Below are 130,923 nucleotides of genomic sequence, written 5' to 3'. Positions count from 1 at the left end.
GGCGCCGGACCCTGCGCTCCGGCCGCGCGCTCGGCCCCCGCGGCGGGCAGCGGCAGGACGGCGCGGCGGACTGCCCCTCGGGCGCTCGCGCCTCGCCGCGCTCACACACGTTCACACTCACTCACTCACTCACTCACTCACTCGCTCGCTCGCTCGCTCTCCCATCCACTCAGACAGAAAGGCAGCGCCGCACAACAGCCGGTACCTCCTCAGAGAGCGGAGGGAGGGGACTCGCGGAACACGGCCGCGCTGTCGCAAAAACGTCGCGAAGCCTCGGGCTGCTCGGCCCTCCCTGAGGCCCGCGCCGCGCCGGCCGGCCGGCCTCCCCCACCGGGCCCCGCTCCCCGAGGGCTGCGCGGACAGAGCGCAGTGACTGCTGCCCAGAGCGGCCGCTACACGCACCACGTGGGGCGTCCCGGCGGCGGCCGGGGCCCCAGACTACAACGCCCAGAATGCACGCGCCGCCGCCGTGGCCGGCCCTCCTACGGCTCCGCCCCCCGCGGTGGGGTTGTGGCAGCGTTGCGTGATGGGACTCGTAGTCCAAGGGGAGGTGAGTCTTTTTTTTTTTTTTTTTTTTTTTTTTTTTTTTTTTTTTACAGCGATGTCTTTAGAGTCTGATTTGGGCTAGAAACTTAACCAAAGAAATTCAAGCGTGAGGGAGGCTAGTTTGCATTAGAATCACATTTTGCGCCACTTCCGAACTCCAGAGTTTAAAGGGCATTATCGTTATCGAAAAAAGTCGAAGTATTGGTCAACAGGTCACAGACTATTACTTGGTGTATTCTTGTCGTTCACAGTCTGATAAGGGCTGCACAAAGATAGCAATGTGCTGACACACATTACAAACATCAGTAAAAGTGAATCAGCGAGGTGTGGCCACGCTGCTCCTGAAAAGTATCACTCTTGTGACAGACGACCATCCCAGTGCGTCCCATCCTTTCAGAGGGGACGTTATTTTGAGTATGACCTCTGCACCACTGCCCATACGAACGGCAATTTTTAGCCATGATTACAGCAATGGATCTAAATCCATGGAAACCGTGGATAATTTTAAGGTAGGAAAGGTGTCAGCTGGAGGAGTCCTGATATCTTGATAATAATCCCTCATGTTGTTTTATCCCCCTTATTTAGACGTCTGTTTTTCATTTTTGGATTTTATATTAATTTTGTATTTATATTTATTTTACTTTTCCCAATTGCTATCGTTTCCACGAAAGCTCCCCAGCTCCCAAAGGACATATAATCTCTCCCATTTTTAACCTCCATCACACATTTTTTTCACTTTTCCTGTGGTACCCATCAAATTCTGTTTTGTCTTTTATTTCCTCTCCCTTGCTTGATTATAAATTCCTATAGGAAGTAATATTTGCATCTTCCATAACACCTAGTATCACGGCTTGATTTTGGTGCACAGTAAACATTTGTCGAATTAATGAGTAAGGATGTTTGTGTCCAAAATATCTATGTACAAATGATGACCATGATACCATTTTATGAAAAACCCTCAGAAGGGCTCTTATACAGATTTCTCTGGAGAAAATAGTGACTTCACCACTGGTTTAAACGAAGTTGTTTTTCCTAGTACATCAAATACTGTTTGGTGTTTAAGCACACTGACCGGTTAGGTGGGCCCGGGTTTGAATCTTGAAGTGCCATTTATTAGCAGTGTGTCCCTGGACCCTCAATTCCTTTCTTTGCAAAATGGAGACATAAAAGACCTCAGCTTAGAGTAAGTGCACCAGAAAATTAAGCTTTCATGAATGGGGCGTTATATGTTTCCACTCAGTGATGTCAGTTGGGTGATTCTCTAGCGGGACTGCTCCTTTGCATAGTTACAGAATTCAATTTTTTCTCCTAAATATGGTTTTAGAATAGACTCTTCCTGAAACATATATATTTTGTATTTCTTCAGTGCTGTGTCTTTTTGTCCAAGTATTTACTCATAGACCTTGAGAAACCAAACCACCATGCTAGAGAAAAGGTTGTGAAGAAGCATGAGACTGGGCTTGCCCCACCTCACCCCTGCACCTGTCTCCCACAGCCCCTGCACACGATATTCCTGAACCCTGAAGGTCTCTGCCTTCTTAAACTGTACTTTTGACTACTGCTTTGACTCTGTCCACCCTGTGGATGAAGATAAGACCTTCCCATGAAGAAACGGAGTGTTTTTTAAAAATAAAAATTGTATGGATTTAAGAAGTACGACGTGATGTTCTGATACACATATACATAGTGAAATGATTACTATAGTCAAGCTAACTAACAGTGTTCTTACTATGAGTAATCCCGGGGCAGGAAAGGACGCCAGCCTCGGACCAGGCAAGAGAAAGGCTTGCTTCGCTCTCTGCAGCTATGGTGTGAGTTAGGGGTCTGGACTCCAGGTCGGGGGCACACGGTGGTGTGAGATAAGCTGGCCCCTTAAAGGAGCATCACGATGGGGAGCAAAGGAAGAGAGAGCCACGAGGGCCCCTTAAAGGGGAGCTTGGCTCATGTGTTAGGAGCAGTCATATCTAATATCCAGCTTGAGGTTTTTCTTTTCTGTGTGGTAATTCCCTTCTGTTATCCCCGAGATATCAGCTGGGTCTTACCTGTGGAGACTGTGTCCAGGCTTGGAGGAAAGGAAAGGGCAGCAGCCGGAGACTCAGTTACGAGAGGTAAGAAGCAGCCTGCAGAGCCAAAGCGATGGGCTGGGAAGCCCTTGGGGCACATGCTTGTCTTCCAAACACTGGAGGGAGGGAACCTGGTTGTGGAAAGGATTTCCTGTAGATCAGGGGGCCCCAACCCCCAGGCCATGGACTGGAACCCCGTGGCCTGTTAGGAACCAGGGCAGGTGAGCAAAGCTCCATCTGTATTTACAGCCGCTCCCCACCTGAGCTCTGCCTCCTGTCAGATCAGCAGTGGCTTTAGACTCTCTTAGGAGCACGAACCCTACTGTGAACTGCGCATGCGAGGGACCTAGGTTGCGCGCTCCTTATGAGAATCCAACGCCTGATGACCTGAGGTGGAGGTGAGGCGGTGAGGCTAGTGCTGGGGAGCGGCTGCGACTACAGATTATCATTAGCAGAGAGGTTTGACTGCACAGAGACCACAATAAATCAATTGCTTGCAGACTCATGTCAGTGAGTGGCCATTAAGTGACAATTAAGCTGCATCTTACGGAGTAGACTGGACATAAGCAACACACTTCAGGTGTCACTGTCTCCCGTCACCCCCAGATGGGACCATCTAGTTGCAGGAAAACAAGCTCAGGGCTCCCACTGATCCTGCATTATGGTGAGTTGTATAATTATTTCATTATATATTACAATGTAATAATAACAGAAATAAAGTGCACAACTCACCATAATGCACTTGAATCATCCCGAAACGATCCCCACCCCCGTCCGTGGAAAACTTGTCTTCCATGAAACCAGTCTCTGGTGCCAGAAAGGTTGGGGACCCTGCTATAGATCAAAGAATCAGGTTCAGACTTAACTGTTATTTGACTGAATTGAACACATCAGGGACTAAGAGCTGCAGTTTCAGTTTGATTTTCAGCCTCCGGTCATCCTGACATCGTGTCTCTTTGCTCCACAATGACCTCCAGTGACACCGTAGAGTCTGTGACCCTCGTTGGTCCATGTCCCAGACAATGCGCAAATCACGCTCATGCTTCTTTTCTTAAAACGCGGTTCTTTTCATTCTAAATTTAACATCTCCAGTCTAAACATGCCTCTCAGACACCAGCCCCACATTGCCACTGCCTCCTGTTCAGCCTCGGGGCATAATGTGCTCTCATTGCAGACATAAAATTTCTGAAACTGGACATACCATACCACGTCCTGAACCTCCCAATTCCCCAGCACAGCGATGCCAGTAGACAGACGTTCTGTTGTTTTCCTGCCAACCCTACGAGCTCAGGCCTTCATTAGCTGTTCAGTGTGCTTCATGCTCATGCCAAGTATACCTTTGTCCAATCCTCAAAGGCTGGATGCTTCCTCATACCATCTCTGACCTTTGCAGGCCTACCCATCCTCCAAGATACAGCTCAGATGCCTAAGTTAGTCATGCAGCCTTTTCTGGTTCTTACAACTGAATATGAACTTTCTCTACCGTGAACTCCTACCCCAGCCCTGGCACCATTGCACTTTATTTGTAACTCACATAGAAACATCACAGCTAACTTGTACTGTAGTCATTTATTTTATGTACTTAAAAAATATATCTTTCCTTTAATAAACACCTTAATGACTGAGTCTGTAACTTATCTTGTGTCTCCCCACAGTGCCCAGGACATAGTTTGCAGAATTATTTAGAATTAGAATGTGTGTCACTGGCTTGGTTTCTATAAAGATTGAAATGGACCTTAATAATAATAAAAGGGGGGCAGTCATTTTAAACCATTTGGCATTTTTCCTCAGTCCTGCCTCTGAACACATACTGTTTTGCAGCATGCAGAAGGATTTGGTGCTTCGTGATATATGAACGTAAGAGTCCTACTGGGCCTTCTCAGTGTTGATCACTTGCTGTCTCTACAACTTTTCATTCCGTTTTCTCACTCAGTATCAAAGTGTGATTTAAACGGAAAATATCTACTCTCCCATCCTGCAGATAGAATACTCATCACCTTTATTATCGAAAAGCACATATTAAGCATCTATATTTGAGTGTAGTGTTAGACACAAGAAATAGCAAGCTAAATCAATCAACGCTCTAGTCTTCTATAATTTTTCAAAGAAAATACTGATGCAAAAAGTTTCTCAACTAACTCTATAAGCATCCAGCATTTAATTTAGACCTTAGAAACAGTCAGAACCAAAAAAACACTTTCAAAAATAACTTCCTTTCTCCCCTTCATCATGTGAGTGTCATTTGTTCTCACGGAGTCATTCGCTCCACATGACTCGACACATGACCACTAACAGTTGCTGAATTTGTTGTAAGATGCCTGTCACTAGAGAATAATAGATTCTGCTTCTCAATTCCAGTTCTGAAAATCCCAGGAAGGGCTCTGGACCAACTAGGTTAGGGGCGCATCCTGGCCCAGTGAAGTGTGGCCACAGAGGCAGGGTCATATCAGAATATGAGAGCGCCTTCACTTGGAGGGATGAGGAAGCAGGGGGTGGGGAGCTCACAGGAGGAGGGAGAAAGCTCGAAGTACCACGAAGAAGTAAAACAGGGCAATGAGATGCAAAGTGGGTCCGGGAGGAGATTACTTAAATTGGGCGGATGGCCAGAGACGCTCTGAGACGAGGCTTCAGCTGAGATCTGAGCGATGAGGAGCAAAAGCTGCTAAGGGGAGGGAGCAAAGTGGTCCAGGTGGATGGATCAGAGGGACAGCAGGCGCAAAGGCCTTGAGCTGGGGGCCAGGGAGCAGAAAGAAGGCTTGTGCGATAGGAGTGTCATGAGTGAGGCGGGAGGTTGTGTGAGATAAGGACAAAGAGGTGGGCAGGCGCAAGGTTGTAGAGCCTTTTAACCCACTTCCCCTCTCAGCAGTCAATCTCACACTTCCTTACGTTGCCTGGGAGGGCTCTCAAAGGGCAAAGGTAAAAGCGTGTAAGGTCTCTTGAAGCCTGAGCTCTACAACTCACACAGCATCACTTCTACCACATTCTGCTGGTGAAAGCAAGACTCAAGACCAGCCCAGATTCAAAGGGTGGGCAAGTGGACTCCACCTCTTGTTAGTAGGAAGTGCAAGATATCATCCATGCCTTTCACTCTACCCAGGCACAGGTACATATGAATCTGTAGATCTGGTGTAAGTAGTTCCCTTTCAGATGGCTTTGGTTTTCTCTCGAAGGTAAAAGAAAAGTTCACCTGCTGTGAATGAGCAGATGGGTGGAAGGAGAGAAAGCAATGGTTTCATATCTGAAAAGACTGTGGGTTGAAAACAGTCTTTGGGCAGAATCAGAGAGATAGCTGGCAGATCATCGTAGGACTTCTAGCCAATGTCAAGGGCCCGTTTGCAGGTGCAGCTATGCATTGTATCCGTATCCATCTGCCTTGTTCTGAGATTTTCATCACCAGCACTCAACAGCCCAGGTGGAGACCGGGAAAAGACAGATGTTGGATTCATCCGGGGTTAGGGCCCTGCCAGCTGGGTATGATGAAAAGAAGATGAGGGGCGGGGAGTGAGGATTATTAGCAGTGGAGTGGTTAGAATAACAGACCATGACAGTAAGCTGGGTAAGGAGGAAAATGAAGACGGGATTTCCCCTCTTATAGCCTAAAACGAGCTTGAAGGTTTTCATTTAATTTTTTGCAAATTAATTTTTAAAATAAATACCTACCCTCATTCCTTGCTTCATTAATATCTGTGTATGGAGCCAAGACCCTTCCATCAAATACATACTAAATAAAACAGACAGCTGAAAAAATAATATAACAGGTTAAAAATGATTTCTCCTTTTCTTAGCTAAGGGATTCCCATTCCAGTGACCGGTAAGACCATCCCAAACCGAAAACCTCTCCCATTTGCTGACGACGAATTCTGCTCTCATGTTCTATAAGTATTAAAGAAAGTTTACCTCTTTAAATTGATATTCAGTACTCTAATCTTGTCCTTTTTTCCTCTGCTGGGCACCTGTTTTTCTTGAATAAGCATATGACTTGAATTTTCAGTTCAAAATCTACTTTGCCACACAACAGCGTAGCAAGTAATCTCTAGAACACCGTTCAGGTTTGTGTTCAGTTTTTCAAGGTGTAACATTACTCTGGGTTCTCCTCTCATTCCAATATGTTTCACCTTCCAGGTAGCTGGACTATGTTACTCAGACCCAATCACGAGAAAAGCTGAGTCTTTTCTGGCTGGTTTCTGCGCAAAACTGGATCTCCTGTGAGCCACAGAGCTCTCTTTTTACCCAACATAAACACGCTTAGGTCATCTCTGCAACCACCTGATACTTGATACCTGGGCTTATTTGTTTCCGTGCGACTCCATGCCCAGAACCTCTGGGACTTTTTCACCCTTAGTAGCCCTTCCCCCTTACCAGCCAAGGTCAAGTTCCATCAGATATTGTCCTTCTTGCTCTGAAACCCTACATCCTGTTTAAATTTTAAAATGCTGTTTTATTTACATCATTACTCTGCTCAGAAATCTTCAAGGACCCTGTGTGACCTTTCATCACCTACAGCATAAAGTTCAAACTCCTTCCTCTAATATTCCAGCCTCTGTAACTTTAGCCTGACATGAAAATACCTTAAGGCAGCTTGCAATAGCAACGTTAGAATTAGATTAATTAGCTCCACATAGCTAAGTTTCCCACAATCTGAGCTCTTCTGTTATGTCTAGTGCGGTTCTAGCCAGTTTCCCCTGTGCTGCTTCCCATCAAATAAAACAGTGGTTCTCGACCTTGGGTGTCCACTGGAAACACCTGGTGAATCACCCTAGCAATTCTGGTGTGACTGACCTGGGCTACAGCTGGGTGTTGGGTTTTTTTGTTTGTTTGTTTGTTTTGCAGTACGCGGGCCTCTCACTGCTGTGGCTTCTTCCATTGTGGAGCACAGGCTCCGGACGCGCAGGCTCAGCGGCCATGGCTCACGGGCCCAGCCGCTCCGCGGCATGATGGGATTTTCCTGGACCGGGGCACGAACCCGTGTCCCCTGCATCGGCAGGCGGACTCTCAACCACTGCGCCACCAGGGAAGCCCCTACTGTTGGGATTTTTAAAGCTCCTTGGTGATCCTAATGAGCGTTCAAGGTTGAGAACCGCTACATTAGGACGAGTTTATCGATTCTCCCTGAAACATTCGTCATTCCCCTCCTTCCCTATCCACATTCCCCCTTTCTTCTGTACTTCTCTAAACCCTCCCCCCTCTTTGATATCCAACTCAGGTCCTTCTGGGATCTTAACTTATCACCCAGTGCCAATACATTCCCATAGCAATACCCTGTTTACACTTATTTGGCACTTTGCGTATACTTCTTTTTGTGTGTTTATCCTGTCTCTTCAATGGGATTCTAAGGTGTAGAAGGACAGGGCCTGCATTTTATAGCTCTTTTTGTCCCCAGAACCTAACACAATGCCTTTCAAACTAGGTACCATTGTGTGATTTATGGGAGATGGTGATGGTGATGACGATAATGATGATGATGGTGATGATGGTGGTGGTGATGTTGGTGATGGTGATGACGGTGATGGTGATGGTGATGACGCTAATGAGGATGATGGTGATGATGGTGGTGGTGACGATGGTGATGTTGGTGATAGTATTGATGGTGTAGCAGATGCCAAGTCAATGCTCTGACCATATCCGTTCAGATTTCTTTCTCTCTTTGTGGAGCTACCACTCTTAGGCTACTGGAACGCCTTTTCACACACAAAACTGAAGTTCTGGGAATTAAGCTCACCCCCACGTTAGTGACTGTGAGTGCAAGTATGAATACTCCAGCTCTCATGACCTCTGATTGGGACCACACTGGGGTAACCTGCACTGTCTCCTGTGTCCCGCTGAATTTAGGTCCAAACTGGTATTAAACCCTGACTTAGGCTACTTTTTTCCCCAATTCTACTCCCTCACTCCCTTACTGGTGTTTCCTGGGAACACTTCCTAAATCATTTTCACATGAATCCTTGCCTAAGGTTCTGCTTTTTCGGGGGTAGGAGGGAGCCAACCTAGGACAGATGATAATATAATAGTAATAGCAGCTAATATTTATAGAATATTTTCTACATGCAAGGCATTAACTCATTTAATCCTCAGAATTAGGTAGGTACTATGGTTATACTCATTTTACAGATTAGGAAATTGAGGCATGCAGAGATTAAGTAATTTGCAAAAGGTCACACAGATAACCAAAGAACTGAAAAAAGAAAAGGATAAACCTACAGGTCAGGCACAGTAGGGATCAAATAAAATGAAAAATGAATTTCAACCAATTACCACTTAAGCTTTACGGACAACTTAGGAACTAAACCATCATGTCTAATAGTATCAGTTATGGCCTTGAGACCAGCTGCAGCAGCAGGGACTGTAGTTTGGCCCATCACCCTCCTCTTATAAAATTTCCCAGAAATTGTGGCTAGTAAGAATTCTGGAGAAACTGTGCTTAGATGGAGTAGCTTTATGCAAAAAGCAAGCAATCTGAACATTGCAAAGGTGGAAGACAGCACCCTGCCCAAACCCATTATAAGCTAGTGCATCTGTACCCCAGCTGCTGTGAGCACTGGATAACCATTCCAGATGCCACCTTCTCTTGTCCTCCTGCATCGAAGACCTCATCCAGGGGTAATGGGGGTACAAAAAGCTGGCCTTCTTGGATAAGACTTGCTGGTGAATTGTGTGGGATCAGCTGAGGCTCATTCTTATTTCCTTGTCTTCCTGGCCAGTCCTGCTTCCTTCACTTGCCTTTTCCAGAGAGCACTCCCCTCATAAAATCACTTGAACAAGAATCCTTGTTGCAGGCTCTGTTTCTAGAGAACCTGACCCAAGACAGCCTCTGGCCGCACTGGATAGGTGAGATGGGTGAGAATGACCCTGGGTGCTTTCAACCTCCTTGCTCAACCTCCATTCTTCCCTTCTTCTGGTGTGCCATCTTGTATAAAGCCTGGAACACGAGGAATGACATGACCCAGGCTTTCCTGCAACCACAGTTCTGGATGCAAATCAGGTGCTGCCAGCTAAAAGTGTTCAACAAGATGTGGAAAACCGAGCTGAAGCAGAAGCTGTATTTCTACCCACTTTGGGCTGTTCTCCTGATGGTAAGCAAGGCTCTGGAGTGTGAGGATTTTCTGCAGTAGTGATTCAGCGTGGTTCCCGGCTTTGACGGTGTTAAGAGATAACCCATGGCTCTGGGAACAGAGGATTTCTGCTGTTGGCTTCCAGATCGCTGGATTACAGCAGCTGATGCCGGACATTCCTGAACCCGGGACTCCAGTGGCGACCTCAGAAGTGGTAGCTCGCCTCTGAGGTCGGTCCTGAACATATGTGGGAGTTGGTCTGAGGCTCAACCCACAGCCCACACTCCCCTGTCCATTGCAATGATTTTGTAGGCGCCTAATTCCCTGTACTAAATACCTTTCTGCTTTAAAAATGTAAAGTGGTGTTTGCATCCTGCCTTGAATCCTGGCTGATTCAGAGGAAGAATTTTTAGCTGCAAGAACCCCAGTAAAATAACCTAATTAAAGACAGAGAATGATGTAAAGGCATAGGAGAATCACACAGACCCATTTGCTGACAAAGTAACGGAGCCCCTAGGGAACTGGCATGGCAAGCTCTCGGTTCCTTTTCTAATGACTGTTTACTTGCTCATGGCCGCCGTCTGAGAGGTCTTAGCCTTTTCATCTCTATGACCTTTCAGTTCTTTTACTCACAGTTAACCGACAATATCTCCATGACAATTCCAAATTCCCAGAAAATCTGGAACATGTACCTTATCTCAAATAGCCATGGCCAGAGAGGTGGGGTCACATGGTCTAGAGTGGCTCCTTCCAAGCAGCTGGCAGGTTCTCTGAAAGGGAGTGATGGACATCTCTAGAACACAGGTTTAGGAGCTTGAGTGCTCCATTTCCCTGGGCACATGCTTCTATCTGGAGGAATTTCTGATAGAGTAAAACTCTAAGGTATTGATGTAGAGGGTGCATTAGTTTGCTAGGGCTGCCATAACAAAACACCATAGACTGAGTGGCTTAAACAACAGAAATTTATTTCTCACTGTTCCGGAGGTTGGAAGTCCAAGATCAAGCTGTCAGCAGGTCTAGTTTCTTCTGAGGTCTCTCTCCTAAGCTTGCAGATGGCTGCCTCCTTGCTGTGCCTGTACATGGCCTTTCCTCTGTGTACACACATCCCTGGTATCTTTTCACGTGTCCAGATTTCCTCTTCATAGAAGGACACTGGTCAGATAGGATTAGAACTCACCCTAATAGCCTCATTTTAACTTAATTAACACTTTAAGGCCCTATCTCCAAATTAAGTCACGTTCTGAGATGGGGCGGGGGGAGATTAGGGTTTCAAAATATGAGTGGAGGGGCACATTCAACCCATAACAGGGGGTGTCCTTGAAAGTGGTTTTCATGTGCAGAAAAAGGCTATTAAGAAGTTTCTCTTTAGGAATGGAGCACTGACCCAGGCTGCAATGTGGATGGCCCTTTAAAACAGTGCTAAGTGAAAGAAGCCAGGTGTAAAAGGCTGCCCTTGCATGATTCCATCTACAGGATATGTCCTATAGGCAAATGCACTGAGACAGAAAGTGTCTTAGTGACTACCAGGGGCTGGGAGTGGGGTGGGAAGGAATGGGATGACTGCAAATGGGTGTGAGATTTCTTTTAGGGGTGATGAAAATATTCCAAAATTAGACTGTGGTGATGACTGCACAACTCTGTGCATATAGTAAAAATCACTGAATTGTACACTTTAAATGGGTGAATTTTATGGTATGTGAATTATAGCTCAATAAAGCTCTTTTAAAAATATATTTTAAGAGGAAATTAATAAAATACTCTTAAAAAATCTTTGCTTTAAACAGTTAATATTCAACTTATCAAATTCCAATTCAATGCCCTACTTAAACCTTAGGCTTTTAAATCTAGTTTACAGCTCTCATTATTCTAGTAATAAGTAAACTTTAACAGTCATTTGGAATTAGACTTTGACTAAATTTAGATCTCATTCACATACTTATTTAATTAATACTTATTTAATTAATCATCAAACAAACATTTTAAACTGTTTATAAATGTAATATTTTTTCATTTATAGTACTTCAAATGTTGGATTTAATGTCTTCCTGAATCCTTAAATAATAATCTTAAAATTAATCAGAAAACAATATGATGAGCCTAAATTTTTCTTAGCTGTTCTTATACTGTCCACAAACTTATTAAGATTTCGACTTAAGGGAATTCCCTGGTGATCCAGTGGTTAGAACTCGGGGCTTTCACTGCCGTGGGCCCGGGTTCAATCCCTGGTGGGGGAATTAAGATCCTGCAAGCCAGGCGGCACGGCCAAAAAGAAAAAAAAAAAAAAAAGACTTAAACATAAAAGTCTAAATCAACATCTCAGTTTGGATTTTAAATTTTAATTAAGGCTGTCATTCTAAGAAGCCAAAATCACTTAAACACTATAAGTACATAAAATAGCAAATATACAGAAAATCCTTCTAATGTTATGATTTTAATTCTTTTATACCTTTTTATTCTTCATTGTAAAAAGTCCTGGAGTTAAAAGACGCCTACACACTAAAAAGGCGAGGTAGCACCCCAGCAAACAAGATTAATTAGACCAAAGATTTTGGCAGGTGATGAGAGATGGAAATACAGATATCCAGAATGACCCATCTCTCTGTCCCAATTATCATACGTACAACTCTTTTATAGTCACTTTGTCTTGGGCTACAAAATTGAAGCAAGGTATTGGATTCAAGTTCCATACATTACCTGACTATCTATCCACAGAAATTTGCAGCCTCCCACCAGGTAAATCACTTGATTAGACTTTATATTTTTTGACTCTTAGGATATATACACGTCTTTTCGGTTTAATGTTTTAAAGTATTTGCACTTGATGGCGTATTACACTCATTACAACTCGTATAGGTATTTAAAATGATTTCTGCTTGAATTTTGGATATCTCACAGGTGATTTTCTCAGACGTGTACTCAGAATTCCTGAGGTCATTGTACTAACATGCATTAATCCTGTTTGTAACAAGTTTGCATTTTTCTCTGCTCATCCACGCAGTTGGCTGAGGGGCATTTTGTGCCAGGTGCCATGCTGAGCTCTGGGACTCTAAAAATGAATAAATCCATTTGTTTGAACTGAAGGAGTTTGGACTCTTAGATGGGAGAGAACTATAAAAGAACGGAAAATCATTGTAGGTACTCGTTCAGTGGCTGTCTTCTTCCATTCAAAAGGAAGGCACGGGCCTGGTTTGTCTTATCTTCTGCTGTTAGCATTAGCACCTCGTTCCTAGTGGCACCCAGTAAATATTTGTTAAGTAAATGAGTAAGTGCTAAAATAATTATACAGAGGAAGCTATGGGAGCCACAGTACTAGGGACATGGGCCTAGCTTTATGCGTGGTTGGACGTTGGGGTTAGAGTGCCACTTCAGAGGTATCAGAAAAAAAATCCCTTGACCATGAGATATGAAATGAGTCCTGGGAGATAAAGGAAAAAGTGGGGTTGAGGGTTGCTTAACTGAACTTCAAGTAGTTCCAGAATGCCAAGAAGCGCCCAGTCTGTAGTGGTATACAGCAGAGATATCGTGAAGGGCCTTGAAGACTGTATCGTTTGTATATTTCCATTTTCGTATCTACAACAATATGCCGATTTCTAAAAAACCCTGTCCCTTCTACCCCTACTACACTGGTAGCTCATGGATGCTAAAGTTTGTTACCCAGGCGCTAAGCATGAGGGCCGGGATAGATTAGCTCCTCCAAAGATAAGGCAGGAATGAATGAGTGAATGAATGAATGAATGAACGAACGAATGAACGAACGAATGAAGAATCACAGCACGGTGAGCACGGTGCAATGATTAAACCTTCTAGAGGGTAGGGCAGTCGGGGAGCCTATACCAGGCTGGGCAGGGACTCAGTCAAGGGCGTAACTAGTGGTGAGGCGAGTTTGGTAAGCGTCACATCTCAGAAATAAAACCAGAGACGCGACTGTGGGGAGGGGCGTGGGTTCAAAGCGCATTCCTAGCGGGAATTCACTTTCTTCACTGAAACCCGAGTAAAGGCACTCGAAAATTGATTAGGGTTTGTAATTTCCGATTGGCAATAAGGGAAAGCGCCTGGGTGGTGATCTACGTGGTACCCAGGCAGTCAAGGGACAGGAACAGACCGCTGGGCTGCACTCCGGCCCAAGTCGTCCTTGGGCCGCCGCACTCCAGCTGGAGAGGCGTCCACGTGACATCAGCGCTGGCGCGAGCGCCGAAACCCGGAACGCGGCACGCGGCATCCGGGATCCCACCGGACGCAGTTTCCAAACGGACCGGCGAGCGCCCGGCGGCGGCTGAGCGCCTCCTGTCGCGCAGGGGGCGGCCCGGCCGTAGGGAGACACGGGTGGGGCCTGCCGTCCCTCTTCCAGAGCCTCCGCTCCGGCTGGACCGTCCCGCTGCAGCAGGCTTCTCTTCAGCAGACGAGCAGAGGGCGCAGCGGCCTCCGGAGGCGCGGATGCGAGCCCCGCCCGCCGCCCGGTCACAGCCTCCGGGGCCGCACGCTTCTCTCCAGGTAGCGGGAAGACGGCCAGGTCCCCGGCGTAGCGAGCTCGGGGGAAGCACCGGGCCCCCCGCGGCTTCCGGGAGACGCGTCACCGCAGGCCCTCCCTGGGCCCCGCCTCTCCTGATTGGCTACCTGCGGTCTAGATGCCCTGCCCTGGCCGGTGATTGGCTCCGAGGCCCCGCGGTCACTGGCTTCATTGTGAGAATCTAGGTCGCTAAGGGAAACGTTACTCCAGGCCCGGTTGGGGAGAGGTTGGTTGGGCCCGAGTCCAGTTTGTTTATTGTACTGGTGGCCCTACCCCGGCGCGAGCTTCCGTCTCAACTTCCAGGAAGGGAACCAGTATCGGGGCGGAGGGCAAGGGTGGCGAGCGAGTGAAGGTTTAGAAGTAAGCTGGAGGCCCCTAAGCCTGGCAACACCCGAGTGGGAGCGGCGTGGGAAGGAAGGCCTTGAGAGAAGAGTTGTCTGTCATCCCAGGAAGGGTGACGGTGGAGGAAAGAAAGGCCTAGTTTCTGTTGTGGCAGAAACGGGCCGTGAGGGAGATTTCCATGACCTAATTGTTTGGGGATCTCATTTTCTAGGTGAGTTTCTAACAGAATCCACTGGAGATTTTGCCTTGACTTTACAGTAGAGTTGGGAGACGACTAGCCGTTCCTAGCCTTCAAAGAGGCAACTTATTGAATAATTCAGCTCCCTTTTATCGCTTAGGATGGGCAGCTGTCAAAAAAAGCACACAGAGTGGAAGGATGGATACCATTGCATATATTAAAAGCATATTGAAAGGCAAGTAAGGTATTCACGTGGACTTAATTGTGGTTAATTGTACGAGAACATGACCACTTAAGGAGAAGCTCTTAAAGTTTTGAATAATATTAAAGTAGCTTGGCTTTATGTTAGGTTTCAGATATTTAAACTGTTTAATACAGAAACCTTATTACTGCTGTACCTACCGAATATGCTCTTTGCTGACGATGGTCTAGTCCTAATTATTCTGAAAATGGAAAGAAATGTGGAGTTTTTGATGTTAATTTGCATGTGAATGGATAATGCTACTAGATCTTTCCTTTAAAAAATGACGTAGGGATCACTGTGAAAAAATCCTTGGAAGTTGTAACTTAATGTCAGAATGTGCATGAGATTGGTTAGTTGCTAACTCATACAATAGTTCAGCCTTGTAGGCTAATTTCACTCTGTTTTTAAAGTAGCTTGCTTATTAAACACTGAGTCCTAGTTACCGAAGTTGCTTCTCTGGTCACCTGGTCATTCGATCCTGCAGCCTTTATTAAGTCATGTGCTGTATGCCACGTCCCCTTTAGTGATATACCAGAAATCGTCAAGGAATGGTTTATTTCAGCCACAGAACACCCAGATCAGCTCTGAAGGTAGACCTGGGCCCTACCGTGGAAAATTCTGACCTAGGATTGGGGGTGAGCTCTGGGCATCTGTTTTTTTTTTTTTTTTTTGCGGTATGCGGGCCTCTCACTGTTGTGGCCTCTCCCGTTGCGGACGCGCAGGCTCAGCGGCCATGGCTCATGGGCCCAGCCGCTCCGCGGCATGTGGGATCCTCCCGGACCGGGGCACGAACCCGTGTCCCCTGCATCGGCAGACGGACTCTCAACCACTGCGCCGCCAGGGAAGCCCTGGGCATCTGTATTTTAAAAAATTTCCTCAAGGGAATTTGATGTGCATTCCCAGTTGAGAACTGTAGCTTTAACAACTTAGTAAATAGATGTGTTTAAGAAATTCTGAGATATTTATGAAACAAATACTTTCCTCCCTTGATTTCCTTATGGTTTAAAAGTAAACTTCTCAGGAATGACATTTCAGTATAATCCAAAAGCAGTGTTTGCCTAGCAAGGTCAGGAAGTTTCACTGGCACTCAGAGACCTCCGGGACTAACCATTCCAGGCTTAGGAACAAGGTTTCCTATGGGGAAACCCAAAGGCTCTTATGTGCTTTTACAATCCCCAGAGCTGTGCACAGAGTATTGTTTCCTGTTAGCTGTAGGGAAAATCAACTCCAAGTCTGTTCAGCTAAGTTATTTTTTACCTCAGCAAAGTGCAGGGGGGGTAATATTACATTTATGAACTTTATTTTGGGAAGAATACCCTTACTGGAAATAAATGTAAATGATACCCTTCTGATACCCAATAGTCCTTTGCTTATGAAGTAAAGAATGTGCATAATTCAACCTTAAGATTTCTATGGTAATGTGAAATACCCAGATATTTGGAACATCAGTGAGGGCTTTTAGGCCAACAGGAGAGTCAAAGACGTAAAAAATGAGATAATCACTTTGATTTTCAGCTGTGAGAAATGTGTGGTGCAACCAAATCCAATCTGACTTAGAGGATGGCTTTAGGCAAAGAAGTAGGTCCAGTTGTGTTCTATCACCTAGGAGCCGTTATTCATTTTATATGTAAGTTCTTCACTGCAAGATTTGGCATATGACGTATTTGAGTAGTGGACAGAATTTTAAAATGAAAATGAAAAAACTAAGTTAAAATATGAAGCCATGTGTAGTCCATGACTAATACCTTGAATTTTGTATATACCGTTTGAACAGAAAGCCAGGAATCTCAGCATGAATTGGTCTAGATCTAGATCAGATGGTGGTGGTGAAGAAACGTCATCTCAAGAACAGAATCATCATGAAAACGAGAGAAGGTGGCAGCAAGAGCGTCTCCACAGAGAAGAAGCCTATTATCAGTTTATTAATGATCTCAGTGATGAAGATTACCGGCTAATGAGAGACCATAATCTTTTAGGCACCCCTGGTAAGAGATGGGTAAAAGAGGAAATACCTTTTCCAGCATTATTAGAAGTTTCAAAATAAGGAGGGGTTTTTACCCCATCTTCCCTCTCTCAAAATATAGTGTACTGTTTTTGTGACTTTAAGAGCATTGTAACATAACAACATAGAAAATCACTGGCTCACTTCTGTATTTTATAAGTAGGTAAGAATATTGAACCTATAGCACTGTTACACAAGTGTCAAACCAACAGGTTAATGTACATGATAGTGTCAGATATTTATGTGGTCCTACGTCTCTTAAGTAATATTTGTACAAATAAAATATTATTCATTTAAAACCTAATTCTAACTTCTTTGAGGTCTTATCATTTATTTATTTAGCTGAATTAATGACTCCCCAAAAGTCCAATGTGCTCCATTAATTTTTTACAAATTAATTTCACAGATGAACTAATTGAAACTTGTATGCTTGTATATATTTGTGTGTTGCATATTTGCATTCTGTATACCCATATAATGAAGGGCATTCATTACCCATATAATGAACTAGGTAAAATTCAAATAAATAAAGATTTGAAATCTTCTCTGGAAATACTCCCTTCTTCATTTCTTTTTAACTCTGACGAAAATCCACAGAATTATAGCTTATAGGTTCCTAAGTATATCAACTAGGAGCACTTCATTAATGATTCAAATTAAATCTTATTTTAATTTAACTAAGACATTGACCCATGAAACAGCAAAAATGATGTGTATTTGCATGAATTAAACATTTTTTGCTGTGTTCAATTTATAGAACATGAAAACAATAGAATGTCTTCTACAGATTGCTAAAGATTAGTCTTCCCCTTCGTGAGTTTTCATAAAACTTAGTAATTTAAAGATTTTCATTTTAGTGGGCACTTCTCCATTGTTTTAGGAGAAAGAACATCAGAAGAATTACATCAGCGGTTAGATGGAGTCAGGGAAAAGGTAGCATCTCAGCCTGACTTGGGAAACGGGACGAACCCCGGGGGGATTGTAGACTCCTGTCCGTAGGAACAGCTTTGATTGGAGTAATTGCAGAAATGAACTTACAGGACCTTGTACAATGTTTGTTTTTAGTGTTTTCCAGGTTAAGTGTGATAATCATTCAGGTAGTATTTACATATTAGATGCCGAGCGGTATAGTTAGGTAATACAGGACAGGGGTTGCATATAAAGGTGTCTTACACACCTATTGCCTTCAGGGAGCTCATGTGTATGAAATAGTATACAATTAATTACCAGCAGAGTTCTTTTTAATTTTAGAATTTACACACTACTGTTTTTTTTTTAAGTAATATAACGAAACTTAGCTTCTAAAAATTTATACAGAACAATACAGAAAGACTGAGTCAGGAAAACCTATTTTTGTTGCTTTGTTTTATTGGTTTTGTGTTGTGTCATTTTACTGAACAGACACTAAGTCGTAATATAAGAAGTTCTTATAAAAAAAACAAATCACTTGTAAAAAAACCAAAATTCAAACTAAACAGAAGTGTATAGAGTTAAAGGTAAAGCCAACTTGAAGGTCCCTCTTACCAGTTCTACTTCCTTCTCCAGAGGTGTTCATTAGTAGTAGTTTCACATATTATATCAAGATCATGGCATTAGTTAGGGTGAAGACTATTAAAAACCCCAAATGCATCCGCTGATGAGATAGAACTTTACTTTTGTTTTGTGCTCACAGTCCAGGGCAGACACACGTTAATCCATAAAGCCTTCTGGGACCCGCACAGCCAGCGCAGTGGTTCTACAACTGTGCTGTCCAGTGCAGTAGCTACTGGCCAAATGGGCTTATTTAAGTTTAATAAAATTGAAAATTCAGTTCCTCAGTCACATTAGCCACGTTCAAGTGTTTAATAGTCCCCTGTGGCTAGTGGCTTCTGTATTGGACAGCACAGGTACAGAACATCTCCACTGTTGCAGAAAGGTTCACTGGGCACTGACTGCTGCTCCAGGGTATGGTTTGCGTGATCAAGCTAAGTCACAGCCACTTCTAGGTTCCAGCTGGCAGTTCCAGGTTCCAAGAGAAGGCCCAGGCCCCTGCCTGAAAATGAGCTCTCTCACTTCCACTCCCGTTCGATTGATGAGAACTTAGTCCCGGGGCCACACCCAGATGCCAGGTTTTTCACAGGACCACTGCAGTGCATTTCCAGTGGAAGAATGGGGTGACGGATTTTGTGAGATATGAGTGACCTCTTTCACACACTGCCATCACTATATTCTAGTAATTAAAGAAAGAAGTGGCATCTAGAATGACTTAATGTTTACCTGCCCTTTACTAATATCTTTTTGCAAATTAAAATGGAAAGTGGATATTAACCCTTTTTCTTCTTTATGTTTAGATATGCAAATTGTACTATGTTGGTATAGCTGGTAATACTGGTCCTTTGAATATGTTTTAATGGAAGATGTACTCATCACATGTGAAATAGCTTATACCTTTAGAATATGGCTGAAGTTGCTATTTTTATTGATGCCAGCAGCTGATTAACAGGTTTAGCTTTAATATTTAAAAAAACTTTTTATGAGAGATTGGAGTAATGAAATAAAATCAAAGCAGTCTCATTTAACAACTGTTTTTGAGAAGAGTGAACTTGGTAAAGTCTGTGTAGCTAATGTGCATTAGAATGCTTTTCATTGAGTTTTGTACTTTATATAATCCACTGGTTAAAATGGAAAACTTAAAGCTTCCCACAGTAGCACTGTCATACTCAAAGAAGTTTATTAGGGGCACATTTCTTTCTTTCTTTTTTTTTAAATGTATATATTTTTTAATTTTATTTTATTTTTGGCTGTGTTGGGTCTTCGTTGCTGGGTGTGGGCTTTCTCTGGTTGCAGCGAGCGGAGGCTGCTCTCCGTTGTGGTGCGCAGGCTTCTCATTGCGGTGGCTTCTCTTGTTGTGGAGCACGGGCTCTAGGCACACGGGCTTCAGTAGTTGCGGCCCATGGGCTCAGTAGTTGTGGCTTGCGGGCTCTAGAGCGCAGGCTCAGGAGTTGCGGTGCACAGGCTTAACTGCTCCGCGGCATGTGGGATCTTCCTGGACCAGGGATCAAACCCGTGTCCCCTGCATTAGCAGGTGGATTCTTAACCACTGCACCACCAGGGAAGTCCCAGGGCACATTTATTTCTAAATCGATTCATTCAACAGTATTAACTGACAGTCTGATTTGTCCCAAATACTGTTGTAGGGGTTGGGGATTTAACAGTGAGTAAAATAAGGCAAAACTCATTGTCTTCATGCAGCTCATGTTCTAAATGAACAGAGAATGTATTTTATTGTATTATATATAATGGCTAACATTTATTGAGTGCTTCCTATGTGCCAGATATTATACTAATCATTTTATATACAGTATCTTATTTTATCCTCATGATAATCCTTTGACATCTATACGATTATTATCAAATTTACAGATAAGGATTTAGCCAGAGAACTTAAGTAACATGCCTGAAGTTTCCTATCTTCATACGAAGATATAATGTGGTTCTAACATTTTACTCATAAAGCCATATTTCTTGACTTATACATTTTTGGCAGTTTCTGAGAAATAGGATAAAATTCTTAAGGTTACCAAAATACCTAACTGCAAAAAAGATTGAGTTACCTTTACCAAAGAATTCTAAAAATTCAAGATAAATTATATATAAGTTTTGCCACTGTATTTTATTGACACTGCCATATGAATAAAGCAATTTTTTAAATATTTATTTTTATTTAGTTAGTTGCAGCGGGTCTTAGTTGTGGCAGGTGGGCTCCTTAGTTGTGTCATGCGAACTCTTAGCTGCAGCATGCATGTGGGATCTAGTTCCCTGACCAGGGATCAAACCCAGGCCCCCTGCATTGGGAGCGTGGAGTCTTATCCACTGTGCCACCAGGCAAGTCCCAATAAAGCAATTTAAATGTACAGTTTTGATACTGGATATATTTTTCATTTGCCTTAATATTTTGCCAATAACAGGCATATAGAAAGCAAAAGTGAGGATTTCTTCACACCTTTGCACAAATAGTATTTAAAAGTTTATAATTTTGATACAGTGTGTATTATAGTATGCTTATAGTATACACCTTTCTTTTAGAAAGTTCAGTTTTTTGGCCGTTTTTCATTCATTAAAATGCACTGATGTTCTTAATTATATTTTTAATTTAATAAAAACTTAGTTTATCTTACAAGCTTTCAGTAAAGATCTAAAGATAGATTTTAGGAATTGATGTTAAGTTGATTTGGTTTGCTTTCCAGACTCAGGGGTCCCTCGAGAAAGTTCACGTGAACAGTCTCTGCTGGAATGGATCAACACCTTTCCTCTCAGGAGAAACGCAACTCGAAGTGGACAGAATGGGAACCAGACTTGGAGAGCTGGGAGTCGAACAAACCCACACAGTGGAGAGTTCCAATTTAGTCTGGAAATCCACATCAATCACGAGGATAGAGGATTTGAAATGGATGGCGAAGATTATGTGGGCGTTCCACTTTCAGATGTCAGCCAAGATCACACTACAGATGGGCCGCAGAGATCAAGTAGTCCTGTGGCCAGGCGAACAAGGAGCTGAGCTGCAGGGAACCTCAGTGGTAGTGGTGCCAGCGTTCCGAGAACTAGGCTTGGATCGAGGGGGCGGAATTCAGTAGAAGGATCTTTGTCAGCATTCGGAAGATTAAGAAATGGAATTGGGGGGGCGGTTGGCACCCCTACAACTAGTGCTCCACGCACTAATTTCAGTCGTCCATCAGGTGGTAGTGAACTCAGGCAAAGGGAGGGGCAGCGATTTGGAGCAGCCCATGTTTGGGAAAATGGGGCTAGAACCAATGTCACAGTGAGGAATACAAACCAAAGATTAGAGCCAAGAAGATTACGCAGTAGCCGAAGCCGGTCACCAATTCAGAGGCAAAGTGGCACTGTTTATCCTAGTTCACAAAGGGAAAGTAGACCTTTTCAGCAAACTAGTATGCGGTCTGTTAGGAGGAGAGGTAGATCTCGTGTCTTTCTACAGCAAGACCGAGAAGGCAGAGGTACCGCATATACTCCATTCTCTAACTCCAGACTTGGGTCAAGAGCCACAGGAGAAGAAGAAGGAGAGTCCAGCAGGTCCTCCACTGCTGCACGACGACATCCAGCAGTCACAATGAACCTTCAACTGAGAAGGATTCCTCCTGGAGAAAGCAGAGACTGGGACAGTATTGCAAACAGAACTCGATCTAGGGTGGGGCTGCCAGAAGACACAATCACTGTGGAAAGCAGTAGTGGGGGCTTTCGGCGCACCGGCTCTCATTTAGAGCGCTCAGGTGTGCGATCCTACGTCACTACCATAACTGTTCCTCTTCATAGGATTTCTGAGAATGAGCTCGCTGAACCATCATCAGTGGTTCTTCGATCAATTTTAAGGCAGATCGTGAATGGACTTGGAAAACTGAGTTCTCTAGTGGAGGCCGAATATGAGTCAGAGGCTCAGACAAGTGGCCAGCATCGGCCAGAGACACACTCAGAAGTGAGTCTCCTCGGTGAGGCCGTCAGCCAGCACAGGGGAGGGTCCTCCCAAGGCAGGTGGACCCGAGAAGACAGCCCTGACACCCCGCCTCGTGCCCCAAACAGAGGTGGCAGGCAGTTGCGAAATTCAAGTAACTTAGTCGAAACTGGCACCCTACCTATCCTTCACCTCGCTACCTTCTTGCTTAATGAAAGGGAGGATGATGACCGCATACGTGGTTTAACCAAAGGGCAGATTGACAATCTTTCCACCCGGAACTATGAGCACAGCAGTATCGATAGCGAACTAGGGAAAACCTGTAGTGTTTGCATCAGTGACTACGTAACTGGAAACAAGCTCAGGCAGTTACCTTGCATGCATGAATTTCACATCCACCGTATCGACCGGTGGCTCTCCGAGAATTGCACGTGTCCTGTCTGTCGGGAGCCTGTCTTAGGGTCCGGTACAGCAAACAACGGGTGACATGCTGGATCCAGTCAAATGTTGCATCTTAGTAGAGCTGAGTATTCAGGCATTCTTTTGTTGAATTATTTGTGATAAGCTAACCAGGATGAAAAACAACAGATGATTATAGTTTGAACTATTTTTTTGTGTGCTTTTTTAACTTGTTAAAAAGAGAAAATTTATAGAAACTTTAAAATGCAAATGTTAAACTATCCTAAAGTACAGAATAGTTAATATTGCTAGAACCAAATAACTTTTAAAATGTTTTTATTTTGGTAATTTTGTCATGCTAAGCACTTTTGTATCTGCACAACTCAGTAGGTTACAAATCAATATTCTTTTTCTGAGAAGTCCAGCAGATTTTGCTTGGACTTTCAGGCTTCGTACTGTGTCCAGACATTGGTGTCTAAATAAGCCTTTCTTTAACTTTTTATTCTAAGGACAGTATCTTTTCTTTTTTTTTTTTTTTTTTTTTTTTTTTTTTGTGGTACACGGGCCTCTCGCTGTTGTGGCCTCTCCCACTGCTGAGCACAGGCTCCAGACGCGCAGGCTCAGCGGCCATGGCTCACGAGCCTAGCCGCTCTGCGGCATGTGGGATCTTCCCGGACCGGGGCACGAACCCGTGTCCCCTGCATGGGCAGGCAGACTCTCAACCACTGCGCCACCAGGGAAGCCCAGGACAGTATCTTTTCATGAAAGAATATTTGGCTGAATGTTTGCTAAATGCATTAAAGTTACTTGAAATGTTAAATTTAATAGGCAGCATATCACGTGTGTATATATAGGTATATAATTTTAAGGTTAAAATATTCCGTCTAAAAACTACCAGTTTGGTTCTTATTTTAAAGTGTTGGGCTATTACTGCGTATGGCACAATGTTTAATACTTACAGGATCATCTCTGGGAGGAAGTAGATTAAGATATTTAAAAATAGACATAATTTATGAAGCGTCTCTGACAATCTGACTTATTAGACAGCAAGCAATATATAACACTGAACAAGTATTTCTTTTTTCAGAAATGGAACATGGAAATTTTAGAACATAGAGGTTATTTAACTTGAGTTCTACCTTTTTGTGACCTTTTTGAAGGTGCAGACAATTTTTTGGATTACATTAAGTAAGATATACAATATGCATGGTTTCTCAAATTTAGTTTAAAATCTAAAACCAAGGGTCTATAAAGAATCAAATGCATAGATAATATGTTAAGTTCAACTGGAGACCAAAAAACTCCAAATGAAACAATAACAACAGCAGCAAGAAAAGTTAAGAGAATGTAGACTTTAAAACACGAAGTATGCATTGAAGATCTATTTTTACCAATAAATATTAAAATGTGTCAACTATTCTTCTCTATTGGTCCACCGTGGTTTATTCACTGAAAGAAGTAGTTATTTCGCACTAACTCGATGCCAGGCAGTGTTACAGGTGTTGAGGATTCAGCAGAGGACAAAGTCCCTGTCTTCGTGGGAAAGACAGATTTGCTCTTAGAAAATCGGAAATCGATCAATAAAAGGAGTTATTGTTGTGACTTTTATGTTTGTTTATGAATAAATGACATAGTTTGCTATGGTGATACCACTTGGACAAAATCACCAGAACAAATACCTCAAGGCCGATTCTGTGAAATTTAGGTATATCTCAAGATTTAGTTTTTGTTTCCAATTAGTGATTACATGTAGTTCGTTCAGTAAGATGCACTCACAGAACTTGTTAGGGGGTGCATTTAGCCCCTGGAGTGAGATTTTAGTAAAGGTGGTGAGTTTTGTAAGGCCAACTGGCCCGAGGCAGGGGAACGCAATCAGATTCACAGGTTGCATCAGACCGAAACTCTCCGGACCACCCAGTTCCAGAAACTGACCTGGGGGCTTTCCACCCGGCCCAGCCTTCCCGCCTTTCGAGGGGCGGGACTAGCGGTCCCAAGACTGACGTAACCGGCACCAGATACTGGCACCAGATATTGCCACGATACCCGAAGACACCACCAGATAAGGAATACCCTGCGCCCTCCCAGATTCACCACACCCCTTTCCCTTCTTCCCCTGTAAAATCTTGCCCAACCCTCGCCCGGGTCCGACTTCTCTGGCCCCTTTCTCTCGGACCAGTGAACCTCGCCCGGGAGCGCCCCCTAATAAAGCTCACTTGAAGCTTTCCTCTGTTTCGCGATGCCATCTGTTAAGATCCGACCTTACAACTTTGTTTGGAGTAAATGGTTTATGTAGGTCACATATGGGACATAGGACTGGGGAGTTTGATTTGAAGGCTTCAGATACCAGACTTACGGGATTTTTGCTTTACAGAGTCTAGATGGCTCTTGATAAATCGTATTGGCGAAGGGTAAGATCATTTTTCATGTTTCAGGAAGATTGGTATGGGGCAGCGTGCAGAACACAGTGGAGTGGAGAGAGATGGGAAGCAAAAAAACAATAAAGGAAATATTATGATCAATTTTTACTATTAGTTATTATCATCATCAGTTATTATCTAGCCTAGGTTGACGGAAGTGAAACTGGAAAGAAAGAAAGGGCATAAAAATGTTGACAAAAGACATTCTTTGGTTTCTAGTTCACTGTGAGGAGGTGGGAGAGTCATGTGTTCACAGGTGGAGAATCTCTGAGTGGAGGAGGGCGGACAAATTACAAGCTCGGCCAGTGTAGACTGACCTGAAATGGAGCCGTCTTCATGTATCTATCTATCACACTTTCGTGGCACCATTTGTCCCCTGTATGACAAGAGACTAAATCCAGCAGTTACTGCTCATATGGAACCTTCCTCGGGACGTTCTACCTCCCCTGGTTTGAGCAGTTCGGAAAGTCAAGAGGAAAACAAAGAAAAGGGGAAATGAACAAAGTAGGGATAAAGAAGAGAAAAAAGCATGTTGATCCTCAGTCGTTTGCAAGACATGGGAGGACCAGCACGTGAAGAGATTCCCAAGTAGGCACTGGAAATAGAACTGGATTGTGCACTGTATGGAGAAGTCCCTGAAAGCAGCAGGAAAGCCTAATGAATTTGGTAGATTGGTACCCTAGTTGGGAACAAAGAAGTGTTTTCTTTAATATTTTCATTCATCTCCCAGTAAACAAGGCTGATGACAAACACAAAGGCTCATTTATAGCTTCTACTCAGCAAGGATTGTACCCTTTGTGCTTCCAATAAAGAAGGGAACAAATCACTTAAATTCTTCATTTGGGGGCTTCCCTGGTGGCGCAGTGGTTAAGAATCTGCCTGCCATTGCAGGGGACACGGGTTGGAGCCCTGGTCCGGGGAGATCCCACATGCTGCGGAGCAACTAAGCCCATGCGCCACAACTACTGAGCCTGCACTCTAGAGCCCGTGAGCCACAACCACTGAGCCCATGTGCCACAAGTACTGAAGCCCACACGCCTAGAGCCCGTGCTCTGCAGCAAGAGAAGCCACTGCAATGAGAAGCCCACGCACTGCAACGAAGAGTAGCCCCCACTCTCCACAGCTAGAGAAAGCCTGCGTGCAGTAACGGAGACCCAGCGCAGCCAAAAATAAAATAAATTTATAAAAAAAAAAATTCTTCATTTGACTATTTTCCATGACATGTCCTTAGAGCTTGTTCTGTATGGTGTGGCTGTCTTGTGAACTTCTGTTTCTAAACTGTCAGCTTCCTAGCTGCCTTCCTACGTATCACATCCTTTTACCCTCTTTTTCTTGTATCCCAGAGTTTTATAATTTCGACTAGCATTGTTACGACTTGATTATCTTTCCCTCTTAGGTTGTGTTTCTTTCAGTCTTTGACAGGAGTTCCTAGTTTAAATCTCCCACGCTCTCCTTGAAATATTATTGCCACTTAGCGTGGTAGGAGGCAGAGTTAGAGAGCCAGTCACAGGACCATTTGCCTCCAAAGCCTGTGCTCTTCCCACTACCCTGCATCCTGGAGAAGCTGAAATACCTTGGGAAGTTTTCAGCCTAACTCCTTCCCAAAGATACTTGTCTAATTTTGAAACTTTGTTATATCACGTCTTTGTTTCCATGTGCAAATACACCTTTTCTTTCCCAAGAATGAAAAGAGAAGGACCACTCCTGGAAGATAGCAAACAGAATCTATACCCTGAGGATGAATCCAGCAAAGAGATGAATGAGGCATCTGAAGATGCTGTGTTAAGGTCAGAGTTAATAAGCTGTCTGAGGCCTTTTTGTAAATATTTCTCCCGCACAAGAACTTACAGTGAACTTCTCATCTTCCTACATGTCTCCGTTTGAATAACCTCTGGCCAGAGGAGGAAGAAATGGTGTAGAAATAGGAGCCCATGTAAAGTGGCTGGTTGTTACCTTTGCAGTGGCAGCAGGCTCCCGTAGGGTCTCTCCCTCAACCTTGTATGACGCTGGCAATCAGAGACCTGGGATCTCTCTCAGCACAGATGCAGGAGATGATTTCTCACGAAGCCAGAGCCGTCTCTCATCGAGAGGGCCAAATGTTCCACGTTCTAAAGGACATGGCTGAATGGCAGTGGTGGTGATCGTTTCCTTGATGTCGGTAGACAGTTTGGGGGTGCTTTTCAGTGACGGACTGTATTAGGCCCTGATGTATCTGCCCTTGTGATAATTGGGGATCCATAAATACTTTCAGCAAATATGTTTGTTGTTTTATTTTGAGCATTACATCTCTGGAGACTCTTGAGCTGGCCCCTATAGTCTTCTTTCTCTTTTTTCATTTTTAAAAAAACAACAGTCACACTTCTTCTGGAAACTCAACACTTTCAGGCATACTTTTCCTCTATTAATGTCTCATTTGAAGACAATTACATATTTAATAATGGTCCTACTTGACTATAATCCAACTATCTTCTGTGCAGCTTCAGACATGTTCACATTTTCCCGGTGGGAGACAGTCCAAGGGCATGTGTAGCTTCTGTATCGTGAAGTGTCACAATTTTGAGTTCAAGTTCTCTGGATGGTGTCCGTTCTTCCGTTAGCTTGGATTCGATAATAAGCTTTTTTTAAAAAAAATTATTTATTGTTGGCTGTGTTGGGTCTTCGTTGCTGCACGCGGGCTTTCTCTAGTTCATTAGCTTGGACTTGATCAGGTTTAATTTCAACTCCTCACCCTCCAGCTTATGGGATAAATGATAAATGTAGCTTGTATCTACCTGCTAGAGTGAAGTGGAATCAAGATCCAACTAGAAAGGGGGAAGGACATGTCCCTGAGCACATCGATTACTGGTGCAGAATATACACCAGGCCTTGTTGAGCAAGCTTAGTAGGATGAACGACAGAAACAGTCTCATGGCATCTCTTTGCTGCCCCACTTAGCCGGACGTGTTTGGTCAGCCACTATGGCTGGTTCAGATCCTGAGTCAGGGCCCCTTCAGAGAGTCCCTGAGGGAGGAATTCCCTGTTGGCGCTGGTGGCGGCACCAACGAAGGCATGGGCGGGAGGGTTTGAGGGGTGCTGGTGAGCAGGTTGGATATGCGCGCTGGGTTCGGGCCCTGCTGCAATGTTGAACAGTCATAACCGTGGAACAGGCTGAGGCTTTTGTGACAGCAGAGCTGCCTTAAAACGTTCACTAGGTCCTTAACAATTTCATTTGCGGTCTTGTATCCAATGCCAGAAACCTTGGCTTATCCTTGATTTGCTTGGGGGAATAGCCACGGCCATAACACCTTAGGTTTTTGTTTGTTTGTTTTCCAGATTTTGTCAGGAGTATCCTTCTATGGCTCTAAATCTTAGTTAAATAAGGTATTGTTTCTGGCATAGCCGGGAGCCTTTCGTTAATCTTCCCTTGACCCTTTGCTGCATTTCAGACCAGTGTGCTTTACAGTCGGAGGGCACCATCTTCATTTTTGTCTGCAGGATGAGGCAAAGGGACCATTGCACTCTGACCAACTGGGGTCAGGTCATGTGGCCAGTCCACTGCAACCACGTAGATTGGGAGGGGATCAATTCCATTCTAATTCCCAGCACTGAATTACCCGGTGTTCCTGACAACTCCCTGTGTTGGAGTTTCCCGAGACCACTTCCAGGTTAGTGGTTGGCTAGGACTCAGGACTCAGCATACCGTCGTGTTTACAGCTCAGATATATTACAGGGAAAGAAGACAAAACACAGTCAGCAAAGGGGAAAGGCACATGGGACAAAGTCTGGAGGAAGCCAGGCCAGCTTCCAAGACTCCTGTCCCTGTGGAGTCACACAGACGTACTTAGTTCCTCCAGCATCGAATGTGACAACGTGGGGAAAATGTTTTCTCCCAGGGAAGCTCATCGCTGACTCAGTGGCTGAGATTTATTGAGGGCTGGGCGTGTAGGCATCCTCTGCCTGGCGTGTACCAAAATTCCAGGCTCCTGGGAGTGAAGCAGGTGTTCAGCATAAACCAGATGATTTGCACAGATAGTTCAGGCCCATCGAGACACGCCTGTCAGGGAACAGTGGGGACACCCCCACATCAAGTTCCTGGATGCTAGCCAAGGGTCAACCTTGCACACAGGGCTTTCCGAGGACAGTCTGAGGCTTCTACGTGAATTCTTTTCTGCATACACCCACATCACATCTCCATCTCTAGCTCAGAACGTTCTCCTATACTCCAGGACCACATTTTTTTTTTTTTTTTTTTTTTTTTTTTTGCGGTACGCAGGCCTCTCACTGTTGTGGCCTCTCCGGTTGCGGAGCACAGGCTCCGGACGCGCAGGCTCAGCGGTCATGGCTGACGGGCCCAGCCGCTCCGCGGCACGTGGGATCTTCCGGGACCGGGGAACAAACCCGCGCCCCCTGCATCGGCAGGCGGACTCCCAACCACTGCGCCACCAGGGAAGCCCGCAGGGCCGCATTTTGATAGCCTTGCTTAATGTCTGCTAGGCTGGCCCTTTGGAACCTCAGGGTCAGTATATTCAGAACTGAAATAATCTTCCCCCAGAGTGTTCCTCACTTTCTTTTTCTGAGCTCAATGCTTCTGCCGTTCACCGGTTCAATCGAGGCAGGAACGGCCGATCCCCTTCCCCTGTGGGGAGGTCAGGTGGCACTGGCTTGCTGAGGATCGTTCCAAGGGGTCAGAATGAACCTCTGCCTCATGGCTGTGAGGGCAGAGAGTCAAAGTTCAAGTACAAAATTGTGATCAATACACTGATAAGCCTCCGAGGTGGAGAACTGGGTTTAAATCGGGTGTCAGAACAGGAGGGATTGGAGAGTCGGTCAAAAACCAGGAGCAATTAGTTCAATCCGATGAATGGGAGAGTGATCAGGAAAAATGCCTCCGATGGTGGCCGTTCCCATAGCTGGTTGGTTGCTTGGCTTGAGTTGGTGTATGTTTGATGGGGAGTCAGGCGCTAAAGAAAGGGCTGAGAAGGGGATAAATCAGAACCCAGATTCCTGCCTCTTTCCTCACATCCAGTTGAGCAGCCTATGTCCTTTGGAATCCTCATCGTCTCCTTCCCATTGTGTCAGGTCAGTGAGGGCGTGCTCATGTCCCACGTCACCCCTTAAGTGGCGGCAACCCCCCTGCGGTCTCTCAGGGCAGTCCTTCCACAGGCTCATTTGGGTGCGTCCCACGTCCACGTCCTCACTGTTCTCACAATAACACATAAGATCTTTATATTTTTGGCCTCGGCCTACCTTTCGCAACTTCATTTTCTACTATTTAGGGGGCCTCTCGGGGTCCTCACCTTGCCCTTTGCACTTCCAAGTTTGTGGCCGTGCTGTTCTCTCTTCCTGTGATGGCCTTTCTGGTTAACTCCTGTTTATCCTTCGACTCTCACCTCCAGCATCGCTTCTGCAAATGCTCCTCTTGTCCTGTCTCCAGGGCACAGCAGACACGAGATCTGGGACCTGCACTACTTCTTAGGGGCCCATGAAAATGTTTTAATTTCTTTAAAAATCATCAAAATATATACGTCTATGTAAATATGATGTAACCTGTATCACATTTATCATTATACCAACACAGCAGTAGAATATAATTTTGATATTTTTTATGGAGGAAGGGGCCAAGGCAAAAGTGCCAGAATCCTGTCATCTCCCATTTAGGAGCTTCAGCTACACTCTGTCTTCCCCTGAGAACTGTGAGCTTCTTGAAGTCATCCTCGGCCCCTAGCATGAGGCCAGGTACACAACAGGTCACTCTATGTATTTAATAAGTAATGGATAAAAGTTTGGGTATGTAGGTAGATGCTGGCTTACAAATAGCTTGTATCAGTACATTAAAAGTTGTTGGTAAGATTTTTTTGGGGAAATTCAGAATACATTTACCGTGGAAATAATATCACACGTTTGTACTTTGAGGCAAGAGGAAAAGGCTTCTGTTCCAGGCCAGCCCACAAAAATTTACATTACTCAGAATGATCCTGAAATACGAGTTAAGCACAGTCAAAAGCAGAAAAACCCAACAGTCCTGGAAGTTAACAAGGAATGAAACTGAAGAAATATCGAAGTAAGTCAGAAAGAGAAAACCAAATACTGTATATTAATGCATATATGTGGAATCTAGAAAAATGGTATAGATGATATTATTTGTAAAGCAGAAATAGAGAGACAGACATAGAGTACAAACGTATGGATATCAAGGGGGAAGGGGGAGTGGGATGAATTGGGAGATTGGGATTGACATATATACACTACTATGTATAAAATAGATAACTAGGGGACGTACCTGGTGTTCCAGTGGATAAGACTCGGCCCTCCCAATGCAGGGGGCCCGAGTTTGATCCCTGGTCGGGGAGTTAGATCCCACATGCCGCAACTAAGAAGTCCGCATGCTGCAACTAAGACCCGGAGCAGCCTAAATAAATAAATAAATAAATATTTAAATATAAATAAAATAAAATAGCTAACTAATGAGAACCTACTCTATGGCACAACAGGGAACTCTACTCGGTGCTCTGTGGTGACCTAAATGGGAAGGAAATCCAAAAAAGGGGATATATGTATATGTATGGCTGATTCACTTTGCTGTACAGCAGAAACTGACACAGCAGTGAAAAGCACCTGTACTCCAATAAAAAAGAAGAAAACAATTTATCTTGAACGCTAGCACTTGAGATGATGAGGGCTGCCTCTCCCAGATTTTAAGTTGTCCTCCCCTCATCAGCTGTGGCAGAGGGATTTAGGTTTAATCTTTAAAAGTGTTTACTCTGTGTGATTGTGTGATGGGGGAGTAGTTTGTGTCTTGGGAGTTGATGATAGTTAAGCACCTTCTTACGCAATATAACATCACCAAGAAGCTCTTGAGTTTGCCCAGGTGAGAAAGGGGTTTAACTATGTTGACTGCGTACATGGAGAAGGGCAATTACCACGTCCACCTCAGGAAAGTGTGAGTCTAGTCGTCCGGAGACACAGAGAGTAACCTTGACCCCTTGACACAGGGTGAGGAGTACTTACAGCTTCAGTGATTTTATAATGTTGACCCCCAACACTCAGAGTTTTTTCGGTGATCTGGACAGCTTAAATAATTTACCCCAGGTCTCATGGGTGGATAGAAGCAAGGCAAAAAAGCCTTGTAATTTTTTAAAGTGTCTTAACTTTGTTATTAACAAAAAAAAAATTTTTTTTTCACAGCTCTGACCCCATGTGCTCATTGTCAAAAGATGTCTAACTCCTGGTCTTATAAGGCTAACGACTCGAGCTCAGTATAGGGAAAGACCTCTTCTAACCTATTCAGAACAAACGTTCTGAGCCCTGGGCTGGCTCTTTAGGGCTTTGGGGAAGTGTGATCTGATTCATCATGCTGCTCCAGGGATTCAGTTCAGTGCCAAAGCAGGTCCTCAGATCTGCAGCTGTCTGTTACACGTGAGCACTGGGCTCTACTCACTGTTGCAGTAATTTTAATAGCATCTGCTAGAGTAGTGGAGGTTTCAGATCAGAGATGGTGACGTGATGATGTCATTCAGGCATTTCTCATTATCATTCAGGTAAATACCTTAAGGTCATATTTCTTAGGCCGTATAACAATGAATATCCTTAAAAAAGGAAATAAACTAGGAACACTTAACCTGTTATATTTAAGCCCCAAATACAGATCCATGAGAGTTTCAGGCCTAGGGGAAGATGGACAATCTTCTAAGCACATCCTCTTTGGGCCCCCGAGAGCCTGCACTTAAAATTTCTAAGTTAATTGCCAAGCCTGCTTTTAAAGACAAAAGATATTATTTCCCTTTCACTTCACACTCAATATTATGTCAGTTCGGGTCTCTGACAAACGGACACATCAAGACAGGACTATACATACAAGAGGTTTATTGGGGAGACACCTGTTAAGGATAAAGGCGGAGAGAAAGGAGGGGGGACGATGGAGGCTCGGGGGGGAGAAGCTGCAGACTGCAGGGCTGTTCTGAGAGCACCTCAGGTGGGCATCGTCAGGGCTGACACAGGAGCCCGCCACCGGCAGGGACGGCCCAGCTCTTGTCCCTGCTCAGGCCGGTCACTGGCTAGGGGCAGCCTGGGGGAGCGTAGCCTGGGCCTGGGTGCCTTGGCAGGCCCCAAGGGTGGGGGCACCTGGAGGCTGTCAGCCAGTTGTGTCCCCACCACAGGCTCTCTTGGATGGTGCACCTGCAAGATCGCCACAAACACGTAGCATCATTCATTTCCAGAAACAGTCACAATTGGATCCTGGTTTAGTCTGAATCCTCTGTTTCTCTCCCAAACCACCTGTAACCATTTTCTACTGCTTGATCCCAACTGCCAGCGGGTAAGTTAACATTGTTAGGGACTTCCCTGGTGGTCCAGTGGTTAAGACTTGGAGCTCCCAATGCAGGGGGGCTGGGTTCAATCCCTGGTCGGGGAACTAGATCCCGCATGCGTGCCGCAACTAAGAAGTCTGCATGCCGCAACTAAGGAGCCCACAGCTAAGACCCGGAGTAGCCAAAATAAAATAAATAAATATTAAAAACAACAAACAAACATTGCTACGGGTCTCATTTTAACTTTCTCTTTCCCAGCTTAAGTAAACTTATTCCTTTCACTGCTACCCACAGGATCCTCTTAAGGTTTGCCAAGCCCCTTTGCCAAAGCCCAGAACTCCAGCCGGTGTTCTCCACGAGCAGGATGCTGTCTGAAAGGCAATTTACAAGAGCGATTAGGAGCACAGACTCGGGTGACAGATGTTAACTCAAGTCCAGAGTTTGCCACACGGTGGCTTGGAGACCTTGTGCAAGTACTACAACTCTCTGGTCAACATTTTCCTTGTTTGTGAAAGGTGGATAACAATGACACGTACCTAGTGGGGTTAAAGGGGATAATGCATGTACACACACCATGCTGCAGAAATAGTTTTAACGTTGTATCCAGTCCTGAGCTTAATTTATAAAAGGACTTTTGTTGCTGACTCATACCCAATTTGTGATCCACTTGGCTTAGCCTTGAAGTACTTCTGTACATTATTCATTCTCAGTAAGTATCTGCCAGTGTGATACTGTTGTCTCTGTTTTTCCTTCCTAAGTGTACTCTACTATTTTTATTCTTGCTCCTTGACCCTCTCTCCTCCAGCTTTTCTGCAAAGTCTGTGCTTCTGGGAATCAGTTAAAGGTTTTCATTTTTGCTTTTTTATTTTTGGGGTTTTTTAGTGATGCTGTGAGCCAAGAGGTAAGAAGCTACTTGTATAGTTGTTAAAGTGGTCCACCTCTGAGCTCTCATAACGAAGGCCTCTTCTGGATTCATAGTGGTTCCTAGGTTTTCAGAAAGTTGGCATAGCCACAAACTCTTTGATCTCTGTTTCATGAAAAGCAATATATTGAAAGGTGATGGGAATCCCCCCAATCTGATTATGATCCTAATTTGATCCCTCTCATTGCTAATAATCTGGAAGGGGAATGCCAGCCCCACTCTGAAATGCTAATCATAATCATAATCATAATCAGCACATCATCTTAATTTTCTATGACATTTCATTTGCCCAAAGAGATTTCATGCTTATTGTCTCATCTGATGTTCAAACCAACTTGAGAGTAGGTTGGGTAAGAATTATTTATGCTTATTTTGGAAGAAACTGAAGTACAGAGAGGTGAATAATTTGCCTAAATCGACTAAAAGGCCACTGGCAGAGTCAGAAACAGATCTTGGATTTCTTGATTTTTGTTTCATACTAAATGACCAAAGAATCAGAATGTTGTTGATGATGCTTGTGCAAAGCCTATGAACCCACCAGCTATTCCATCTTTTGGGGAACACAGGTGGAACAATGACAAATGGAGTAAAATTCACAATAGTAAACCACTTTTTTGTTTACAGCCCTCACTGCACCAGCTCATGTGTGATCTCCAGCTCTTTTCAAATTATTCTTGTTGCTTTCTGCGCATCTCTCTGGAGGAGTCTCACGTGTGCTTGCAAACAAGTTCTCTCAGGTTCTGCCCATTGTCTGTGTCTATAACATGAGTAACAATCTGATATTGTTGTGGTCGTATTTTAGATCTGTCAACTCTGGAACTGCACCCAAGAAACAACTTCCTCTAAGGGTAGACTCTGAGGATTGGGTTGTTTTCTACAGTATTTTTGGACTATAATAGGTAGGGCTTTGCTCCTTCATCTGTGACGTATGTTTTTGACGTCTCATTTTTTTTTCCTTTTTTTATGAGTGGGATTGTGTTTCTGTCTTACTGGTTGTTTGGCCCGAGTCTTCCAACACTGGAGTCTGTAGACTGTTGGGTAGAGCTGGGTCTTGGTGCTGAGATGAGGAGAATATAGGCAATCTACCTGAAAAAGAATTCAGAGTAATGATAGTAAAGATGATCCAGAATCTCAGAAATAGAATGGAAGCACGGATTGAGCAACTACAAAAAATGTTTAACAAAGATCTAGAAAATTAAAGAACAAACAGAGATGAACAAAATAATAACTGAAATGAAAAATACACCAGAAGAATCAATAACAGAATAACTGAGGCAGAAGAACAAATAGGTGAGCTGGAAGACAAAATGGTGGAAATAATGGCTGAGGAGCAGAATAAAGAAAAAAGAATGAAAATAATTGAAGACAATCTCAGAGACCTCTGGGACAACACTAAATGCACCAACATTAGAATTATAGGGGTCCCAGAAGAAGAGGAGAAAAAGAAAGGGTCTGAGAAAATATATTAAGAGATTATAGTCAAAAACTTCCCTAACATGGGAAAGGAAATAGTCACCCAAGTCCAGGAAGCACAGAGAGTCCCATACAGGATAAACCCTAGGAGAAACACACCAACACACGTATTAATCAAACTAACAAAAATTAAACTCAAAGAAAAAATATTAAAAGCAGCAAGGAAAAACAAAAAATAAAATACCATGGAATCCCCATAAGGCTATCAGCTGATTTTTCAGCAGAAACTCTGCAGGCCAGAAGGGAGTGGCAGGATATACTTAAGACAAGTGATAAAAGAGAAACACCTACAACCAAGATTACTCTACTCAGCAAGGATCTCATTCAGATTCAACAGAGAAATCAAAAGCTTTTCAGACAAGCAAAAGCTAACAGAATTCAGCACCACCAAACCAGCATTACAACAAATGCTAAAGAAACTTCTCCAGGCAGGAAACACAAGAGAAGAAAAAGACCCACAAAAACAAACCCAAAACAATTAAGTAAATGGTAATAGGAACATACATATCGATAATAACCTTGAATGTAAATGGATTAAATGCCCCAACCAAAAGACACAAACTGCCTGAATGAACACAAAAGCAAGACCCATCTATATGCTGTCTACAAGAGACCCACTTCAGACCTAGGGACACATACAGACTGAAGGTGAAGGGATGGAAAAAGATATTCCATGTACATGGAAATCAAAAGAAAGCTGGAGTAGCAATACTCTTATCAGATAAAATAGACTTTAAAATAAAGACTGTTACAAGACATAAGGAAGGACACTACATAATGATCAAGGGACCAATCCAAGAAGAAGGTATAACAATTATAAATGTTTATGCACCCAACATAGAAGCACCTCAATACATAAGGCAAATGCTAACAACCATGAAAGGGGAAATCAACAGTAACACAATAATAGTAGGGGACTTTAACACCCCACTTACACCAATGGACAGATCATCCAAACAGAAAATAAATAAGGAAACACAAGCTTTAAATGACACATTAGACCAGATAGATTTAACTGATATTTATAGAATATTCCACCCAAAAGTGGCAGAATACACTTTCTTCTCAAGTGCTCATGGAACATTCTCCAGGGTAGATCACATCTTGGGTCACAAATCAAGCCTTGGAAAATTTAAGAAAACTGAAATCGTATCAGTCATCTTTTATGACCAAAATGCTGTGAGATTGGAAATCAATTACATGAAAAAAACTCTAAAAATCACAAATACATGGAGGCTAAACAGTGCACTACTAAATAATCAAGAGATCACTGAATAAATCAAAGAAGAAATAAAAAAATACATAAACAAATGATAACAAAAACACAACAACCCAAAACCTATTGGATGCAGCAAAAGCAGTTCTAAGAGGGAAGTTTTTTTTTTTTTTTAAAAAGGGAAGTTTATAGCAATTCAATTTCACCTCAAGAAACAAGAAGAATCTCAAATAAACAATCTAACCCTACACTTAAAACAACTAGAGAAAGAAGAACAAAGAAAACCCAAAGTCAGTAGAAGGAAAGAAATCATAAAGATCAAAGCAGAAATCAATGAAATAGAAACAAAGAAAACAATAGCAAAGATCAATAAAACTAAAAGCTGGTTCTTTGACAAGATAAACAAAATTGATAAACCCTTAGCCAGACTCATCAAGAAAAAATGGGAGAGGACGCAAATCAATAAACTTAGAAATGAAAAAGGAGAAATCACAACTGACACCACAAAAATACAAAGGATTATAAGAGACTACTACAAACACTTATATGCCAGTAAAATGGACAACCACGACAAAATGGACAAATTCTTGGAAAGGTACAATTTTCCAAGACTGAGCCAGGAAGAATTAGAAAATATAAACAGACCTATCACAAGTAATGAAATTGAAACCATAATTAAAAATCTTGCAACAAACAAAAGTCCAGGACAAGATGGCTTCACAAGCGAATTCTATCAAACATTTAGAGAAGAGCTAACATCGATCCTTCTCAAACTCTTCCAAAACATTGCAGAGGGAGAAACACTCCCAAATTCGTTCTATGAAACCACCATCACCCTGATACCAAAACCAAAAAAAGATATCACAAAAAAAGAAAATTATTGACCAATATCACTGATGAACATAGAGGCAAAAATCCTGAACAAAATACTAGCAAACAGAATCCAACAACACACTAAAAGGGTCATACACCATGAGCAAAGGGGATTTATTCCAGGGATGCGAGGATTCTTCAATATATGCAAATCAATCAATGGGATACACCACACTAACAAATTAAGGAGTCAGAACCATATGATCATCTCAATTGATGCAGAAAAAGCTTTTGACAAAATCAACACTGATTTATGATAAAAACTCTCCAGAAAATGGGCATAGAGGGAAACTACCTCAAGATAATATAGGCCATATATGACAAACCTACAGCAAACATCATACTCAATGGTGAAAAACTGAAAGGATTTCTGCTAAGATCAGGAAGAAGACAAGTATGTCCACTCTCGCCAATCTTATTCAACATAGTTTTGGAAGTCCTAGCCACGGCAATCAGAGAAGAAAAAGAAATACAAATTGGAAAAGAAGAAGTAAAACTGTCACTGTTTGTAGATGACATGGTACTATACATAGAAAATGTTAAAGATGCCACCTGAAAACTACTAGAACTAATCAATGAATTTGGTAAGGTTGCAGGATACAAAATTAATGCAGAGGAATCTCTGGCATTCCTATACACCGCCAGTGAAAAATCAGAAAGAGAAATTAAGGAAACACTCCCATTTACCACTGCAACAAAAAGAATAAAATACCTAGGAATAAACCTGCCTAAGGAGGCTAAAGTCTTGTACTCAGAAAGCTATAAAACACTGATGAAAGAAATCAAAGATTACATAAACAGATGGAGAAATACACCATGTTCTTAGATTGGAAGAATCAATATTGTGAAAATGGCTGTACTACCCAAAGTAATCTACAGATTCAGTGCAATCCCTATCAAACTACCAATGGCATTCTTCACAGAATTAGAAAAAAATTTTACAGTTCGTATGGAAACACAAAAGACCCCAGATAGCCAAAGCAATCTTGAGAAAGAAAAACAGAGTTGGAGGAATCAGGCTCCCTGAGTTCAAACTATATCACAAAGCTACAGTAGTCAAGACAGTATGGTACTTTCACAAAAACAGAAATATAGATCAATGGTACAGGATAGAATGCCCAGAGATAAACCCATGCACATATGGTCACCTAATTTACGACAAAGGAGGAAAGAGCATACAATGGAGAAAAGACAGCCTCTTCAATAAGTGGTCCTGGGAAAACTGGACAGCTACATGTCAAAGAATGAAATTAGAACACTACCTAACACCATACACAAAAATAAACTCCAGATGGAATAAAGACCTAAATGTAAGTAAGACCAGACACTATAAAACTCTTAGAGGAAAACATAGGAAAATCACTCTTTGACATAAACCACAGCAAGATCTTTTTTGACCCACCTCCTAGAGTAATGGAAATAAAAACAAAATAAACAAATGGGACCTAATTAAACTTCAAAGCTTTTGCACAGCAAAGCTTTTGCACAGCAAGACAAAAAGACAACCCTCAGAATGGGAGAAAATATTTTCAAATGAAACAACAGACAAAGGATTCATCTCCAAAATATACAAATAGCTCATGGAGCTCAATATCAAATAAACAAACAATCCAATTTAAAAATTGGGGGCTTCCCTGGTGGCACAGTGGTTGAGAGTCCACCTGCCAATGCAGGGGACACGGGTTCGTGCCCTGGTCCGGGAAAATCCCACATGAAGCGGAGCGGCTAGGCCCGTGAGCCATGGCCGCTGAGCTTGCGCGTCCGGAGCCTGTGCTCCACAACGGGAGAGGCCACAACAGTAAGAGGCCCGCTTACCACCAAAAAAAAAAAAAAAAAAAAAAAAAAATTGGGAGAAGACCTAAATAGACATTTCACCAAAGAAGACGTACAGATGGCCAAGAGGCACATGAAAAGATGCTCAACATCACTAATTATTAGGGAAATGCAAATCAAAACTACAGTGAGGTATCACCTCACACCTGTCAGAATGACCATTATCAAAAACATGTAGAAACAATAAATGCTGGAAAGGGTGTGTTGAAAGCAAACCCTCCTGCATTGTTGGTGGGATGTAAATTGATACAACCACTATGGAAAACAGTATGGAGTTTCCTTAGAAAACTAAAAATAGATCTACCATATGACCCAGCAATCCCACTACTGGGCATATACCCTGAGAAAACCATAATTCAAAAAGAGGTACCACAGTGTTCACTGCAGCACTGTTTACGATAGCTAGGACATGGAACCAACCTAAATGTCCATTGACAGATGAATGGATAAAGAAGATGTGGCACATATATACAATGGAATATTACTCAGCCATAGAAAGAAATGAAATTGAGTTATTTGTAATGAGGTGGATGGACTTAGAGTCTGTCATACAGAGTGAAGACTGAAAGAGAAAAACAAATAGCATATGCCAACGCATATATATGGAATCTAAAAAAAAAAAAAAAAGGTACTGATGAACCTAGTGGCAGGGCAGGAATAAAGACATAGACATAGAGAATGGACTTGAGGACATGGTGGGTGTGGGGGAAGCTGGGGCTAAGTGAGAGTAGCATCGACATATATACACTAACAAATGTAAAACAGATAGCTGGTGGGAAGCAGCCGCATAGCACAGCGAGATCAGCTCGGTGCTTTGTGACCACCCAGAGGGGTGGAATAGGGAGAATGGGAGGGAGGCTCAAGAGGGAGGGGATATGGGGACATATGCATGCATATGGCTGATTCACTTTGTTATAAAGCAGAAGCTAACACAGTATTGTGAAGCAATTATACTCCAATAAAGATCTATTAAAAAAAGATGTAGGGCTTGGTTTGCTCAAATTGTCTCAGTCATGTTATATATTTTATGATCCAAACTCATGTACAAATAAGGAAATAAAGCAAGTTGTGGTCACCTGCCCCAGAAAGATTACATTTTGCCCTATGGGAATGGGAACCACTGATCTTTGCTAGTAGCCGTGCCCAAGTTCCCTGAGTTGATACAGGTAGTAAAAGAAGAGAGTGATCAGAGTTCTCCAGAACCTTATAGAGAACTGAAAGGATGATATCATTATCATTCCACTGTTTACACAAACAGCATTGTACCACCTTTTGGTTCTCATTTTAGACCCTGCCCCCTCTTATAATTCAATTTCAAGTTTCAACTCAGCACACCCCCTTAGGGACCAAACAAAATTTAAAAACAAGAATCACTGAGAATGAAATGATCATCACAGGATACAAATTTGTATCCAACCAAAACAATACCAGAAACACTTCCAGCAATCATTAAGAAGGTCTTGGGAAATATGGCTGAAGTTGATCTGCAGCCAAATAAGCCAGAATTTGAGTCTTATTCTGAGTCTTAAAGGCAAACATGCCTAAAAGAAAATACACAAACTTAAAAGATCATTTTGCAATAAAGCATCCAAATAAGAAAGCCAAAGGGAAGGAGAGACCTCAAATGTTAATTACAAAATGTATCCACTCCCAAACAATGGAGAGGTGGAGTCAAGAAAAGTCACTCCACCCATGAACTTTCAACTTTACAGTAACAGCCGCAGAGCCTCTAGAAGCTGGATTGAAAAAACCAGATTTTCATTTTCTGTCGGAAATTTGAGTGAAAATTAGTTAGCTTTATTTACAGTATTTCAGTTCATCTATCTTTTGGAAGCAGCAGTACAGAACATGAATGCGAATTACACATTCTATTCCCAGCTCCCAGCATGCATATGGCAGGGCTGAATTTAGACCATGGGAAAAGGGGGAGAATCTAAGTTAAGTGACTAAGAACAAACACCTCGATGATCTTCACCCACCGGAGCATCCTCCTGAGTTTATAGGTTGCCACCCCTTGGAGCTCTGTGGGAGACTCAGGTAAACTCAGTCACAGGAAGCTAGAGGCTGTTTAGCTCCAAGTTTTGTAGCCTGTAGAGATGTAGCCTCTTTTTTACAGGAACTTTACAGATAGTGTGGGGAGATGCAGAGCAGTGCTACCCAACTGCCGCTGAATTCCTAGTCTTCTCAGTGCCTTTGAGAAGACTTGTATTTAAAACTAGAGCAAAACACCCAAAATATGCCCTACCCACAGCCAGACGCCCAAACTAAAAGGCGTATCTGCCCCAGTTCTCCTCTTATCTGGCTGTTGTCTCCCCTCTAGGCTTTATTTATCTAACTCTACTCATCTTGGAAGGATCGACTTTTTTCAGGAAGTCATCTTTGCTTACTCTAATTGAAACTTCTCTCTCACTCAAAGTTTCTCTCCCTCAGGCCTAGAGTAAGACTTTCAGAGGACTGTGGGTGTGAGGTTTTAATGCTCGCCCATTATACTTCAAAGCAAAAACAACCCTAAAATATACAATATGTGTACAAAGTCTCTAACTTCTTCCTATGATTGTTAGTGTTTTTATAAAGTTTTTCATTAAAAAAATAATTTGTTTTTGGCTGCACTGGGTCTTTGTTGCTGTGCGCGGGCTTTCTCTAGTTGCGGCGAGCAGGGGCTACTCTTCCTCGTGGTGCGCGGGCTTCTCATTGCGGTGGCTTCTCTTGTTGTGGAGCACGGGCTCTAGGCACGCGGGCTTTAGTAGTTGTGGCATACAGGCTCAGTCTTTGTGGCTCGCGGGCTCTGGAGCGCAGGCTCAGTAGTTGTGGCGCACGGGCTTAGTTGCTCCGCGGCATGTGGGATCTTCCCGGAGCAGGGCTCGAAGCCGTGACCCCTGCATTGGCAGGCGGATTCTTAACCACTGCTCCACCAGGGAAGCCCTGTAATTGTTATTTAGATGATTTTTTACTTAAATCCAAGTCTTTCAAACACTGTTTTGGTACCCTTGATTTGACGGTACTCAAGGCAATGCTAATGCTGTTTGTTGGATTAACCACCTGTTTCCTTCACCAGAAGGAATGCATTATGAGATTAGGGACTTTGGCTGGTTAATTGCTGTATCTCTGAAGCCTAGAACAGCAGGCACATATAATAGGTTCTCAGTATGTTCAACTAATGAATAAAAGGGAAATCTTCTAGCTGTGTTCAAATATTTTAAGAACTTCATGTGGCAGGTGTGTAAGTGGGGATACCGGGCTGGGTTTTCTTCTGTGCTTCTGAAGGCAAAGAACTATGGATGGGAACTATTGGGACTGAACATACAAATTTTCTGAGATTTAGAGCTGGTCATTATTACCGCTAGATTAGAGTTAGAGTTGAACATTACCCTTGGCATCCTCATAAAGCAGTGACCTCTGCCCATCGGTGCAAGTACTCAGAGTCAGAGCAGCATCTGTCAGGGGATTCCTTCTTGCAGAAAGGAGTAGGCAACATAATCCTCCCGCCCCTCCAGCTATCCATGTCCTAATCCCTAGAACCTGTGACTGTGACCTTACATGGCGAGCGGAGCTTCACAGATGTGATTAAGGACCTTAAAATGGTGAGATGATCCTGGGTTATTGGCAGGGGGTTAGGGGTGCTCAATCCAATCACATGTGTCCTTCAAATCAGAAAACCTTTCCCGGCTGAGGTCAGAGTCAGAGGATGATGTGAAGAAGGGTCAGAGAGATGCAACGTTGCTGGCTTTAAGGAAGGAGAAAGGGGGCCACAAAACAGGTAATATAGTTAGCCTCTAAAAGGTAAGAAAGGCCAGTAAAGATCTCCCCAGCAGTAGCCTCCAGAAATGAACATAACCCTGCTCTCACTCTGATTTTTTTGTGACATGTGTTGAAGTTTTGAATTCCATTGGAATTCTAAATGTACAGAACTGTAAGAAAATAAAGTCATGTGTTTTAATCCATCAGGTTTGTTGGAAAACTAATACAATGACCTTTAAGATTATTTTCCAGATCTGAGACTCCATAATGCTAACCTGTCGGAGGAGGGATTGGATTAGAACCAGGAAAACAATTCCAAAAGTGAGGGTTATTAAACATGGAGGTGATTTATTAAGCAGACTGTGAAATCCCCATCTCTAAGGAGCTTAAAGATGAGAGTGGATGAATGTGACCTGTCTAAAACTCAGTCTGAAGTTCCACCATCCAAGAGTCCAGGGGATGAACTTGATGAATTCCTACTCTCTGGAGTCTATGAAAGGAGCCCAGTCTATGAAAAGAGGCAGGATTTCTGTAAGACTGGGGCAAACTGCCTTTAAATGGAAACAATTTCCCTTCTGAAAGCATTGGGGTATTAGGTGAAAATGTCCAAATTGAAGCAATTTAAAACCTCCATTTCCTATTTGGCATGAGTTATGAAATTTCATATGAACATATAGACACATAAACAAAATTATGCCCAAACTGAGCCTGTCATTTGATTTTGAGTGATGGAGCAAGACCGCATATTTCCATCCAGGGATCTGTTACAATAGGAACCGTTTTGATTATATCTTAAATTTAAGAAAACTCCCTCTTGGGGAGTTTTGGGGGAGTGCAGGCCTCTGAGTCTGCAAATCAGTTCGAATACAGCCAACACCCTCTTCGGGAATCTGTTCTGTCTTGCCCAACTAAGGTCCCCACAGAGAGGGAGAGAAGAGCTGCAGATTTCACTTAAAAGTTCCCCCAGTCTGCTTTTCTGGGTACCTTAAGCAGTGACTGGAAGGTCCTGCTCTCTCTCTTTTTTTTTTTCTGATAGAGGGAATTTTTCTTTTTCTTTTTAAAAATTAATTAATATTTATTTTTGGCTGCGTTGGGTCTTCGTTGCTGCGCGCGCTTCCTCTAGTTGCGGCGAGCGGGGGCTACTCTTCTTGCGGTGCGTGGGCTTCTCATTGCGGTGGCTTCTCGTTGCGGAGCGCTAGCTCTAGGCGCGCAGGCTTCCGTAGTTGCTAAACACTTCAGAGAGGGATCTAGCATGACTAAACCAAGACTCTCTGGAGTCTCTAGTCTGGGTTTGAATCCTGAGGGCCACTTTTGGCAACGTGACCTTGGGTAAGTTACTTAACCATGAGTTTACCCACAAAGTCACTGCTTCCTGACTTTGGCTTAACCCCTGGGAAGGGAAGCCCCAAGAATAAATGCGGTAATTTTAATTTTTTACGCAATCCATCAGATGGGACAGGGAAGGGTGGGTTGCACGTAGCTCAGAGTGGTCAGAAATTAACTGAGATCCAGAAAGTTAAGAGGCGTGATATTTCGTGCACACCTGAGCGGACATTCGTACCGATACACCAGACACCTCGAGAACTTCCGTATCCCGCGATCCCCACGGCTATGAGCCTCGCCCGCCCGCCAAACGTTCACCCCTTCTGGGGCCGGCTCAGTTTTCCAGGCCTTTCCCCTTCCTAGGCGTCTCCTGTGGGTTCCCAGTCCGAAGGCTGGACGCCCACGTCGCAGCTGCGGCCGGAGGTGCCCACGGCGGCGAGACTAGCGGTCCTCCGGCTCGTGGCCCGAGCACGGTCCGGCAGCGAACCTCGGACCAGTAGAGGCCCTCGGGAAGGCCCCGCACCAGGGTCGCGGGTCGGCGCGTGGGCGGGCAAGAGGCCGGGGCGCGGGGGTCAGTCCCGGGCACGCCCCTCCTCGCCTCGCGCCGGCGCTCTGGCAACTGGGGCGGGGGGGCGGGGGGGAAAGGTGGGACAGCACCGCCCCCCGCACCGCCCACGCACCGCCCACGTCGGGGGGGAGGGCGGTGCCGCGACACGCGGGACGGGCGAGCGCGGACGGCGGCCGAGGAGGCCCAACCTCAAGCCCCGTGCGTGCGCGAGTGTGTGCGGGCGGGGCGGAGGCGCGCGCGCGTCCTGACAGGCTGGTGTCAGCGGCGGCGCGCCCCTCGGCGCGGCCGGAGCTCCAGCTCCAAGCCTGAGTCTGCCCTCCTCGTCTGGGGGAGTTTTAACTGTTCAAAGCTGCACCCGTTCCGGCCGCTCAAATTTCCAGAAGTGTCTTGATTGCTTGCTTTCTTTTTTTCACTTTGTTTTGAAATCTTGATCTGCAGCGTGTTATGTCCTGACTCTCGGACACGCTTTAGGCAACCAGGGCGTGAAAAATGGAAATGGAAGCTTCCGTAAGTGAACTTGAATTTCTACGCCTGATGAAAACCTGTGACTGGCTCCCCCGTTGCATTTTTAGGTACAGTCTAAAACCCTTCCACGGTCTCCGGGTCCCCAGGGGCCCGGTCCAGCCCCACCTGGCGGGCCTCACTCCCTCCCCGCAAGCTCCGGGCACCTGGGCCTTGTACGGTTCTTCAGCGAGAAGAGATCTCCGCTCAGCTGACACTTTTGCCTTGTTTCCCGTGACTGAGATTCCTCCTCCTCCTCTCTGCCTACCTCATTCTCGTCCTTTAGATTTCAGATCAAATGCCACTCCCTCGGAAGGATTTCACTGACCTCTCGAAACTTTATTTTCCTTGGTACTTAACAGTATATCATTTTTTTAAAAAAATGTGTCTTCTGTTTATTTGTTCAATGCTTATGTTTAGTAGACTGTAAATTTCATGAAGGGACGACCATGGCTCTTTTGCCTTTTACTGTACTTTCAGAACCTCGCAGGAGGTGGGACATAGTGGATATTCCCCAAATATGTATTGAAGGTACAAAAGAACTTTACAAACATGTGATTACAGACCTTTGATTCTGGGAACGTGCAAGGTTTGCAGTTTGCCCCGGAGGAGACAAGTTGCGAATCATGGCCTCTAAACTTTTTCCACAGTACCTTACTTTCAGTAACAAAATTTTTTTTCTTGCACTCCAAATATATGTATATTTATTTATTTACAAATTATAAAAGTGTAGTGCATGCTCATATATATTTATATATTATCATAAAGCACACACAACCAAACAGAAGCTTTTTAAAGCTAAGATAAAAATAATAGCTATAAATAAAAGTTCTAAAATTTTTTTCCTTCACTGTGCTTTGGAGCCCACTATGCAGATAATTTGTGAGAAGAGGGCTGCCCTCTCTTGGTAGAGGGCAGCTAAAGACACGTGCTTTGCATGGTCCGAATTCCTCAGGCTTTCACAGGTTTACCGTTTTGTGACCTCCGGTCGTATACTCAGCATTCCTGGTCTACACTATTTTCATTCAAGGAAAATATAAAGCGAGGCATTGTTTTAAGACAGCACATTCTTTAAAATGCAGAGGTACTCGTATTATGCACTTACATTAGACCAGGAAACAATGAAACATACTCATGTATAAATGTCTCAAAACTGAGTGTCCATCTTTATAACACCATGGTCACTACTCTATAAACGGAAAAATAATTAATCTGTTCTCATGTCTCAAGGCTTACAGAATTTTCACCTTTGAAGGCAACTGAAATATATTGTTTTAGGTTTCTTTCTTTTCTTTTTCTTTTTTTTTTTTTTTTTTTTTGGCAGCGCTGTGCAGCTTGTGGGATCTTAGTTCCCCAACCAGGGCCCACAGCAGTGAAAGCCTGGAGTCCTAACCACTGGACCGCCAGGGAAGTCCCATATTATTGTAGTTTTGATGGTGGGATATTCCCTACTGACTTTTATATTATATATATAATCTATCTATACTATATTATAAATTTATAATATATTTATGTCATATTATAAATGTTTATACATTTATATATAAATAAAGCCTTATATACTTTAAGCCTTAAGAACTTCTAGGGTAAAAGCATAACAGATTTCTATTATATAGCATGTCTTTTGGACTTAAATAGCTCAGTGTTTGAACAAATTTTGAAATGCTTTTATGTATGGGTGAAATGGGGGAGACCAATCATAACGTAGTCCTAGGAAAATATTACAGATCTATGTATGAGAATTTCCAGCAAAGTCAGCTACACCTCTGTGAGAGATAGGAGTGAAACATGTAACATAAGTCAAAAGTGCAATTGTTCACTAATTGTTTACAATTTCCAGTTGTGTAGATAAATAATTCACTTGACTGTTATTTATTTCTCCAGAGCTATTTTTTGCTACTTGATCAACATATTCAATTTTACCTTCTCATTTCTACTTCTGCAAAAACGATTATGTTTTAGAATCTAAGCTGCCCCTATTTTCAATTTGCAGTCTGTTAGGGATATAAGTAAAGAGACAATGATCACAAGCAGATAAGAGTCCTGAGCCCTCACCCTGTCTACCAAATAACAAACTCACCAGCAAATATACACAAATGCCCACAAATGCCTAGGCAGGGTAGGGAAAGGAGGAAAGAAAGACAGTAGAATTGCTTTAGATGTTCCACTGATTTTGAGGTTCTCACCTCCCATAGAAGCTTCCTTCACAATTCATTGTATTTCTCTACTTCATTTCCATGACACGTGTCAGGCAGGAATATTACGCAGGCAGCGCACAATCCAACCACAGTTCCCCAAGGGTACCCATCTCCCAGAATTGCTATGTCAAAGCCCACATCCTAATCCAACACTCCCATCCCTCTGCCTATCCCAGTCACCAAAGGAATTCTTTTGGGGGATGTTTTTTTACTCGGGCTCTACGGAATACCGAGTTGCGTGTTACCAGAGTTTCTGAAAACAGCAGCTCACTTATTAATTACACACGGAAAAAGGTGCCATTACGATGGAGAGAATTAGAGGACACTTTTAAGTAGAAGATCGGTGTATCATCACCAACAGCTTGTGGAGCCCTAGCTGGGCCGCCTCCAGCCGCAGGCGGGCCCCGCGACGGCTCTTCTCTCCCGGGGGCGTGGCCCACCCTGGGTGAAGGGACGGAACCGCGGTGGGTGCTGAGTGACGGCGGCGCGACCTGGTCGTAGGGTCCCCCTCGCTCGCTCCCCGGAGCTCCCGGCAGCCAGGCGGTGACCCCACGCGCCGGCAGGAGGCGCGCCGCCGAGGCCCCCAGCGCGCCGACTGCGCAGGCGCAGAGCCGGGCGGACCCGCGGCGCCGGGGAGGCCGGCGGGGCTGCTGCTTGCGGGCTGTGGCCGGTCCCGAGGAGCCGGGGGGGCCCGGGGAGGCTGCCGGAGCAGCGGCCGCAGACCCGTGGAGGAGCGTGCTGGACGCTCGGGGGAAGCCGCCTCGCACGGGCCCTGAGGAAAAGCCGAGCTCGGCCGTTCCCGGCCTGGGTTTCCTCTTTTGTGACCCTGCCTCGCGGGGGCTGTGAGGGAGCAGCGTCGGCCGCGTGGCCGGTGCGCTGGAAGAAGACGGTGACGGGAAAAAGGCGCGGGCAGAGCGAGCGGCCGGCGGGCTGTGTCCCTGTGTCACCTCCCGTGCGAAAGCCGCCCGCGCCCTGGCGGCCGCTGCGCTGGGTGCTCGGGCGCCGGGTCCCTGCGGTCGTTGGTGGTGGTAGCTGGGCTGGGGACCCTGGGGACGGCCTTGCTTCCTGTGGAGACGGCTCACACCGTTCACATGACACTTCATCGCAGTGTTCAGTGTCGACGTTGGACTTAAGTGAAAGATCATCTTGTCCAAATATTTATTGAATGACTATTCGAGAATTATTTTTAAAATCTGAGTGCTTAGGCGAGCGCCTGGCACCCAAAAGTGTCACATTCCTGGTTTAATACCGTAACTTCACAAGGCCCTTTCTCTTCATCCGTAAGAGTGACTCCACCGCCCAAGGCTGCCCAAGGTCACAGGCCAGGGAGCTGCAGTGCTTGCTGAGATTTTTTTTTTTTAAGATTAAAAGAAAAAAAAGTACAGTTGATTTAGTGTTGTGTTAATTTCTTTTTATTTTATTTTATTTTATTTTATTTTGCGGTACGTGGGCCTCTCACCTCTGTGGCCTCTCCTGTTGCGGAGCACAGGCTCCGGACGCGCAGGCCCAGCGGCCATGGCTCACGGGCCCAGCCACTCCGCGGCATGTGGGATCTTCCCAGACTGGGGCGCGAACCCGGGTGCCCTGCATCGGCAGGCGGACTCTCAAGCACTGCGCCACCAGGGAAGCCCCGTGTTGTGTTAATTTCTGCTGTACAGCAAAGTGATTCAGTTATACGTACATTCTTTTCTTTATATTCTTTTCCCTTATGGTTTATCACAGGATACTGAATAGAGTTCCCCGTGCTAAGTGCTGGCTGAGATTTTAAGCGAGGCGTTTGGCCTCCAGGCTGTGTGCTCTTAGTCACAACAGTTAGCAGTGACTAAGGAGCACGTTTTTAGATGCCTTCTCCAGGCTCTTTTTCTATTTTATTTGTACTTCTGTTAGATTAGGAGATAAGTCACTTTGGATGGAATCTATGATCTATCAATCCTACATGGACCTTCAAAGTGCAGTGGATTGAGATTCCTGTGTTTTTCACCTCGACTTATGGCACAGTCTGGTCGCCTGAATTACTTCAGTGTAAATGATATCCACACTGAAAATATACATGGGCAACAGAAGGCAACTACAAAACTCACAGGACTGAAACTTTCTAGGTTCCACTGGGTCATCGCTCATCTAAAGGAAACTGTAGCTGTAACTGCTGGTGAAACTGACGGGGTGCAGATATTATTTCCCCTAGGAGGCTGGTTGGGCATCTCATAGGGCTATACTTCCAGAGGTCAGTCGTTTATGAGATTTGTTCTGTTCTTTGAAGCTACACATTTCAAAAACATTTCTTCTTAAGGCTATGTATTCCTATAATGTATTCCTTTCACTGATTTCTGTGCTAGAGGAAATGAAGGTAATCAGTGGGGTGTATGTGAGAAGACTCTTCAGGGAAATGTTAAACAGTTGGCCAGAGGGCAGTTCACCAGACAGCTGGCATTGTTGCATGAAGAACCATGGGAGCAAATATTAGACTCTTTTTAGGGGTCATGGTTGGGTTTTCAGGCATCTCCTGTTAAATCATGGTAAAGAATGCACATTTGTGCATTAGAGGGGCCTATTTTACATGTTAGAAAGAAGACCTTTTGTGGAGTACAGAGTTATGCTTTAGGAAGTGTGAGCCCATTGTGATAGGCTGAAAGTGCCCCAGGCCCCCGACCCGCCCCCCACCCAGGATATACACAGCCTAATGCCTGGAACCTTGAATGTTACCTTATTTGGAAAAGTCTTTGCAGATGTGATTAACTCAAGGATCTCGAGATGGGGAGGTTCTCCTGGATTACCTGGGTGTGCCCTAAATACAATCACAAGTGTCCTTAAATAAGAGAGAGGCAGAGGGGATTCGATACAGGAAAAAAGAGAAGGAGGCCATGTGAAGATGGAGGCACAGACTGGAGATATGGGCGCAATCCAAGGAATGCTGGCAGTCATCAGAAGCTGGAAGAAGCAGGGAACAGATTCTTCCTTAGAGCCTCCAGCAGGAGCACAGCCCCCCTGATACCTTGATTTTGGTTCACTAAAACTGATTGTGGATTTTAGCCTCCAGAACTGTGAGAGAATACATTTCTCTTGTTTTAGGCCACCAAGCTTGTGATATTTGTTACCGCAGCCGCAGGAAATTAATACTCATAGTTAATTCAGGGAACGAATAGATCTCTGAATCTGTATAACAAGGAATTCGTTGATACTAGTTTTGTCCCTTTGATACTATTTTCCCTCCTTGGAATGCTTGACTTTGTGGTTGATGGTATAGAGACTGACTTGGTGACCCTGAGTAGTGTGGCTCCAGCCCATACATTCAGGTGTTTTTGTTTGTTTGAGTGGTCAGGGATAGCAGTATAAATAAGACAATGTCCATATCAAGGCCATGAGGTCCGTATCCGCCTATCAAATGTCAATATTGGCCTCAGAATATTAACGTTACCATTAATTGCTCACCTTGGCTCACCATGCACTAGTAGGGTTGGATAAGCTTCACAGTCTGTCTGGGGTTATAAGGAGGACCAAGCCAAAAGAAAAGACACCCTTGGTTATATACATTTAGCACTGTGAATACTCAATACTTATATGTATTTATGTTATACTCAGTGTATTTATGTTATACTGGGTTTGTAAATCATTACCTCTAAACATACCCCTGAAGTCCAGAGTGAGTCAGGAGCCCAGCAGGCCAATGCTGGCCCCTCTACTTTAGGCAACTTAGTTAAACTTTCTGGAGAGTGGAAATAGCATGAGATATAATAATAAATATTATTTAATGAACATGTATGTATCAGAAACTGGACTAAGTACTGTACGTATATAATCTTATTTAATCCTTGTAACAACCCCTAGCAATAAGTGTTAATCCTAATTATATAGATGAGGAAATTGATATTCAGAAAAAATTAAGAAAACTTGTCCAAATCTGCAAAATCAGTGGCTGAACTGGAATCTGGACACAGGATGTCTTATTTCCAAGTACATACTCTTTTTCTCCCCCCAATATTTACTTATTTATTTATTTGGCCATGCTGGGTCTTAGTTGCAGCATGCAGGATCTTCGTTGCTGCATGTGGGATCTTACTTGTGGTGTGCGGGATCTTTGATTGCAGTATGCGGGGGTCTTTACTTGCAGCATGTGAACTCTTAGTTGCGGCATGTGGGATTAGTTCCCTGACCAGGGGTCGAACCCGGGCCCCCTGCATTGGGAGCATGGAGTCTCAGCCACTGGACCACCAGGGAAGTCCCTCTAACTACATACTCTTTTTTTTTTTTAATTTTTAAATAGATCTTTATTGGAGTATAATAGTTTCACAATACTGTGTTAGTTTCCATCGTACAACAAAGTGAATCAGCCATATGCATACATATGTCCCCCTATCCCCTCCCTCTTGAGTCTCCCTCCCATCCTCCCTATCCCACCCCTCTAGGTCATCGCAAAGCACCGAGCTGATCTCCCTGTGCTATGTTGCTGCTTCCCACTAGGTGACTATTTTACACTCCGTAGTGTATATATGTTGATGCTACTCTCACTTTGCCCCAGCTTCCCCCTCCCACCCTGTGTCCTCAAGACCATTTCCTATGTCTACATCTTTATTCCTGCCCTGCAACTAGGTTCATCAGTACCAATTTTTTTAAGATTCCATATGTATGAGTTAGCACATGGTATTTGTTTTTCTCTTTCTGACTTCACTCTGTATGACAGACTCTAGGTCCATCCACCTCACTACAAATAACTCAATTTCGTTTCTTCTTATGGCTGAGTAATATTCCATTGTTTATATGTACCACATCTTTATCCATTCATCTGTCAATGGACATTTAGGTTGGTTCCATGTCCTGGCTATTGTAAATAGTGCTGCAATGAACACTGTGGTACCTGCCTCTTTTTGAATTATGGTTTTCTCAGGGTATATGCCCAGTAGTGGGATTTCTGGGTCATATGGAGTTCTATTTTTAGTTTTTTAAGGAACCTCCATACTGTTTTCCATAGTGGTTGTATCAATTTACATTCCCACCAACAGTGCAGGAGGGTTCCCTTTTCACCACACCCTTTCCGGCATTTATTATTTCTAGATTTTTGGATAATTGCCATGCTGACTGGCATGAGGTGATACCTCATTGTAGTTTTGATTTGCATTTCTCTAATAATTAGTGATGTTGAGCATCTTTTCATGTGCCTCTTGGCCATCTGTATGTCTTCCTTTGTGAAATGTCTATTTAGGTCTTCTGCCCATTTTTTTTTTTCTTTTTTTTGCGGTACGCGGGCCTCTCACTGTTGTGGCCTCTCCCATTGCAGAGCACAGGCTCCGGACGCGCAGGCTCAGCGGCCATGGCTCACGGGCCCAGCCGCTCCGCGGCATGTGGGATCTTCCCGGACCGGGGCACGAACCCGTGTCCCCTGCAACGGCAGGAGGACTCTCAACCACTGCGCCACCAGGGAAGCCCCCTTTTATATTTTTAAAGGTGTGTTTTATGGCCCAGAATGTTTTCTATCTTGGTGAGTGTTCCATGGGACCTTGAGGTGATGTGTATTCTGTTGTTGTTGGATGCAGTATTCTGAAAGTGTCAATTAGATTCAGTTGATTGATGGTGCTGTTCAGTTCTACTATATCCTTACTGATTTTCTGCCTGTTGGAACTTGCAATTACTAGTAGAAGGGTGCTGGAGTTTCCAACTATAATGGTAGATTTGTCTATTTCTCCTTTCAGTTCTCTCAGTTTTTGTCTCATGTATTTTGATGCTCTGCTGTCAGGAGCATACACATTAAGGGTTGTTATGTTGTCCTAGAGATTGACATCTTTATCATTATGTAATGCCCCTCTTTATCTCTGAAAATTTTCCATGCTCTGAAGCCTGCTTGGTCTGAAATTAATGTAGCTATTCACGTTTTCTTTTGATTAGTGTTAACGTGGAATGTCTTTTTCTATCCTGTTAATCTGTATCTTTACAGTTAAAGTGTGTTTCTTATAGACAACACATATTGTGATCTTGTTTTTATTTTAATAATTCTCATGGCCTTTGGCTTTTAATGGGTATATTTAGATCATTTATATTTAAAGTGATTATTGATAGTTGGATTAATATCTACCATATTTGTTGAAAGTCAGGTATGATGTATCTGGTAAAATGAAATAGTCCTTTAATGTGAGGTTTTATGTTTATCTGCCTAGTAGTTATGCTGTGCTTATTGTTTGCTGTAACTGTAGGTGTCAGAGGCTAAAATTTCCCCCAGTGTCCTTATTTTATCTCCTCTGGTTTCTCTAGAGAACCCTTCTTAAATAGGGCTTTAGCCTTGCAATTCTTTCAGTTGTAATTCCTGTTATTACGTAGGAACCCTGTTGATATAGTGGTAAGGTGTGGGGAAGGGGTGTGATCTATAATCCTATGATTAGGTTTCAGTCTGTTATATGCCTGTGTCCCTAGTCTTGCCTTTCACTAGTGCTTTCTGTTTTGTTTTGTGTCTTTGTTTCCCCTCCCCTTAAGTAAGAAAAGAAGGCTAGAATGGGCTGGAGTTAGGAATTTTCCTTCTTCCAGGTTGGTTTGGCTGTGACAAAGTACTTTTCCTTGATTGCAGGCCTTGTTAAGAAGAACAAAATGCAGCTGGGCATATTTCATAATGATCCTGTTCCCCTTTCCTTGCTGGAAACGGAGGGGCCTTTTCTCTGATCTTCATCCTGAGAACCTGTTGGTGCTACTTAAAGAAAACTCACAGACGTGTGGGTCTCCCTCTAAGACTATGTCCCCAGGAGATTTTATCTCCCGAGGTAATCCATGGCTCAGTCTCCGGCAAGTGGAATTATTCAGTTACCATTTTAGTGCTTCTACCAGTTGCTGGCTCCAGAGATAAATTGTGATTCTCTGAATTTGTAATAGGGAATAACCTTCTGTGTTGTATTACAGGTTAATCATTAAAGGGATGTTGCCTATAAGCTTAAATTATACATAATGGTCCATTCCTCGGAACCCTGCTTCCCAGGTAATGAGCATTAAGCTAAAATACCTTTGTTTGGCTCACAAACATCCTGACCAGGCTCACCTGTGAATGACTGCAGGAGGAAGAAATTAACACATCCCCTCCAGAGGCTGATGGGAACCAGGAAGTGTTTGACTTTACTCCCTCCTCTTTTAGTACAAAAGAAGCCTGAATTGTAAGTCAGGTAAGATGCTTCTCTGGGGGTAAGGGTCTGCCATCTTCTCTGTCGGCTGGCTTTCTGAATATAGTCATTTTTCCTCACCCCAACTCCTCTCTCAATTATTGGCCTGTCGTACGGCGAGCAGTACGAGCTTAGACTTGCTAAGAAATTTTGGCGAGCCTGTGCCCCTGCTCTGTGCCCCTTGCTGCTCGTGGCCAGCCGGCCCCAGTTGGGGAATTTTCACGTAAGGCCCTAACAGCTTCCAGGACCTCTTGTCCTGAGGATCTGCCCTACAAATTCCCTGAAGCAGCATCGGCTGCCCCAGCGCTTGGCAGTTGGGGCAAAGGAATCGACCTTTGGGAGCCAACGGGCTCGGTACAGTAGGGTAAGTCACTCTGGTGTGTACAGCCGGGAGCTTCACTTCCTCTCCGTTTGGGGCTTCTCTTCCGGAATAAGCCAATTTGTTTTGTATTGGACTGGGGTACCCTATTAAGGAAAGAGTTGTTGGATATGTACCCGGTTTGTGAACTGGTTCGTTGGTTTCTTTGGAATGCTAGCATTTGTTTGTGTTTTGTTAGTCTTGAAAAAGGGGGACTATTTCAGCTATCCCTAAAGAAAGTCCTCTGAGGCGCATTTTGGATAAGGGGTCTGATTACAGCTATGAACCCATGGATGAGAGGAAGATGATATCTTATTGTAACAGTGTGTGGCCACAGTACCTGTTAGGACCTCTACAGGGGGTTTAGAAAGGGTTATCTTGGGACCTTGTGCACTGGACCACCAGGGAGATCCCTGCTACACCTTTTTTTTTTTTTTTTTTTTTTTTTTTCTTTTTGCGGTATGCGGGCCTCTCACTGTTGTGGCCTCTCCCGTTGCGGAGCACAGGCTCCGGATGCGCAGGCCCAGCGGCCATGGCTCACGGGCCCAGCCGCTCCGCGGCATATGGGATCCTCCCAGACCGGGGCACGAACCCGTATCCCCTGCATCGGCAGGCGGACTCTCAACCACTGCGCCACCAGGGAGGCCCCCTGCTACACCTTTTGAAATTGTCTGACAGTTGTTGAATATTCTGTTCCATTAAAATTCCCTTTTCTCTTTGCTTTTTAGTTTGTGAAGTTTCTTTTGACATATCTTCAAGCTAACTGATTCTTTCCTTGGCTATGTCTAGTCTACTGATGGGCCACTGAGAAGCATTATTCACTTTTATTAATGTTTTTCATTTATACCATTTCCTTTGGGTTCTTTCTTAGAGTGTACATATCTCTGTTTACATTACCCGTCTGTTCCTGCATACTGTCCACTTTTTCCATTAGAGCCCTTAGCATATAATCATAGTTATTTAAAATTCCTAGTCTGATAATTTCAAAAATCTCTGCCATATCTGAGTCTGGTTCTGTTGCTTGCTTTGTCTCCATCTCAGAGGGAGGAATATTAAACTAATGGGGCTTACTGGTGTATTGAATTGCATGGGAGGCATTGTCAAATGAGTGATAAAACTTTTTAAATTGTATCACATGGGTAAATATTAATATACATATTCTAGAAATTATATGGAACTCCTAACATTCTGGTATATCCTGGTAAATGATATCAGTCATAATTTCAGTAATTATCTTAATTGTTTGGCACACAAGTAGTCAAGTTTTTGTTCAATTGCATTGTAATCCCAGTTGGTTGATGCCAAAGCAAAAAGGCATCCTTTTAATGGTTAGATGATCAACTGCTTTCTATGGTTTTACAGTGGCTTTTGAATGACTCTAGGTATTTTGTGAAAAAGCAGGGAAGAATGATGAAATCCTTCACGTGTAAGCATTTGTACTACAGTAAGCCTCCTATATACGAACGAGTTCTCTTCCCAGAGCGTGTTCCTAAATCCAATTTGTTCGTAAGTCCAAAGTTAGCCTAGGTACCCAACTAACAAAATTGGGTACATGTAGTACTGTACTGTAATAGGCTTATAATACTTTTCACACAAATAATGCGTAAAAAACAGGGCCTCCCTGGTGGCGCAGTGGTTGAGAGTCCGCCTGCCGATGCAGGGGATGCGGGTTCGTGCCCCGGCCCGGGGGGATCCCATATGCCGCGGAGCGGCTGGGCCCGTGAGCCACGGCCGCTGAGCCTGCGCGTCCGGAGCCTGTGCTCCGCGGCGGGAGAGGCCACAGCAGTGAGAGGCCCGCGTACCGCAAAAAAAAAAAAAAAAAAAAAAAAAAAAAAAAAAAAAAATGCGTAAAAAACAAACACAAAAATAAAACATTTTTAATCTTACAGTACAGAACCTTGAAAAGTATAGTAGTACAGTACAACAGCTGGCTTACAGGGGCTGGCATCGAGTGAACAAGCAAGAAGAGTTACTGACTGGAAGAGGGAGAGGAGGCGGGAGATGGTAGAGCTGAGGGTCGTCAGCAATAGGGGACGGAGGGCAAGCTGCAATTTCACTCACTCACATCCTAGGCTTGAAATAAAGATACTGTACTACTGTACTCCATACAGTACTGCACAGTAAAGTACACAAAAGCACAACCACTTGGAAAGGATGCACGCACATGACAAGGTACGCCAGACACGTGAACCAAGTTGTGTGATTGGACTTGTGAACGCACGTTCGCATCTCTGAAAGCTGGCAACTTGAAGGCTTGTACGTAGGGGACTAACTGTATTATCAGGGGAAAGAAAAGGAAGGGAGTGAGAGTGAGGATGTGCTGCTCCAAACCTTAACGCCTCTGGCTGAGCTGGCTGTCCCAGCTGCTCTGGCGATTATGCCAATAATTGCAACCACCTTCCGTTCCTATTCAACCCCTATTCCTGACACTGGGGCTTAGAACTTCCCCTCCTTATAGGGATCAATTAGAATATCCTGTGTTAGTTTCTGGGGCACACGGACTTGGTCTGGTATCGCCATTTAAGACCCCACAGGGCACCCAGTTTGGGCCAGGAGCCACTTCCGGGAAGGGGCCATTTCCCTTATGCCATTATCTCGTAGGGGCCTAAATGCAAATGAACAGCCGGCTGGGTTTCTCAGACTTGTTCAGTTGGAAAGATGGCAACCCTCCTTACAGGGCGCATCCCCTACCCCTGAAGCCCACCTGGCAGCGCCCACAGCTGAACCCAATGGGGACCCCAGTGAGGGAAGAAGGCCCTTATGAGAGCACTACTCATTAGTGTGTCTTGACGGGGCTTTGAAAAGGGAAACCAAAGCAAAAGAGTTTGAACAATATTCAAGAAATATAGCAAAACAAATGAAGACCTCTTAATTTGGGGGAAGGATTTATCAGACCTACAGACGTCATACTAATGCAGATCCCGAGGCCCCTGAAAACATTAGAATGGTAAATCTGACCTTTTGGGGCAAAGTGCATCAGATATCAGGAGAAAGTTGCAAAAATTAGATGGTGCATTTGGAACGAATCCTTCCCAGTTGGTAGATGTTGCCTTTAAAGTAGTCAACAGGGGGCTTCCCTGGTGGCACAGTGGTTGAGAGTCCACCTGCCGATGCAGGGGACACGGGTTCATGCCCCAGTCCGGGAAGACCCCACATGTCGCAGAGCGGCTGGGCCCGTGAGCCATGGCTGCTGAGCCTGCGTGTCCGGAGCCTGTGCCCCACAATGGGAGAGACCACAACAGTGAGAAGTCCACATACGGAAAAAAAAAAAAAAAAAAAAAATTAAGTAGGCTTTATTTACTCCAAAACTTATCTGAACCTATAATAATATAGCTATATCTGAATGAGATAATGAGATTGCAACTTAATATATTTTATATGAAAACTTGCAGTTTTTTTACAAATATGGTTTATGTCTGCTTTTATACATGACTAGAATTCCTAAAGAGTTTTATATTTATAGCCTGTAACCATCATATTTCCTCTCTCATTTTCCCTTAGAAATCAGTCAGAGAGAAGTGCTGCTGGTGAAGAAAACTTAAGGTAACTAGATACGGTCTTTTCTCCTTTGCCCCATTCCTTTCCCTTGCGGTGGACTTTTTATCAGTGCCAGCGCACCGGCAAGTAATAACACGGCCCCCTTGTCCACACCGCCAGTGGCAGTTCCCAGGAAGCTCCCTTAGATCTTTCCTGTGGGATATTCAAAGGACCCAGAATCTAGTCTTCAATTTACTGCTTTCGTGGCAATTTACTCTACCTCAAACTCCGTATAATTGTACAGTTTTCAACACAAGTTTACGCATCTTCTAATGCCATTTTGCAGCTCGAGACCTGGGAGGATGTATAATTTGACAGAACCCTAAATATTTACTAGCTGGAAGTGTGACTTAGTGAAAACAGAAGATGGGGCTGTGTTGGATTTAGATCTGTTTGATTATTGACTGGTACCACCAGGAACTTTTAGTTAAAACGAATCGTATCTATTCTTCCTCAGTCAGTCACTTTGTCCTGTCCCAGAGTCCTATGAATTCAATGACCCAACATTATTGCAGAACTTTGAGAATGACCATGTAAGTCTGCTATTTTCCCTCTAAGTCAACAGGGTAATGCTATATAACTTTAAAACATGCATATGGTTTTCTAAAAGGAAGAGAGAGAGAGAGCCTTGAGAAGTTTTGGTGTTAATATAGTAAGCAAGGGATTTTACACCAAAATTATGAACTGAGGCCTGAACTTGAGTGTGAGTGAATTCAGACATTATACAAGAATTTTCTACTGTGTAGCAATCTGTGAAATCCTGTCTCTGTCTGCTTTTAAACTCTTTGGTTCTATTGTATGCTACCAATATCTGCACTTATCTATTTTAAGATGTTGATCTACCTGATTTGAAATCTTGATCTTCTTAAAAATAAAAGTGATCTTTCAAAATGCAAACCTGTACATGTTCTTCCTTTGCTTAAGACCCTCCCGAGGACTGGCCCCACACTTAAGATAAAATCCAAACACACTACTGTGGTCCTCTCTCTCCCCTACCTCATTCTGTATCATTGAGCCTGAGGCTCAAGATGCTGGGGTCATGCTTGTCTTAAAGCTCCGCTAACAGTGAATCTTTGTCCTGACTTTGGGGCCTGGGAAGATGCTACAACCTTTGTCTGGTGGGTGCCACCACACAGGTACACAAACACCCACAACTAACCTTTCTATTTAGGGCTTAATTTAAACATTTTTTTTTTCCTGATCACCTACCTAAAATAGGCCCACGTCTTCTCTATCACAGCCCTTACTTGTTTCCTCCAGCTTTGAGAGAGCCCGTCTCCCCAAGGAGAACAGAAGCTCCAAAAGCGCAGGTTCCTCCTGTTTTCTCTGCGGTCTCCCCAGCCCCCTGCGCTGTCCCTGACTCAGTACCCACTCCACTCCATTTTGAACGCACGGTATGGTTTTTAGCTGGTGCCTGACTGTATGGACCTGAAGTGAAACCTCAGTTGGTACTAATTGCAGATTGCATGCGACTCTCGCGGGATGCGGGGTGGAGCGGGGGTTTGCGTTGGAAGACGCTCACTAGCTCTGGCCCTTTCTTACAGCCCACGAAAGCCTATATCAAGGAATTCCTTACCCTGTTGTGCACATGCCACACTGTGGTTCCCGAGAGAGATGGAAATAATATAAGCTACCAGGCCTCCTCCCCAGGTAGGTGCTGTGTGCATGTAGAGACCTGGCAGGTGATGGGTCCACAGAAGAGCTGATACCATTGCTGATCTCCCGATAGCACCTGCCTTTCTCCTTGCCTGAAACTCCTACCGGTTAAGGCCGATCACGTACAGCACAGCTCTGAGCCGCTCTGTAGCTCTGGGGCTCCCACTCTCCACACCCCCTGAAAATGCCTAAGAAGGCTGGCAGGGGATGGCTCTCGGAGCAGGGCTCAGTAGCATGTTATAATCAGTAACACGGCAGGGGGCAGGTTAAGGCCCTGCAGTAGTTGATGGAGGTGCTCCCAGCAGCATGGAGAACAAACAAGACTGCAGCGAGCAGTTAGAATGTATTTTCCTCCCAGGCTGGCGAGTTAGTCCCACTGACGGAGGCCCCGTTTAACCAGATTTCCTCTTCCGTGAGCACTCTGCTACCTAGAAGCACAGATAAGTGCCTTTGGAGAAACAACCCAAGTGTAAGAGAATGACAGGATAGTTTCGTGCTGGAGAAATCTGTATTGAATTAAACTTAGCGTTCACACATTTGCTCAACCTCCATTAATACAGACCTTTTACTGACAGGTGAAGCAGCTTTAGTGAAAGGAGCAAGTCAACTTGGCTTTGTTTTCACTACAACAACGCGGTACTCTGTCACCATAGAAGCTGTGAGTAGTACTTGATACATTGTACTTTCTAGCAGTTACACGCATCTGCTCATCCAGAGAGACACGTGTGTACAGCGGTTTGGGGTAGGAGCTCGGAATCCAGTGCCCGGGATTCCCACCTGGGAATCACGTATGCAGTAGGGTCCTTGCAAACATTAAATGGGTTAGTGTGTGTAAAGTAATTGACATTAGTGCCTAGTGCAGAGCAGGTGCTCAATAAAACGGAGCTATTCCCAGCCTAAGTGTCCATCGACAGATGAATGGATAAGGAAGACGTGGCACATATATACAATGGAATATTACTCAGCCATAGAAAGAAACGAAATTGAGCTATTTGTAATGAGGTGGATAGACCTAGAGTCTGTCATACAGAGTGAAGTAAGTCAGAAAGAGAAAGACAAATACCGTATGCTAACACATATATATGGAATTTAAGAAGAAAAAAAATGTCATGAATAACCTAGGGCTAAGACAGGAATAAAGACACAGACCTACTAGAGAATGGACTTGAGGATATGGGGAGGGGGAAGGGTAAGCTGTGACAAAGTGAAAGAGTGGCACTGACATATATACACCACCAAATGTAAAATAGCTAGCTAGTGGGAAGTAGCTGCATAGCACAGGGAGATCAGCTCGGTACTTTGTGACCCCCTAGAGAGGTGGGATAGGGAGGGTGGGAGGGAGGGAGACGCAAGAGGGAGGAGATATGGGGATATATGTATATGTATAGCTGATTCACTTTGTTATAAAGCAGAAACTAACACACCATTGTAAAGCAATTATACTCCAATAAAGATGTTAAAAAAGAAAAAAATTGCTAACATAAAAAAAAAATTGAGCTATTCCAAAGAGTTAGAATTGTCAAACATTTAAGAAGTAAACTAATTTTTTTCCTATGAAGAATCAAAATGTTTCTATTTTTTGGTGAGTTCTGTTTTTATCAATACGTTAATTTATTCATTTTGTTACATATACCCTTGTTCTATCTTGATGACCACTTACCACAATCCTTTGATATTATGGGGAAAAAATGGAAGCAATGTAAGCATGGTGGCCAATGCACTCTTTTTCAATTTTTTCAATTTTTTTTTTTTTTGCGGTACGCGGGCCTCCCACTGCTGTGGCCTCTCCCACTGCGGAGCACAGGCTCCGGACGCGCAGGCCCAGTGGCCATGACTCACAGGCCCAGCCTCTCCGCGGCACACGGGATCCTCCCAGACCGGGGCATGAACCTGCGTCCCCTGCATCGGCAGGCAGACTCTCAACCACTGCGCCACCAGGGAAGCCCCAATGCACTGTTTTTTTTCCTAGTAGTAATGCAATGGTTAGAGATGCTCACTAGATGTTGAGTCCTTGCTAGAATGGACTGATTAATTCATCTTTATATCACATAGATATATATATAAATATCATACATCACATTTGAACTTCTGCAGTGGTGAAGCTGAGAGCTGGTAGATGCAGAGATAAATTGATCATGGTTACAGGAATTCAAGAGGCCGTAACTGGAAAAATTTAGAAAAGAATGCATGTTTCATTGATATATTTTTTAGCATGCTACCTCTTTTTTTTTTAGCATGTTTACCTCTTCAAATGATCTAAGCATTAAGGATTTCATTTGATCCATGCAATTTTATTAACAGATTTATTTGTTTTCATTTCTCTCTGCTGATTTTCTCCCTTACTGCATGTAACCTTACAACATGAGAGTGTTCATACAATTTTTCTAATCATGCGGATTTTAGATGGAAGAGAGAGGTGTTTCAGTCTTAAATTGTCCCTATCAGAAGCACTTTTGCTAATATTGCCTAGGTTGCAAACAATATTCTTACCAGAGGAGGGCACCATTATCTCATCAGACTTGCAGGAAGATTTATATTTTGAAAAAGATATGTATTTGGAGGGTAAAACTTGTTTATGATTGGGAAAATGAGTTATTCTGTGAGATGAATACTTTTTTCCTCAGGTAAGAATATGTTGTCTTATCTTCCTGTAGATGGGAGAGGAATTCACATTTGAAATTCTTAACGTCCTGGAATTTTCTAGGTAAGCTGCCTTTTCATTCTATTTGTGTATTTCCCAGGGCTCTTTCTGTGACTATTCAACTGAGATTTGGCAATGTAAATCAAAACCTTAATACAGAATCCTGAAATTCTAGTTAGCTTCTACCCACCCTTTCATCTCAGCTCAGTTTTCACTTCTCCAGTAAAAATTCCCTTTTGTAGTTGGCGCAGGTTCTTGACCTCTCCTTTCTAGCACTTGTCAGAGTCAGAGCTGCAATTTTAAATCTGGGTTACAACTTAACAACTGTGTCGCTAACTAGACTGTAAGTTCCAGGAGGGCAGGAGTCACCTCCTGCAGGGGCTGGTATCCAGCAAATACTCAATAAATATTTGGTGAATAGATTTTTGCCTTAAAAAGCAAAATTCAATGAGTAGATTTTAAAGATCTTACTGGCTTTATTCAGTGATTCATGAGTTGGGCAGCATCCCATCGAACAGATAAAGTAGCTCTGAGGAGTTGTACAAAGTGGAAGACTTTTATAGGAGGATGGGGCGGGACAAAGAGAATAGGAGCAAAAAGTAGATTGTTTGGGACAAGGTCATCTTCCTTTGGGGGACCCCTGAGGTCTGTCCAGGTTACCTCAGTAGTGCTGACCAGGTGATTCCACACTGACTGGTTAAGATTAGATTCCTGGGAGAGTCTGAAATTGCAGTTAGGTCAGGTACTGAGTCTCGGTTTGGGGATGTGGGCTGAGCACACAACTCCATTTTGGGCCTATTGTCTCTTTTTTAACAAATGGATATTGAACATTATTTTCACAAATAAACCAAAAACTGTTTCTTTGAAAATAGACATGAATTGATTAATTTTTCCCCAAACAATGTGCCTCCTTCTTTCCTCTTACACCCCAGCATCTGTGGCCTGATTCCCCAAAGCATGTTGTCAGGATATTGGTGATGATTTTATTTCCATTGGATTTTCCTCCAGACTCCTGAAGTCATATCTCTTGGACCATTTCACTATTTCTAATGTGATATTTGAAAAATTAGAAAAGGAAATTAATAAGTAAATCATTCGTTCTTCCTAAAGCCAGATGATTTTTTTAAATTGTATTTTTAAAGCCTCGCTTCCCAATGACATTAAAAAAAAAACCCTTTAAATCTCAGAAAAGTTGTTGTTACCCCCTCTCTAGGAGAGATTTTGGGGTTTTTTTTGGCCATGCCAGGTGGCATGCGGGATCTTATTTCCCCAACCAGGGATTGAACTTGTGCCCACTGCAGTGGAAGCACGGAGTCCTAACCACTGGACAGCCAAGGAAGTCCTAGGAAAGATTTTTCTAAGAACTTTGTTACAAGAAAATACATCTCAGTATTCATTCTAGCTTTCTTCTGTCTTAATACTTGACCACTGCTACCACTAGAGCAGTCATTTCCTGTCATTAACACCTGCTCTCCTAGTTAGGTAACAGGTAAATGATTCATTTGCTTTGAGTAGTGTTCTAACAGCTTTCTAAGTATTTAAAACAATTGCTAATCCTTTATCCCTGTTGGAAAGTCCCTTCTAGCTGAAGCATTCCACTGTAAGGTTGGTCACCGGGACCATCCTTGGAGGGTGGGAGCTCTAGCTTAGACTGTTGGCAGTGAGGTGGGGACAGATGAAGACTGTGTTTTCAGTAGGCATGGCCATGGGGCTCCATGGCGGGTGGGAACCATATTTTCTTGCTGGCACTCTCTGCTTGGTGACCTGGCAGAGTTGCCGTCTCAGTGGCTCATTTTGTTCCTTGGTGGCTATATTGACAGGGGCCAGTGGACCAGAGAAGGAAGAAGGGGAGAAGGAAGATGACAAGCATGGGTGCATGTGGAGAGGAGGGTGAGAGGGTGAAAAAAGCTTGGGGGACAGAGGCGGGAAAAGGATCACTTGTGGTCGTAGTTGTGGTTCTGTTACTTACTAGCTCGTGACCTTCCTGGTCACCTAACCTCTCTGTGCCACAGTTTCTTGATCTGTAAAATGGGGCTAGCAATGGTGTCTGCCTCACAGGATTGTTGTGAAGATTAAATCACAATGCCCGGCACATAGTAAAAACTGATAGAGCACTTGGTATGAGTGTTTATTATTACTATTATTTTAATTGGAACACTCTTCTCTGAGGCTTGTTTGGATTTCACTAGGGTTTTCTTCTCCCTGAAGGAGATCTTCCTTCTCCCCTTCGGCAATCATTTCTATGAACCTCTTACTTCTCTTCCAAGCTTGAACATCCTTTTCTTGATCAATCTTATTCCTGAAGAAAACTAAAATTCTTTTTGTTGGAAGAGCTTGAAAACGTGGAGGAACTAATGACTGAAAGCCCAGCTGGTCTGCTGGACACACACAGAGCAGTCCTCTGAGGCCAGTGGTGGTCACTGCACTTGAAAGACTGGCAGCTGGGGCTCCACTTAAATGACCTTCCCCACGTCGCTAAGCAAATAAGTGGCAGAATCAGGGTTCAAATCCAGGTCTATCTGGTTCCAAAGTCCTTGGTATTGTCAACCAATCTGTGCCTCCAGAGGTGAAAGAAAAGTTAAAGAATGTAAAAAAAGGCAAACAAAACATATTTTCGTCTTCATGGGGAGAACTGCAGTCTATGTAGCTACAAATATTTTTCTAGAATACTGTTCTAGGACGAGGGTGGACACCTGTTTGTGGGGTCCCCTGCTTTAGTAAACAAACAAGGTAATTCCCAGTCGTTATGAGGGTGATAAAGAATATTGAAGAGTATCTGATGGAGACAATGGTACCACTGGTGGTGGAGGTTTATCTCTGAGCGGCCTGGGAGCCTTTGTGGGGAGGTGGGACTTGGGCTGATAATTGAACGATGACAGGAGGGTTAAGCGTGGGCGAATGAGATGGTGAGGAGGAATTTAACATCTCTGTGCAGCAAAGTGGGGGCAGGAAGGTCTAGTTGATAAAGATGGTGTGAGGACTGAATAATAGACAGACCCAGGGCTGCTTTCCCCTTTCCTCATCAAATTTTAATGATTATATTATATATATTACATGTATATAAAATTTATGTATTATATTATAAGTAATATTTGTACATATAAAACATAAGAAAGGTATATTACATTATATATATATCATGTACTATGTTATAATAGTACATATTAATATAAAATATATATGTAATTATATTAATATAATATATCATAATATAATCTATTACATATTTTTGTGTCAGTAAACTTCCATGGAAGAAAAGAATAGTAGGAGAAGAAGGTGGAGATTTAGAATTAGAATCTCAGTTAAAGGAAGCAGGTAAAGAAAAAAGAAGAGGCTGGCAAGAAACATGCTGGCCTTTTCAGCAATGGGCAACTGAGGACTCTATTAGAATTCTTTGGACTTTGAATTTTTGTGTGGGTATTAGTGTCATGTACTGAGGAAAATAGAAACTAATAATACACTCTATTGTTTTAGTACTAGAAAGAGGGTGTCTGTAATTGTGTGAACTCCTACAGGACAGCTCCGGCTCTACTGCAAAGGGGCTGTAAGTGCTGGGATTCGTTTTTTGGGGGGTTTTTTTTGAACAGTTTTATTGAGGTTTAATTTCTACACCATAAACACTCATTTTAAGTGTACAAGTCGATGATTTTTAGCACATTTGCAGGGCTGTGCAACGATCATCAGAATCCAGTTTTACATCTCCATCACCCCGACAAGATCTCTCCTGCCCGTTTGTAGTAACTCCCTAGTCCTACTTCCAGCTCCCAACAGCCACGAATCTACTTTTTGTTTCTATAGATTTCTTTCTTGGACATTTAATATAAGCACAGTGGGATCCATTATTCATGTAACTCCTTCCCTCTATGTTCCAACAACTTACAGGAAGCCTCTTAAAACTTCACAATGTTTTATTTTTTTAAAAAAAAATTTTTTTAAGCAAAGAATGGTTTATTGCAGGGCCAAGCAAGGAGAAAAGTGGCTCGTGCTCAAAAAAAACCCCAAACTCCCACAATATTTTAAAACGTTGTTACTTTGTATGCTCTGTTATCACTGGTTGTTGACAGCATTACCCAAGATTGAAAAGTCCATCTCAGGGCAACCGAGAAGGATACCCCCCGCCCCATCGCCCAAGCTGAGCCCATTGAAATTTGTGGTGGCTCACACCATAATTTTACTAAACTTTTATGTCAGGGAAAACTTGCTGTCACTGAGTTGTTTTTTTGAGAACCAATCATTAGATGGTTGATGCTAAGGGTTTGTAGCAGGAATTTTGATCCCAGTTCCAAGCCCAAAGTGCTTGGATTTGGTGTCTCAGGAATTTGCTTTAACTCTGTAAATCTCTTTTTATAAAGCACTTATGTATTTGTTCACTACCATATGTACCTTAAAAAACCCAGCTTTATTGAGGTAAAATTGACATAAAATAAATGGCACATATTTAAAATGTACATTTTGTTAAGTTTTGACACTGATCTGCTTTCTGTCACTATAGATTCATTTCAATTACTAAAGTTTTATACAAAGTCATATAGTTTATATGACTTTTTGTCTGGCTTCTTTCACTCATAATTATTTTAAAATTCATTCACGTTGTAGCTTGTACCAGTAGTTCATTTCTTTGTATTGCCGAGTAGATTCCATTGAATGGATATACCAGCATTTGTTCATCTGTTCATTTGTTGCTGGACATTTTGTTTACAGTTTGGGCTACTACAAATAATGCTCCTATGAACATTTGTTTGCAACTCTTTGTATGGACATATGGTCTCATCTCTATTTGGTAAGTATCTAGGAGTAAAGTTACTGGATCATGCGGTAGGCATATTTCAACTTCTTAAGAAACCGCCAAATTATAGTTACATTCCTACCAGCAGTTGTCACCAACCCTTGGCCTGGTTAGTCTATTTAATTTTGCCATTCTAATAGGTGTGTACCTCATTGTGAATGTAATTTACATTTGCATGCTCACTGATGATAGCAAACATCTTTTCATATGTTTATTTGCCATCTGTGATGGGGGTTCCCAAGACCACCCCTATGCTTTTAGTGAATCTCTAAAAGGATTCATGGGACTCAGCATATAGTTGTGCTCATGGCTAAGATTTATTACAGCAATGTAATAAGGATATACAGCTAGATCACAAAAGAAAAGACATGAGCAGTGTCTGGAGGAATCCCATGGAGGTCACACAGGGAAAGTTCATATCAGTTTAGAGAATTGTTTACCAGCCAAATTCCTAGATGCCAGCCAAGGGCCAATTTTGTAAGTAGGTCTTTCTAAGGATAGCAGTCTCTGATCTGCCATGTCAACTCTTTTCTACACACCATCCACTTAATTTCCTTGTTAAAATGTGTTTAAATAGTTAACCTTTTTTTTAAGTAACTTTTTTTCTTATTGAGTTTTGAGAGTTCTTACTTATTTTGGCAACAAGTCCTTTATCAGATATATTACTTGCAAATATAACCCAGCCTGTGGCTTAACTTTTCATTTCCTTAACTGTGTCTTTTGAAGATCAGAAGTTAGTAACTTTGATCTAAGTCAATTTACCAATTTGTTCCTTCAGATTTCATTTGATTAGTATTAGTATGGTATAGCTTTTTCTTTCCTTTTAACCCATTTGTGTCTTTAAAGTGTGTTTCTTCTAGGGATCATGTAGTTGGTTCTAGTGTTAAATAACAAGAAAAATAATGTATATATACTCATGTGAATACCATTTTCAGTGCTCTTCAGACCCATATTAACATTTGGTATAATGATTTTTATCTGAAGGGGTTCCTTTACCATATCTTATATAGTAGATCTGGTGGTGATAAATTTTTTCAGCCTAAGTTGGAAAAAAATCTTCATTTCATCTTCATTTTTTTCTAATCTTCATCTTGAAATCCATTTTTGCTGAGTATAGAATTCCAGGCTGACCATTTTTTCTTTCAGTGCTGTAAAGACTTTGCTCCACTGGCTTCTCACTTTCATTGTTCCAATGAGAAATCTGCTGTGTTCCTTGTCTTTGGCTCTCTGTATGTAGCATATTTTTTTCTGGAATTGTGCCTTCACTGGGGCTGCTTGAGCTCCTTCACATCTATTAGCTATAGCAATAAAATTATAGAACAGTATTTATAATTTAGACTGTCATGCTTAGATGTTAATCACAGTGTGTGTATTTGTGTGTGTGTGTTTTCTATAGGATTCAGTGATTTATGAGAGACTTTCAGAAGATTCTCTCTTTGTGGAGGAGACTTTAGCCCATCTGGAATGTTTTGCCAAAAACGGTAAGTGAAAATTGTTTAGAATCGACTTCCCTTTCGTAATTCTGTTCTCAACTGTTGAAATTGTAGCCTCAATGCATGTCACTGCTGCTCAGGCCCACAGGTAGGCAAGGGGGAGCTTGTTGATATGTGAGACCTTGTATGCCTTCTGTTTGCTTAAAAATAAATGGTTCCCCAAACAAACCCTGTCAAGGCATTACTATTATTTTCCCTTCCTCCCACTTCCAACGGTATTTTGTGCTTATGCACAAACAGTAAAATGTATGTTTTTACTATGTGGCTCTTCCTTTATTCCTAAGGCAGTGTCTTCAGTCTATTATCTGTTTCTATTTGCTAAGCCTTACCTTTTATCAAGCTGTAGTAGGAACTACGCCTATAGTCAGAGAAAAAGGGAGGTTTTTCCGGTTTGTGTTGTGTATTTTTTTTTTTTTTTTTGCGGTATGTGGGCCTCTCACTGCTGTGGACTCTCCTGTTGCGGAGCACAGTCTCCAGACGCGCAGGCTTAGTGGCCATGGCTCACGGGCCCAGCCGCTCCGCAGCATGTGGGATCTTCCCGGTCTGGGGCACGAACCCGTGTCCCCTGCATCAGCAGGCGGACTCTCAACAACTGCGCCACCAGGGAAGCCCTGTGTTGTGTATTTTGAAGTTAATTATTTTGTGCATATAACTCAGAATGCTGACATAGTTGATATTTTCCTGCCATTTTCTTATCCTTCTGATTTTGACTTATCATCCATCTCTTAAGGAAATAAAATTCCTTGAGTGAGTTTTGAATAAGGACAACATCTACTGAAAGGTTTATAGAAGCTTTGCAAAGCAAGGTGTAATATCAAATAAGGGTAAAGCTAATAATACCTTGAAAGCTGTAGCCCACTTTCTCCTTTTAGTTTATAAGCTGCTGCTTCCTACAGACACATGTGTCTTGTCTGAACGTATGGATATTTTGCAAGTTTGCATTTTGGGCCTTTTACTGCTATCTGAAAATATACCTGTGCTGTAAGCAGGTTACAATAGGTAGAAGCATATGGGAACTATATTGCAATTGAGCTCAAAGCAGAATAACAACTTCTATAGCTCTTCTGCAGAGAATTAGTTTCTAGGGAATCCTTAAGTATTTGAATGTTTTACAGGAGTTAGCCTAAAATATTACAGTCTGGTTTAAGGGAAAAATGTTTTTCAAACCAGTCCTTGCAAAATGGGATTTACATTCATTTTCTGTTATTTTGGGGACTTTCTGGCTTACTGAATTGGAAACCGAAGCCTCATTTGTTCTTTCCTTCATTCAACAAATAGTTACCGAGCATCTATTCAGTGCCATGCACTGTTCTCAGCTTCCAGGACAGAAGTGAACAAAACATAGAGAGCTAATGCCCTGTGGGAATTTGCCAGTAATAGATGATGTCGTGGGGTGATGAGTGCTATGGAGAGGAAGTAAGCAGGATGAAGGGAACAGAGGGATGGGGTGCTCTCTGTATGGGGTGAGTTAGGCAGAGACTGCAGGAAGGGAGAACCACGGGCTCTCCGGGAGAAAGTGTTCCAGTGGAGGGAAGAGCAAGTCCGAGTGTTGGGAAATAAGAGGACTGGCGGGCGCCACCGTGAGCAAGGAGGAGGGGATGAAGGAGGATCAGTGGGGAGGCCAGGCCAGGTCCGGGAGGGCCACACGAAGGCCTTCTCTGTCACACGGGCTCTGAAACGCTTTTGGATTTTGTTTTCAATTTCTCCTTCTCCCTGATCCCTGGAAGCCTGTCCAGGTTATCCCTCTCTCGCAGGTCTGAGAACTCTGTGTGTTGCCTACATAGATTTAACTGAGAGAGAGTATCAGCAGTGCTTGGTGATGTATAAAGAAGCCAGTACAGGGCTTCCCTGGTGGTGCAGTCGTTGAGAGTCCACCTGCCAATGCAGGGGACACGGGTTCGTGCCCCGGTCCGGGAAGATCCCACATGCCGCGGAGCGGCTGGGCCCGTGAGCCATGGCCGCTGAGCCTGCGCGTCCGGAGCCTGTGCTCCGCAACGGGAGAGGCCACAACAGTGAGAGACCCGCGTAACGCAAAAAAAAAAAAAAAAAAAAAGCCAGTACAGTTGTACAAGACAGAACTCAAAGTTTGGAAGACTGTTATGATGCTAGTGAAAAGGTAACATACCCTCTATGTGTTGTATATGCCAAGATAAATACGTGAAGAAAAGGCACTTATCAAGGTATTCATATCTTGATGTAATTTTAAAGCTCAGTTAAATTTTTTTCAGAAGTATACATCTGTCTTATTGTATTGAAAATTCATAAAATGTCTTTTTGTTTGTTTGTTTGTTTGCGGTACGCGAGCCTCTCACTGTTGTGGCCTCTCCCGTTGCGGAGCACAGGCTCCGGACACGCAGGCTCAGTGGCCATGGCTCACAGGCCCAGCCGCTCCACGGCATGTGGGATCTTCCCGAACCGGGGCACGAACCCGTGTCCTAGGCATCGGCAGGCGGACTCTCAACCACTGCGCCACCAGGGAAGCCCCATAAAATGTCTTTTAAAATATTCAAAATATTTCTCCCTCTTTTGAGTTGTATCCTAATCACCTCAATCTTGGTATCCTTTTTATAACTTTTCCCATTTCAAAAGAAATGCATGTTTATTATAGAAAAATCAGCTAGAATAATAAATAATAATCATCTGTAATGTTGGGCTAATGACTAAGTTAGTCTCTTTTCCTTCTTCATATGTGTGTGTTGTATATGTAGTATTACATTGTATGTATTTAACACACAGAGAAATTTTTCCCATAAAAATTAAATGTAAAAATCCCCCCATCATTTTTCCCATAAAAGTACTGCTTGAATCATGAAGTCTTCACTGTAATAAATTGGGAATATTTTCCCATATCACTGAATATTCTTCTATGTTATCCTCCTTGATTGTGCCATGGTACTTCACTGTGTGGATGAGTACACTTTTATTGTGCTCTCTATTCTCTCGTGGTTGCTTTTCCAGGGGAATCTCATGTACCCCGGGCTGTCGAGTGTCACTGGGAATTTCAGCTGAGGCTTCAGGGATTTAATGGGTCCTGGGCCAACTTTTGTTTCTTGGCCTGATTTCTCTCGCCATTTGGTCCCATGAACTGTGCATTTCATTCCTGCAGGATCTTGGCCAGAACAGATTTAGGCTGAGGGTATTTCTTAACATCACTGGGTCCATCTTTTTTTCACAGTCAAATATTGGAAGACTAGGAACCTAACCCAGCTTCATACCAAGAGCATGAACATGCTGCAGTAGCCCTCATGGGCAATTACTCTGTTGACAAAGCACAGGAAAGGGGCTGATTGTGTAACCTGCCTGTTCCTTATGGGAGATGGGTGGGTCTGTTACTCCCACACACTGAGAAGACATCTGGACAATAGAAAATTGGCCTCTTGAAGGACTGTACACGTATTAGTGTGGCAATTCTGTTTTTAATCAAACTGTTATAATTTATATTTTAGATTTAATTTTAATCTGGAAGTCGTATGTGGGGAAAGAGAAAGTCATAGGATGAAGAAAAGAGTAAGTTTTCCTTTCCCAGGGAATGTGAGGTGGGAAACAAGGTCAGGGAGCTCAGTGGCCTTAAACTGACTGATTGCTTCATCAGCTGAATGCTCGTCTCCAGCAGGTACACAGTGCCTGGCATGCAGTGGTGCTCAGGAAATATTAACTGTACTCAGTTAATATTGGGGGTTGAAGATTTCAAGTGTGTCTGCTGTCCAAGGAAAGTAGGTGACCTGTATAACTGGCAGGGCTCTTTATTCTCTTCCTTAAGCTTCAGAGGCAGAAATAACAGGCAGAAGAACTATCCCAGGCTGGCTTTTCCTGTCTGGTCTTGGAGGTTGTCTGGCCTAAGTGAGTGCCACACTATATTCTAAAGGTTACCTGAGTACCCAGAGCTGCTAAGGAGCAGCATACAGTGCTTGGAAGGTCTGAGTGGAAATCTTATCATTCTTAGATACTTTAACAGAGCAGAATCATGTTATTTAACAAAACACTGATTTTTTTTTTCTCTCAATGGCTATAAGCTTTAAAAGTTCAGGAGTCAAAAATACTGAATATCCCTGTTTAGTGTGGATGAGAGGGGATTTAGCCCAAGTCATGTATGCAAACGATCAGGCTCTGTGATACTAAAATCACATTGATAACTGTCAGATTATTTGTTCATTTGTGTCTTACCACCATCCCTTCCCTGTTGTTTATCTATTTTGTTATTATAGTGTATGTTAATCCCAAACTCCTCTAAAACATACATTTATTTTTTTAGAATAGTTTTAGGTTTACAGAAAGAATGAGCAGAAAGTACAGATAATTCACATATAACCTTCCTCTCCCCGTTACAGTTTCCCTTATTATAAAAATTTTGTATTTGTGGTACATTTGTTACAGTTGATGAACCAATATTGATATGTTGTTATTAGCTAATCTCCATAGTTTATATTAGGGTTTGGTTTTACTGTACAGTTCTGTGGGTTTTGACAAATACATGTGACTGTCCACTATTGCAGTATCATATAGAGTAGTTCCACTGCCCTAAAATCTCCTATGCTCCACCTACTCTGCTGTTGTTGGATGAGTATTCTTTAAAAGTCAATTAGATGTAGTGGGTTGATGGTTCTATTCTGTTCAACTATATCTTTACTTATTTTCTATCTGCTGGATCTGTCAATTATTGATAAGGAGGTGTTGGAGTCTCCAACTATAGTAGTATATTCATCCATTTCTCCTTGCAGTTCTATGAGTTTTTGCCTCATATTTTGATGCTCTGTTGTTAGGTGCATACACATTAAATATTGTTATGTTTTCCTAGATAATTGACTCTTTATCATTATGTAATGCCCCTCTCTATCACTGATAATTTCCTTGCTCTGAAGTCTGCTCTGAAATTAATATAGCTACTGCAGCTTTCTTTTATTAGCATTAGCATGGTATATCTTTCTCCATTCCCTTTAGTTTAATCTATCTGTGTCTTCATATTCAATGTGAGTTTCTTACGGGCAATGTAAAGTTAAGTCTGTGTCATTTTTTGTTCAATCAGACAGCCTCTTTTAGTTGGTGTATTTAGATCATACATGTTTATCATGATTATTAGTTTAATATCTGCTGAATTTGTAACTATTTTTTATTTGTTCCCCTTTGTTTTCTTTTTCTTTCTTTCCTTTCCACTTTTTTCTGCCTTTGGTTCTAATTGAGCATTTGGTATGATCTGCTTTCTCTCTCTCTCTCTCTCTCTCCTTTTTTTTTTTAAGCATATCAATCATACTTCTTTTAAAAATGTTTTTAGTCCACTTTCAAATAACACTACACCACTTCTCTCTAGAGGTAGGGAGATACTTCACAATAGGAACAAAAACTGTAAACCATCTGGTGATGAGACATTTATGGAGAAAATTACAAAATTTTTCTTAATGACAAGTAAGGACCTATATACGTGGAAGGGTGTATACAATATGTGGGAAAACCAGGGTAATAAACATGGCAGTTCTCCTCAACGTAATCTATGAATTCAGTGCAATGCAGGAATGCATAAAAGTACCAACAGAATTTTCGCAGAACTTGACAAGTTTGTTCTAAAATTCATTGAGAAGTAGGAGGAGGCTAAGAATTATTGTGATATTTTTTGAATGAGAATAATAAAGGAGGCTTACCTCTCTAGACATCAAGATTTACCTTAAGCTTATAATAATTAAAATAATAGATAATATTTTTTGACCATTTATAATCTGCTAGATATTATTCTAATCACTTTCCAAATATTAACTCTCACAATAATTCTATCAGTAATCTTATTTTCCCCACTTCTCCAGTAATAGATGAGGAAACTGAGCAACAGAAATTTAAGTAGTTTGCTTATGATCACACATCTAGTAACTTGTAGAGTTAGGGAATGAATTCAAAAACCTAGCTCTTAACCATCATGCTACACTGCCTCATGCTGTAGTGAAATACGGACAAACAAATAGACGAGTGGAAGAGACTAGAGTAAAAGCGTGTGTGTGTGTGTGTACATATATGGGACTTCATGTAATAAATTATTAGACTGTATATCTTTTGTCAGAATTTGCTCTGTTTATTCCATTTAAAAATATTTTTATCTTTAATTAGTAATAACAAATACCTCTTTCAAAAAACATCTAGAGGTTCCTGCTACTTGGAGCCACAGCCATTGAAGATCTCCTTCAAGCACGTGTTCCAGAAACGATGACAAATTTACTGAAAGCAAACATAAGAATATGGATCTTGACAGGAGATATACAAGAAACTGCAATTAACATAGGTAATAGACACAAAGAATGTTTTTTTAAAAAAATATGGTTGTACGTGTCTCCTAAATATGCCCTAGAGTTTAGAGTGTATGGTTGAGTTTCCCTCAGTAATTGCTTTATATGCCTTCAGGAAAATGTAGTGCAATGAAACCTTGCTGTCATATAGCAGAGAATTTGAACAAACTAAGCAAAGCAAACTCTTATCTTTCCTTCACATTCTTGAAACATAGAATGCAGAATGCCCACATGAATAATATGTAATTTCTTGTCCTTTTCCTCTGATGCTTGAAGTTATCTTATGACATTTCCCCCCCAATGATGTATATACGTATGCTTGAATTATATATGTCTATTCATAAACATCTTGATCATTAGTGAGAATATTCAGTTAGCGTTTTTTTTCCAGGCTCTGATGTCACTTCCTTGCCTTTATAGTTTGTTATTTTTTAAATTTCACTGTTTGATTGTATGTTAGGGTTGAGGTATGCAGAAAAGGAGTTGAAAAATCAACTTTTAGCTGTGAATGTGTACATTTTGGTAAGAAGGAATTGACATTACTATTTTTCCATGATCATCATGGTAGCCAGCCCTGGGTAGATTAACACATATTATAAAATCACTCTGTATTCATCAGACACCCTTTAAATGATATCTCCACTAATTTGTCTATTCTACATTCATTCACTTAATAAATATTGAATACTTGCTACATGCCAGTAAATTCTAGGATCTCGGAATGAAACATTGAGTAATAAAGTCTCTGTCCTCATGGGACTTACATCCAAGTAGACAAGACAGAATTAACAAGCAAATCACTGTCTGTTGTAATATTATTGCAGTAAGTGCTAAGACTAAAAACAGCAGGGCATAGCCATGGGTAGAGGGGTAATTAGACAGAAAACATGTTAAGGAGGTGACATTTGAGGCAGAGACCCAGATGGAAAGAAGGAGCAAGCATTGGGAAGGTTCCAGGCAAAAGTATGGTGAACACAATGGCCCCGGTGTCCTATTTGAGGAAAAGTAGCAAGGCCGGCGTGGGTGGAATACGGGGAGCACAGCAGGTAAAGAGGAGATGAGAGCTTGTCAGGCCACAGTAAGAAATGTGTAGAGTTGTGAGCAGGGGAGTGATATGATCTAATGTGTGTTTTAAAAATACCTGCTGGCCGTTGTGTGGAAACTAGACTAAATGGAAGCTAGGAAATCACTTAGGAAGCGTTTGTAGGAGTCTAGACAAAAGATGACAGTGACTTGTACTAGGATGTGATGGGGAATGTTGGGGAGGGACTCCAGCTGACCCTTGAATGACATGACTTGAACTGCATGGGTGCACTTGTACTTGGATTTTCTTCAGTAGTGCCTACTGCAGTTCTGCAGGATGCAGAACCACAGATATGGATGGCCAACTGTAAAGTTATACGTGGATTTTTGACTGTGTGAGGGTTAGTGCCCTTATCCCAGCGTTTTTCAAAGGCCAGCTGTAAATTTGGGATACATTTGGTCGGTTGATCTGTCAGCCCTCATTGATGTGGGTGCAGTGGGTGCAGATGACTGTTTATAAGAGTTTTGCCGTGAAGGGAGCAGAGATCTAGGGTGGTAGAGGAAGAGAACATATAGTTGACGAAGGGTTGGTTATTTCTGAAGGAGCTACTTTACCTCTCTGAGCGTCAGTTATCTTGTCTGTAAAATGGGATGATAATAGTTTTTACTTCATAGGGTTCTTGTGAGGATGCCTTGAGGTAACCCCCGTGAAGAGTTTAGCTTGGTGCAAAGCACTTAGCAAGTCCTGCAGGAATGTTAGATGTTAACGTGATTAATAAAGACTCGCAAAAGGGGTCCAGCCATGATGCTGACACTCATTTATCCATCTGACAAACATCTGGAAACATACCATGCATATGCTTTCCTTTTTCCAGCTCTTCCACATTTCTGCTTTAATGTGACTTGCTATGTTTCTTGAGTACCACAAACTCAATGACCACAGTAACTTAGTGCTTGTCTTGTGAAGAGGCTCAGATGACCCAGCACCATAAAAAAGGACAGTTGCTTTCTCTCCACCTTGCTAAATTACATCTTTGCCGAGCCCACTACCTGACACTGTTAGTTTTACCTGAGCCTTCACCTGTCTCTTCAGCTCAGGACTGAAACACAACCTAGATGAGACCCAGCAGTTATTGTTAAGAGCAGAATTTCCTTATCGAATGAGACTTACTTCTGTTACCAGACGTCTACAATTCACTTGAAGCACCCTTTGCTCAGAATAAATGGATTGGGTTAGCTAATTGCTATATTGAACTGCACCCATTTCAAACAAGTGTTTAATCCACTGTGGTGGATTTGAAAAAAGAAAGGAAACAAACTCGATTTCTCAGAGTAGGGCTTGAAAACCCTGGGAAGAACCGGCAGGCCTAGAATGAAGAGCAGTACACACACATAGTGGGCATAGGTCAATCATACGTGTTTAGGGGAAAGGGCAACACACGCATGTTGTAGCGGGGAGTCCACAGGGGCAGCGCTGGCCCACTGGAGGGGCAGCCAGTGCATCCGTGCCTTTTGGAATCGAGTATCCACCATTGGCACAGGTTTTTAGTTTTTAAAAGATAATTGTGTTTTGATATAAAATATCCTGATTTATAACTGTTGCTTAATGTATAAAGTGTTGTAAGAGCAAAGCAAAACATGTCTGATGGCTTAGTGCAGCTTGCCATCCCCCGACCCTTTCTGAATTCTGGGTCCTAGATTGGACTTCACTGTCTTCGCTTAGAGGCTGCTCAGGAAGAGGAGACCAGCTGAAAGACAGTCAGTAAACTTTGCCTGGTATAAACTGAAGACTGTGCTGACATAATTTGTTTTCGTAGAGGCTTTCTGAGCTCTTGCTTTTTTCCCCAGAAAAGCAAGAGCCTTTGGTTAGAGAGCTTTCACGTTACTTTCATGGGTTTGAATGGCTGATGAATGATTCAAAGAGAAAAAAGGTTGAGAGCTGGTTCTGTGAGCTGACATCTTTGCATCTTTGAAGAGAAATGTATAGCAGAGTGGTTGAAAAGACAGGCTTCAGAGTTATAAAGACCAGGGTTTGAACCTGAATCTTCTTCTGCCTCTACATTTATCAGCCGGAGCCTTTGTGGACTTTTCTAACCCCCAGTTGTCTCATTAATAAAATGGAGATGGTCATGATACCTCTGTTTGTTGTGATGATTAGGTGAGATGGTGTCTGTGAAGTTCTTTCTAAGATGTTGTATTGGGCAGACTGAGGGCTTTGTAGATGTTAGCTGTTGGCTTTATGAATATTGTGACTGTTGAGATTACCACCACCTCTCAAGGAGGTAAAGCTGGCTGACATGGTGCAGTTAAAAGACTACGCATAGTCTTGACACAGGTTCCAAACAGAATTTGGCTAAGGATTTGGCAGTAGGTTTACTTTCAGTAATCAGTTTGTCAGGATTGTTTTTTGTCAACAGCAACAAGTGGAAATAAGGATTACGGTCACATATTTTGGGGGCACATTTTCTAAGACCAGTTTCTCAGTCTACTACCTTCTGGGAGTTTCCTGAGAATATGACTTGACATGCATCTGCTGCCTCTTGACCTCAGGAGGACACGTCTCATTACCTTTGGTTCACCAATGAATTTGTGTGTGGTTTGTTCTCGTTTGTGTTAGCTTTGCTTCCTTAGGTTTTAAGAGGCTTATCACATTTCTGTTGTAAATCTTCCTTTGCACCCAGTGTAAGGCTGGGTACGAGTAGAAGCACTCAGAACTTGCACGCTGACTTGATTTGCATTCTCATCATAATGCATGGAGACTTCTTAGCCTTTGCTTAGAATCAGCCAGTGGAGTCAGCAGTAGCTTCTGGAGAGAGGAAGGCTCCTCACGGGGGCAGCGCCAGGACCCTTGATGGGAGGCTGGCTTGCCCTCTGTGTCTGGGTTCTGTCCCTGAGCAGCTGCACAAATGTTAACTTTCCAACCTGAGCACTGGGTCAGGAGCTGCCAGCGTTCAGGCAGTTGACTCCGCCAGTAACTTATTACAAAATATAAGTGGACACGTGGACATTACAATAAGACATGTCAGGAAGTCATGAGAATTCTCTGAAAAGTTTAGAATCTCTGGTTTTGAAAAAGCATTGCAACAATGCAAAGCAAATATCCACATGCTCCAAATAGAACTTTAATTTAAAGATCATAATATTTGATGGAATAGAACACTGTTTACCTAGGAAGCATCAGATAAACCAATAATTCATGAAGAAGACAATGTAAAAATGATTCTCTCCTTGTAATTGAACAGACTACATACATAAACAGGCATTTTGAATCACATACATATGAAGCTACTTTTGTTATTTTGTACTACATCTACAAGTTTCAGGAAATTCCGATGGAAACATTAAAATGATATTGTATAAATTTACATTTAACTTCCAACTTACATGAAATTGATTTGTAGGAAATCATTTTAGAAAATTTGTTCCATAGGAATCATCAGTTATAGATGTACAAAAATTTAATTTTCAAAATTATTTATCAGAAATTTACCACAGAGTTCCTACAGCCTATAAAACTCTCTTAGTAGTTGTAGCAATAGTTATATTAGCAGAAAGATCCTGCTCAAAATTAAAAATGATCAAAAATTACAATCTTGCATTTGTCAAGAGTAACATTGCTTTCAATTATATTGCTTGAAAATTAAGTTGCTAAAAGTAAATTTTGATGATCTAATAAATGAATCTGCAGAAAATTAAGGCAGAAGAATCTTATGATCAATCAAGATTTCACATTAATAAAGTATTTCTTGCATGATATAAAATGATGGCACCAAAATATAACTTTTTGCAGTTTGTAAGTTTATGTTGTTATTCACCATTACACCTGTTACGTTTTGTAAGTATAAAATATTTTTAAAGAAAACCTTTATATTTTTGTATCTGTGATGGCATTTCCTCCTTCCTTTTTTTTTTTTTTTTTTTTTTTTTGTGAACAAGGGGCCCACATTTTCATTTTGCTGAGAAGGAAGCTGGAGAGGATATATTGAAGATTCGTGGGGAGAAGAAAGAGTATGAGAGGGCTGTCTGGAGAGTGGGAGGGTGCGTGGACCAGTGGGCAGCTGCTGAATTATATGCACACACACCATCTCCTTAGGACAACCATTAATTCTCAGAGAGGAAAACTGAGCCTGTGAGATGGAGGAGAAATACTGTCCTAACTTGCTCAACCTGTGAAGAGCTCGCCTCTTAACAACTGAATCACTACTTCCCATTACTTTCCACAGCTGGGTTAGTTCCTTTCATTTATCCAAGAGCTTTCATATCATGCCCCTTTAACCCTTTGGGAGGAAAAGAAAGTGACCTATCATTGAACTATCTGTTTGTTAGTGGATGTCTCCTCAGCTTCACACAGCTTAAAATGACTGCTTTTATAAAGAGTCAGCCTTTCTGGTAAGGGTTCATCTATCTCAGCGATGGTTTCATTCTTCTAGATACAGATTGTATTTGGGCCCACTTAGGCTAATTCTGTATATGTATTTATTTCTCTAATTTTAAAAGTGAGAATGACTTAAAATTTTCAAATTGGAAAATGCTTCCTGAGATGTACGAGAAATGTACACATTTATTTCTTTTGGTCATACCTTGGATGATATTAATAGTAGACTAGGTATCATACCATTGATATAGCAAGTTGACAGAGCAGAACTTGGCTTCCTCAAAAACTTGGAATTATTATAAAGCATAAACTGAAGCTCATGTCGTAAAAAGATAATAAAAATAAAAATCTATAGACATTGAAAAGTACAGATTTAGCCATTAGTTATATGCACCTTCCCAATCTTTTCTGTTTAAGTTGCCTTTTAAGATTTAAATGAACCAATTTTTTGATTCCTTTTCCTTCTACAACCCCTTGCTCAGTTTTTGTGATGAGCTACTGGGGTTTGAAATAGTCGTGAGGCAGAAAGTATGGTAAAGGAAGAATATAAATAGATTTTTCAAATGAGCTCATGCAAGGCATTGAGCCATCAAATATGTGACATCTTTCTCTTTTTGTAGCATATTCCTGTAAACCGTTATCAGGTCAAATGCCTCGTATTCAAATTGAATGCAAATTCATTAGAGGTAAGTGATTTTTAAAATTATATTTAATATGAATGTAACCAACTTGTTACTTGAGGGTTACCCAGCTCCTTTAAAATCTACATAAGATTGCCTTCAACTCCCACTCAAGTCCATTGGAGAGTCTAGATTTGCTCCAAGATGCTTTCCCAAGACTCTGAAAATTCTACTGGTTTTCTGTTCTATGTCAGCCCTGGTTCCCACTTATTCCTCCCTCTGTCTGAGGCTAGTCCTTTATCAGCCCCCTGGTGTCATACCAAATCCAGGATTCAGATCCTTCATTTTTAAAATGGAAAGAGGAGAAAAAAAAAATCTGTCTATACAGCAGTCGTTATGAAAAGGTTGAAAAGACAGATGGCATTTACCTTGCAAGAATGAAAGGAGTTTGGAATTCAGTATTGAACATCCTTGCCCTTAAAAGTTAAATGGCCAGTTCTGTTCAATATTTTTTACTGTATCATTTTCTTAGACTCATTTTTAAAGAATTTTAAATAGATTTCATTTATTCCTTTTCTGACACTCTTCCTTTTAAAAAATGTAGGTCTGAGTTTCTGACATGATCATTCTTCTCTACGAAAAACTTTAAAAGATATTTCTTACAAGGCAGATCCGCTGGTGATGAATTTCCTCAGTTTTTGTTTGTCTGAGAAAGTTTTTATTTCTTTCACTTTGAAGGTTAATTTCACTGGATATAGAATTCGAGGTTGGGGTTTCTTGTTCTTTCAGTACTTTAAATATTTTACTTTCTTCTTGACTGCAAGGTTTGTGATGAGAATTCTATCATTTCTTATCTTTATTCCTCTACAGGTAAGGTGGATTTTTTTCCCCGCTCTGGATTCTTGCAAGATTTCCTCTTTGTTTTTGGTTTTATGCAGTTTGAATATGATATGCCTAGGTGTAGATTTTTGGCATTTACCCTGCTTGGTATTTTCTGAACTTCCTGGGTCTGTGCTCTTGTGTCTGCAATTAATTTTGGAAGATTCTCCGTCATTAGTACTCAAACTTTTCCTCCTGTTCTCTATTTCTTCTCCTTCTAGTATTACAATTGCTTGTATGTTAGACCTTTTAAATTGTCCCACAGTTCTTGAATATTCTGTTGTGGTTTTTTTTTTTCCTCTCTGAATTTCACTTTGGGAAGCTTCTGTTGACATATCTTTAAGCTTGTTAATTCTTTCCTCAGCTGTGTCCAGTCTACTGTTGAGCCCATAAAAGACATTCTTCCTTTCTGTTAGTGTTTTTACAGCCCTGTTGGTGTGGTGTTAGGGCATGTGGGAGGGGAAGTGTTCTGTAATCTTACAATTAAATCTCAGTCTTTAACTGAAACTGTGCCACTTGTGTCTTCATAAGTGTTTCTTAGTGCTTTCTTTCTCCCCTTAGGTGAGACAGGGAGGCCCGAGGGGGCTGGAGTTGGGTACATGCCTTTCCCTCCAGGTGGGATAAGGCTCTGGTAAAGTCTTTAACCTGGGAGACTAGGCTTTTGCAGTGGAGAATGCTCTGGGCATATTTCAAAACGGTTACTTTTCCCCTCCTTCTGCTGAGCCATGAGGGAAATTTTTTTAGCTTTTCACCATGAGAACCTCACCGTGAGGTTCTCAGAGGTAAACGCACAGAAGTGTGAGGGCCATCTGCTAAGACTGCAACCCAAGGAGTTTCTCACTTTTGTGCTAGTCCACACTCAGCCTCCAACAATTCCTCAAAATCACCATTTAAGTGTTCCTACTTGCTTATGGCTCCAGCTTCTGTTCCAGATAAACAGATTTCAGCTGTAATTCTCTGTGTTCACCTGTCTCTCCAGATTTTGGGGTGGCAGTTAGTCCTGTAACCTCAGTTCTCTGATGGATGCAAGCGGAGTTGATATTCAGTACGTTCAGCTTTTTTTCTGTAACAGGGCAGTGACATTCTTACAGAAACCTAGAATCATAGAGGTTTATTTCTTACCCTCTACTGAACTTTTATAGTTTTCCTATACACTCATTTAAATGTATTTTTCTTAGTACGTTAAATCCTCATAAGCCAATAGTATAATTTTTGCTTTAAACAGTTCAGTGTGTTTGAAAGAAATTAAGATAAAAATAGTCTTTTATACTTTACTCATAGATTTACATAACTTTAGATTTTCATGGGTTTTTTTCTGCTTTTCATGTTATATTCTATTTCACTAAGTGTATATTTTTAATCTAAACCATTTTTCCCCAGCTCCTTGATTTTTATGTATCAAATAATCACTTTTTATTAGAACTTTAAGTTTTCTTCTGAGTAAATACTTTTATTACATGTATAGCAGTCATGGTTCTTAATTGGAAGCAAGTGTGTGTGTGTGTGTGTGTATAAAGATTTATTGAGCTGTACGTTTAAGATTTGTGCATTTTACTGTCTGCCTATTATACCTCAATAAAGTATTCAACGTAGTATAAGAAAAGAAATCTCATCATGTTAAAGGAGTAGTTAATTCATGTCTTACCTCTTCATAGCATATAATAGTGATGGTATCTTTTCTATCATTTTTCTTTATTTCTCAATTTAGTTTGCATGTGTTTGGGGTTGTATATGGCTTTTGTACTATTAATAAGGCCTTTAAAAAATTAATTAATTCACTTTTGGCTCTGTTGGGTCTTCATTGTTGCACGCAGGCTTTCTCTAGTTGCAGCGAGCGGGGGCTACTCTTCATTGCAGTGTGTAGGCTTCTCATTGCGGTGGCTTCTCTTACTGCGGAGCATGGGCTCTAGGCGTACGGGCTTCAGTGGTTGTGGCATGTGGACTTACTAGTTGTGGCGCGTGGGCTCAGTAGTTGTGGCTTGTGGGCTCTAGAGCGCAGGCTCAGTAGTTGTGGCACATGGGCTTAGTTGCTCCACGGCATGTGGGATCTTCCCGGACCAGGGTTCGAACCCGTGTCCCCTGCATTGGCCGGCGGATTCTTAACGACTGTGCCACCAGGGAAGTCCCATTAATGAGGGTTTTAAAAGTATAACATAGAGCAGCATCTTCTTATGTTTTATAAAGCCCCTCCATTGTTAAATATTAGATGAAAGCTGAATTATAGTTTTTATTTCTCCAAATTATATACACCAAAGGAAACTGAGACATATGTTCAAATTTGTGTTTACAAAATTTGTGAACATTTTGGTCTCGATTACATAGGTAATTAGAATTATCCAGAAGCTAGTCTTAGTGTAGCCTACTTTGGAAGGCTTTATTTCACTTAAATATTGTGGTTTAAATAGTGATCCTTGGTACTTTGTCTAAGCTTTTCTCATGTTTTAAGTTCCTGTAAACTTTAAAGTTATATCATTTTCAAAGCTCGTTATCCCTAAATAATCATTATGAAATACTGATGTACTTGTTTTACATGATTGAAGCATATAATGCAGTTTTCTCGTATAATGTGCTGCCAGTGACCAAACTGTATTTTTTTTTTTTTTTTTTGCGGTACGCGGGCCTCTCACTGTTGTGGCCTCTCCCGTTGTGGAGCACAGGCTCCAGACGCGCATGCTCAGCGGCCATGGCTCATGGGCCCAGCCACTCCGCGGCATGTGGGATCTTCCCGGACCGGGGCACGAAGCCGTGTCCTCTGCATCGGCAGGCGGACTGTCAACCACTGCGCCACCAGGGAAGCCCCCAAACTGTATTTTACGTCATTAATTTCAGAAAGTCAGCCACAAAATCACATTCTAGAATGAACTATGTCAGAATTGGCTTAACTCCTGTTGGTATTGGCAGCAGAAGCAGTGGAAAAGAGAAACAGATAAATAAATTAGGGACGAGAGAAAAAAATTAAACATTAAAGCTGACAGTTTTAGCTTCAAGCATCTAGTGTTCCTAAGCAATTGTAAAATTGAAAACAATATGGTAGTTAGAAAAGCACCAGGTTTTGGGTTCAGTAATCAATGAAATGTGGGAAAAGTTATGAAAGTAGAGGCAGCCTTCAATTTTGTCAGATTCCATTTGGGGGAGAGGACAATTGCAGCCACTTGAGACCATTCATGGGACGTTCAGTCAACCGTGTGGGAAGAGTAGAGGTGGAAATGTTTAATACGATGTATACGTTATGTTACACTTAATAGTTCTACACAGTGTGAAATCCAATTTCATGCTTTTGAATTCCATCTGTTATTAGACCTTCAAATTTATATAAAGGCCTCAGTAATTCAAGGGTTATTAAATTACCTTTTAATTCAGGAAACACAGTTATTGCATTTGAGTAATAAGTAATGAAGGTCCTTTAGGAAAAGAGGCTTGAGGATTATTTTATTAAATCTTTTGGTGCTTGATACCTGTTGTGCTTTTTAAAATTTTCCCCCAAGTGGCACATTTTGTTAAAATTTCATTTATTAATATGTTAAACCAACCTTAGCCACTGGGGACAGACACCAAAAACAACGGGAACTACGAACCTGCAGCCTGCAAAAAGGAGACCCCAAACACAGTAACATAAGCAAAATGAGAAGACAGAAAAACACACAGCAGGAGAAGGAACAAGATAAAAACCCACCAGACCTAACAAATGAAGACGTAATAGGCAGTCTACATACCTTTTCAAAAACAGCTTTATTGAGATATAATTCACATGGCATAAAATTAATCTGTTTAAGATAATTCAATGGATTTAAATGCATTTACAGATATACGCAACCATCCGCAGAATCAATTTTAGAAACTTTTCATCATCTCTAAAACGAACTCTGTACCCTTTAGCTGTCATCTCCCTCACCCTCCTTCCCCCCACCCCTAAACAACACTCACCTACTTTCTGTTTCTATGGATTTGCCTCTTGTGGACTTTTATATATATATATATATATATATTTTTTTTTTTTTTTTCTGCGGTATGTGGGCCTCTCACTGTTGTGGCCTCTCCCGTTGCGGAGCACAGGCTCCGGATGCGCAGGCTCAGCGGCCATGGCTCACGGGCCCAGCCGCTCCGCGGCATATGGGATCCTCCCGGACCGGGGCACGAACCCGTATCCCCTGCATCGGCAGGCGGACTCTCAACCACTGCGCCACCAGGGAGGCCCTGGACTTTTATATTAATCAAGTCATACAACAGGCAGTCTTTTGTGACTGGCTTCTTTAACTTACCATAATGTTTTCTAGGTTCATCCATGTTGTACCATGCATTAGTACGTCATACCTTTTCTTATAGCTAAAGAATACTTCATTGTATGGATATACTGTATTTTGTTTATCCATTCATCAGCTTGTTTCCACTTCTAGGTTAATTATGAATAATGCTGCTGCTTGTACATTAATATACACATTTTTGTGCAGACATATGTTTTCATTTCTCTTGAGTGTATATACACTAATGAGTGGAATTGCTGGGCCATTCAGTAATTCTACGTTTAATTGTTTGAGGAACTGCTGGACTATTTTCCGAAGTTGCTGCACCAGTGTACGTTCTGACCAGCAGTGTATGAGAGTTCTGATTTCTGTACATCCTCACCAACACTTGTTATTATCTGACTTTTTAACTTTAGTCATGCTAGTGGGTATGAAGTGGTATCTCATTGTGGTTTTGACTGGCATTTACCTGATGACTAATGATCTCAAACATCTTTTCATGTTATTCGTTTACTTTTAAATTTCAATTCTGTGAGATTTTCACAGGGAAGAAGGAAGTAAACATACGCCTTAATCTACCATCTAGACTCAAAAGGTCTTTTCATTTATATTTAAGATGATAAAGATAAAGTAATTTTCCCCTCTTTGTTTTAGGCAACACAACAAGTGATTAATCAGAACTGCCAAGATCTTGGAGCCTTGTTAGGTAAACAAAATGACCTGGCCCTAATCTTTGATGGTAAAACATTGAAGCATGCCCTCCACTTTGAAGTTAAGAAGAGCTTCCTTAATTTGGCCCTCTCATGCAGAGCAGTATTATGTTGTAGGTAAGAATATATTCACTCTTGTGTTTTTTCCTGCTATATTTAATATTGCTTATGTGAAGAAAATATAGACATGGAAATATAAGTTTTTGTAGAGACAAAGTTCCTTCCTGGGAAAATATTTGCTCAAACTGAAATGAAAAGTCTGAATTTAATTCATATTGTCAGGTTTAAGATTTATTCAAAAGCAGTTTATAATTTTTCAGTGGTACATTGTTCATTGATGTAATGGCCAAATGAAAGAAGTCTTTCAGGTAGAACAAAGGCCCTCCGTTTATTTACAGTGAGGGGCAAATTTAAAAACAATTCACTGACACCTAGAGGAAAATGAAGTTATGAGTAGGAGTGCAAGCAAAAACATTCTTTTTTTAAAAAAAGCAAATCATCTACAACCAAGATGCCTGGAACTGAGAAAATCCTGAAGCTATGTACAGAATAGTTGTTCCTTGCTCCTCAGTAAAAAAAGTAAATGGACCAATTCTTAGAGCGTGTTAGTGCATTGGACTCGTCAGTATTATCACAGGCGTGGTCCTCAATCAGTGCGGTCCACTCTACGCTTCACACACCTCCCTTAAATGTCCTTCTGTGTTCACTGTCATTCAGCATCTACTAAAAATATTCAGCAACTTCTGTTCTTCACTCTGCTTTCCCCTGAGCTGTCTGTAGTTTATTTAGCCTTCAGGATTCTTTGTGACCTAGTCTTCTATCAGTTAGAGCTGACAGACATGATGGAAAGCTGAATTCAAATCCAGCTTAGGTGAAAAGGGAATTGATTAGGTCACATAGCTGAAAACTCTGCAGGTAGAACTGACCTCAAGAGAAGCAAGCAAACTCATCAATAATCAGTTCACCAAAATGGTTTCTTTTAACCGTTCAGATTTGATAAACCGGTTTTTATTTTGCATCATAACAGTATTTTGAGGAATTCTCACTTTTTCTCTGCTCTCACTCCCTACCCATGCTGGTGGAAACTGGAAGGGACAATGAAAAGATGTACCAGAGAGGCAGGGAGGGGAAACACAGGGGCTGATTTTGCCACTAAGGATGGATATTCCAGCAGTTGGCTTGTGTGGACTATTGGTGATTTGTCCTAAATCTGGCTTCACTTATGGTTTGATGTGGGCTCAAACAGTGTCTCCTGTGTGATTCATCTGGTGCAGGCTTTATCCCCAGGCTGGTTCCCATTTGGCAGTGGCAGACCCGAGCCTCACATCCTCATAGGTTTGTGTCCAGGGGAAGATTTACATACGCTCTCTCCCAGAAATGGGGCATCATCTCTCATTGGCTCTGAAAGTAAATACTTGCTGTCAGGAGCCTAAAATGAGAAGCAAAAACAGAGGGATTATTTACATGCTGGTAACCGTGAAAGTGCTGCTGTACCCCTAGGTCTAAAGGGATCAGAGGAGGTCGTGGTCACTGGGACCTGAAAGGAGAGGGTCCTGCAGAGTGGGCTGCCCTGAGAGGAGCAGTGAGCTGTGGCAGACAGACAACCAGATGGGGAGGACATTGCAGGGAGGAGCAGGGAATGACCAACCTGACCTCACTCTCCTCCCCTTCCAGCTTCTGCAGGGGTCACTCACCAGCCGGCACAACTATGACTCCAACTCAATTATCCAGGCTTATGTGATCCGGTGCCTTGGTTTCTCCGTGTCCTCACTCTTAAGTGTCCCCATCAGATGAACAGTAAACATAAATGCACGTAAAAGTGAAGTCTGCTGACTGAGCTGTATGCTGAACTGGTGAAAACAACTGGGTATGGAATTGGCTGAAACTGTTACTTAAAAGAGGAGTGGAGGGCAGTAAAAAAGAAGAGCAGGCTGCATCTCCCACATCCTTCATGGCTTTAAAATTTTATGATTTAATTTTATTTTTCTACACATTCTGCTAAAATTTCATTAAGAATTTTTAGCCTGTGCCCCTGAAGGATACTTCTTTGTGGTTTTCTTTCCTTTAATGTCTTTGACCAGCATTGGTATCGGGACAATCCCAGCCTGATAAAATGAGCTGGGAAGCGTTCCTCTGTTCTCTGTTTTCTAAAACACTTTCTGTAGCATTAGTAGTATTTCTTCCTAAGATGTCTGATACATTCACTGTTGACACAATCTGGACCTAGACTTTCCATTTGACAGATTTTGATGAATCATTCAATTTCTTCAGCACATGTTTAGGTATTTTCTACTTCTTCAGTTAGTTTTGGCAGTTTGGGTCTTTCAAGGAATTTGTTTATCTAGTTGTCAAATGTGTTGGCATAAAGTTCTTCACAGGGTTATTTTATTTTTTTGCTGTTGTGTGATTTGTGGTAGTATTCCTTCTTTCCTTCCTCATGTGGATAATTTGTGTTTACTCTCTCTTTTTTTTTCCTTGATTAGTCTAGCTTGGGCTTCACCCATTTTGCTGATCTTTTCAAAGGGCCAACTCTATGGTTTGTCCAGTTTCTATTTGCATTCTGATATATATATAGCATATATAATGTGTACATATATATTATATATATAACATATTAATATATATTATATAGTCATATAATGTATAATCATAATATATAATAATATAATATTCCAATATATAATACAACATATTCATATCTGTATTATTTTCTACTTTCACCTTACTTTAGATTTCATTTATTTTTCTTTTTCTAGTTCCTTAAGGTAGAGGCTTTTATAGTTGATTTTAAGTTTTTCTACTATAAAGCATTTCAAGACATAAATATTTCTTTAAGCAATGATTTAACTACAGCTGACACATTTTGATATGTTGTCATTTAGTTCAAGGTACAGTATTTTCCTTGCAATTTCCTTTTTGACTCATGGGCTATTTAAATGTGTGTTGTTTAATTCCCACACATTTAGGTATTTCCTATCTTCCTTCTGTTATTGATTTCTAACTTAAATCTATCGTCAGGGTAAATACTCGGTTGTTTTTTTCTCTCCATACTTTGAATTTGTCATTCTGTTGTCTTCTGGCTCCATTGTTCCTGACGAGAAGGTCATCTTATTGTTGTTGCCCTGTATGTGATGTATCATCTTCCTCTTGCTGCTTTCCATATGTTCCCTTGTCATTGGGTTCCTGCAGTATGCCTATGTTGCCACTAAGTGTAGTTCTCACTGTGTTTATTCTACTTTGGATTAATTGTACCCCTAAGTTAATGTGTTTTAACCAAATTGCAATGTTTTCAACTGTTATTTCTGCAAGTATTTTTCTGCTGCTTTTGTTTTCCTTTACCTTTACTCCAATTACATATATGATTGAATGCTTGATGTTGACAAGAGATCTGTGGCACTGTGCATTTTTCTTCAGTTTTCCTCCCTTTCTTCTTTGGAATAGATTTTTTTTTTTTTTTTTTACTGGTCTAACTTCAGATTAGTTGATTCTTTCTTTTCCCATCTCAGATCTGAAGTTCATATAGTATATTATTTCTTCCCTAGAGTTTCTATTTTTTAATAGTTTACATTCTTCTTTTGGGATATCCTGTTTTTTGTTGATTTATAATTGTCATAGTTTCTTTGATTTTTTTGGAAAGTAATAATGTCTGTTCAGTTGAAAAGGGTAGGAATTAGCTGTTTAATGTCTATTTTGAATTCCTACTGTGTTTTAGGATTATGTTTTCTTATTGCATTATATAGCATATTCACTTTTTTTTTGTCTATCCCTAGTAGATTTCTCCCCCTTATTTCAGATATTGTGAAATAGACCACTTTGGAACTTCTGTGCGGTTTCAGCCAATAGAATGACAAAATGAACTTTTCCAGACATGACTGTAAAGACTATCAATTAGGTATAATCAATTCCAGGATTAGGGAGATTTGGCTTAATGCCCACATATGGAAACATGACTTAAAATATTTTATTGATTGAAGCTCAACTAACAGATAGTTGTTAAGACTAATATTATTTTAGGCTGTATTTTCATATATGGGTGGGGAGCTCCAAAATCAGAATAGTGATAGTCCAGTGCTCTTCTTAACTGGTCAGAGCTGACTTGGAGCTTTGGTAAAGGGTGCAGAACTGCATGAAGAAGTGCTTGAAGGACTTGAGGGTGTGTGGCAGGGGGCAGAGAAGGCTTACTAGGTTGGTCCCTGATATTGGGAGAACTTGGTTGCCAAGAAGATGGAATTAAGATTTGAATTAAGACATGAAGAGTCAGACTTGAGATTAATCAAACTGAGTTAGTTTTTTTCCCCTTCACAAATATCACAGTCTAAATATGAAAGTGATCATCAGTCTAAATGGTGAAGTTATTATCATTGCAAGTATTTCAGTAAAAGAACCAGTATCTCTTGAGGGGAACTAGGCTTACAAATGGTTTCTAACATCCTCTACTTCAGAAACTTTTCATATTATACCTACGATGTAGTGATGGTAATGCATTATATTCTCTTCATTATGAAGCAAAAGTTTTTACCAACAGTGCTTCTACCTTAAAATTTGGAGTGTGTTCTAATCAAGGAACCCTTCTCTCTCCTCAGTTTTTAATAATCTCACCTGAAGTTTGCAAAGGTTAAATTTAAATGAGTTTTTAGGAGCTGTTCTGTGGGAAGAGAATGATAACTGAGGTCATTTGCTTACTAGAATGTAAAACCCTTGTGTGCCCTTATCATTTTTGATGAAATGCGTGTCTAGCTTGCTGAGTGAATGAATAAATGAGTGAGAATTAGAGGTAAAGTTTTGCCCTCCTTCCTTGGCATATTTGTAAATATTTTATGGGTAGACAGGGTCTGCTATTCTGAAATTTTTTAGGAATATAAAATTTGCTTCTGTAGCTTGTCTCTGAAAAAACAAGTATCAATGATGTACCCTAATCTGCATCGGACACATCACATGAGAAAGAAACAAACTTTTGTTAAGTCACTTAGCTTTTGTTTGTTGCTGTTGTTTCCACAGCATGACCTTGACTCTCCCAACTGATAACCTTCTCGTTTTTATGTCTCCTTGTATTTTTCAAGTAGTTTGATCTTCAGAGGCTACTCTGTGTTCCAGTCTTTGGGTACATGCCTTCATACAGTTTCAGAAATAGTAGCCCTCCACTTCTTCCTCTCACGTATGTAGATAATGTAAATTAATATAGCAGGCCAGCATTAGACAACAGGTAGTGGTGGGGAAAATGGCAAACTCCATGTAAACTGGTCAAATAATATTGTGTATTTCTTTGGGGATGTTAAAGCAGTGAGTGTGTTTTTTTGGTTTTACTTTTTATTTTGCTTTTTGGTTTTGGTGGGGGTAGGTAGGAACTTTCTTATATCTGTAAAAAGCTTACTTAATGAATTGGGAAATTTACCAGTAACTGCCATTTGAATGTGGCTGTATGTAGATTATTGCTGACTCCTTTGTAAAGCCTTTTAGAACAGGATGAAGTAAAATGAACCAAAACAGAACACTAAAACATGGTCGTTTGTCTTTATTTTTTTTTTTTTTCAGGTTATCTCCCCTCCAGAAGGCTGAGATAGTGGATATGGTTAAGAAACATGTAAAGGCCATCACCCTGGCCATCGGGGACCAAGCCAGCCATGTCGGAATGACCCAGACGGCCCACATGGGTGTGGGAATCCATGGGAACGAGGGCATGCAGGCCACCAACAACTCGGATTATGCCATCGTACAGGTCAGTGGTGTGGGTGGTCAGGTGGGCATGGAGAGGGTTGAAGACCTCGGATTCATCCCCCGAGCTTTACCCCACTCTCTAAGCTCCTTTCTCTAAGAAACTACCAGCACCTTGTTACCGAGGCCAGGCTCGTGCTGCTCGCCACATACAGGCCAGTAAATGGAGAGACAAGGTGTTGGGACAAGGAATTGCAACTTTATTTGAAAAGCCAGCAGACCAAGAAGATGCTGGACTTGTGTCCCAAAGGACCACCTTGCCTGGGTTAGAATTCAGGCTTCTCTTATACTGAAAGGGGAGGGAGTGAAGTCAAACACTTCTGGGTTCTAGTCAGCCTCTGGAGGGGCTGTGTTAATTTCTCCCTCCTGCAATCATTCACAGATGGACCTGCTCAGGATGTTTCCTGTGAGCTAAACAAAGGTGTTTTAGCCTAATGCTCGTTACCTGGGGGGCAGGGGTCCCAGAAGATGTGCCATTATGTGTAATTTAAGCTTCTAGGCAACATCCCTTTAGGGATGAACTTGTAATAGCATACAAAGATTCTTTCCTATTACAACATTTGGGGTTCTCTTTAGTTTTGTCCGTATGCACGTTGCATAAGTAAAGTCTTCCCGTTACCAGCTCTGGAGTTGGCAAAACTGCTGCCGCTGAGAATCTGTAGCTCCACTAATATAACCTCCAAATCCCCAGTCTCTCCAGTCTGTACTGTATGCTGTGCTTTGTGGTGTCTCTTGGTAAAGACTTAAAATATCCCTATTTCCTTTTTTTTTTTTTTTAAAGGAGACACTGCCTCTTGGCAGGCATTTTTTAAAATTGTGTTTTTAGAGGAGTTTTAGCTTCACAGCAAAATGGAGCAGAAAGTACAGATATTTCCCATATATCCCCGTGCCCCCCTACACAAAGCCTTCCCTGTTATCAGCATCCTCCACCAGAGCAGTACATGTGTTATAACTGATGAACCTACACTGACAGGTCATTATCACCCAAGGTCCATAGTTTACATTAGGGTTCACTCTTGGTGCTGTACAGTCTGTGGGTCTGGACAAATGTACAGTGACACATATCCACCATTACAGTGTCACAGAGTAGTTTCACGGCCCTCAAAATCCTCGGCACTTCACACGTTCATGCCTCCCTTTGCCCTAAACCTTGGGCACCACTGATCTTTTTACTGTTTCCATAGTTTTGCCTTTTCCGTAATGTCATATAGTTGGAATCACACAGAACGTAACCTTTTCGAATGGGCTCCTTTCACTTAGTTATATGCATTTAAAGTTCCTTCAGATCTTTTAAGCCTTGATAGCTCATTTCTTTTCAGTGCTGAATAATATTCCATTGTCTGGATGTATCACAGTTTGTTTATCCATTCACCTGCTGAAGGACATCTTGGTTATTTACAAGTTTTGTCAGTTGTGAATTAAGCTGCCCTAAACATCAGTGTGCAGGGTTTTTTTTTTGGCTGCATTGGGTCTTTGATGCTGCGTGCGGGGTTTCTCTAGTTGTGGCGAGCAGGGGCTGCTCTTCGTTGTGGTGTGCGGACTTCTCATTGCAGTGGCTTCTCTTGTTGCGGAGCACGGGCTTTAGGCACGCGGGCTTCAGTAGTTGTGGCATGTGGGCTCTAGAGCACAGGCTCAGTAGTTGTGGCACATGGGCTCAGTTGCTCCACGGCAGGTGGGATATTCCTGGACCAGGGATCAAACCCGTGTCCCCTGCATAGGCAGGCAGATTCTTAACCACCGTGCCACCAGGGAAGTTCCAGTGCGCAGGTTTTTGTGTGGACAGAAGTTTTCAGTTCCTTCGGGTAAACATCAAGCAGTGCAATTGCTGGGTTGTATGGTATGTATAAAAGTATGTTTAGTTTTGTAAGAAACTGCCAAACTGTCTTCCACAGTGGCTGTCGCATTTTTTGGAAGGTGTTTAAGAAGAGTGCATGGTCCTATGATTTAAACCTCCTGCATGTTTATGCACCATCCTTTGCTGTTAACAAGAACACCTGCTGTTTCTACATTTTAATATTTTTACTTTTGAAGAATATTTTAATGAACAATTAAGATATTTTGGAACAATGTTTTAATATTGGCTTTTAATAGACGTAATTTTTTTATCACATTTGAGCAATGAGCAATAACACTCTCATTCTTGCTGGATTCAGGAGCCACATGTAATTCTTGAGCAGCTCCCTAGGAATCACCCTGGGGCTCTAGGTAGGCCATCCCTAGGGGGCTGTTCTTATGGTGGCTGTCCCTGAGAGGCTAGCTGATTTAGTAGTCTGTCCAAAGGTAAGTGGATGCCTAAAACTAGAGTGGTAACAGCATGGATTGTTAGGGCTCTGCCACATAGATGGAAAGCATACAGTCTCAATGTCTGAATCAGGTCAGTTCTAGAATCTTCTCCTTACTCATGGATTAAGTGTCCTGGTTTTATAGATGGGAAGACTGGGGCTCCTATGTACGAGGGGTCTGAGTTAAGGAAAGTGTCAGTGGATTACCGTCAAAGCACCTGTCTGTAACCACACTAGTGTTTGCACCACACTCACCTGTTTCCTTCACTGCTCAGTGCCGTTGGGATGCATGCTTCCTGTGGGCTCAGCAATTACATGTGCCCTAAACACTGACCTAGTAAACACCCCAGCTGCACACAGCTGGCCGGAATCAGGTGTCCTGGGCCCCCGGGGAATATCTGTTCACCATTTTCTCTAGGGAAGGCAATTCCAGTGTTCTCTTCTTACACCAAATATTAAAAGGGTTTAGAATTGCAGCTGCAGCTGTGATCAGGCAGATGGTATAGGATTCCAGGCTTTCTTTTCTTCCTTCCACCCACCCTAAGTCGCCTCACCAAGCCAGTCACTAATGCGGGAGACTGATCTGACTCATGCTTTGACCCCTTTTTATTAAAATGCTATTTCAGGTTGATGGAAACACTTTGTGCTCCATCCGTTTTTCTTTTTGTTTGTTTTTCAGTCTCGATTTTACCTGAGAGCAGCTCTTGGACCGGAGCTGGGCAGAAGGGTGTCCTTCACGCTGTGGGCTGTTTTATACTCCTCCAGGGTGAGTCTTGTCCCCAGGGCCGTAGTGGCCATTCTCCCATTTCCGCCCCATCTGCCCCACCATAGGTGGGCTGGAGCCGAGGGTCCAGCCGTCTTTCCTTTGTCGCCTCTTGCAATGCACGACCCTCCCTTCCTCAGAGAGGTTCAGTGTAACATTCTGCTCACAACCTAGATCTTTTTCCTCTCAGAAAAGAGGGGCTTCCCTGGTGGTGCAGTGGTTGGGAGTCCGCCTGCCGATGTAGGGGACACGGGTTCGTGCCCCGGTCCAGGAGGATCCCACATGCCGCGGAGCGGCTGGGCCCGTGAGCCATTGCCGCTGAGCCTGCGCATCCGGAGCCTGTGCTCCGCAACAGGAGAGGCCACAACAGTGAGAGGCCCACATACCGCAAAAAAAAAAAAAAAAAAGAGCAGAGTATTTGTTTCTTCCTCTTAAACTTGTTAATATTTTAAAACCATCCCAGGAAATAAAACTTTGACTTCAAATGTCTTTTTTCCCCCGCAAATAAATCAGTGCAAAGCTAACAATTGGGGCGATAGGAGTGTTGTCTATAATTACTGGTTTAATAGCAAGCTCTAGGTAAAAACAAACGGTGGCCGCCTTCTTGAATTCACTTATTTCAGTGTAGCTGTGCATTTTATGACTCAGCATCTCCCTCCCCATCCTGACTCTCATGTTCCAAACTCTTAAGCAGTCTTTTTTGAAAGGCTCTTTTTTCCCATATGTACCACCTTATGCCACTTTGAGGTCAGTATTTAATTTTTGTGGTCACAATTACTGAATGTCTCGTTTTGTGGAATAATTCTCCCGAATATTCATCCCCCAAAATGTTTATTGAGTGCTTCCCACATCTTAGGCATGAATCCTGGGTGTAAGCAGTGAGTGAGCAGTGAGCCCTGCTCACTTGTTTGAAGGTGCAAAGTGCTGTGGAAAAGGACCACATAGATGAGGTAAGGCAGCTGAGGCGTGCTGCAGAGATCACACGTTACCTCCTTTTTAATTTTACTTTTTCTCTTTATATATTTATTACAGGAAATGGGGGAAGCGATTCCCATAAGTCTTACGATTCCTATAAGACTTGATCAGACAGAAAAATCCGTGACAGAGATTCTTGTTTCCAGGTTCTTACTTCATTAAATAATTCTGACCCCCTTCTCACGATTAAGGTCCTAGATGTGGATCAGATTAAATTCAAAGCCTTGTAGGTGACAAGTGAAAATCCAAGCAGAATCTCCTGGGCAAAAAGGTGATGTTTATTCATTTATTTTAATGATAAAAGTTAATTTTATAAAGCTTTAAAAAAATTCCTTCACAGTGAACAGTCACGTCAGGTTGTCTGGGAACAGGTTTCATTCTGCTTCTGTCCTCCAGAGTGGGAACTGCTGAGGTGGGAAAACAACGTTTTGTGGAGTTGGTCAGTAAGTGGTAGGTTCCTTTGAACTCCATTGACCATTATTTCTGTCTTTTAGTTTAGCTACTTAGAGAAGCTGCTGTTGGTTCATGGAACTTGGAATTATTTTCGAGTGACCAAATGCATATTGTATCATTTGTACAAGAATGTTGCGTTATATACATCATTGAGGTAAGAAAGGAGATAACACTTTCTTTACTTGAGGAGTTAGATCTTACCTTTGACATAGAACTTGATCGTTTAGTTTTTTTCGTATTTATCTCACTTAAAATACTGTTACATAATCCTGCTTTAAGCTTTTGCTCACATAAAATCGATTTAACATATTTTGCTTAACATTTTTTGTTATGATATCATGATAACTTGTTGACATAATCTGTGGTTAAAAAAAAATATCCTGTTTGGAACTGAAGTGCATCTCTGCCGGCTCCAGAGCCTCCTGGTGATTAAAGGCACCAGAAATCTCTGGGCTTCTGAGCTGTCTTCCTCCTGACATGGGAAATCTTGTCCCAAGGCTATTGTTGCCTTCCTGACATCCCATTAAGGGACAGGAAGGGCCTTGTTCTCGCAGACGCACGCTCTTTCCTTTTGTGTCTCGGCTGCACTTAGCACTAGTGGTTGAAGCAAGTGCGAAAAGAAAACTTTTCACTAGCATTGTCTCCACATGAACAAAATAACATGAAAGAAACCCGTCCCCGCCCTCGTCCCCATGTTGAGGGCAGCGGGGCTGTGGCTTCCACACTGCAGCCAGCCTTGCTGACCCTGGCGGGCTGCCGTCCTCACAGCCACACTGGCACAGCGCCGGGCGGCAGGGCCCCTGTTTTCCTGAAAATGGACCCACGAAGAGATCCATAACTGCAGTTTTCATGGGCTCTGAAAGTTTGCCATGCCTTTATTGCTTCTGAAAAAGCATGTTTTCTCTAGTATGTAGTGTATAAGGGTTATGGGGTATGGGAAGTGAATCTTCCTTTTTTTATTGAAGTATTGTTGATTTGCAATATTATATTAGTTTCAGGTGTACGACATAGTGATTCAGTAGTTTTACAGATTATACTCCGTTTAAAGTTATTACAAAATGACTACTGTATTTCCTTGTGCTGTATAATATATCCTTGCTACTTTAAAAAAATTATTATTTATGTATTGGTTTTTTTAATTGAAGTATAGTTGATTTACAATACTATATTATTTTCATGTGTGCATGCTTAATTTTTTTTATACATGGTAGTTTGTGTCTTAATCCCACACCCCTATCTTGCCCCTCCCTCACTTCCCTCTCCTCATTGGTGACCACTAGTTAGTCCTCTCTGTCTATGCCTGTTTTGTTATATACATTCATTTGCTTTCTTTTTTAGATTCCATATATAAGTGTTAACATAGAGTATTTGTCTTTCTCTGTCTGGCTTATTTCACTTAGCATAATACTTTCTAGGTCCATACATGTTGTCTCAAATGGCATCATTTCATTCTTTTTTATGGCTGAGTAATATTCCATTGTATGTATATACCACATCTTTATTCCTTTGTAGATGGGCACAGTATTTACAATAGCCAAGATATGGGAGTGAATCTTCTAACTACCGTTCTGACTTTAAAAATACCTGTGTAAGCTTTAAATTTGGTTGTGGAAATATGTTTTGAAACATTTTATTTTGAAGTAATTATAGATTCACAGGAAGTTACAAAAAATATTTACAGGAGATCTTGTGAACTCTTCACCCAGTTTCCCCCAAAGATAACACTGTATAATACAGGTGTTAATATGAAAACCAGGACATTGATACTGGTACAACTTACAGAGCTTATTCAGATTTCATCAGCTTTACATGCACATGTGTGTATGTGTGCATGTGTGTCGCTCTATGCACTTTTATCCCTGTGTAGACTCACATAATCACCAGAGTAATCAAGATACAGACCTGTTCCAATAAAAGGTAGAAACCTGCCCCATCACCACAGGATCTGCCTTGTGTTCCTCCTTTATATCCACACCCACCCCTAAGCCCTGGCAGTGGCTAATCTGTTCTCTTTTCCTACAGCTGGGTTCTTGCAAGAATGTTATAAAAGTGCAATCATGTAGTACGTAACTTTTTGAGACTGGATTTTTTTTCACTCAGTATAATTCCCTTCAGATCCATCCAAGTTGTCACACGAACCATCATTTTTCCTTTTTATTGCTGTGTAGTCCTCCACCTGTTGAAGGACACGTAGGTTGGTTTCAGTTTGGAGCCATCATGAATAAAGTCCTGTTAACATGTGTATAGGCTTATGTGTAAACATGAGTTTTCACTTATTCAGGGTAAGTGTCCAAGAGTACATTTGCTGAGTCATATGGTAAGTGTATGTTTAGTCTTAAAAGGCACTGCCAAACTGTTTTCCAGAGTGACTTTACCATTTTAAATTGTCACTGGCAAAGTATCTGTTCTCCTATTTTTCTAGATCTTTGCCAGCGTTCGGTGTTACTACTATTGGTTATTTTAGCCATTCTGATAGGTGTGTAGTAAGATCTCACTGCGGTTTTTTTGTTTGTTTGTTTTGTTTTTTGTGGTACGCGGGCCTCTCACTGTTGTGGCCTCTCCCGTTGCGGAGCACAGGCTCTGGACGCGCAGGCTCAGCGGCCATGGCTCACAGGCCCAGCCGCTCTGCGGCATGTGGGATCCTCCCGGACCGGGGAACGAACCCGCGTCCCCTACATCGGCAGACGGACTCTCAACCACTGCGCCACCAGGGAAGCCCTCACTGCGGTTTTAAATTACATTTTGCTAGCGGCTAATGATGTTGAGCACCTTTTCATGTGCTTATTTGCTCTTTGCATATCTTCTTCAGTGAAATGTCTCTTCATATCTTTTGTCATTTCTAACTGGATTGTTAGGTTTTTTCACTGTTAACTTTTGAGAGTTCTCCACATATTCTAGATATTACTCCTGTGTCGGAAATGAAGTTTGCAAATATTTTCTCCCAGCATGTTGTGTTTTCATAGTATAATGTTAGCTGTAGGTTTTTTATAGATGCCCTTCATCAAGGTGAGGAAGTTCCCCTCTTTTCCTAGACTGCTGAGAGTTTTTTTGTTTTGTTCTGTTTTTTTAACATCTTTATTAGAGTATAATTGCTTGACAATGGTGTGTTCATTTCTGCTTTATAACAAAGTGAATCAGTTATACATATGTTCCCATATCTCTTCCCTCTTGCATCTCCCTCTCTCCCACCCTCCCTATCCCACCCCTCTAGGTGGACACAAAGCACCGAGCTGATCTCCCTGTGCTATGTGGCTGCTTCCCACTAGCTAGCTATTTTACGTTTGGTAGTGTGTATATGTCAATGTTACCTCTCACTTCGCCCCAGCTTACCCTTCCCCCTCCCTGTATCCTCAAGTCCATTCTCTAGTAGGTCTGTGTCTTTATTCCCGTCTTGCCCCTAGGTTCTTCTGACCTTTTTTTAAAATTTTTTTTAGATTCCATATATATGTGTTAGCATACGGTATTTGTTTTTCTCTTTCTGACTTACTTCACTCTGTATGACAGACTCTAGGTCCATCTACCTCACTGCAAATAACTCAGTTTCGTTGCTTTTTATGGCTGAGTAATATTCCATTGTGTATATGTGCCACATCTTTTTTATCCATTCATCTGTCGATGGACACTTAGGTTGCTTCCATGTTGCCTATTGTAAATAGAGCTGCAGTGAACATTTTGGTACATGTCTCTTTTTGAATTATGGTTTTCTCAGGATATATGCCCAGTACTGGGATTGCTGTGTCGTATGGTAGTTCTATTTTTAGTTTTTTAAGGAACCTCCATACTGTTCTCCATAGTTGCTGTATCAATTTACATTCCCAGCAACAGTGCAAGAGGATTTCCTTTCTCCACACCCTCTCCAGCATTTATTGTTTGTAGATTTTTTTTTTTTTTTTTTTTTCTTTTTTCTTTTTGCGGTATGCGGGCCTCTCACTGTTGTGGCCTCTCCCGTTGCGGAGCACAGGCTCCGGACGCGCAGGCTCAGCGGCCATGGCTCACGGGCCCAGCCGCTCCGCGGCATATGGGATCCTCCCAGACCGGGGCACGAACCCGTATCCCCTGCATCGGCAGGCGGACTCTCAACCACTGCGCCACCAGGGAGGCCCTGTTTGTAGATTTTTTGATGATGGCCATTCTGACCAGTGTGAGATGATATCTCATTGTAGTTTTGATTTGCATTTCTCTAATGATTAATGATGTTGAGCATTCTTTCATATGTTTGTTGGCAGTCTGTATATCTTCTTTGGAGAAATGTCTATTTAGGTCTTCTGCCCATTTTTGGATTGGGTTGTTTGTTTTTTTGTTATTGAGCTGCATGAGCTGCTTGTAAATTTTGGAGATTAATCCTTTGTCAGTTGCTTCATTTGCAAATATTTTCTCCCATTCTGAGGGTTGTCTTTTGGTCTTGTTTATGGTTTCCTTTGTTGTGCAAAAGCTTTTGAGTTTCATTAGGTCTCATTTGTTTATTTTTGATTTTATTTCCATTTCTCTAGGAGGTGGGTCAAAAAGGATCTTGCTGTGATTTATGTCATAGAGTATTCTGCCTATGTTTTCCTCTAAGAGTTTGATAGTTTCTGGCCTTACATTTAGGTCTTTAATCCATTTTGAGCTTATTTTTGTGTATGGTGTTAGGGAGTGATCTAATCTCATTCTTTTACATGTACCTGTCCAGTTTTCCCAGCAACACTTATTGAAGAGGCTGTCCTTTCTCCACTGTATATTCCTGCCTCCTTTATCAAAGATAACAGAAGCCTAAACTCTTCACATGTGTTTTCAATCATAGCAGATCATTCTAGAGTAACTACATGACATTTGTACCCAATGTATGTTGATAATATAATCAAAATCTCTTTAAATCTGCCTGTACAATGTTTTCATATTTTTAAAATTAATTTATTAATTTATTTATTTTTGGCTGCGTTGGGTCTTCATTGCTGCGTGCAGGCTTCTCATTGCAGCGGCTTCTCTTGTTGCAGAGCACGGGCTCTAGGCACGTGGGCTCAGTAGTTGTGACTCGCGGGCTCTAGAGCACAAGCTTAGTAGTTGTGGTGCACGGGCTTAGTTGCTCTGTGGCATGTGGGATCTTCCCGCACCAGGGCTTGAACCCGAGTCTCCTGCATTGGCAGGCGGATTCTTAACCACTGCGCTGCCAGGGAAGTCCCTGTTTTCATATTTTTAAGCCAAGTAAAAACTGCTGAACTCTACCTAAACCCGTTCCATTTAATACATATAATTTAGAGTTGTCTACCTTTGTGTCTATGTGGGTATGTGTGTATGTTTATAGTATAATTCCATGTCCTTTTAAGCCTCTTGGTAGAAAATTTGTACTTGTGGAAATATCACACTGTGTTTGTACTAAATGATGAATTTTTATATCAAGCCTACAGTAAATACTATTTTCCATTTTAGTGGAATTTTCTAACAATAAATAATCCCATACCATTACTTGAGTTATTCTGAATTCAAAAACTAGATGGAGGGACTTCCCTGGTGGCAATTACTGGCAATGCCAGAGATAGACTCTGTCTACTTATTTGATAACTAAATTTGAATGAGTTGTCATACTACTTTTAGAGGTTATACATTATTTCTGCTACTGCTCCTGCATGACTAACTGCTATCAAAATTACCCTCCTACCAGAAAAAAACTAGAATACCAGAAAAATACCAGTTTTCAAGCATTAGACACCAGGCTGCTCATTGCTGTGATCTCTGAGAGCAGGCCTGTTTCTAGGCCACAGTGAAGAAAGATGGGCCCAGAAGAAAGCCCACCTGTCTTACTGAATTGAAGATACAGACTGAATTCAGTGGGCCAAGAGGGCTAGAATTTGCCAGATAGAGTATCAGAGACAGACAAATTGTACTGAGACATGGAGAGAGAGAAAAAGAGGTGCAGACACAGAGAAATACAGAGACAGAGTGTTTCTGGAAATCTGTGGAGAGCCCCCTTGAGCCTTTGGCTGATGATTTATCTGTATGTGCATGAGGAAAGTCTGCCCAAAGCTAAGGAAAAAACCACCAGAAAGCAGTAAGCTAGACTCCTGGAGCTCATTCAGGGCTGGGAACAGTTTGTATTCCTATCAGCCAGTTTGGGAAGACTTACTATGCAGGATATTGGGGAAATTCCTTACATAAGTCACACTTTTAAAAATAAGGATGAATTAGTCCCATAATAAACACTATTCTGGACCCATCATAACGAAACTTAAAAGCACACCTCAAAAGTATTAAGCTGATTTGCAAGTCACTTACCTGCATGTTAGAACACAAACAATTTTTTTTAGTTTTTAATTTTTAAAAATTGAATAAAGTTTCTTTAAATTCTATAGTGCTTTACAATTTTCAAAAGTTTCACACACATGATTTCACATAATCCAATAATAACCCCTTTTTTCCCTATTCCCATATTGCCCCTACCCACTTCCCTCTCCCCACTGGTAAGTACTAGTTTGTTCTCTATATCTGTGAGTCTGCTGTTTTTTTCTTCTATTCACTAGTTTGTTGTATTTTTCAGATTTCACATATAAGGGATATCATACAGTATCTGTCTTTTTCTGTCTGACTTATTTCACTTAGCATAATGCCCTCCAAGTCCATCCATGTTGCTGCAAATGGCAAAGTTTCATTATTTTTTATGGCTGAGTAGTATTCCATTGTGTGTGTGTGTGTGTGTGTAATCAAATATATGTATGCGTATATTGGGTTGGCCAAAAAGTTCATTCGGTTTTAAGTAAAAAGATACATTTTTCATTTTCACCAAGAACCTTATTGAATAACGTATTCATTAACCAAATGAACTTTTTGGCCAACCCAATATATATATATACCACATCTCCTTTATTCATTCATCTGTTGATGGACACTTAGGTTGCTTCCATGCCTTGGCAATTGTTAGTAATAATGCTATGAACATTGGGGTACATGTATTTTTTCAAATTACTGTTTTTGGTTTTTTTCAGATATATACCCAGGTGTGGAATTACTGGGTCATATGGTAGTTCTATTTTTAGTTTTCTGAGAAACCTCCATACTGTTTTCCACAGTGGCTGCACCAGTTTACATTCCCACCAACACTGTACGAGCATTCCCTTTTCTCTGCATCCTCACCGATGTTTGTTATTTGTGTTCTTTTTAATGATAGCCATTCTGACAGGTGTGAGATGATATCTTTTTTTTTATCATCATCCAGAGATAACCTCTTTTTAAAAATAATTTATTTATTTTATTTATTTATTTTGGCTGTGTTGGGTCTTCATTGCAGTGCCCAGGCTTCTCATTGCAGTAGCTTCTCTTGTTGTGGGGCATGGGCTCTAGGCACATGGGCTTCAGTAGTTGTAGCATGCGGACTCGGTAGTTGTGGCACACGGGCTTAGTTGCTCCATGGCATGTGGGATCCTCCCAGACCAGGGATCAAACCCGTGTCCCCTGAATTGGCAGGCAGATTCTTAACCACTGCACCACCAGGGAAGTCCCATGAGGTGACATCTTATTGTGGTTTTGATTTGCATTTCCCTGATGATTAGTGATGTTGAGTATCTTTTCATGTTCCTGTTGGCCATCTGCATTTCATCTTTGGAAAAATGTCTGTTCGGTTCTTCTGCCCATTTTGAAATCAGATTGTTTGGTTTTTTGATGTTGGGTCATATGAGCTGTTTATATATATTGGCTATTAACCCCATATCAGTCTTATCATTTGCAAATATCTTCTCTCATTTGGTAGGTTGTCATTTCATTTTGTTGATGGTTTCTTTTGTTGCCCAAAGCTTTTAAGTTTGATTATGTCTCATTTGTTTTTGCTTTTGTTTCCTTTGCCTTAGGAGGCAGATCCAAAAAAATATTGCTGCAATTTATGTCACAGTGTGTTCCGCCCGTGTTTTCTGTTAGGAGTTTAATATCAGTAGTATCCCATCTTATATTTAGGTCTTTAATCCATTTTGAGTTTATTTTTGTTTATGGTGTTAGAGAATGTTCTAATCTCATTGTTTTACATGTAGCTGTCCAGTTTTCCCAGCATCAGTTACTGAAGAGACTGTCTTTTCTCCACTGTATATTCTTGCCTCCTTTGTCATAGATTAATTGACCATAAGTGTATGGGTTTATTTCTGGGCTCTCTATTCTGTTCCATTGATCTATGTATCTATTTTTGTGCCAGTACCATACTGTTTTGATTACTGTAACTTTGTAGTATAGTCTGAAGCCAGGGAGCGTGAATCCTCTAGCTCTGATCTTTCTCAAGATTGTTTTGGGAATTCGGGGTCTTTTGTGTTTCCATACACCTCTTAAAATTATTTGTTCTAGTTCTGTGAAAAATACCATTGGTATTTTGACAGAGATTGCATTGAATCTGTAGATAGGCAAACAATTTTTAAAGAACAAAATTAAGCATTCGGTAACACAAAATTCACCATGTTTTGCATCCACTAAAGGATATAAGGCATACGAAGAAATAGGTAAATAAGATCCATAGAAGGTCAAAAATAAATCAGTAAGAGCAGGTCCAGAAATTATAAGATGATGGAATTAGTAGATAAGGACCTTATGAGCATGTTCAAGGATATAAAGGAAAACATGAATATAATGAGGAGAAAAATGGAGATATAGAAAAGAAACAAATAGAACTTTATGCTTAAAAATTCAATATCCAAAATGAACATTTTTCTGGATGGGATTAAGAGTAGATTAGAAAGTTCAGGAAAAAAATTACTAAATATGAAGACATAGCAATAGAGAAGCCCAGAGAGAAAAATCGGAAAAATTTAACAGAGCCTCACTTTGCTCCGGTACAATATTAAACATTCTAATTTTCATAAACTTAGAGTTTCCAAAGAAAGAAGGTGAAAAAATAATATTTGAAGAAATAATGGTTGAAAGTGTCAAATTTGATGAAAACTGTAAACTCACAAATCTAAGAATCTCAACAATCTCTTCTCAAGAAGAGTAACCTAAAAAATGGCACAGAAATGTTCTTCATAACCAAATTGCTGAATATCAGTGAGCAAGAGAATAATCTTTAAATCAGCCAGATAAAAAACAAGAATTACATACAGGAGATAAATCTAAGAATAAAAGCAGATTTCTCATTGGAAACCATGCAGCATAGAGGACAATGGAGTATCTTTAAAGATCTGAAAGAAAAGAAATCCATTAACCCAAAATTCTATACCCAGCAAAAATGTCTTTTGAAAATTAAGGTGAAATAAAAACTAATTCAAACCAAGAGAACAGAAAATTCATCACCAGAAGACCTGTAATACCTGTAATGTTAGAGGAAGCTCTTCAGGCAAAAGAAGAAGTATACCAGAAAGAGATCTGGGTCTGTCCAAAGCAATGTAAAGCAACAGAAGTGTTAATTATGTGGGCATTCATAAGAGACCCTCCCACCCCATTTTCGATCATGTTAACAGACATTTGGCTATTTAAAGCAAAATGTATTGTAGGGCTTGTAACTACAGCACAATATAGATTGATAACTCTAGGTATCTATCTATAGTTACAGGTAGGTAACTATAGCACAATGAATGGGAGGGAGGAACTGGAGTATATTATTATTTGAACTTTATGATACATTGCATATGTTTAAAGTAAATTTTTAAGGAACAACTAAGAAAAACAAAAACAGAAAAGGTATAACTAGTAAGCCAATAGTGGAGATAAAAGAAAATCTTAAAAAATATTCAGTTAATCCAAAAGAAGTCAAGAAATGAGGTAAAGAGGAAGAATAAATGCAACAAATAGAAAAAAATAGGAAGATGGTAGATTTAAATCCAGACATATTTATAATTACATTGACTACAAGTGTTCTAAATACTCCAGTTAAAAGGCAGAGACTGTCAGATTAAAAAATCAAGACACAACCATATGATTTCCACAATAAAACCTACTTTAAAGACACCAATAGGTCAAAAGGAAAAAGATGAAAAAGGTTTACCATGTAGATTCTAATCAAAAGAAAACTGGAGTGGCTATATTAATTACACAAATAACAGCCTTTAGAAAAAGAAATATGGCTAATAGTGAAGATGGACATTTCTTAATTTTAAAGGGGTTAATTTATCAATAACACATTAGATTCCTAAATATGTAAAGTGTCTAATAACATAGCTTATTAGAACTTATTAGAAATGGAGCAGAATTTGATGCAATTAAATGACAAATTAAGTAAATTGACAATGACAGTCAAAGTTTTAAATACTCCTTTCTGTAGTTGATAGAAACTATAGATGAAAATTCAGAAAGGGTATAGAAGATTTGAACACTTTTATAACAAACTGGCCCTAACTGACATTTATAGAAAACTACCCAACAACAGCAGAATACGCCTTCTTCTCAAATGAATATGGGACATTCACCAAAATAGACCACATACTGGGCAATAAAACAAGTCTTAATAAATTCAGAAGGATGAAAATCATATGGAATATGTTCTCTGATCCCAGGAATTTAAACTAGAAACCAATAACAGCAATAGATTAGAGAAAACTGCACATATTTTAAAATTAAGGAACATGCTTCTAAATACGCTGTTGAATCAAAGGATTGGATCAATTAGAAAAATTAAGTCATGATTTGGTAGATCTGTTCCAATCTATGTGTCTCAATAATGACTTCTTTGTAAGTAACTTTTTTTTTTTTTGGTGGTACGCGGGCCTCTCACTGTTGTGGCCTCTCCCGTGGCGGAGCACAGGCTCCGGACGCGCAGGCTCAGCGACCATGGCTCACGGGCCCAGCCGCTCTGAGGCATGTGGGATCTTCCCAGACCGGGGCATGAACACGTGTCCCCTGCACTGGCAGGCGGACTCTCAACCACTGTGCCACCAGGGAAGCCCTGTAAGTAACTTTTGTGTTTAAATAGTTTATGACTTACCAGAAGTTTGCAAAATTAGTTTTGTGTACCCTTCACCCAGCTTTCCCCACAGTGATACCTTAATAATTGCAGTACATTATCAAAGCCAGGAAAATGACATTGCTAACTCAGATACAGACTGAAAGCTCTTTTTAGTAGAGTCTTGTTTCCTATGTAGATTTTCACTTCACTGCCACCTATTACTCTGGGAATCTTTGAACAGTGTTGCAGTCAGGAGAGCCTGCTTAGGTATCCACAACTCTACACAATTTCTCAGACAGGCGATATTTTCAATATAAAGGTAAGCAGAAGATTATTGCAGGTCTTTCATCTCAACTTCCCTCCAAAAGGTACTTTTGTCTCTTCCCTTTCTGCTGCTTTAGGAAAGATAATAAAAAAACACAAGGAATGCAGCCCTGTGCCATGTTTTTATGTACTCTACCCAACGTTCCATGAATCCTGAGGTTTTCCAATTTGGTAGTAGCTTTGTTTTTGAACCAGTTTCTTACATTCTTTCCTAAAATCTGCTTCACTCCAGGAAATTTGAGTCACAGGCCAAATATGTTTTTTCCACATTCTTTTCTTCTCTAGTCCTTTATCTGTTAGTCTTTGTGGCAAGCATGAATAAAAAAAAAAGCTGGTATATTTAGAATTGAATGAACAAAGACTTGTTATTGTTCTATCATTTCCTAACTGATGTGCACCCTTGTTTGATTGATCCCATAGATTTTATATTGAGATTTCCTTTAAGAAAGTTGTTCAGGCATACCTTGTTTTATTGCACTTTGTAGATAGTATGTTTCTTACAAATTGAAGGTTTGTGTCAAGCCTGCATTGTCAGATGATGGTTAGCATTTTAATTAATGTGTGTACATTGTTTTTTTTAGACATAATGCTATTGTACACTTAATAGACTACAGTATAGTGTAAACTTAACTTTTATATGTACTGGGAAACTAAAAAATTCATGTGCCCACTTTATTGCAATATTTGCTTTATTGTGGTGGTCTGGAACCAAACCTGCAGTATCTCTGAGGTATGCCTGTATATGGGGTATTAAAAATTATTTCAACCAGAACCAGGGTGTAAATGTAAAGGTACAGAGTGTATCATGTAAAATATGGTATTAAATTATATTTAAAGTACTATAATTTAAAGACTGAAAGTATTTTTATTATTTCTTTAAAAAAATTCCTTCTGGTTCTCTTCTGCTGGATAATTTAAGTTTTTATATGTTTTTATAATAAATATACTATCTTTGAGATCTACACATTTATATTTAATAGATTTGTTTTTCAAATAATATCATACTGTAATTTCACAGTCACTTCTTTTAAGAGGAGAATAAAGAAATAGAAATTTTCAGTCTCCAGGAAGACATTTTAGCTTTGCAACTGTGTTTCACCCAGCAAATATACTTTATAATGTCACATATTTTTAGATTTAGACCAGGGTACTATCTTGACTTTCTTGCTTTGTCTTCTTTTAGGTGCTTTGGATTCAATGTATAAATGCTTTGGTCCATTCCTTCATTCTCTTCTGATTGCCCACAAAAATGCTGGAACATGGTAATAGCTTAATTGTTTCAAATATTCAGCAAAGAACATGTTATTCGCAATGTGGGGTGTGTGTGTCAGTGTTTCTGTGTGTGTCTCTACAGAAAGAACTGAAGAACGAAAATAGGATTAAAAATATATTTAGATATGTATTCACCTAAATCTAATAGTATAATCTAAATAACAGAGTGTAGTTTGAACATTTAACAGATGGCCTTCAGAGACCATTCTCTTTGCCTCTGACATGTATAAATTGTGAATTAGTGCTTTTATTGTTAATTTTTAATAAATATTTGAGAAACTATGTGCTTTGTGATAGAAAGCACAACAGTTCTAATGGGTCATAGATTCTGTTAGTTTGAAATTTATGTCTACTTTATGTATTGTTTTCATTTCTCAAACTGCATGCTTCAACTTAAACTGTAATACAAGTCCAACAACAGTGGTTAAGAGTCTGCCTGCCAATGCAGGGGACATGGGTTTGATCCCTGGTCCGGGAAGATCCCACATGCCGCGGAGCAACTAAGCCTGTGTGCCACAACTACTGAGCCCGCATGCTCTAGAGCCCTCATACTGCAACTACTGAGCCCACATGCTGAAACTACTGAAGCCTGTGCACCCTAGAGTCCCTGCTCCACAACAAGAGAAGCCACCACAATGAGAAGCCCACACACTGCAACGAAGAGTAGCCCCTGCTTGCCACAACTAGAGAAAGCCTGCACGCAGCTACGAAGACCCAGCACAACCAAAAATAAATAAATAAATAATAATAATTTTTAAAAAAGAGAGTCCCACTAAAATCAAGGCAGCTGTGTGCTTGCTCAAGGCTGCACTTTCCAAGGAGCAACACTGAGGTTTCATACTATGGGGGAAATAGATTTCACTAAAAAAGCCTAGCCAAATCATGAAACAAATAAACGTGCTTCAACAATAAGTACAAGCCTTAAAGGAGGAGGAGAGGAAACAGTATTCAGAGCAGCTATAATATATTATATAAAATGTATAGTTTTTAACTACAGAAAAAAGAGAAAAATGAAACATGCAAAGAAACAGAACTATGTGACCCATACACAGGAGAAAAAAGCAGGCAACAGAAACTGCCTGTGAGAGGGCCCAGATGTCAGATTTAACAAAGAGTTTGAAGTAGCTGTTAAAAATATGTCCAAAGAACTAAAAGAAACCATGCTTGAAGGTATGAAGGCAATTGCACATCAAATAGAGATTATCAATAAAGAGATAGGAATTATAATAAAGAACCAAATGAAAATCCTGGAGTTAAAAAGTACCAAAGCAAAAAATGTGTTAGGCTCAACAGTAGATTTGAACTGGAAGAAAAAAGGGTAGCAAACTTGAAGTTAGATCAATAGAGAATACATAATTTGAAGACCAGAGAAAAAAATAGAGTGAAGAAAATTTAACAGAGCCTCAGAGAATGTGAGAAGCCTTTAAACACACCAACATAAGCACAATGAGAGTACCAGAACTAGAGGAGAAAAACAGTGAAGTAGGAAAAAAATCAAGGAAATAATAGCTGAAAAGTGTCAAATTAGCTGAAAAACATTCATCCACACATCCAAGAAACCCAATTAACTCCAAGTGAGATAAATACTAAGAGATTCACACCCAGACACACTGAAGCAAAAATGTTGAAAGCCAAAAATGATGGAAAAATATTGAAAGGAAAGAAAAATGACTCATCCATACAAAGGAACTCCAATGAGAATAACAGATGATTTCTTTTTGGAAAAGATGGAGGCCAGAATATAGTGGGGTGACACAAATGCCGAAAGAAAAAAAAAGAAAACACCTATCAGCCAAGAATCTTAGCTCAGCAAAATAATCTTTCAAAAATGAAGGCAAAATAAAGATATTACCAGATAAACAGAAAAATGAGAGAATTTGATGCTAGAATACACACCTTTATAAGAGATACTAAAGGAAGTTCTTCAGGTTAAAAGCAAGTAAACCCAGACAAAAATTTGAGTCCACCAAAACCACAAAGAGCACTGGTAGAGGAAATGATGTATTTATACATGACAGTGTAAATGCATACTTTGTCTTCTGTCTTTTCATAACTGATTTTAAAAGCAACTTAATAAAACAATATAGATGCAAAATCTTAAACAAAATATCAATATGCCAAATTTAGCAATACATAAAAGGATTATAAACAATAACCAAGTGGGATTTATCCCAAGAATGCAAGGTTGGCTTAACGTCCTAAAATAGACTGATGTAATACATCATAGCAATAGAGTAAAGGACAGAAATGACATGACCATCTCAGTAGATTCAGTAAAAGAATTTGACAAAAGCCAATACTCCTTTGTGATAAAAATTCTCAACAAACTAGAAATAAAATGGAGCTTCCTCAACCTGATCAAGGACACCTACAAAAAACCCATAGTTAACATTATGCTTAGTGGTGAAAGACTGAATGCTCTCCCCCTAAAATCAAGAACAAGACAAAGATATTATTTCTAACATTTCTATTCATCATTGTGCTGGAAATTCTAGCTAGTACAACTGGGCAAGAAAATACAATAATTGTCATACAGGTTAGAAAGGAAGAAGTAAAATGATCTCTCTTTGCATATGACATTTTATAAATATATATATATATATATATATATATACACTAGTGAATCTACTAAAAACCATTCGAACTAATAAATAAATTAAGTAAAGTGTCAGGATACAAGATCAGTATACACAAAAATCTATTTTATTTCTATAAAATAAAAATAAGAAAACTGAAGGTGAGATTAAGAAAACAACTCAACTTACAATTGCATCAAAATGAATAAAATACGTATGACTAAATTTAACAAAAGAAGTGTAAAATTCATACTTTGAAAATTACAATTCATTGTTGAAAGAAATTAAAGAAGGATTAAGTGAATGTAAAGACATCCCATGTTTATGAATTAGAAGACAATATTGTTAAACTGGCAATACTCTTCAAATCAGTTTAAAGGTCCAATGCAATTCTTCTCTGTTTAAAGGTCCAATGCAATTCTTCTCTAAGTCCCAGCTGACTTCTTTGCAGAGATGTACAAGCTGATTCTAAAATTGATATGGAAATGCAAGGGACCCAGAATAGCCAAAACCTTGTCAAAGAAGAACAAGTTGGAAGACTCACACTTCTTGATTTCAAAACTTACTGCATAGCTACAGTAACTAAGACAGTGGTACTGGCATAAAGATAGAAATACATAGCTAAATGAATAAAATTGAGAAAGAAGCCTTCAAATTTATGATCAATTGATATTTACAAGGGTGCCAATGCCATTAACTGGGAGGCAGGGAAGAACAGTCTTTTCAACAAATGCTTCTGAGACAACTGTATATCCATTTGCAAAAGAGTGAATTTGGGCTCCTACCTCGCATCAAACTCACAGATGAAGTCAAAATGGATCACAGAACTAAATGTAAGAGCAAATAAACCTCTTAGAAGAAAGTACTGCATTAACATTTTATGACCTGGGTTAGGCAAAGACTTCTTGGATACAACACCAAAAATAGAAGCAACACAATAATAAATAACTAAATTTTACTTCATCAAAATAAAAAACTTTTGTGCATCAAAAGATACCATCAAGAGGGCTTCCCTGGTGGCGCCGTGGTTGAGAGTCCGCCTGCCGATGCAGGGGACATGGGTTCGTGCCCCGGTCCGGGAGGATCCCACATGCTGTGGAGCGGCTGGGCCCGTGAGCCATGGCCGCTGAGCCTGTGCGTCCGGAGCCTGTGCTCCGCAACGGGAGAGGCCACAGCAGTGAGAGGCCCGCGTACCGCAAAAAAAAAAAAAAAAAAAAAAAGATACCATCAAGAAAGTGAAAATATTGAATACAACCCACAGAATGGAGCAAAACATTTGCAAGTTATGTATAACAAAGGATTTGTATCCAGAGTATATAGAGAACATTTATACCTCAACAAAGAAAGACTATGACCCAATTTTTTAAAATGTGCAAAGGATTTTAATAGACATTTCTCCAAAAAGATATACAAATAACTAATAAACATATGCTCAACATCATTAATATTTAAACAAAAGCAAATTAAAACCACAACGAGATACTACTTCACACCCATTAAGATGGCTAAAATCAAAATGACAGATATCAACAAGCATTGACAAGGAAGCGGGGAAATTGGAACCCTCATACACTGACGACAGGAATGTAACATGGTGCAGCTGCTTTGGGAAACAGTCTGGCATTTCCTTTAATGGTTAAGTATAGAGTTACCATATGATCCAGGAATCCCACTCCTAGGTATATGTCCAAGGGAAATGAAAATCCATGTCCACACAAAAACTTGTAAACCAGTGTTCATAGCAGCATTATTCATAGTAGCCCAAGTGCTCATTAATCAATGAATGGGTAAATAAAATGTGCTACATCCATATAATGGAATAGTGTTTGTTAATAGAAAGAAATAAAGTACTGATTGTGCTACAACAGTGACACATCTTGAAAACATTATACTAAGTATGAGAATCCAGTCACAAGGAGCACATATTGTGTGAGTCCATTTATATAAAATGTCCAGAACAGACAAATATATAGGAATAGAAAGTAGATTAGTGGTGCCTAGGGCTGGGAGAATGAAGGGATTGGGAGGGGACACCTAAGGGGTCCAGGGTTTCTTTTTGAGGGTAGTGAAAGTGTTCTAAAATTGATTATGGTGATAGTTAACACAACTCTGTCAAAATACTAAAAGCCATTGAATTGTACATTTTAAATGTGTGGATTGTATGATATGTAAATTATATCTCAATAAAGCTGTTTTTGAAAGTTAATGAAATATAAATGGCAAAAAATATAAGAAAGATACACAACATCTCAGTAATCAGGCAATGAGAAGACATCTAATGCCACTATACTGGCAAAGTTAATATACCTGATAATACCTGTGGAGTGACCAGGTGTCCCATCCACTGCATACAGTTTTATGTCAGTTTTGTAGAAGTTATAATAAGCATATATATTGTTTTGGGATACATACCTATTTGCCAAAATTATAAAATAAAGCATGAGAATGATTAACACACACATTTTTAAAAAAAGGTAATGAAGACAACTTTGTAATATACCCAGTAGTCCAGAGAAAAGAAGGCTCAATATACAGTAAGTAGAATATATTTGGGAATCATAGATTATCTTCAAAATATATAAAGGAATATAAACGGTTGTGGTGAGAATGGGTCCAAATCCAGAACCAGAAGTACCACAATTTTATTATTTTGCAGAAGTTATCATTAAATGACAAGCGTTCAGTCAGCTAATTCTTTATAAAAATATTCATTTTTAATTTTTCCTTAAGATTAAAAAATTTCTTTAAAAAATATTTAAAATATTTCAGTCTTCCTTCAACACACACCCAGAAAACACCCTCAGATTCTCTATAAGGAATAAACAATTATTGATTATTTGTGCTTCCTGGGTGGGAAGGAGAACTAATTGATAAAATGCTCTTTGCAAATTTCCTTAAAAGTTTATAGGACTGAATTCTTTATCCACATCACCTGGTGTGCTGTTTTGGCACTAATAATACATGTTTAAATTTAATTTAAAGATGCTTTGTACATAATAGGCAAGCAAACAACATAAACACAAAATATCACTCATCACCATGAAGTTATATGACGTGAGGACCTGGGTTTCCAGGCTCCTACTTTGTAAATCCAGCCTGAATGCCAACCCTAACTGACCAGGTGTACATAGTCTACGTGGTGGTCTCTCCTGTGTTTCAACTTGCATCACATGAAACCTATTACTGTAAGACCCTGAAAATAAGAGAGTTGCATAGGATCATCATCTCCATATCATTTTCTACTAGTGTTTCCAAACTTGTCTGTACACTAGAATCACCAAGAGATTTTTTAAATTCCAAAGCCTGGGCCACACCCCAAACCAACTGAACCACAATCACTGTGGTTATGTTACAGGCATCAGTAAGTAGTTTATGAAGTTCTTCTGAAGATTCCAGTGTGCAGACAAGTTTGGGAATTGGCTCTAGTACAAGTGCTAAAGAAAAGGAGAAACAGGCAAAGAATGATGATCTTCAGTATTTAAAAAATGTATGTATTTAAAAAAAGATTTTGGGCTTCCCTGGTGGCGCAGTGGTTGGGAGTCCGCCTGACAATGCAGGGGACGCGGGTTCGTGCCCCAGTCTGGGAAGATCCCACATGCCGCGGAGCGGCTGGGCCCGTGAGCCATGGCCGCTGAGCCTGCGCTCCGCAATGGGAGAGGCCACAACAGTGAGAGGCCTGCGTACAGCAAAAAAAACAAACAAAAAAAAACAAAAAAAGATTTTAACATGCCTTATGTTCTATAGTATTAATTATATTTCTGGTGATTGACAGCTAGTGAAAATATTATATTCTAAAAGTCCATTTAAAAATTATTTGGAATTTGGGATGCCTTTCTCCCTCTTAATTATAATTGTGTCACTGACCCACTCAGAGACCATTGCTTTTTAGCCTCTTCGGGCTCTCAGAGAATGAGGTGGTCAGGTGCAAACTGCAGCTGAGTATCTCCAGTAGCTGTGCTAGTAAAGGCTCTCAGGGCAGGAAGGCAGGAAGGTGGGAAGGTGGGATGGGGGATGGGGCATAGGGGAGAGTCAAGATCTGGGCAGGAGATTCCTCACAGAAAGGTCTTGGAAAGATTTTGGTGCCAAAGAAGCCAAATCATGGGGAGGCCATTTACAATTTGGATATATGTAAATCAGGGACTGTAAATTTAAATGTATAATATAATTAACTGTTTCTTATCAAATAATCTTAAATTAGAAGTTTAATATGAATAAGTTCAGCCCAAAAGTTTTATGGTATATCACTTATTGTTTATGACCTCACTAAGATATTATATACTATCTCTTTGTGATTTTATTTTGCATTTTTCTGATGACTAATGACACAGACTCTCTCTTTGTGTGGTTGTTTGCCATATGTATACCTTCTTTGAGGAAGTTTATTTTCAAACACTTGGTATTTTTTAATTGAATTGTTCTTATGGAATTGCAAGAGTTCTTTCTGGATAAAAGTCCTTTGTCATGTGTGAATTGTAATTTTTTCCCCCTAATTTGTGGCTTCACTATAACTTTCTTAATATTATTTAAGTTGGAAGTTTTAAATTTTAAGTCCAACTTACCAAAAATTTTTATGATCTGTGGGGACTTCCCTGGAAGTCCCGTGGTTAAGACTGCGTGCTTGCCCTGCAGGGGCACAGGTTAAACCCCTGGTCAGGGAACTAAGATCCCACATGCCACACAGTGCAGCCAACAAAAAAAATTGTTTTTATGATCGGTACTTTTCTTTTTCTCCTAAGAAATCTTTGCTTATCCAAGGTTACAAAGACTTAATGCTATTTTCTTTTAAAAGTTCTCTTTTTAAGTTTTGTGTTTAGTTTTCTGATCTACTTTGAGTTCATTTTTGTTTATGGTGCGTTGTACAGGTTAACATTCATTTTTTGCGTATGGATGTCCAGTTCCAATATTTTTTGTTGAAAAGATTATGCTTTTCCCATAGAATTACCTTGGCAACTTTGTAAAAAAAAAAAAAATCCATTGAAGTTATATTTATGGGTTTATATCTAGAATCTCTATTCTGTCTCATTGATCTCATCTATAGACCATATTGTTTTGATTACTGTACTTCATTTTTAAATCTTTCACCATGTAGTCTAACCTCTCTGAAAAAGTTTTGGCTATTCTAGTTCCTTTGAATTTTAATATAAAATTTTAAATCAGCTGTTCAAATTCTAATAAAAATGCTGGGATTTGGGTTGGGGTTGTACTTAATTGTAGATTAATTTGAAGAGCATTGGAGAATTGACATTTTAGCATTATCCAGTCTTCCAGTCCATGAATATAATATATTTCTCCAATTATTTAGGTTTCCTTAATTTCTCTCAAGAATGTTTTGTAGTTTCTGATATACAGTCTTTTTACATCTCTTGCCAAATTTATCTGTCAATATTGAAGTTTTGAATGGTATTTTAAAATTCAGTAATGGTATTTCTTTAAAAATTTTTTAAATTTATTTTTTGGCCACGCCGTGTGGCACGTGGGATCTTAGTTCCCCGACCAGGGATTGAACGCGCACCCCCTGCAGTGTAAGCACTCAGTCTTAACCACTGGACTGCCAGGGAAGTCCCAATGATGGTATTTAAAATTTTCCTTTCCCAATTTTTCATCGTTACCATTTAAAAATTTTTTTTATTTATTTGGCCTTGCCACGTGACGTGCGTGCTCTTGAATCTAACCCACGAGCGCTGCAGTAGAAGCAGGGAGTCTTAACCACTGGACCGCCAGGGAAGTTACTGTTACTGTTTTGAAGTACAATTTTTATAATTACCTTATAACTTGTGACTTGCTAAATTCACTAATCATTCTCGTAGCTATTTTGTTCTTTATTAGGATTTTCTCTATATACAACCATGTTGTCTGTGGATAGAGAGGTATGCTTCTTCCTCATTTATTTTTATTGCATTAATGCACAGGCTGGGCCATCCAGTACAGTTTTATTTATTTATTATTATTATTTTATTTATTTATTTATTTTTTGTTGGGTCTTGGTTGCTGTGTGTGGGCTTTCTCTAGTCGCAGCGAGCAGGGGCTACTCTTCATTGCGATGGCTTCTCTTGTTGCAGAGCACGGGCTCTAGGCGCGTGGGCTTCAGTAGTTGTGGTACGCAGGCTCAGTCGTTGTGGCTTGCGGGCTCTAGAGCGCAGGCTCAGTAGTTGTGGTGCACGGGCTTTGTTGCTCTGCAGCATGTGGGATCTTCCCGGACCAGGGATTGAACCTGTGTCCCCTGCATTGGCAGGAGGATTCTTAACCACTGCGCCACCAGGGAAGCCCCTTGGAGTCGTTCTTAATTCCTCCTTTCCATTGCATTGGCTCTGCCATCTCATTATATTCAGTCTGGTCACTTCCCACTCACCCACACCACTGCTGGCACGTGGTCTGAACCACTGTCGTATGTCTACACTGCTTCAAAAACCTCTTAAGGAGTTTCCTGCTTCTATCCTTGCCCCTCAGACAGCAACCAAAGTGATGCATTAAAATTATGTCAGCATAAGCACATCAGTTTTCTGCCCCAAACCCTGCAATGGCCATCCATCACATTCAACGTAAAAGCCTGCCAGTGGCCCAGAAGACTGACTTGATCTGGATGCCGTACTTTCCTGGTGTCATCTCCTACTCTTCTCCCTCCTCCCTCATCCCACTCCAGCCTTTGTGCTCTCCTCACACTGTACCAGGAGTACTCTTGCCCCTGGGCCTTTGCACTGGCTGGCAGCTCTGCCTAGAAAGCGAATCCCTCATACATCTGTGGGCTCCCCCCTTCACTTCCTTCAAGCCTTTGCCCAAATGTCACCTTCTCAATGAAGCCACCCTCTTGCTACACAACCCTCACCCCTGATTCCAGTTTACTTTTTTATTTGTTCATAACACACTCTTGGGTGCTATATGATTAACTTTTTATTGCATTCTTATTTATTATCTGTCTTCATGGCTAGACTGTAAACTCCATGAGAACAGAATTTTTTGTTTCACTGATTCATCCCAAGAATGCTATATCTAAAAACAGGAATATTTCCAGCATTATGGATTCTCTACCAAGTTTAATATTGTCTGTTGTCCCCTAACATGTTTTCAGCTTCATAAACTACCTTTCTGGGTTCTAGTTGTAAGGTTCAGTTTCAAGACTCAGACCTTTCTAGGGCCTCTCCTCTTGAATGGTGGTGGGAAAATGAAACGAGGGACCCTGGGCCACTGTTTCAGCTGCTCAGACAAGCCCCATATAAACAGGCATGAGCCACCCGGCCCCTCAGCCAGGCTGCATCCTCCAGGACACGTTTCTCATGTAGGGCCTGGCACCACATCAGAATCCCTGGGAGGACTTCAAAAAGCACACACCAATGTCCAGCCACCCACAGATCAATTGTGGCCCCAGAAAGAAGGATGTAGAAAAGGCTTCTTAAGTGGTTCTAATGCAGCCAGGTTTGCAAATTGCTCCATCACCAAGCCCTCTCCAGACTACCTGCCTCGGTCACTGGCCTGGCTGACGTGGCCACTGTATCCCAGTCCGGTGGGAGTTTTGATTTCTGTCACCAGAATGTTCACTTGTACGTATTAGTCCTCTAACAGAGCCCCCTGTGCTTTGCTCTTTTAGGTGGGCACGCATTTTCTCAAGTAGACCATGCTGTGATTTCTCAGGAAGAACAAGTCCGTTCTTACGACACTACCAAAAGCAAACCCCGGAGGACTTTTACTTCTGCTTTTTCCACGTCCACCACTGAGTAAGATCTGGGTCCCTGTGTCCCGCATTTTATGTCCTTCCCTGAGATGGCTACAGTGAGCCAGTACTCCTCAACACCCCTTCCTGTGACTGGCCAGTTTGTTATTTATGTATCGATTGAGTCACGATCCTTGGGTTTAAATAATGGAGGAAACCTATTGGCTTTTTCTTAATTTATCTTCAGTGTTTTACCTAATTTATTTATTTTTCTGTGGCTGTGAGATAATTTGTCAGTTCAGTCTAAAGTATAAAATTAAAAGCATTATGTTTTACCAAAATTTAAACTTTGGTACAAGTTGTTTTGGGGAAAAAAGGTAAAGGATGTTACGTTGCATAATAAGTTTGTCTTGGTTAATTGGAAAGGGGTCAGACAAACTATCTTTTGAAAACTGACAGATTAAGGGTACAAGGCACCATATAAAACATTTTTCTAAGTAGAGTGTCCTGTCTTGTCATGTTTGAGTTATATTTGATGTGTATGGAATGTGCACTGTAGTCTTGATTTCAGTGAACTCACATAATGAGTGTAGCATAGACTAATCTTGGGCCTCAAAATCAGGTGTGCAAGAATTACCATATCTCATTAATCTTGCTCTGATTCCCCCCTACATTAGGGCTAGTAGAAAATTCAACCCCAATCACTCTTGTGGCTCTGCCTTAGGTGTGTACAGACTTCCCAGGGTTTCAGACACTGCAAAGCACTGGCACCTCCATCCTTCTGTCATCTGCCCACACAGGTCACCAGTAAGACACACAGTTTCTTTTGGCCACTTGATGAGGGTTCTGTGCCAGGTATGGGGCACTGGAACCTTCGGGGAGGTTGAGATGCCCACGCCTGCGGTCTAACATTCCTGTCCCGGAGAACATCGTCTCCCCAGCGCACTTTGAGGGAACAAAGAGATGTCTTTCAAATCCCTCCTCTAGTCCAGGGTAGAGCCCCCTTTCTCAAATCCTATTCTACTTAGTGAGTTTTTAGAGGTCAAGACCAAGAATTCTTGTAAACTACCTCTGTTTTCTGTGCTGCCAAGCGACCCTTCTGAGCAAATGAACTAAAAAGCCTGATACCTGTTTGAATGGAAATAAGGCAACAAGGAAACACTGGGAGAAAAAGCCCAATAAACATCTCAAAAAGTTATTCACAAATAGATAAACAAAATGTGGTATAGCCATACAGTGGAATGTTATTCAGCCGTAATAAGAATGAACTACACACAACATGGATGAACCTGAAAAACATTATGCTAAGTAAAAAAAGCCAGTCATAAGGGGCCACATACAACATGATTCCATTCACAGGAAATTTATAAGCAAATCTATAGATGTAAAGTAGATTAGTGGTTGCCTAGGGCTGGGGGTGTGGGGTTGAATGGAATGTGGAGTGATTGCTAATGAGCTCAGCGCTTCTCTTGAAGGCGACGCAAATGTTCTTCCTTTGGATGGTGGTGGTAGTTGCACAATTCTGTAACATTCTAAAAAGCATTGAATTATGCACTTAAGGGTGGATTTTATGGTATAAGAATTATATCTCAATAAAGCTGTTAAGTTTTTAATCACCTATTTAAAAAGTAATAAATAAATTCAGAAATTGTGAAGCTACAAGGTCCGTATAAAAATCAATTGCAGGGCTTCCCTGGTGGTGCAGTGGTTGAGAGTCTGCCTGCCGATGCAGGGGAAGCGGGTTCATGCCCCGGTCTGGGAGGATCCCACATGCCGCGGAGCGGCTGGGCCAGTGAGCCATGGCCGCTGAGCCTGTGCGTCCAGAGCCTGTGCTCTGCAATGGGAGAGGCCACAACAGTGAGAGGCCCGCGTACTGCAAAAAAAAAAAAAAAAAAAATCAATTGCATTTTCATATGTTACCAACAAACAACTGGAAAATGAAATTACTTTTAAGATAACACTTATAATAGTATCAGAAGACAGGAAATAAGTATAGGTCTAAAAAACATGTGCAAGATCTATATACTAAAACTACAAAACACTGATGGAAAAAAAACTAGGCAGACTTAATAAATGAAGAGATATACTATGTTTTTGGATCAGAAAGCTCATTATTGTTAAGATGTCAGTTCTCCCCAAACTGATCAACAGGATCAACAAAGTCATAATAAAATCATAAATAAAAATACTATTTACAGTAGGGATTTACATTTAGGAATAAATTTAACAAAATAATACTGAGCACTGAACACCGTAAAACATTGCTGGGAGAAATGAGAGGTGATCTAAATAAATGGAGAGAGAGGGACAATCACGTCCTATAGATGAATAAGTGGAAAGAGTCCAATCCTTGGTGGAAACATCCCAGCTCTGGTCAGACTACCATAAGCCACTAATCTGAGAGGAGCCGGCCTGGAGGCAAAGCCAGCCCTCAGAGGATGGTGGATAAAGAGATGGAAGAAACCTGGGTCCTTTCAGTGATCTAGTTGAGCAGGTACCAGGGGATGGGGGTGGGAGGGTGGAAGGCGATTGAGTTAGTGTGAAGGAACTGTGGATAAATAGGGTGTCCTCGCTGACGTGGGTTACATGAGTGACTTTCAGGAATGCCAGACTCATCCTATGATTCATCAACGCTTTTATGTGTTTGCAGTAAATATTTATTATGCAGACGGTGCATACTGCACATTTCGCCAGGGGTAACAGCAGGAAACAAAAACAAGTTGCCTGACATGCAGGTTACAATCTGGTTAGGGAAAAATTATTACATACATACTTTACTTTAACAGAGTCTTGCCTATTCCCTGAAAAATATCTTTTCCCCAGCCAGTAAGGCTCACTGAGGAAAAGATTTCCTGACCAAAAACTAATCCAACTATGGACTATCCTACGTAAATTATCTGGGGAAATTTCTTCTTCCAGAGCTCCCCGTTGAAGCCTTATTTCTCCTCAGGAAGCCTATTTTGGAGGCTTGCTGGTGGAAACGAACTTATTAAAGACCTGTGTGCAGTCTATTGCCAGCCTGTGTTTCCCAAGGCTGGTTGCTTAGATTTCCTGTTCGTTGTCGCTGTTTGGTTGGTTTCTCAAGAAGTAGGACACTAGGTGGAATGGGTGGTCTGTCCATTTCCTGTCAATGCACGCCAGCCACAGGCCACCTTTGGGCGCTTGGTCCACTACGGATCCCCAACCTAGTAGAATGAAATGCAACATTCACCAGGAAATGAATGATCTCATGGCAACTACAAGATCAGGTCTTCCCTGAATTCGAGTTTTTAACCCCTGAAGTTGGCATTTTTGTCCAGTTATCTTAAAGTTTTTACATTTATGAACCGTGCCCAGAAAGACCAACCACATTCCATACTTTGAAAACTAAAACAGAAATTGATTAAGACACCCTTGGACAAGTCACCTCTCAAGAATCTTGTTTGTGCAAAACAAGGAGGCCATCCCTTGGAGTCCCTGGGAGCTTTAACATCTGGGGGTCCTCCTCTCTGTACAGGGGGCTGGGGGACCTGGAAAGACCCAGGACGCTCCGGAAATCCAGGCCCAATAGGGCGCGGTGCGGGGCGGGGCCGAGCGAAGAGGAGGGGCGCGGCCCGGGGGAGGTGGTCGTCCGCGCCGGGTGCAGGCCGGGAGGTGAACGCCGCGCTGGCGCGTCCTCCCCGCTCGCTCCGGTAGCAGGGCACCCGGAGGGCAGGAAGCGGGCCTCCCAAAGCGCCCCCAAGGCTCACGGCAGGTGGCGCCCCCGCCAGCCACACCCCGCCCCAGCTCTTGCTAAGCCGGCCAAGTTCGCGGCACCTTCTTCTCGTTTTACCAACCCGGGGCCTCCTCCAGCCCCGCCAGGTGAGTGGGCTTGCGCTGGGCCGGCGGGGAGGGGCGGGGCCGGACTCGGTGGGGCGGGGCTTGAGCAGACGGGGGCGGGGGCGAGCAACCTCGCTGCCCGCGGTGGGCGGAGGAGGAGGTGGGCGCCTGTGTGTGCACAGGTGTGTGCGCCGCCTGCACGTGCACGTGAGTCCGCTAGAGGGGAAAAGCGCCCCGACACCCCGCCGGGCGCCGTTTGTCCCCCGACCCCGGGGGTAGGTCAGCCGGGGCAGGCGTTGGTCGCCGAGCTCGGAGGCGAGGAAGCGGCTCCGGGCACGTTCACCAGCCACCCGGCCTCGGCATCCTCCTCCTCTTCCGAGACCCACGCCCGCGGCGGTTCTGCGCGGGGGCGGACAGCGCGGCGTCTGTGGGACTCGTTAGAGACGCGGGTTCGCTGCCTATTCCCGGGCCGCGGAGTCGGAAACTCGGCGCTTCCCGCGCGCGTCCATGTTCGCGGACCAGCTCCGCGGGGGTTTCCACGCGCACGGGCGCCCCGCCCTCGGAGAGACTCAGCCCGGGCGGGTTTGCACCGTCCATGCGGGGAGGGCGCGGGGCTTCGGACACACCCGCAAGCCGGTCGTTAGTTTACCGGCTCCTTAGGCGCCCAGGTCTGGCTGAGCTGCGTGAGGACAGCCACGTCCGACACGTGGTTGATGCCCAACTCGGAAAGAGCAGTTTTACATGCTTAGGGATTCCCTGTCCGGGGTGGCCCTGCAGTCTGGCCAGGGCTCAGCCCCTGCTGTTGGAAGCCGCTGGGTGGCATTCACAGCGAGGAGCCCTGAACCCCTGGGCTTCATTGGGCGCGGAGTAAGCCTTCAGGGAAACAAGCTTTTGGGTTTGGCCAGTGGGGAGCATGCTGCCTTCCACTGACGATACAACTAAAATTGTCCCCGGTTCCTAAAAGTGAGTTGTGACCCTCGGTTCACTTAGTGTGCACAGCTGAAGGCTCTTCTGCTGGGCATCGTTCACGTTCTTTGAATTCTTGGAAAAAGTAAGGCGTGGCTGCGGTTTTCACCTGCCCCCTATCAAGCGGGCAGAAGCTTTGGTGTTGTGAAAGTGTTCTCCCTGGGCCAGGAAAACATCAAAGTTGTGGACTTAAAACTTCTCGCTTCAATGTAAGCAAATCCTCCTGATTCTTTGGGTTCACTTAAGTCAACCGGAGGGGGGGTATTATTCAATAAAGGGACACTATTAGTTTTCTTTCTTTCTTTCTTCCTTTTTTTTTTTTTGACACTATTAGTTTTCCTCTGCCTTTCAGTAGGTTCTCTTTGAAAACAGTTGAGTTATCTCATCGTTTTGTTAGCTGTTAAGCCTTAGGAAGGTTTCGAGCAGACACACAGATTGTTCTCTGAAAAGCAGTGCCTTGTGACCTTATCTGGGCATAGGGAAGCTGGAAAGGTGGAGTAGGTGGAGACTGACAGGCACTCTGGTAGGAATATGCTAGAGGGCTGGGTAGGTAAATCCCAGCAAAATCTACGCCAGCGTAGGAAGAGTCAGCTGCTCAAAATGGTCCAGACTGCCGCAGATGGCGTTATTTCGTGATGTAGCGGAGTGATCACTATTTGTATGTGTGGGACCTCTTTAATGCCGCATCATTTGCCTTGATCAGTCAAAATTGTGCAAAAACGAACCTTTCCCGGGATCTCGCATGCACCTGGCGTGGTGCTGGGGGTCTCAGGCCTCAGGCTTGAGAAGATGGAGATTTGGCTTTGGACGCGGCAAGTAGGGAAATCGATTGTTTGAGCCCTGTGTTGTTTCCTCCTCCCACCAAAAATCACATGCACGAAAAATACTTTCCCAAAGTCTGCTGTCTGGCCTTTAATTTTGTTCATGTTCTGTAGATATTTAAACTTCTTAAACATCAAATTTCTGAAGCTTCTAGTACAAGTGGTAACAGCAAATATATATAAACCATTCTCTTCACTCTTCTGATCACATTATTTTGATTGTTTCTCTGAAATGGGATTTCTTTCCTTAATGGCCTCCGTCTGTTGCTTTGTTTTGAGAGCTGCTTATTTGACTGTCTTAGATCTATACTAGGTTAGAGCAACATTCAAAATTACCAATTCTACACAGCCATCAGCAAACACCCGACCTCCTGTCGTACTTAAATAGATACTTGAATTATTATAATAATTAAAACACTATCTCATAAGTAAGGATGGGGAGTTAAAAATTCATTTGCTGTTCTAGGAATTGTTCTGAATTAGGGAAAAAGCCACAGGAATCTTTTCCCCTGAAATAATGATTCAGAAATTTTAGAATACTGCAAGGCAGGCCGAAAGACACCAGGGGGCAGGAGAGACTTTCTTCCTTTGGTCAGCTCTTTCCCTAGTTTATGAAGAAAGAACACACCTCCAGTGTTACATCTGTAACTTTTCCACCTATGAGATCTGCGTTTGTTTTCTTCACAGTTTACCTATTTTCCTATTATGAACTGGCTTTTCCCCCTGCACTCGGTAAAAATCTAATTGGCTATGTATTAACTGCAAATCAAACATCTGGGCCAACAGATGAATATTTGTTTCACATAATTAGCTCCCAAAGCAGCAGCTGAGGCCTGGAAGTGCGTTCTCTTCTGGTCAGGCAGCATCCTTCTCCTTCAGAATGTTAGGATGTGTTCAAAGGGGGCTTTAGGGAAAAAATATGCATAGAGTAGGAAGTATTTCCTAGAAGATAGGAACTGGGGAAAAAACCCCACCGGTAGCCAAAACAAAATGTAAATAAATGGTAGGCATTATATTGTGTTCAATAAATATTCCTTACCTGGATGAATTTATAAAATGTGCTTTGGGAGCAGTACTGTTCAACGTTTTTAACCCCATATACCCAATGATTAAAAGTAATTTTCCTGTCCGTTCTTGAATGATATTGGGAAATTTCAGAAAAAATGGTTTGTTTCATCTTCCAAGTAGGCAGTGGTCTTAAAACAGTGAATTTTATGCCCACCCCTTTCAGAGATTCTGAAGTGTCTGCCTGCTTTGGTTGGGGAAATAATCATCTTCATGGTGGGGGCACCTAGGATGTATCCTGTAACTAATGGGAGACAAATGTTAGTTTGCTTCTCTTGTCGTCCCTGATCAAGCTCCCTGCCCTCTTTAGCTCACCTGTCCAGGCCCTCTTCAGACTCCCGGTAGAGTTATCATCCGCTGACATAACCTTACCACCTCTGCTAGAGATGGTTGAACACCCCCCCACCACCTGCCTGCCCGACCTCTCCTCCCTGCCCTGGGCTCTAGCACCTCTGCACGTGCTCCTCCGGTCAGGACTCCCCACCGCCCATTTTCAGACCCATGTGTCTTTGCAGGGGCTCCCCTCCTGCCTGAGGTGCCCTGTCCCCCTCCTACACCCAGCTTAGAGGTCTTCCTCCAGTCTCCTCTGAGCTCTGCTTCGACCCGTTGTTTTTAACATCACACGGTCTTGTCTCCATCCTGTAGACGAAGTGTCTTTTTACTCACATTCCCAGCGCCTCACCCATGTCTTCCCTATAGTAGACGCTCAGTAAATGCTTGCTGGGTAGATAGAGTTCTGGCCAGGTCCACGGCTGAACTTTCCTGCAGGTTTAGTTGACGTTCTCTGGCAATGAATGATCCACACGTTTTAACTGGGCCTTTAAAACTCATTCTTGTGGAAAGCAGAGGAAAAAATAAAATCCAGATCTGAGTAATCACTTGAACCCATCACGTTTATTGTATCAGGCACTTTTGATTGCCGTCCCGTATTTCGGGCAGAGTTCCTGAATGCAAGTAGACAGCTGGCCCTGGCCGAGCATTCAGCAAGGAGCCCACCCTCCCTCGAATCTGTACCAGCTGCTTCTCATCTTCTAATTCCACAATCTCTTAAATCCCCACCAGTTGAATTTCTTGATACTGATTTCAGAAGTAGCTTTATAACAATTAACTAAAAGTTAGGCTATTCCAACAAAAAACTCTAACGTAGGAAATAAAATTATGTCATGTTTCTTCTACTGGGTATGCCATTCCTTAACTTGGAGGGAGAAAAGGGTTTGTTGTCTGTTTTTAACCTTCTCCGGTACATAATATACAATTCCCTCCCCCTCTCACATACTCTTCTGCAGTTTTAAAATAGCAACTACAGCTGCCGGTGGAGACTCTTCCGGGATTTTAAGGCCACTAATCAATTTCACAGCTGGAGGCAAAGCACTTAGCTGGGGAATAGTTTCCCCTGACATACCAGGTGCTTTGAGCTTGTCAGGGAGGCCAGAGGGTTAGGGTTAAGGGGTAGGGGGAGCTGGGGCCACGTGATGAGGCCAGCAGCGCCGACTCCTGCCCCCGCTGCCCTGCACTGTGCAGGAACCGGGCCGGGGGGACCCCAGCTCCTCCGGGAGCTGAGAGCAGGGGGACCCCGGGGACCCCAGCTCCTCCAGGAGCCTCCGGGAGCAGAGATCTGGGCCCGGGGGACCCCAACTCCCCCAGAACCCTCCGGGAGCGGAGAGCTGGGAAGGTCAGAGCTGCCGGTTTCCTCTCTTACTGAGCACAAGCCGCAGACTTAGTGTATGAAGGTGTGAAGTCCTCCTTGAAGGACACCTCCTCTTACCCGCTGTTCCTCACCCTCCACAGGCGTTGGAGCTGTGGAAGGCCTCCCTGGAACACGGATTGCTGGGCCTCATTCCAGAGTGGTGACTCCATTGGTCTGGAGTCAGGCCCTAGAATCTGCATTTCTAACCCATTCCCAGGCGACGCCAGTGGCTCTGCTGGTCCTGAAACAAACCATCGTTAGAACTTCTTCTCTAGCCAATCAGTTTGCTTTCTTTCACTCAAATATTTACTCACAAGAGAGTTTGTATCCCCCAAACAAACACGTAGATACAGAGAACAGAGTGGTGGTTTTACCAGAGGTGGGTTGAGGGGAGGGTGACATTGGTAAAGGGGGTCCATTGTATGGTGACCGACGGGAACTAAACTTTTGGCGGTGAGCATATTGTAGGGTAGACAGAAGTGGAAATAAAATGTACACCTGGAACATATAAATCAATGCCATTTCGATAATGTAACAGACTTTGTTTCCTTGTGTCCCTTACAAACACTCTGCTTCACTCACCAACACTTCCGTCCAGTGTTAGACTGAGATCCATATGGTCAGATAATTGCTCTTACCTAATTTTAGACTAAGCGTGTCCCGAGAATAACAGAAGGACTGTGTTAGAAAATCATCATTGTAACATTTCCTTTCTTTAAACATGTTTTTAAAGGTATCTTTGGTATGTAAGTTTCATGAACTCAAGGCACATTAATTGCGCATCTGAGTGAGTGTGTGGTGGGATAGAACACTTTCTTTTATCCAGACTCCCTTTTCCCAGAAGCTCAAGTTAGTTTTAATAGCAAATGGAGGGGGGTCTCTTTTTCTTTCTTTCTTTCTTTTTTTTTTTTTGCGGTACGCGGGCCTCTCACTGCTGTGGCCTCTCCCGTTGCGGAGCACAGGCTCCGGACGCGCAGGCTCAGCGGCCATGGCTCACGGGCCCAGCCGCTCCGCAGCATGTGGGATCCTCCCGGACCGGGGCACGAACCCGTGTCCCCTGCATCGGCAGGCGGACTCTCAACCACTGCACCACCAGGGAAGCCCCGGAGGGGCTCTCTTAATTTCCTACCGGGAATAAGCTGTCCGTCAGGTCATAGGGTGACTTATTGTAAAGTGAACTTCTCCGTGCTCGCTGAGCTCATCCCAGAGGCTGTCAGAGAGAGAATGTAGCTCAGTCTTTAGAACTTAAGTTCTGGAATCAGATTGACCTGACTTGGACCTGAGAAAGCTTCCAAACCCTCGTGGCCTCAGGTGTGTGTATGTGTGTGTGCGCGCGCACAGACGTGAGCATGTAATTCTAAATTGGAGACGGTAATTCTTACCCTATGGAGATGCACCACAGACGTGCTTGGGCTGACTCCTAAATGGTCACATGGCAAAGTCACTGAGGCCAAAGCCAAATATCACCATCACAAAATGGATTTCTGGGATAAAAGAATAACCCTGATATTGCTGTTAGAAAGTAATCATTAACTATCGGGTGTCTGTTGCCACGATAATGCTATGTAACCAGTAACTACAAAACTTGGGCAGCATACGATAATTAGCATTTATGGTTCACTGTTCTCTTGGTCCTCTGGGCAGTGGCGCTGATCTGGGCTTGCCCCAGGACGTCTCAGCTGGGCTCATGTCTGCTCTCTCACAGGGCTTCTGTGACCTGGGGGCTGGCGGTCCAGGATGGTGTCAGCTCCAGCATCACGACTCTGCTCTGTGTGGTCACTCATCCTCCAGCAGACAGTTGAGCTTGTTCTCAGGGTGTGGCGGGGTTAAAGAGTGAGAACTGAAGCATGGCAGCCAGCAAGGCCTCTAGATTAGGCTCAGAACTGGCACACCGGTCACTTCTTTTGCATTCTGTCAGCTAATG

The 130,923-nt window shown here is 41.9% G+C and overlaps 1 protein-coding gene and 3 long non-coding RNA genes across 10 annotated transcripts; 3 read left to right on the top strand and 1 right to left on the bottom strand.

Annotated features, from left to right (window-relative positions):
• Window positions 1–13,649: 13,649 nt before the first annotated feature.
• On the top strand, window positions 13,650–22,863 carry RNF6 (ring finger protein 6; the record flags this gene model as incomplete). Its single annotated transcript, XM_081215102.1, is given in 5 exon segments — window positions 13,650–14,338; window positions 16,704–16,914; window positions 17,812–17,922; window positions 21,164–21,465; window positions 21,469–22,863. Coding segments are annotated over 5 exon segments (2,265 nt in total). The 5' UTR covers window positions 13,650–14,092.
• Window positions 22,855–45,457, bottom strand: LOC308605270. Of its 3 annotated transcripts, none has more exons than XR_014013668.1 (6): window positions 45,077–45,457; window positions 35,391–35,486; window positions 31,453–31,581; window positions 30,470–30,600; window positions 27,147–30,145; window positions 22,857–22,942 (listed from the first exon to the last, which is right to left on the bottom strand). It is a non-coding gene; the product is annotated as an uncharacterized lncRNA (long non-coding RNA). The 3 variants fall into 3 exon arrangements; XR_014013669.1 differs by having other exon boundaries at window positions 30,470–30,596; XR_014013667.1 differs by lacking the exons at window positions 27,147–30,145; window positions 30,470–30,600 and having other exon boundaries at window positions 22,855–22,942.
• Window positions 45,458–45,727: 270 nt separating this feature from the next.
• On the top strand, window positions 45,728–60,776 carry LOC308605058. Of its 3 annotated transcripts, none has more exons than XR_014013592.1 (6): window positions 45,728–45,931; window positions 54,674–54,863; window positions 55,152–55,256; window positions 59,113–59,154; window positions 60,409–60,542; window positions 60,693–60,776. It is a non-coding gene; the product is annotated as an uncharacterized lncRNA (long non-coding RNA). The 3 variants fall into 3 exon arrangements; XR_014013593.1 differs by having other exon boundaries at window positions 55,130–55,247; XR_014013594.1 differs by having other exon boundaries at window positions 55,130–55,256.
• Window positions 60,777–69,286: 8,510 nt separating this feature from the next.
• LOC308605057 lies at window positions 69,287–120,997 on the top strand. 3 transcript variants are annotated; one of them, XR_014013590.1, is made up of 9 exons: window positions 69,287–69,712; window positions 73,171–73,231; window positions 75,848–75,986; window positions 87,783–87,955; window positions 89,513–89,705; window positions 93,371–93,554; window positions 96,512–96,598; window positions 97,452–98,177; window positions 120,600–120,997. It is a non-coding gene; the product is annotated as an uncharacterized lncRNA (long non-coding RNA). The 3 variants fall into 3 exon arrangements; XR_014013591.1 differs by having other exon boundaries at window positions 96,512–98,177; XR_014013589.1 differs by lacking the exon at window positions 73,171–73,231 and having other exon boundaries at window positions 96,512–98,177.
• The last annotated feature ends 9,926 nt before the right edge of the window (window positions 120,998–130,923 follow it).

This window comes from Mesoplodon bidens (assembly GCF_964165515.1).
Source record: "Mesoplodon bidens genome assembly, chromosome: 17".
NCBI lineage: Eukaryota > Metazoa > Chordata > Mammalia > Artiodactyla > Ziphiidae > Mesoplodon > Mesoplodon bidens.
Note: the sequence above shows the minus strand (reverse complement) of the source record. Positions and strands in the feature narration are given on the sequence as shown.